The following is a 142,578-nucleotide window of genomic DNA, read 5'->3' on the forward strand; positions in this document are numbered from 1 at the left end:
TTTGGACTGAAATGTTTGTTTGTAGGTTGAACATCAGCAATGATTGCTCAAGATCAGCCTGCCTCTTGTAAGTGTGTGCAACCGTTCAAGAAATTCCTGTGAACAGTAATACCATGAATCTAGCCTACTAATGAAAAATAAATACCTTAAATACTCCTGGCAGTTTGCATGGTACAGCACAGCACCCTATGTATGGGCGGTGCAGTGTTCTGCAAGTTCAAAGAGGAGAATGTTTAAGTGTAGTTCAGAAACTGTTAGCTAATGAAAAATATGTCATTATATTTAGCACTACCACTAAGCCCTCTAACTGTTGGAAGATGGCACCCACCCCTGGAAGAGGTTATCAGGCCTGTTTGATGGAGGGTGAATATTTCACACACATGGATTTGTTCAACTGGTGCCTCCATTTTTCAGTGACAGAGGTTGGTGTTGCACATGACAGGCACTCAGACATCTGCTGAATTGAAGTGTTTGCTAAGCCTGCCTGATAAATTGTTTTGATTTTAGTTCTTGGCTGGGCATGGTGGCTCACACCTGTAATCCCAGCATCCTGGGAAGCTGAGTGGGAGCATCACTTGAGGCCAGGAATTCAAGACCAGCCTGGGCAACATAGTGAGACCCCTTCTTTATAAGAAATTTTTTAAAAAACAAGCTGAGTGTGGGGGCCACACCCATAGTCCCAGCTACTCAGGAGGCTGTAGTGGGAGAATCACTTGAGCCCAGGAGTTTAAGGTTACAGTGAGCCATTGTACTCCATCCTGGGTGACAGAGCAACACTCTGTCCCTAAAAAATTAAGAAATGATAAATAATATTTCTTGGTAAATTTGCCCAATGGTTTAAGAAATTCCTATGAGCATTAATGCCCTGGCTCTAGACTGTAAAGGAAAAACAAATCTCTTTTACACTTATTTAAAACATGGTTCAAAATCAAATTTTATGGCAAATTTCAACACTTGGTCTAAAATTTAACTCTTATTTTTGGTCATGTTATACATTACCTGATCTAATAAGGTGGCCCCAAACAAAGCCATAAACTTGAGGTAGAAAAATACTTTCCTCAATCATTCTTGTGCTGGTTTCAGACACGTTTTAAAAAATTTCCAGTGTCAGGCCGGGCGCGGTGGCTCACGCCTGTAATCCTAGCACTCTGGGAGGCCGAGGTGGGCGGATCGTTTGAGCTCAGGAGTTCGAGACCAGCCTGAGCAAGAGCGAGACCCCATCTCTACTAAAAATAGAAAGAAATTATACGGACAGCTAAAAATATATATAGAAAAAATTAGCCGGGCATGGTGGTGCATGCCTGTAGTCCCAGCTACTCGGGAGGCTGAGACAGGAGGATCGCTTGAGCTCAGGAGTTTGAGGTTGCTGTGAGCTAGGCTGACGCCACGGCACTCACTCTAGCCTGGGCAACAGAGTGAGACTCTGTCTCAAAAAAAAAAAAAAAATTTCCAGTGTCCTTTTGTTTTCTAATTGTTATTAATTTGGAATATTATTGCATTGTAATCATAGAGTGTGTTTTGTAATGATTCTATTTTATGGAACTTATTTTTTTTTTTTTTTTTTTTTTTGAGAGACAGTCTCACTCTGTTGCCCGGGCTAGAGTGCTGTGGCGTCAGCTCACAGCAACCTCAAACTCCTGGGCTCAAGCGATCCTCCTGCCTCAGCCTCCTGAGTAGCTGAGACTACAGGCATGCGCCACCATGCCCAGCTAATTTTTTCTATTTTTAGTTGTCTGGCTAATTTCTTTTTTATCGTTAGTAGAAACGGGGTCTCACTCTTGCTCAGGCTGGTATGGAACTTCTGGCTTCAAGAGATTCTCCAGCCTTGGCCTTCCAAAGTGCTAGGATTACAGGCGTCCAGCCTGTTTTTAAAATTTGTGATCAATAATCTTTGTTTTTGAATAAAAGGTACAAAATTTGAAAGTTAGAAAAGGACACATTTCCTTATACTCCAGCCATTTACTTTCCCCCAAGGCAACCACTGTCCAAAGTTATTCTGAGAGTATGTGAATGTAAGTGCACATGTGTATATATTTATATATTTATTTTTTGCACAAATATAGCATATTATGCGCATGCCTGAACCTTGGTTTTTTGTCATTGTACATGTTACGGTATAGTGCCGAGATGGTTCGTATAAAGCTGCCACATTCTTTCTGAGGAAGGCATAGTCTTCCACTGCCTGGGCATACCACAGTTTACTTAATGCCTCAATGCTGGAATGTAGATTCCAATCTTTTGATATTACATTCATAAATAATACTACGGTGACTTTCTTTGTATGTATTTATCACTTTACACATGTAAGAGTATATATGTAGTTTAAATTCCTAGAAGTGACCCACCTCTTATAATGGCCAAAGTCCAAAACACTGACCACACCAAATGTTGGTGAGACTGTGGAGCAACAAGAACTCTCATGTGGCCGGGCGCGGTGGCTCACGCCTGTAATCCCAGGACTCTGGGAGGCCGAGGCAGGCGGATCGTTTGAGCTCAGGCATTCAAGACCAGCCTGAGCAAGAGCGAGACCCTGTCTCTACTAAAAAAAAAAATAGAAAGAAATTACCTGGACAGCTAAAAATATATAGAAAAAGTTAGCTGGGCATGGTGGCACACACCTGTAGTCCCAGCTACTCGGGAGGCTGAGGCAGTAGGATCGCTTGAGCCCAGGAGTTTGAGGTTGCTGTGAGCTAGGCTGACACCACGGCACTCTAGCCCGGGCGACAGAGGGAAACTGTCTCTCCAAAAATAAATAAATAAATAAATAAATACTCTCATGTATTGCTGGTGGGAATCCAAAATGGTACGGATGCTTTGGAAGGCAGTTTGGCAGTTTCTTAGAAAGTCAAACATATACTTACTTACCATACAATCCAGCAATTGCACTCCTTGTTTTTTACCCAAATGAGTTGAAAACTCATGCCCACACAAAAACCTGCACAAGGATGTTTATAGCAGCTTTATTCATAATTGCCAAAGCTTGGAAGCAGCCAAGATGTCCTTCAGTAGGTGAATGGATAAACTGTGATACATCAAGACAACGGAATATTATTCAGCACTAAAAAGAAAATTAGCTATCAAGCCATTAAAAGACATGGAGGAAACTTAAATGCATATTACTAAGTAAAAGAAGCCAATCTGAAAAGTCTACATAGTCTATAATTTCAACTGTATGACATTCTGGAAAAGACAAAACCATAAAGACAGTAAAAGATTAGTGATTGCCCGGGGTTACGGGGAAGGGTGGGATGAACAGGCAAAACATGGAGGATTTTTAGGGCAGTGAAACTAATTTGTATAATACTATTAATACAGTGGTGGATACATAATTCTATAATGGTGGATACATGTGTCCAAACCCATAGACTGTACAACACCAAGAGTGAATCTTAATGTAAACTATGCACTTTTATTGATAATGACATGTTAATGTAGGTCCATCAGTTTGTAACAAATGTACCAGACCACTCTGAGCATACATTTGATAGTGGCGGAGGCTAGGTGTTTGGAGGGAACAGGAGAATATGGGAACTCTTTGTACTTTCCACTCAATTTTGCTGTGAAACTAAAACTTTTCTAAAAATAAAGTCTATTTTCAAAAATCCTAGAAATGATATCGTAAGGTCAAAGGATATATACATTTAAAATTGCTGTAGATATCCCAAAGTGCTTCCCACAAAAACTGCTGCAATTTACATCTCATCAGCTTTGCTTATTTTTACACCTCATCCTCATCAATACAATGTCATTGAACTTTGTGATTTTTGCTAAACTGATAGAGGAAAAAGATGTCTGCTTTTCCTTTAATTTTCATGTCTCCTATTATAAATTAGATAGAACATCTCTTTTTTCTTTTAATATGTTTAAGCCTTTGAATTTCCTTTAGTGTAAACTGCCTTTATTTTTCTTTGCACATTTTTCTGTTAGATCTGCACATATTTTTATTTTCTCTTATTTTCAATCGAGAAGTAACAATTGGTATATATTTACGGGGCATAATTTGATGTTCTGGTATATGTATACATTATGGAATGATCCAACGAAGCACACATTTTTATTAGAAATTCACAAATTGTGATGGGTATAATAGTTGAAATTCTCTGTCAAACCAAGGAGTTTCTTTTTGGATTGAAAAATATAGTTAATTTATCACAGTTAATTATATGACTGTCAACCTTGCATGTCTGAGCATGAGGTGAAACTAGACCAGAATGAGAAAAGTGACAGGGTATAGATTCAGCAATCCCAATTCTGGGTGTACATCCAAGGGAAATGAAATCAATATGTTGAAGAAATTACCTGCACTGTCATGTTCATTGCAGCATTACTCACAATAGCCAAGATAGGGAATCAATCTAAGTGTTCACCAGTGAATGAATGGATAAAGAGAATGTGGCTTAAATACACAAGGGAATACTACTCAGCCTTAAAAAAGAAGGAAATCATTTCATTTGCAACAACATGGATGCACCTGGAGGACATTAGGCTAAGTGAAATAAGCCAGGCAAAGAAAGACAAATACAACATGATTTTATTCATATGTAGAATCTGAAAAAGTCAAACTCAGAGAAGTAGAGAGTAGAAAGGGGGTTGCCAGGGACTGGGGTTGAAAGAGGGAGGGTTTGGGGGGATGTTGGTCAAAGGGCACAAGGTTTTGTTTGGAAAGGAAGAATACGTGTTTGAGCTCTAGGCACAGCAGGGTGACTGTAGTTAATAATAATGTATATTTCAGAATAGCTAAGAGAGTAAAGTTTCAAGTGTCTCACCACAAAAAATAAGTAGAGTGATGGATATGTTAATTAGCCTGCTTTAATCATTCCACCTTCTGTGCTTATATCAGAAAATCACACTATACCCTATAAATGTATACAATTATAACTTGTCAATTAAAAATAATATTAATTAAAAAAAAAAGTGACAGGGTATAGATAACTTTTCTATTTGTCTGAGTCTAACCTCAGACTCAGCATATGAAAAAATACTGTATCTAAATATTATAAAACATGTAGAATCAGATTCACTGTCTTAAGTAGAATAGTCCTGAGCTACATTTCATTACATCATGCAAAGTTCTTTGTGTAGCCTAAAGTCTGAATAGCTGTTGAACACACTTGTGGCAAAATAAAGTTAAATGTAACAGATATGATCTGCAAACTGACTATTTAAAATAGTCTCAATAACTCAGTTGCGGCCGGGCGCGGTGGCTCACGCTTGTAATCCTAGCACTCTGGGAGGCTGAGGCGGGTGGATAGCTCAAGGTCAGGAGTTCGAGACCAGCCTGAGCAAGAGCGAGACCCCGTCTCTACTAAAAATAGAAAGAAATTATATGGACAACTAAAATATATATAGAAAAAATTAGCCGGGCATGGTGGTGCGTGCCTGTAGTCCCAGCTACTCGGGAGGCTGAGGCAGTAGGATCGCTTGAGCCCAGGAGTTTGAGGTTGCTGTGAGCTAGGCTGACGCCATGGCACTCACTCTAGCCCGGGCAACAAAGTGAGACTCTGTCTCAAAAAAAATAAATAAATAAAAATAAATAAATAACTCAGTTGCTTTTTTTGGCCAACCATGAGTAAACAGATAACATTGAGCATCTATTGCAGTACCATACAAGACATTGCTGTCAGGCTTTTGTGTTAGTTTGCTAGGGCTGCCAAAAGCCATAACAAAGTACCACGACTGGTGGCTTGCAACAACGGAAATTTATTGTCTCACCATTCTGGAGGCCGGAAGTCCGAAATCAAGGTATTGGCAGGGCTGTGCTCCCTCGGAAACCTGTTACAAGAGTCCTTTCGTGTCTCTGTAGCTTCTGGTGATTTGCTGGCAACCTTTGGCATTTCCCTTGGCTTGCAGCTGCATAACGCCCATCTCTGCCTTCCTCATTGCATGGCATTTTCCCGCATGTATCTCTGTCTTCACACAGCTGTCTTATTTAGAAGGACACCTGTTCCAATGTGACCTCATCTCAAGTAAATTAATTAGACCTGCAGTGACCCTAGTTCCAAATAAGGTCACAAGCCAAGGTACTGGGCGGTTAAGATATCAACATATCTTATTGTGGGGGGACACAATTTAACCCATAACAACCTTTCTTTGGGCTCTTTTGGAAGAAGGTGAAAGATTGAAAAAGCTAAAGATACTGAAGTCCTCTACCTACGTTGCGCTGATAAAGTGCAATGCCCAAGTCATACCTCTAAGAGGTAAGTTACAGTCTCAGCATTCACTATTAAGCACATAGTGCACATAAGTTACCAGAAGCTTCCATTTTAACCTCTTCAGAGGAATTTACGAAGCACTTCTGCTCTGAGTGGATTCCATGCCATTGCTGGTGTGTGCTTCACTGAGCTGCGTGCTTCATGTTCAGCCACCATCCTGTCGCCCTGTCCGTGACAGAATGAGCTACAAGCTTGAGTTAAAGGAAAAAGAAATGTACTAATAAGGTTCGAATGACCTCACCCACATCAGACCACAAACTACAAGCCAGGCAGCCTCTGTTTTGCTTCTTGTACTATTCTGTTCCATGTGCCCCTTCCTGCGGTCCACGTGGTCCTCCTTTGCGGCCCTTTCCAAAGGACAAGCACCCGCACGTGGAGTGCTCTTGAAGTTATCCCAACTGCTCTCAAGTTGCATCAGAAGTTCCTTTTGAATTCGACACCTGATGGCCCCTAAACCTATTAAGGTCCTATTCACAAAGGGCCAGATTTTACCTCTTGGTTCAGTCACGCCTCCACCAGGAGCCCTTTCTGTCTTTCTCGTGGGCAGGATTTGAACTTTTGCTTGTTCTCTCAACAATAATATACAGCCCTTCCTTGCTCTGCTCTGGCATTTTATACTATTAATCCACTCGCATCTAAGCAGCTTGCTTTGTGCTCTCCCAAATGCCCTGAAAGGAGGAACTTTATCCTAATTTCTAAAGAGGCAGTGGAAAGTTATTTTTAAATGGGCAGAGAAGGTCATAGCAATGCAAAGCAATAGCTCATATATATATTGTTTTTAGAATAGGATATCTTTCTTTCTTCCCTTTATTTATTTATTTATTTATTTATTTTGGTATGATGACTACGTAAGCCCAGGTGATCTTTCTGCTAATATTCATTCCCCACTCCATTCCTCAGTGTATGTTTAAGAGCCAGGGATATCTTCTGTAGATTTTATGCTAGAAAAGAATTCTTGCTTTAGGCCAGGCAGGGTGGCTCATGCCTGTAATCCTACCACCTTGGGAGGCTGAGGTGGGAGGATCGCTTGAGCCCAGGAATTTGAGGTTGCAGTGATCTGTGATGACACCACTGTTTCCCAGCCTGGGAAACAGAGCAAGACCCTGTCTAAAAAACAAACAAATAAATAAAAATTTCTTGCCTTGCATATTCATATGGTTAGCTGGGTGGGATTTTTTTTTAAACTTGACATTTTTGTTGGGGTTGGGAATAATTACTTTCAGATTATTTCCCTGATTTTTAGAAACGTAAATAACAGAGATTTTGTTTTTTTAATCAGCTACACTTGAGTTATTTTTCTATTCACTCCAGGCCTCAGAGAGGGCTGGCTGAAAAAGTGGGGCAGACACCACACTGCGGAAGGCAGGAAGTGAAGGCCAGTCCCGCATTTCCTGACCGTTGAAGGAGCAAGTGTTTTCTGGAAAAGGGGGAAGACAAAATAAGAGGAAGGTTAGAGTTGGGTTAAAATTGTCACTTTGGCTTCAACTGGGAGGACGTCACTTCTTCAGGTGGGCTCAAAGAGGAGGTAGCAGGATGCATGACGAGGAACTGTCCCACTTCTTTTCAGAAGTCACCTCATAAAATCTTTCCCAAAAGGAACATGCCTACTCAGAAATCAGTGTCGTTGACTTCACATCGCAACTTCAGTTCTAGAATCTCTGCATGGACGAGAGGCTAACTTTTTTTTTTTTTTTTTTTTTTTTTGAGACAGAGTCTCACTCTGTTGCCCGGGCTAGAGTGAGTGCCGTGGCGTCAGTCTAGCTCACAGCAACCTCAAACTCCTGGGCTCAAGTGATCCTCCTGTCTCAGCCTCCCGAGTAGCTAGGACTACAGGCATGCGCCACCATGCCCGGCTAATTTTTTGTATATATATATTTTAGTTGTCCATATAATTTCTTTCTATTTTTAGTAGAGACGGGGTCTCACTCTTGTTCAGGCTGGTCTTGAACTCCTGACCTCGAGCGATCCACCCGCCTCGGCCTCCCAGAGTGCTAGGATTACAGGCGTGAGCCACCACGCCCGGCCGAGAGGCTAACTTAAACTGTGGTTACCCTGGGGGGTGGGAGGGACTCCACATCCCCCTGGGTTTAAGAGGTTGGATGTTAGAGAAGGACAGGCTCACCTCTCACTCCACAGGTGCATCTGAGGCTCGATTTACCCCGCACTTTCTGTCATTTCACTCTTTCCACTCCTTACCTACCAGGGCCCAACCAGGACTATATACTTGAGGAATTCCTCTGGGGACAAAATTTAAGGAGGTGCTAAAAAGTCTCAGTAATCAAGACAAATAATGCAAAATTCATTTTAATGCAAACTTTTTAAAAAGTCACGTTAGCAAACTAAGGCCAGCTGCTAACTGCCAGTTTTTGTAAATAAAATTCCCTGGGCTGGGATTAGGATGAGAGGCAGGATTGTGCAAGTTCAGGAGTGGAACCTGAATTTTAAAATTTGATATTTTGTTTACTGTGGATTTTTTTGCATTACTTTTTATTTTTAAAAAATTTTGCACTACAATATTTATGTCGACTATTGAGGTTTTTGTTTTGTGAACCCATAATTTTTACAACTGGGTCGAGTACCCCCGCCCAGGTCCAGTAAAAATATCTAGGAGTCAACAAAAATCTATCCCCCTTCTTCAACCACGACTCGCGAAAGAACCGGGCCGGTGCCCCCACCGCGCCCCAGGCACACACGCCCCCACCATGAGGTCGCCGTAGCGTCCGGTGAGCTTTGAGACCGTCCCTGTCTTCCCACGCGCGTGTGCCGCTTCGGCCTCTGCTCACGGGGCGACACGGCCCCTTCCCAAGCGCCCGCGTCACTGTTCGCCGGCTGCCTTCGCCACACGCCCTGCGGAACCGCGCCGGAGTCGCCCCGGCAGCCCGTCCGTGCCCCAGCCCTGTGCTCCGCGCAAGACGAGGACAGAGCGCCCCGCCCCGCCCGCCGGGGCCGCCGGCCGCCCAGCGCGCAGCCCGAGGCCCACCCTCGCGCCGGGATTCGCGCGGTCGCGTCTGCGCGCTCCGCGAGTCCGCCGGCGTGAGAAAGGGCTCGCGCCGCTCCCAAGTTCATACCAAAGTGCACGGGGGAGCGCGAAAAAGCTCCCTGAACAGCAGTGCGCAGGCGCAGCAGCGCCTCTGGCTTTCCCGAGCAGCGCTCCTGGCGGCGAGCACGGTGCTCCGCTGCCGGTGGGCGGTGGGGGGCGCTCGGAGCGTGGCGCGCGGGGTCCGGGTCACCGCCCGAGGGGTGGGGCCCGTGCGGGCCGTGCTGACGGGGATGGGCTGGGGGCGCCCGCCCGATAAGGCGGGCGACAGCCGGCGGGGAGGGGCGGGGGCCACCGCGTCCACGCCCTCCGCTCGGGGCCGGGCCGGGAGGTCCTCGGGCTCCGCGCGCCGGGCCGGCTGAGGCGCTCCGGTCGGACGCGGCGCCATGCGCATCCCCGCTGCCTGGCCGCTGTGGCTACTCGTGCCGGGGCGCCGGGCCGCCCGCGCCCCCGGCTCCCTGCCGCTGCCAGTCGGTCCGGGGCTCCTCGGAGGTGCCGGGGCCGCGCGCCGTGGGAGAAGCGGGGGTCCCGGCGGCCCGGGCGGCGGCGCGGGGCTTGCGCGGCTGCTGGGACTGTGGGCTCGGGCCCCTGGCACCTGCAGGTGCGGAGTGCTTGCCGGGCCGGGCGCTCCGCCGCCGCCGCGCTCCGGACTCCTGGGCGGTCCCGCAGCCGCTGCCCGGGCGGGGGACGAGGCCTGGCGGCGCGGGCCGGCGGCAGCTCCCGGGGACGACCGGCGGCTGCGCTCCGCGGCGGCCGGGCTCTCTGAGGCCCGGAAACTCCTGGGCCTGGCTTACCCCGAGCGCCGGAGGCTAGCAGGTAGGGCCCTCCCCTCCCCTCCCCTCCCGCCCGGCCCTCCTTCCGTCCGCCAGGCTGCGCGCTTCACCGCGCACGGAGTCCTGGGCCTGCCGAGAGGGGACACTGTCGGGGAGCCTGTCACCGCCGCGCTCTCGGGGCACTAGTAACCCCGGAGGAGGGGGTGGGATGGCTTTACAGGAACTTCGACCCTAAGTGCTGGCCAGGGAGCTCACCTCGGAGTAGCATTGTCAAGATTCCGGGTTAGCTGGGGACTCGTTGGAAGATTTGCAGTGTGTTTTGTTTTTTTGCTGACACGCATTATACAAGTGGAGCAGTAGCTCATTATTGGAATCTTTGGGTCTGTTCTGCCACCAACTTACTGGGAGCGTCTGTTTTGGTGTTGGCAGCATTCTCAGAATGAGATGAGTTTTTTTTTTCCTTTTAAAAAATTCTAGCCAAAAATATGCCTATTTTGTTATGCATTTACACGATATTAAAACCACATTTGCTTTGGGCAAGTTTATCAAGCAGTGAACAATATTTTTACAATACAAAGCAAGACAGTCTAGACAAGTCCAAGTGCTATTGACTTTCTGAATGGTGGGCAGGAAGTTAACTGCACTCTGTTCAGAACAGCCAGCGCTGCCCAGTGATCTGTAAACTATAGAAGCTCTGAGAAACTGTAGGTCATAACCCAACTAAATGATAATTGAGTAATTTTTTTAAAAAAATCCAAATGCATGTTTTTAGAAACAAAATTCAAATAAACAGAACAATTTTCTTTAGCTCCTCATTTTTAGCCATAATTGGAAGAATGTTTCAGTGTGAGGGCCTTGTAAGATCTAAAAGTTTTTGAGATTTCTCTAAATTTTCTTCCCTTCTATAAAAATTTGTGGAGCCCTCATTATGTGCTGGGCCTGGGGTTACAATGGCAGAAAAAGACTTGGTCCCTGCTCCTGCCAGGGCTTCCAGCTTAGTGGGGAGAAACGTCAATGAAATAATCACATGGCTAAAGATAAACCTGCGAGTTTAACGAAAGGGCTTTGGAAGAGGGCCTGCGAGGTTTTCAGGTGCGACACCAGAACAAATGCATTGCTTTCGAGCAGGTCCTCCTAGAGAGCGATTTGGGGTTTAGAGTAGGTGTGCCAGGCGGAGAGCAGTCAGGGTGGCAGCGTTTCATCTGCCACTGACCATGGAAGCTTAGTGGGCTTCTTGGCATCTTTGAGGTATAAAGAGAATTATTTCATTTTTCAGTTGGTTTTTTGTTTGTTTGTTTGTTTTGGAGACAGGCTCTTGCTCTGTGGCCCAGGCTGGTCTTGAACTCCTGGCCTCAAGAGATCCTCCTGTCTGAGCCTCCCAAGGTGCTAGGATTACAGGTGTGAGCCCCTGCGCCCCAGGCGAGTGTAGATTTTCATGTAAAAGATCTTTTCTTCCGTTTTCCTCTTTTAAAAGTGGAGACTAGGGGCTCTCACTGGACTGTGAGCTCCTTGAGACAGGAGCTGTGTCTCAGTCATTTTTCTGTTTCCAGTTCTTGGCATGTTTGTGGCACAGAGCAGGGACTCAGAGTGCCTTAAGTGAAGGAAAAAATGACCACACCTCCAGGCCCAGGTAGAGGCTATTAGAGACCCTGAGCACTATGGGTGTACCTGTGTGTGACTCAGTAAGTCCTGTGTGTGACTCAGTAAGTATAAGGAAATCCACTTTTGTTTCTGAAATATTAGATGTCAAGAAGGTTGTTTAGGTGCCTGCATGTGCCCAATACTGCCTGTCCTGTGACCATTGTCTGTGTCATCACATGTCCTGCCATGCTGGTATGTTGTGGGGACAACCTTACACAAGGCAGGTCTGTGCCTCTTCTTTTTATTTTGTTTACGATGAGAGTCTTGCTAAGTTGTCCAGGCTGATCTTGAACTCCTGGCCTAAGCGATCCTCCCGCTTTAGCCTCCCCAGTAGCTGGGACTACAGGTGTGTACCACTGCACCAGGCTTCTACTTCTTTTTAGTTTAAGAAGAAGAGCTATTTTGTTCTGCCAAATTAAAAAATTATGAATATATAATTTGAGGAAATAAGCCTAGGGTTGGCACAGTAATTTTTTTTTTTTTTTTTTTGCCTTTTAAACAGATAATAAATACATATTGTATGTTATGAGGAAATCTGATGAGAAGCCTTTATTAGGGCATATGATTTCCTCAGAAGTCATTGTATATATATATATTCAATGTGGATGTTGGCATTTGTGGAATTAAGAGGGAGTTAGGGGGTCATTGTTAATTTGTAATTTATCTCCTAAGAGCAGCCTCAGATGTTGGCACATCTCTTTGAAGTGCCAGAGATAAAGAACAGTTTCATGTGTGTCTGTTTTTAAGTCAAGAGACCAAAACAGAGTTGAAGAGAAGGAATTCCAGTGTTCACTTGTTAATTTTTAGAAAAACCAAGAACAAAATCCTTTTTCAAAAACACAGCTTTTCATTTGAATTACAACACTTCCATCTGTCTTTAGCAGTTTTCTGAATATGCCTGTTTAGACCGTGACCAGAAAACTTTGATAAGTAACTGGTATCAGAAACTTTTTAAACACAGCGTCTACCATTTGAAATGCTTACACATGTGAGCCGAGAGCAGCCTTGGCAGTATTTCCCTTCCTCTTCTGAAGGAACTGCTGTCTTCTAACCTGTCCCTTTGTCGTCCCCAACCCCCCCCCCCACTTTGCATGAGAATTTGCAGCTATCGTCCTACAGCTGTGGCCTACAAAGTGTCCCTAGAGTCCTTTTTCACTGATAACTCTTCATCTTATCACTTTGGCCAGAAGGAATCTTTTTACAAGATGCAGGAGCTTAAGGAGGAGCTGGTGGTGGACTGATGGGATAAGCTCTACTCCAGCAGCCCTCTTGCTGTGCCTGGCAGATAGAGGAGGCCCCAGGGCTCCCTCCAGCCCTCTTGCTGGGTTGAGGGCAGGGTCTTAGGAGTAGGCCCTTAAGGGCGCTGTGAGATCAGAGCACGGCTACTGCCTGGCGGTTCTTCGTATAGTGGGCAGGTGGGGGCAGCGTGCTTGCCCCGCTCTTCCTGGGCAGGTTCCTAGATAGACTGTACCTGCCCCCTTCTCCCCGCGTGTTCCCTGTGGAGGACTTGGGAGGGCTCCTCTCACTTCAGATACTGATCAGGGGTCATGTGGCTTGAGATCACGACCAGTCTTAGAACCGGAGCCTGCCAGTAGCTCTTGCTGAGTTTGTAGTTGCTTCATGACGGTGGACCATGAAGTGACCACACTGAATATGGCGCTGACAGCAGTGGGCGCAGTGCTTACAGTGGCTGTTCCCTAGCCAGGACGGAGGTCTGCACGGTGGAATGGGGAGGATGCGCCTTTGAAATTGGGACTGTTCCGGAGCCGTGGAAGCTGTGTTTGTGTGCTGCGGAAGTACTTCGTTTCAGAGAAAACATTAACGTTCTGTAGCTGTGCCATGAAATGTGGCTGATGGGAGTTGACTGAAGCGTAAAATACACATCAGACTCTGAAAAGACAGTAGGGCAGAAATGTGAAATCGCTTACTGATTTTATGTTGATTACCTGCGGATTATATTTTGGGTCTACTGGGTCAAATAAAATGTTATTAAAATTAATTTTACCTATTTTTTTAACATGGGAACTAGAAAAAAATGTTTCACACAGCATAAGAAAGTTTTAAATTACATAGGTGGCCGCCATGATATGTGTGTTGGACAGTGCCACAGTCCAAGGCGAGCCCCCCTGGGTTCGTGGGGCGGGTCCCCGTAACTCTGCAGGGCACGCTGACAGCATGGGCAGAGGAAGTCTGGCCTTTTACCAGACACGTGGCGACTCGCATCTTTGTTCTCCAGATCACTCCATGAACCTGAGGAGTCTCCTGAACTCTGTGAGTTTCCTCCTCTGGTCTCTTCTCATCTGTCAGCCCCTCGTGTCCTCCCTTCCTTTCCTGTCCAGCTCAGATGCTGGGTCCCTTCACTCAGCCTCCATCTCCCACACACGCTCCACTCCTGTGTTCCCTGTCACGCCCACCTGCATCCATGGAAGTGTCTCCCAGACTCTCCCAAACCCAACACGTCTAAAACGCCAGTTACCTTCCTTCTGGAAGCTACTTTTCCTCCTTTGTCCGTTGCCTCAGCAAGGGGGACTGCTGTGTGAACCTTTGGCCCAGGCCAGAGACACAGGCCATTCTGGTATGGTAAGAGTAGTAATAAAGATACTGCTTTTATTCCTTACTTACTCAATGCGGGGCGCTCTGCCAGATGCTTGACATATGTGTCTCATTTACTCCTCACAGCAATTCCATAAGGGAGGTATTATTTTTATTGCCATTTTACAGATGGAGAAACTGAGGCACAGAGAGGTAGAGTGACTCACGCAAGGTTCAATAGCTAGGTGGCAGAACTAGGGTTCTGATCCAGTCAGACCCAACTTTAGAACCAGACCTCCTAACCTGCTGCCTAAATCCAACCAGTCATCGTGTCCAGAGTCCAAGAACCGGAGTCGGGTTCTTAAAAATATCTCCAATCCCAGGCAGACACAGTGGTTCCTGCCTGTAATCCCAGCACTTTAGAAAGCCAAGGCTGGAGAATCGCTTGAGGCCAGGAGTTCAAGACCAGCCTGGGTAACATAGGGAGACCCCATCTCAACAAAAAAAAAAGTAGAAAAATTAGCTGAGCATGGTGGTGCACGCCTGTAATCCCAGCTATTTGGGAAACTGAGGCAGGAGGATCACTTCAGCCCAGGAGTTCAGGGCTGCAGTGAGCAATGATTATACCACTACACTCCAGCCTGGGTGACAGAGTAAGGCCTTGTCTCAAAAGAAAGAGGAAAAATGTCTCCAATCCTTCTCACCGTCCTTTATCCTTCTGCCCCCAACCTAGTTCACTCCAGGGGACCAGAACGGCTTTCTGTCTCCCCAGCTGTGGTTGTGCTGGCCTCTCTTTTTGCTCTGCAGCCAGAGGAGGTCATTTAAAAATGCAAATCTATCAGTCCCCAACATAAAACACTTTTAAGCCTGCCTTGCCACAAAGTCCTTATTCTGTTTTGTAACATGGAAACTATTTCTCAGGACTCATTCCTGTATACCCACAAGGCCTCTTCTCCTGCCATATCCTGCCAGCCTTTCTGCTCCCTGGCCTGCCCTGACCCCAGGTTAGGCCTGTGCCGCTGCTTCTGCTTGGCCCGTGGGAAGATTAGGAGGACAGGCTTTGTCCAGAACGTGGTCCTGTGTTATGTGGACTAGGAGACCTGGGGCGGGTTCCTTCAGCTCTCCATGCTTGTGTTTCCTCTCTGAAAAGTGAGGATAATATGAGGATTGTTGGGGGATGTCAGATGCTTCAGATGGTGGTGGGGACTCATTGTAAGTGCTGCCTTTTTAGTCCTTGAGTGACAGTGGGGATAGCTGTGCCTGTTACAACCAGATGAGTCCTATGTTCAGCAAGTGGCAGGTGGTAGGCACACTGTACAGCTTCCTCTGCGCACCCCCAAACCTCCGTCCTCTTTCCGTGAGCTACATTTCTCCCACAGCCCTTCTACCTGCATTTTAGATTTTCGTTCCCTTTCTTTTGAAGGATATTTCTTTTCATCTTTGAATGCAGTTCAAGTAGAATGAGGGTAGAATGAGGGTTCAGTGGAATGAGGGTAACATGGCTGAAGATGCCTGGCGAGAGATAACAGTGGAGGTTGCAGGCTGGGTGGGGACAAGCCAAGAGGCTTAATCTTGGTGAAAAGGTGGAGGAGAACTTCAGGAGAGCTGCGGTACACTCGTGTCTGGGGTTTGGCGTGGAGTCTGAAATAATGCTCATGGCACAAGTCTAAATTATTCACTAATATCAGAAGACAGTGATATGCAGTAAAACCTTGATTAACGAGAATCCAGCTAACCAAAAACTGAAAACATCTTTTACTTTACTTTTAACATTCAAATTGGAAAAAGAGGCAAATGGCAATAAAACAAGCTGACAATTTTTTTTTTTTTATTAAAAAGTAAAGCTGTGAAGAGGGTATCCTGGAAGGAGTTTGGATTCATCTAAATTCCTTCCTCCTTGTAATCAGCGTCATTACTGTGTAAGAACTGACTCAGAATCAGAATCATGGGGAATTTCATTCGCGACATGCAGATTCTTAGGTGGAGTCACAGCTTTGATTTAGAAAACTAGAGGAGGAGGCAGAAACGGACCTCTGTGGCACTTCACATGCATTATACTTACAGGAGTATTTGCCAAGGTGAAAGAATAGGCCAGAGAGATTAACTACTGATGAAGGACAAAAGCAGAATTTTCTGGAAGACTCCGTTAGAGCTGCCGGTTCATTGTGGCTGAGTTGTGCAGAACCTCGAGTGAGACGCTCTCCTTGTCCCTAGGACTTTTGGTCCTGCGTGGAGACTGTCATAGGAGCATGGTGCTTTGCAGCAATGCAGTGGCCCTTGGCCGGGTTTACGTTACTCAGCTGATTGTGCTTGTAGGGTTTTGAGTCAAACGCATGCACTTTCCTGGCTGCCAGATCTCACACTCCTGTGTAGGTTAGTGAAGAACTTTGGTCTGATAGACTTTTCAGCCTCCTTTGCCAAAGTTCAAATCATTCATTTATTCATACAACAAATATTGATTGAGCTCTTCCTATGTGCCTGTCACTGTAGTTAATCAGTGACACGTCAGACCAAAATCTTCTGTCCTAATGGAGAGATGAGACAGACAGTAACAATAAACAAGTGAAATATTTAGAATGTTGGGAGGTGGGGGCGTCTAGAAGACAAATGAAGAGGGAGTGTGGGGTGTTATCTGTATTTTAAGTGAGGTGGTCAGAGCAGGTCCTTTTGGGGAGGGGATATTAAAATAAAGGAGGGGCAAGAGTGAGTGTTCAAACTGTGCCCCCCTTAAAAGGCTCACATTTCTCCCAGAGCTCTGGGTGTCAGCTCAGTGTCCAGTTGGCACTGAGTTTGGTCTGCACTCTTTATTAAGATTTTATAAAAGTAATACCTTTAACTGAAGCGTTAGAAGTAGCCACACCACAAACAGAGAAGTAGTTGCTGTTTGCGGAGTGTTAGGAACTCGCGTGCCCACCTGTGAGCGTCGCGTGGACTCCGTACTGGGGCACCAGCCAGCCAGGCTCCGAATAGGTTTCTCATGGGTGATATCTGCCCACGGCACCAAACTCCAAAGGGCCCCAGCGGAAAGGAAGCCTCCCCCTCACCCTGCCCCCCAGTCACCCAGTGCCGTTCTTAGAAGGAACCTGTGGTACCTGTTTGTTATTAATCTTCCAGAGACGTTCTGTGCTTATATAAACTTGAAAAACCAACAAGTGGGCTGGGTGCAGTGACTCATACCTTAATCCCAGCAGTTTGGGAGACCAAGGCAGGAGGATCCCTTGAGACCAGGAGTTTGAGACCAGCCTGGGCCCCATCTCTACAAAAAATAGAAAAATTAGCTAGGCATGATGGTGTGCCCCTGTAGTCTCAGCTACTGGGAGGCAGAGGCAGGAGGATCACTTGGGCCCAGAAGCTTGAGGTTGCAGTGAGCTATGATCACGCCACTGCACTCTATTTGGGGCAACAGAGCAAGGCTCTATCTCAAAAAAAAAAAAAAGATGCATTCCTTTTATGAATGCAGTTATCTGTGATATGTGTTATTTCTAATTGGATTTTTCTTAATATTTTTCTTTCTGATAAGATTCTATCCCCTTTGTTCTTTAGGTTTATGAACAGTTGTATTCATATTTATTTTCATATCATGCTGATATTCCCCAAAGCAATAATATTAAGAAGGAACATATTACATGTGTAGTAGATCCCTGAAACTGCTTTCCTCCAAGTTTATTCAGAGTGTTTTGAAATGCCAGGCGTCATCAAGGGCTTTACCTGGACAGCTTGATCTCTACGCTACAGTACAGGTAGATGCCAAGGGAGAACATTGTGTGGCATGAATGGAGGAGGAACGTGACCTAAGATGAACGCCAAGGTCAAGAGCCAGGGCGGGGCCAGGACAGGGCTCCCTAGTTGGCTCAGTGTTTCCTGGTGAGGGAACGATGATCAGACCAGGAAGCTGCCTTCTCTGGCTCGGCACGATCGCTCACTTCGTACAGTCCTTGCTTGTCCGCGCCCTGGAACCATTTGGTTCTTCCTGGAGTTGGGGGTCCAGGAGCGAAAGGGAGGGACATGCTAGCACCTGAGACCGCCACCCACTCTGAAAACAGCCTCCGTGCGAGGGAAGCCTCCCGGACTCCGCACCCTCGCCCGTGTGCTCCGGCCCCCTGAGTGTGAGCCTGTGCTTGTGTTTTCCAGCTGCGGTTGGATTTCTGGCCATGTCCAGTGTCATCACCATGTCTGCCCCTTTCTTCTTGGGGAAGATCATTGATGTCATCTATACCAACCCCACTGTGGACTACAGCAGCGACCTGACCCGCCTCTGCCTCGGGCTCAGCGGCGTGTTTCTGTGTGGCGCTGCTGCCAACGCCGTCCGCGTCTACCTCATGCAAACTTCAGGTAACAGTGTCTCGTGTCGGGGGAGCGAGTCATCCTAAAGGACGCGTAGGTGTGGCAGGCTCCGAGTGCACGTGCTCCAGGCCCCGTTCTCTCCCTCTCTTCCAGCATCAGGTGGGGACAGATCCCAACGTCCGGCCAGATGTTGGGGTTGTGGATTGTTCTAGGTCAAGTGCTCTTTCTTGTCTCTTGTTTCCCACAGTTGGAGTTGAGCAGTCAGGGAAATTGCCATATGTGTCTTATGGGAGGTTTGAGGGCAGGGCCCTTGGCCATGAGGCTGGACTTCCAAGCCTTCTTCGAGGAGCTTCAGTTACCATCCCAGCTCCCGGGAGCTTCAAGGGGCTGGGACGGCAACTTGGACGGTGTTTCTGACAGGCCTCGTCGTTACGGGCCAGTAACCGCCACAGTAATGAGGGAGCCCAGGAGACCCCCCGGAAGTCTGTGGCTCCCATTTGGCTAAAAAAGTGCTCTGTGGATAATTAACCAGCTTCTGCCATCCGAGTGTTCAATACTCAACAGGTTGCCAGGGGGGAACAAAATGAGCTTTTGGAAGTAAATATAATAAAACTTTTTTGTAAATAATGATTTAAAAAATCTCTTCCCCGTGTTATATTAACTTTATCCCTGTATCCTCCCCTAGGGCCCACAGCCTGTGGTTACTAGGAGAAAAGTGGTGTTTGCCACCAGCACGCGACTGTTACCACGCCCGGGCCTGAGTTAGTCTCTCCCTGCCAGTGGCGCGGTGCTCAGCAGGGTCACACCGGCCAAGTTGCCACACAGCAGGTGGCTGCCCCTTCGCGGTAACGATGACCGTGCCCAGCGTGAGCCGGTTTTGTTTGCCTTTGCAGGTCAGCGCATCGTGAATAGGTTGAGAACGTCGCTGTTCTCCTCCATTCTGAGGCAGGAGGTTGCTTTCTTTGACAAGACCCGCACAGGAGAATTGATTAACCGCCTCTCCGCAGACACGGCACTTCTGGGGCGCTCGGTGACCGAGAACCTCTCCGATGGGCTCAGGGCCGGGGCCCAGGCTTCCGTGGGGATCAGTATGATGGTATGTCAGCCTGGTTCCCCTCGGCACCCTCCGGCCAGGGCTGGGCCTGTGCCGGGCCCCTCACGCGAGTGGCGTCGCCTCTCCCCGCGTGGCCTCCTGCACCTTCGGCTCCCCAGAATGAATGACCGTCTGGGAAACGGACTCTTGTGCTGTGGCTGGGTTTCTGGGAACAGGTAGCCAGGGTGTGAGGGCAGAGGTGCCGCGGAGCAGCGAGTCAGTCGCCTTGTTCCTGGGAGGGGAGCTCTCGGCCCTCCCAGGGCCCTTTTCCCTCCCTTAACGGGGTGGCCCCCACCTGTCCCGTCCGTTTGCTTCACTTCCTCAAGCAGCGTTTCTGTCAGCCCAGCGCTGCTGGCCCGTGGGGACCCAGTGCAGGCCACGTGTGTGACTGTCGTGTTCCAGCAGCCGTGTGTAAAACAGTAAAAAGAAGGAGATGAGATTAATTCTAATAATGTTTTGTTTAACCCAGTGTAAACCAAATATTACCATCCCAACGTGCAGTTAATATCAAAATTATTAATGAGATATTTTATATTTTTTTCATATTACAGTTGACTGTTGAACCACATGGGGGATGGGGCGCCAACCCCCGCACAGGCGGAAATCTGAGTCCTCAAAACCTTAATTGCTAACAGCACACTGCCGACTGGAAGCCTTACTTATAAACAGTCGATTGACATATGTTTTGTATGTTGTGTGTATTCTATTCTGTATTTTTACAATGAAGTAAGCTAGAGAAAAGAAAATGTTATTAAGAAAATCATAAGAGAAAATATATTTACTATTCATTAAGTGGAAATGGATCATCATAAAGGTCTTCATGCTCGGTGTCTTCTATTGAGTAGGCGGAGGAGGAAGAGCAGGCCTTGGTCCTGCTGTCTCGGGGTGGCAGAGGCAGAAGAAAATCCACATGTCAGTGGCCCACGCAGTTCAAACCCATGGTGTCCACGGGTCAACTGAATTTCAGAATATGATGTGTGTTTTATATTTATGGAACATCTCAATCCAGATGCTAAATTTTCATTGGAATTACTTGATCTATATTTAGGTTTCATGAAATGTGCAATTGCAAAAGTAGTTTTCCAGACATACTTAAAATTTGCCAACAACTGCCAATTTATTGATTACTTTGTGGACCTTCGCTCCTACCATTAAGATGTATGTTTCTGCTATCCCGAACACTCCGTTCTGCTGCCAGGGCCCTGCATTAGTCACTAGAAGGTCATTTGTTAAGCACAGAACCAGAGTGAAGGGAGGAACGTGGCTCTGGAACAATTCACCGGGGCTATGGAGAGTCCTGAGGGACTGTGCCTGGCCCGCCACAGAGGATGCCTGTTCAGTTGGTCCACTTGAGTTCAGGCCCCAGAACTGTCAGGCCTGCCCTGCTGGTCTCAGGTGTCCTGTTGGTGACCATCAGAGATAGGACCATGCTGCCCGAGGCATCCTGCTGGACTTGTCTGCTCAGAGTGGATCATTCCTAGAAGGTCCTGCTGGCCAAGCCCCTAACTGCCAGAGGGCCTTTGTCCATCTGCTCTTCCCTCTTGATGGGACACCTGAAACTCTCTCTCTCTCTCTCTCTCTCTCACTTGTTTGTTATCTCAGCCCCATCTCTCCTCTCTTCTTGCATGAAAACTCCACGAGGGTCAGTTATTGTCCAGGTGCCTAGACAGTGCTTGCTGTGCGTAGGCATTCAGTGATGACTTTGGAATGAATAAATGAATGAGTGGTTGGTTTATCCATCCACTACCTTACATTTCAGGCTGCAACTTTTCCTTAGCATTATTTAAGAGTGGCTTGTACTGATTGCACTATTTTCTGTGCAAATGATATTTGGAAGATTTTTAATAATTTGTTGAGGAGATGCTAGGACCTTTTAAAATGCAATCACAAAATTGCAGTGTTGACAGGAAAACCCACTGTTACTTCTAGAAGTTGGGTTATGCTTTGAGCAACTCCAATTGTTAGAAGCTTCTCGTTAAGTCACCAGATCCATCCTGCTGGCTTCAGTCCACTGAGCCACGAAAACAGCTCTGACTCTTCTGCTTGTTACTCGTGTCCCTCAAGTCCTCCTTCAACTGTTTGGCACGTGAGGTAGGGGTTTGGGGCAACTTTGCTGTCTTGGTCATTCCGGTGGGACACGTCACTCTGGTTGCTCAGTGCCTTGAGGTGGTCCAGACTCGAACACAGAACTCCTGGTGTGGCTGCCAGCACAGAGCAGAACAGGACTCCCTGCTGGATTCCCGTCCTGTCTCCTCTCTGTTGTTGACCTGCAGTGTCAGTCTGAGGATGAAACATTTCCATCCTTTTCCAGCAGTTGTCACTTCACTTTTACGTGACATGCTGAATACTCGTGAGGTTTTGATTAACGGTGTCTGAGAAGTTCCACCTAGACAGGATGCACAATCTGGAGATTGCACCTCCAAGCCTGCTGTTCATTTAACGCCCCCCCCCACCCCCAAACCCCTGTAGAGGGTAATGAGACTGTCTTGCCACTCTGGGTAACAAACGCCTCTTGACTTTTTGTTCTTGACAGTTTTTTGTCTCACCTAGTCTGGCCACCTTTGTTTTGAGTGTGGTGCCTCCAATGTCCATCATTGCTGTGATTTATGGACGCTATCTACGGAAACTGACCAAAGTCACGCAGGATTCCCTGGCTCAAGCCACTCAGGTAAAGACCCCTTCCCGCAGTAGAATGGGCTCAGAGCCCAGGTACCAGACGGCAGAACCTGAGGAATGTGCTGAGGCTTTTTGATAAAATACCTTCCTTTGCTCACTTTCGGCCCCAAGATCCAGAAACCTGAACTCCTCTACCTTCTAGATTATATTTCTACCCATATCTCAAAGTAGAACCAACTTGACTGAATGTTATATGAAGTTCTCATTTCTTACCATCGCTATTTTTTTTTTTTTTTTTTGAGTCACAGTCTCGCTGTGTTGCCCAAGCTAAAGTACAGTGGCATGATCACAGCTCACCACAGCCTCATACTCCTGGGCTCAAGCAATCCTCCTACCTCAGCCTCCCGAGTAGCTGGGACTATACTGTGCCCAGCTAATTTTTCTATTTTTTATAGAGACGGGGTCTCGCTCTTGCTCATTTTGGTTTCAAACTCCTGAGCTCAAGCGATTCCTCCTGCCTCAGCCTCCCAGAGTGCTAGGATTACAGGAGTGAGCCACCACACCCAGCCATCATCAGTATTTCTTACAGGACAAAAAAGTTAAACTTGTTTTGAAAATAGTTACTGGATGAAAGTGTGACTTTCATTAATTTAATAAAGCTAGTTTTGCATTGCTGTGCAATATTGTCTTTCAAAAAATTAAAAATAACATATTTTCACATTACAAAAGCCATACATGTTTATCATTGAAAAATATGCAAATGCAAAGAGAAAGAACAAAACACATAATCCTGTCTTACAGAGTTAACATTATCAGGATTTGGGAGTCTAACGTTTTATCTTTTTCTCTGCATGAAAATATATTTCTATATCTACCTACTCTCCTATTTTTCTACCTACCTATATATGTGACATGTATAGGTATAGATATTTTTTCCCCAAAAATAAGATTTTTCTGTATGCTCTGCTTTGTCACCTTTTTTTTTTCTGCTCTCTCACCCAGGCTGGAGTACAGTGGCATGATCATAGCTCACCGCAGCCTCAAACTCCTGGGCTCAAGCGATCCTCCTGCCTCAGCCTCCCATGTAGTTGGGACTACAGGCATGAGCCCCCACACTCGGCTAATTTTTCTATTTTTTGTAGAGATTGGGTCTTGCTATGTTGCTCAGGCTGGTCTCGAACTGCTGGCCTCAAGTGATCCTTCTGCTTTAGCCTCCCAAAGTGCTGGGATTACAGGTGTGAGCCACTGTGCCTGGCCTCATTTTTTTTTTTTTTTTTACTTAGTCACGTATCAAGAGTGGCTTTTCATTGATAGTATCTTTAAAAAGAGAACCCCATTTAAATTTTGCTTCCAGAAACTCTCAAAATGTTGCCCTCTTCCCCATGAAATGTATTTATTATTCTCCCAGCTAGCTGAGGAACGTATTGGAAACGTGAGAACTGTTCGAGCTTTTGGGAAAGAAATGACTGAAATAGAGAAATATGCCAGCAAAGTGGACTACGTGATGCAGTTAGCAAGGAAAGAGGCGTTTGCTCGGGCTGGCTTCTTTGGAGCAGTAAGTAGATGATTTTGGAGAGTTAAAAGGGCAGATGTTACGATGGTGAGAGAGTTTCATTCTGTGTCTCTTGTCATGAGTAGAAAATAATTTCATCCTACTTTAAGACTAAGAATGACTTTCTTTAAACTATTGTTGTGAAAGAGAAGGAAAACAAGTAAATGTCAGTAGAGAAAAGTCGATGCATGGTGAGATCAGTCACTGATTCTCAAAGTGTGGTCCAGACCAGCTGCATCGGCGTCACTGGGGGACTTGTTGGCCTTGCCCACACTCAGACCCACCCACATCTACTCATCAGAAACTCCAGGCTGGAGCCAGCAATCTATTTTAATGGGTCCTCCAATCATCCTTCTTTTAAAAATTTTTTTTGAGACAGAGTCTCACTATGTTGCCCAGGCTGGAATGCAGAGGCTGTTCTCAGGTGCGATCAGAGTGCACTGCAGCCTCGAACTCCTGGGCTCAGGGAGCCTCCTGCCTCAGCCTCCCGAGTAGCTGGAGCTCCAGGTGTGCGCCAACATGTCTGCTCTACCATTCTGATGCAGGTCTGAGACCTACTGAGGAGTAATTGAAATAGAAAATCGCCGTGAGGGCAAATTCTTGATATGTTTAAACTGGAAATAACTTTTGAGATGATTCACTTATTGCCATGATTAACAGATAAAGAAACAGTAGCCCAGAGAATGGTACCCTTACCAGAGACCACACCTAGCAAAGGTAAAAACAGGTCACAAATACAGGACTTTAGAACATCTCATTATAATCTATAAATACATACTAATAGATATTTATTTATTTCCTCTAACTAGGTAAGGAATCTTAAATACTATTTTTTTCCTTTGCAAACTGTGTAGATTGAGTAAAATGGGAATCTGATAGGTTACATAGTTTCTAGGTTTTCATGGGGATGAGATTATTTTATTTAATATTGCAATATTTCAAAAGTATTTTTTATTAAAAATTCAGGTGAGATTTAATATTTTGGGGAAATCTTGCTGTGACAGTTAATTGCAAAAAGGACATTATAGGTCATGTTCCTGCTTTTTGCAGTCTAGGTTTTTGGCTCCCGTCTGACTTGTGTTTTCTTCCTTCAACAGACCGGGCTGTCTGGAAACCTGATTGTGCTTTCTGTCCTGTACAAAGGCGGGCTGCTGATGGGCAGTGCCCACATGACCGTGGGTGAACTCTCTTCCTTCCTCATGTATGCTTTCTGGGTCGGAGTAAGCATTGGAGGTATATGATTTAAATAGGCTTGGGGAATCACAAATTAAAAATCAGGGTATCATTTCTGAAATAGAAACTCAACTTTTACATTACTCTACCTCTCATCAACTGACTTGGAATGAAAAAAACATTTCCTAGAATGTTATCATTCCAACTGGGCTTTCAAAGATGAAATAAAATGAGTGGGACCCTCCTGCACAGGGTTGGGAAGTTTGGTATCTTTACAGGCCTGCCGTAGCTCAGTGTCACTCTGGAGCAATGTGTTCCAGCCTGCGCGCTGAGACAGTCTGTTTGCTTGCTCACAGACGCAGGAGGAGGGTGGTGCTGAGCACGTGTGGACGCAGAAACCCACAGTTTCATGTTTGGAAAATCACTGGGGAATAAAATTCCCTTTGTATGATACAAAGTTAACCATAGTTAACACCAGTGAATGTTCGAAAAATATTTATGGGTTAGAAAGTGCATGAAACAGACTTCCTCTGTAGCATTATGATTTTAATTCGATGGTTGATTAGTATGGCTATAAGTATTTTTCAATCCCCTGATCAAACATTAAGTCCTTATTAGAAATTAATGAAATTGGAGAGGAGAAGCCAAAGGAAAACTAGGGTATGAGACAGAGAGAACTCTGACTATTGATTCCTACGCAGCTGCCTCATATCATTTCTTAAACGCGACAGATTTTATATTAAAAGCAAGTTACTGTCACTGCTCCCAGAGGGACGGGTGCAGCCACGGCCACTCGCTGGTGCTGGTGACGGACATGTGTGTGGTTCTGCTTTTCGTCCTAGGTCTGAGCTCTTTCTACTCGGAGCTGATGAAAGGACTGGGCGCAGGGGGGCGCCTTTGGGAGCTCCTGGAGAGAGAGCCCAAGATGCCTTTTAACGGTGGGTCTGAAATGGGATTGTTCTTTGCTGGGATTGAACAAACGTGACTTTGGACGATTAGACCAGCTCCCTGCCCTGCCTGAGAAGCATGAGCCACAACGGGGACGTGGTCCATGCCACGTGGCAGGCAAGGGGTGAGGTTTCCTCTGAGAGGGGGTGAGGGAGGACGGCTGCAGGGGCACTGTTGTGGGCCTGACCACATAGTGTGGTGCCCGCCGTGCACCTCTCTGCAGCTGCCTGTGCCCACCAGTGGCAGGACTGAAGCCAGTGCAGTCCAGGGGCGTGAATAGGAAGGACCCCAGGCTGAAATTCCTCAGTGATTCTGACATCTGCATGGAGAGTTTGGGTGGGAAGAGGGGAGGAGGGATCATACAGATAAAAGCCTCTACATTTCTTGGCGTTTTAGGGCAGGGTGCGGGGTGCTAGTACAAATTGGCAAGAGCCATCTCCTTTATCAGTGACCGCCCTAGAGCAGTGGGGCCCGGACCAACCAGCTAGGACCCAGGGGAAGTGGCTGTGAGTAGTAAACAGTCCCAACAGCTTACCGATTCCTAGGACATTGTTAGGTGGCCCCAGGTCAGGAAGTAAGACCCCGATGCTCTTCAGTGTGATGGCCCGTAAGAAGCAAGCCCAACTCAGAGAGAGGCTGAACAGTGTCTCCCAAGTCAGCAGCAAGGTGATATGGGGCAGAGCAGACCTCTGATCCCCTCCAGGGGTGTGGCTCTTGTGCACCACTTCCTGTTCATCACCGTTCTTTCAGAACGTTTCTGCGGGGCAGATAAAATCAACTCGGGACCGGGGGAGCTATGCAGAGGCAGTGGCATAGGGGGAAGGCCACCGGGTTTGGACCGACTGCTCCAAAGGTGGATCTTAACGCTACTGCTTGTTAGCTTGGGCAAGCTGTTGCCTGTTGCGGTCCTCGTTAGTAAATCGGAATTGTGATTTCTACCTGTCAGGACTGTAAGGATCAAGGCTGTGGATGTATAGTATATTGCCATAGCAGGTGCAGATCGGCACGTGGTGAGCATTTGGACGGAGACCTGCTTTCTCGCTTGCCCACAGGGAGTTCGTGTTCTAGGACTAGCAGTGGGCGGGCCTCCTTCCGTAGGCAGAGAAGTAGGAGAACTGAGTTCAGCTGGGAATTTGATTTTTGCTTTAAGTAACTAATATTTCACCTTATGTTTCAGAGGGGGTCACCTTAAATGAGAAGAGCTTCCAGGGAGCTTTGGAGTTTAAGAATGTGCATTTTGCCTACCCAGCTCGCCCAGGGGCGCCCGTGTTTCAGGATTTCAGCCTTTCTATCCCATCAGGCTCTGTCACGGCGCTGGTGGGCCCAAGTGGTTCCGGCAAATCAACAGTGGTTTCCCTCCTCCTGCGGTTGTATGACCCCGGTTCTGGTAAGCGGCTAACCCTGCTGGGCCCAGGGAGAGGGTCCAATTACTCAGACACCTTCCACTGTGAGAGTGTTACGTGCCAGGGGGTTTCTTCCTGGGACAGAAATCCCTCCAACAGAAGGTGTCACTTGTAGGGGTGTGACAGCTCCTGCAGAGGCCTGCCAGGCATTTTGTATTGTTTTGTGTCCCACCTCTTCAAGTCCAGAGTGACTCCCTGAATTCCACCTCCTGCCTCCCGTGCTGGTGTGTCCTTCTGACGTGAGCTGTCCTGCGGGTGAGGCCGTGCTCGGCAGCCCAGAAAAGGTGCCCCCTGTGCTGCTGGACACCCCGCCCGCCAGCCTGGGCTTGCTGGGTGCAGGAGCTGCGGGGAGCTGCGGGGAGCCTCTGCCCGAGGCCCGCTCTGTCGCCAAAGTGCGGTCATTTGACAGTTAGGGATCCACGTCTGCGCGGCTGCTCCACTGGGAGTATTTTGAACTAGTAGGGATTTTCGTAATAGATTTTTCTCATTCTGGATTTTATTTTATTTTTAACCGGATTATAGCATCTTTAAGAACAGAGAGCACATTATTTTACTTCTTTATATTCTACCTGGAGTAGATATTCTGTGTATACTGATTTGGTTTTGGATTGAGAAAACAAGAGGTGTTTTACTAAAAATCAAATCATGAATTAATTTAATTTGCTTAATGAATTAATTTATTTTTACAGACAGGGTTTCACTCTGTCACCCAAGCTAAAGTGCAGTGGCCCGCCCGGATCATGGCTCTTTGTAACCTCAAACTCCTGGGCTCAGGTGACGCTCCTGCCTCCGCCTCAGTGATCCTCTGGAATTACAGGCATGAGCCACCATGCCTGGCCTAAATCATGAATTGAAAAAGAATGTTTTATGTCTTTGTGTTTGTGCTTTTTGGTTAAAACGTAATATGAGAACCAGTTGTGTGTCAGATAATTATTTGGCTTGTAAATCCTGACCCAGGGAATCACCACCTGGGTTAAAATGGCTTTTATCTACACTGTTTGCCTCTGGAATCACTGTCTCGATTCACTATTGACTTGCTACATAAAATTCTCAGTTTAAAAAAATCTGAAGGCCAGACATGGTGGCTCACATCTGTAATCCCAGCACTTTGAGAGGCCAAGGTGGGAGGATCACTTGAGGCCAGGAGTTCGAGACCAGCCTGAGCAAGAGCGAGACCCCATCTCTACTAAAAAATAGAAAGAAATTATCTGGACAACTAAAAATATATAGAAATAATTAGCCGGGCATGAGGGCACATGCTTGTAGTCCCAGCGACTCGGGAGGCTGAGGCAAGAGGATCCCTTGAGCCCAGGAGTTTGAGGTTGCTGTGAGCTAGGCTGATGCCACGGCACCCTAGCCCGGGCAACAGAGTGAGACTCTGTCTCAAAAAATAATAATAACAATAAATACATAAATAAAAGCTCTGCCACAGTATTGATTGGATTCTTAGTTGCAGATAACAGATTCCCCTTAGACTAAGTTTATGCAGAAAGGGATATTTTAAAAAGTAATATAAGTGCTCAAACCCACTGGCAGGGTTGACAAAATCAATTCTAGACTGAACTTCCAGCAAACGTCCCAGAACTTCACCCGAGAACCAGGCCTTCAAGGTAGCTGCGGACGCTGGCGTGGGCAGGAAGCTGCAGCGTTAGGCGGCCACTGTCATGGGTGCCAGTGTCAGAACTGTGCCGCCTCTGCCAGTCATTTGTGCCAGCAAGTGGACGCCTCATGGCCTGGCCCTCTCCTGTGTCATTCTCTGCTGAACCAAGGCTTTGCACAAGCGCGTCTCATCGGTGGGCTCCTAAGTCACTTGAGGGGCTCTGGGGTGCAGGAGGACGAACTGGGTGGAGGAACGAGGTGAGAAAGTCACCTGACCAGTGTAGGTAGACAACAGACTTGCACAATCCAGAAAGGCCCTTTTAGCTCTGAAATTCCGTGAAACATGATGGTTTTAGATTCCATTTGGAGATTTTGAGTATATTTTTAATCTTTAATAAATTGAGTCTGAAATTTTTCCACTGGATCGTTTCTGTGTTAGTCATCGGCCCCATGATGCTCAGTGACTCTTTTCTTTCCTCTCTACAAGGAACTATCAGTCTTGATGGCCATGACATCCGTCAGCTAAATCCAGTCTGGCTGAGATCCAAGATTGGGACGGTGAGTCAGGTAAAAAGAAAGGCTGCCGTTTCTATTTCACTTTCTTTTACAGTTGCTTTTATTCACTTTTTTTCCTGGTCTTGAGCTTCTCAAGAGAGAAGGAATGGAAGTTTTCCACATGTATCAGACTCACCTCACATGGTGGGTTGTGTAGGTTTGCAGATGGCGCTGTTCCCTGGAAAACCCTGAACACTTGAACCAGTCAGAGCATTGACTTGTTAATCAGCAGCTGCAGGCTGATGTCATTAGGTCATGAAAGGCTTTTACTGACTCTGACTCTTCTCCAATTCCATTTTCATCCCCAGCCACAGTCTGCCGTTCTGCATAATGAGTTTCAGGGAGAAGCCACCAAAGACCATGGCAAGAGCCAGAGTCCTGTTGCAAAGAAGTCGCAGACTTCAAAGCAGAATGTTAATGCAATGTGGTCTCTTTGACGAGGCTGATTCCATAAGACCATTTGGAGCAGGGAAATGTGGCCACCGCTGTTGTTATTTTTATTGCCAATCTGTGCCCATGGCCGACAAACTGAGCCTCTCGCATGTCTGAGCCTCTGTAGTGAGCTCACCCTCACCCCCCTTAACTAGGGGAGGGCAGTGGGCAGGGACGGGGTGCTCAGTAGCGTGGGCACATTAACAGTGTGCATTGTTAAGGATGGAGAGAAGAGGCTGGACGTTTGCTTGCTTTTTAGAACTCCTTCCCAGGGTTCACGTTCAGAGGTCGCATTCCCATCTGGTTTGTAAGCAGTTCAGAAAGTGACAGATAGAGATGGCCTCCCCCTTCGTCCCCAGGGGAAGGCAGGCAGATGGACTTGGGGTCGTCCAGCGCCTTGCAGTTCCTGAGTGAGAGGACTCGCGTTTACGAAGTTCCTACCGTGTGCCAGGCACCTTGCCGGCACCTGTCACCGGTTCTCATGGCCTGCAGGGCACGGAGAACTACAGATGAGAAAATCAGTCCCATTTATGGTAAAACACGAGTTCTTAAAAAGTCTGCTGGGCAAATTTATGGAGCATGAGGAAGGAGAACCAAGAAAATAACACTTTGATAGTTTCTGGGATTTGAGTACCGTACTGAGTTCCGCTCCGTTTGGTAGACACGGTGGAAGTTTGTTTTGGAATTTGTGACAAGTAAGTTTCACTTCCACTTGGCAGGAACCCATTTTATTTTCTTGCTCTATCGCTGAGAACATCGCTTATGGTGCCGACGACCCTTCCTCGGTGACCGCCGAGCAGGTGGGGAGAGTGGCTGAGGTGGCCAACGCGGACGCTTTCATTCGGAACTTCCCGCAAGGGTTCAACACTGTGGTGGGAGAAAAAGGCGTTCTCCTCTCAGGTGTGTTTTTGTCACTGCTTTGCATTAATAGCAAAAACCGTGCCCTCCAAAGAACTCTCCAAACATTTCCATATTGCAATATTATTTTCCTTCTTTTTTTCTTCTTATCTTTTTTTTTTTCTTTTTTCCAGAGACAGGGCATTGCTCTGTCACCCCGGCTGGAGTGCAGTGGTGGGATCATAGCTCACTGCAGCCTCAGCGTCCTGGGTGCCAGCGTCCCTCCTGCCTCAGCCCCCTGGGTGGCTGCATTGCAGCCGTGCGCCACCACGCCTGGGTCACAGAAAATTTTAAACAAAAAGGTTTTAAGCTTACTGTGTATGATTTTTCTAAACTGAAGGCAGTTTAAAAGGGATGTTATTATCACCAAAAATGGAATTTGGTTTTATAAAACAACATAAACTGAGAGGAGTGAGCCCTCTGACACTGTCCGAGTGTGACTTGGGAGAAGCGTCCCTGGAGGAAGGGAGGGAGGGAGGATGGTGAGACACAGATGGGGACGGAATCACCAAGACTTCTGCCGTGTCCTGCCCACCTCCCCCCAAACCCACCCTCAGTTTGCTTGCTTGCTTTAGTAGAATTTGAGTTTAAGAAAAGAGTAGCTTACTCTGTTTGTAAGCTCCAGTTTCATACACGCACGCATACACACACACACACACACACACACACACTACCATATGTGCCTTTAAGCAGGGAAAAGAAGAGAACATGGTGAGAATGGCACGTATGAAGAATAGGTGCTGCGGAGCGGAACACAGAATGCGTTCCCCATCCCAGCATCACTGGTGCCCTTTGCTCCCAGATGTTTCCAGCACCCTTGGGAATCCTCCGAATATCTTGAGTCTCTAGTTTCCCTACTACATTGGATACTCTGTTAGGGAAAAGGTATGTGTAGTGATTAAAAGCATAGCCCTGGCTGGGTGTGGTGGCTCACACCTGTAATCCTAGCACTCTGGGAGGCCGAGGCAGGAGGATTGCTTGAGGTCAGGAGTTCGAGACCAGCCTGAGCAAGAGCGAGACCCCATCTCTACTAAAAATAGAAAGAAATGACCTGGACAGCTAAAAATATATATAGAAAAAAATTAGCCGGGCATGGTGGCACATGCCTGTAGTCCCAGCTACTCGGGAGCCTGAGGCAGGAGGATCGCTTGAGCCTAGGAGTTTGAGGTTGCTGTGAGCTAGGCTGACGCCACGGCACTCACTCTAGTCCGGGCAACAAAGTGAGACTCTGTCTCAAAATAAATAAATAAATAAATAAAAAGTAAAAGCACAGCCCTGGCTAAGCGTGGTGGCTCACACCTGGAATCCTAGTACTCTGGGAGGCAGGAGGATCCCTTGAGATCAGGAGTTCGAGACCAGCCTGAACAAGAGCAAGACCCCGTCTCTACTAAAAATGGAAGAAATTAGCTGGGTGTGATGGCGCATGCCAGTAGTCCCAGCTACTGGGGAGGCTGAGGCAGGAGGATCACTTGAGCCCAGGAGTTGAGGTTGCTGTCAACTGTGATGACGCTACTGCACTCCAGCCCAGGCAACAGAGAAAGACTCCAAAAAAAAAAAAAGCATAGCCCTTCATATTTTTAAAAAGCCATAGCCCTTTACACTGTGTAGGTTCAGATTGTGGCTCCACTGCTTATCACCTGAGACCTTGGACATGTTACTTTGTGCCTCAGTTTATCATCTGTAAAGTGGGAATAATTATATAGTGTCTACCTCATAGGATTTTTTAAAAAGATTAAATGAGATAATACATGTACTGCATTTAGAAAATGCCCGGTATATGGGAAATCCTCAATTAGTGTTAGTCACAACTGTTACTAATTTTGAGATCAATGGGGAGATGATATTTTTAAAAAATGGGTTTCTGTTCTGTGGGTCTCAGCTATGGCTAAGTGGAAGAAATTACCATCAGATTGCCATATGGCTCATCAGAAAAGCCTATTATCAAGAATTTTTGTTAAGGTTTTTTTTAAAAAAATTGTCTTTGTCAGGTGGGCAGAAACAGCGGATTGCAATTGCCCGTGCTCTGCTTAAGGTAAGCCTGGAGCCACTTGGCTGGGTTTTTTGTCCTGTTTTTACTGGGGACCTCGTCATTTGTATTTACTGTTTGTCTTCTTTTTCTTTATTTTGGAGGGGGAGGGTAGGTATATGGGTGACAGTTATGGGAAAAGATAAATTGGGAGTTCGTCGAGTGCACGTTGTCTAAATTTAACAGGTATCTCCTGTGCTAAGATTGTCCGAGGGAGAAAACTTTTAACACATGGACCCTCCGTCAAGAAGCGTATCCTCTAATAGTGGAACAGTGGTTATTAACTCAGAATATCAAACAGTGCAAGTATCCACATTTGCATAATCTGTAATCACCTGCTACGTGGAATAGTGCAGAGCTGAAGGCCTTGGACAAGGCTCCTTAGAGGAGAGGAAGGAGCCGTTTTAGCTGGAAGTCAGACGTTCTGTCTTTAAGGGAAGGATAGCCTTCCCCTTTGTTATGTAACTATTCTCCTCAGATTTATAGGTGATTTTTTGTAAAGCAGCTTTATTGAAGCATAATTTACATACCATAAAATTCACCCATTTTAAATGTACTTTTCAGTGATTCTTAGTAAATTTACGGAGTTGGTTATACCCACAATCCAATTTTAGAACATTTCTAGAAATCACCCCCAGCAAGATCCTTCACGCCCATTTGCGATCTTGCCCCTTCCCAGCCCCCGGATGCCACAAATCCACTTCCCGTCTGTCTAGATTGGCTTTTCTGGACATTCAAATAAATGGAACCAGATAGATGGAATAGAACCTATGGCTCTAGCTTCTGTTACTTAGTAGAGGCAAAATGTTTCCGAGGCTTCTCCACTTTGTGCCTTGTGTCAGCACCTCCTTCCTTTCTGAGGCCGAGTCGGGGGCTGCCCCCTATTTGTTGATCCATTCAACGGGTGATGAGCATTTGGGTCATTTCTAGTTTGGGGCTATTGTGAATAACATAGGAATGAATGGTATCCACCTTCTGGGGGGAATGTATGTTTTAGTTTCTTGTGGGTAGAGCGAAATCCTAGGCAAAGCCAGAATTTAATGTGTTATCTATATCAGCTTACTCTTATTTTTTTTTCTGTTTTTATGTGTTAGTTTGATAGTTGTAAATAAACTATAAGCAAGACCTGAGAGTTTTAGACTGTATCTCACTCATTGTAGATTCCTATCTCACACTATCGGTTGATTGACCAGCAGGATAAAACTATGCTGTAAACAGTATCTGGTCAGATGATTACTGTGAGAATAGTTTAAAATCGGCTATAACTCTTCCATGTGTATACTTAACCAAGACACTTTTGAGTGTGTGTTTTTCTTTTGTTGCAACAGCTTTATTGAGATATAATTCACATACTACTTGATTTAACCATTTAAAGAATACAATTCAGTGGTTTTTAGTGTTTTCGGAGTTGTGTATCCATCATGACAATCAATTTTAGAACATTTTCACGACCCTCGGCCCGAGACCCTCTACCCGTTAGCAGCCCTCCGCACACCTCCCTTACTTCCCCCGTTAGCCCCAGTAACCACCAGTCTGCTCTCTGTCTCCATAGATGTGCCTGCTCTGGACATTTCACGTAAATTAAATCATGCAACATACAGTCCTTCGGTCTGGCTGCCTTCACTTAGCATAATGTTTCCAAGGTCCACCCTCACTGTGGCATGCGTCAGAATTTCATTCCTTTTTATTGCTGAGAGCTTGTGTTTTCCTAATAAAATTATTTTTTCTTTTCTTTTGATTTTTTTGTCCTTTAGAATCCCAGAATTCTTCTCCTAGATGAAGCAACCAGGTGAGGCCATCTTCATAAAATATGTAATTGTGTTAAACCAAATTCTTCCTTCACCAAAAGCTTTCGGTTCTGTACGTCCAAGTGATACAGCTGAAAACACGTTTTCCCCCTTTATTTAAAGTGATGGAGTCTGAGTCAGTAATGGCCGGTGAGAGGCAGTGGGCAGACCGGGTCAGGAGTCGGGGGTTCTAGTTGCGATTCAGACGTGCATGTGATGAAGCCCCAGTCACTCTGTGACCAGCCACCGCACAGCATGTTTTTCTACTTACGTCACCGTGTAGTTTTATGGAGATCAAGGAGTCCCAAGCTTCTTTCTCATAGGATCTTTAGCCCAAGCTGTTGAAATTCTGACCATAGCAAAAATTCACTGCTTGTGAGGGGCCACCGTGCATGTGTCGGGAAGCCCGTGCGTATGCGGTATGCGTGGCGCTGACGTCTCTTGCTCTCTTGCGTGTGTTCCTGTGTCAGCGCGCTGGATGCCGAAAACGAGTACCTTGTCCAGGAAGCTCTGGACCGGCTGATGGAAGGAAGAACAGTGTTAATCATCGCCCATCGGCTGTCCACCATTAAGAATGCTAACATGGTTGCTGTTCTTGACCAGGGAAAAATTACCGAGCATGGGAAACACGAAGACCTGCTTTCAAAACCAGATGGGATGTACAGAAAACTAATGAACAAACAAAGTTTTCTTTCCGCGTAAAGAAGCAATTACTGGTAAATTGAATATGAGAGACTTTAAAGCAAAGCAGTGCTTTTGCGGAAGAGAAAACTTAAGAGACTGTATGAAATCTATAAATCATACATCAAGTTATTCGAAATATGCCTATTTTTCCAAAGCGTGTAAAATATTGTTTTGAAATGTACCTGTTCACAAAAAACTTTTTATTCAGAGTTTTAATAATTGTAACTTTCTAAACGTCTATAGCACTGAAGTAATTTTCAGGTTTTGTACTTTTTCGTTGGAATATTTGAATTAAAATAGCACGGCACCTCATTTCCTTTTGCCTGCTGTTAAAGGTTGAAGCTTTTGTCAAATGACGACTTTTAAAAGGGAATTATAAATAAAAAGCCTAATTATTTTAGGCCAGTTTACCAATCACTGTGGAATTCTTTGGTAGTAGTCCACCTACTTTGAGTCTAATTTTACCGGGTAGAGTAATAGAAAATGAACATCTAGCCCCTTTGTTTTATCCCGATCATCTCATGAAGTGACTCTGACTAACACACAGACAGAAGCAGTTAATGTCACACGGAGAGAAGGGACCATTATTTCTTGCTTGTCTCCTGTGTCTTCAAAGGTGTGAAAGTTTAGGAATATGTGTTCCTGTGGGATGTGACTGTGTTTAAATGTGTGCAGATTTCAGTATTTTGGCACATGAAAGCCTGGTGAGTTTTAAAAAGGGAAGATGCCCCAGACTTTGAATAGAAAAACTTCTGTTTTCTTTATTCACATGTTTGTATGAGTACTTTTGGGAAGGAAGGCATGAACTGCCAGTTATTATCAAGAATGATAAATAAAAATGAATTCTACGTGTAAGTTGTCTGAATGCATGTATTTCGAAATATATGTTAAAAATGTATAATTCTCAGACATATTGACTTTTACAGTCTTTTATAATACTTCTGGAATTTCATAGATAAGGCTAAAATCTGAAGAATATAACTGATTTTCAGTCTTGGACATTTGAAGAAAGTTTAGAAGTTCTTGCTATTCTATCAAATAACAAGAAACCTTAAAAATGTGTTACTCTCTTGAAAAGAAGACATTAATAAGCTTTTTTCTTTGATTAATATTTATGGTTATAGCTTGATTCACCTAAATATTTCAAAATTCCTAAAGCAATGGACGCTGACAACCACTGGATTTGCCATATTTCCTATCAGCGCTGTTAAAGAAAAGGTGCTTTTTGTACATTGATGTTGCCAGAACCTAAGAAGTAATTATGTTGATGTGAATGAAATGGAAGTGTTCTCATGCACTAAGTGTTTAATGGTTCCCTGGTTATTCTGGAAGAAGAAACCACTATTTCATGAGAGGCATAGAGTATTATATTTTCCTTCTACATAAAGGAATTTATTAATGAATAAAATGGATCGCATGAATGAATTTAGTGTTCTTTGAATTAGTAAACAGTCTATCTGTGACAATCATTTTAATAAACTTTACTTGTGTTCTTTATACAGTTTGCTATTATAGTTTGGTTTACAGAAAGCAAACAAAACATAATTACAAGGTTGGATCTGAGGAAAATCTCCTTGTGCCATAGAAATATTTACCAAATTTAATTTGATTGTTATATTTTATTTTCTGATACAAGATATTCAATTGTGTCTTTGGGTAACATTTTATATCATAGATTAAAATTTATAGTGAACTTTATCTGTGTCTGTCACTTTTTATAAAACTTTTTACTACATTCAGTTTCTTACTAGAATTTGTGGAGATTCAGGAATAAAGAAAAAACTAACATTACAAATATAGAAAAGTGAGTGGTGATTACAAGTTGTATTCCTTTCCTCCTTATCAAGGGTTGCCAATGCCCTCGCTCACTTGCTATTTTTAAGCTTTTTGTTTAGTTGCCGCAATACAGTAAATAAATCGCCCCTGCCCCCACCATGGACAGGAGACTGTGCTGTGGGGTTGATGACAAAGGAATAAAGCACAGTTTCTGACTTTAAGGACCTTCTAGTTCAGAAGGGGAAGTAAGGCAGGTAAAAATTAGAAACAAGAAGATAGCCAAGCATCACACAGAGGTGTGGTTACTAACACTGTTCTGCTAGCACTTTTTTGTCTGCAGAGTGTTTGCATCTGTTACCACATTTGATACTGTGACAATCCTGTAATTTAGACAAATATCTGTCATCCCAATTTCATAGATGAGGAAATAAACACAGGCAGGATGTAAGTTAATTCAGCATTGATGATATATACAACTTAAGGCAAGAAGTGGTAAAAGAAGACGTTAGAGAGCGGCAGGGGCCGGGTTATGGTGCACCCTCAGTGCTGTGCTGAAGAATCTTACCTTTTATCCTATGTGGAGAGCCGTTGATGGGTCGGTATGTTCATGTGAGCAATTGGGAAAATAAGCAGAAAAAGAAAGTTTAAATCACCTGAAATCCTACATGTGTAGATAAAATTTCACATTGTTGAGCTTGGCGTTTTGTTGTACCCTCTCCCGGGCTCGTCTCTGTGCAAACCTGACAGCTTCCCAGGGAATAATTATAAGTTAAACCATCGTAGGCCAAACCGCATAAACGCACTCTTTCAAAGCAGGGCTCCATTTGGGAAAATCCATTTTATTCCGTAAAAATGCCAGAGCTGATCAAAAAATAATGAAAACAAATGTAAATGTTATAAAACATGAAGTATATACATGAAAGACATGTGAAAGCTACATTGTGAGTGTTCCTGTAGGGGTGTTTGCCTGGGTCTGAGGCGTTGCGGAGTTTTCCTGGCGATCTCCTTTCACTGAATTCGTTCAATACGCAGTTATGGAGCATCTTCTGTCCCGTGAGGTCCTGTGCTAGGTGCTGGCTGTGCCTCCCTCGCAAAGCCAGTGCAGGGGTCGGCAAACTATGACCATTTTTATATGTCCCGCGAGCTAAGGATAATTTTTAAAGTTATAAATGGTTGAAAAAATCAAAATAATAATATTTCATAACACATTAAAATATATGAAGTTTTTTTCATGTATTTTATTAGAACAGCCACACTTGTTCGTGTAGGAATTACCTGTGGCTGCTTTCGCCCTACAACCGCCAGGGGGAGCAGTGGAGGGAGAGACTGCCGGGCCCGCACACCGAGACGCTTGACAGCAAGTTTGCTAACCCCAGAAAAAAGTACGCGTCCCGCGCTCTTGCAGGACTTCTAAACTACACTGGATTTTAGAGTCATCTCAAAAAGTTTCATTGTCCATTAGATGAGGATTAGATGAACGCCCTGAAAATGACTGGGTGTGGATAATTTCCGTGACGAGTTCTTCATTGTTCCCCAGACTCTCCACTCTAATATCTTAATTACCATTCTGCTGAGAATGGGGTTCTAGCAACCCTACCACGTGCGCAGGAGCTCATTCTGGCTGCTTTCCCGTTGCTGCCTGCAGCTGTTCGTCCCACATAAACCGAAGTTTGGTCTTAACTGCAAGGGTGGTACTTTGGGAAGGATGTACAGAGGAGAGGTATTTTTCTCCTCATTTTAATAAAATAAAAATGGACTTATACTGCATGCATGTAGGGGAAAAGAAATATCTTTTCTTCCCACCTTAGGTTCATGTCTGAGGCCCTTGTAATAAAAAACAGATTAGCAAGAGAAAAGCATACAAATTTATTTAATATAAATTTAACACACCCTGCAAGCCTCTGGAAATGAAGACCCAAAGAAACAGGTAAATTTGAGCATTTTTATGGTTAGGTGTGATGAGTGGACAGTTTTGGAGAGCATTGTTAGACAAAGGGGTATGAGCTAATGGCAAGAACTGGGGGGAAATTAGCAAGGCCTGTTTGTCCAGATTCTTCTCTGTGACTCTTACATCTGACATCCTTCAGAGATAAGGATGTTCCTTTCCTCCAGGTACAGGGAGGCATCCCACATGAGGGTCTTATTACCTGCTTCTGGGAAGAAGAGTGGGAGAAGGTCAGAGAGCAACTTTCCTATTTCTGCTGTTTTCTGAAATGTCAAGGTGCCATGTTTGGGGCTAGCATGTCCCGAACCCCATCCTGGCAATACTATTTTTCATTGTGTATATTTAAGGTGTACATGATTTTGTGATGTACATGTGCACAGCAAAATGATTACTACAGTCAAGCAAACTATCCTATCCATCACCTTCCATGGTCACCTTTTTGGTTTTTTTGAAGTAAGAGTCCATGAGATCTAAGCAAATGTTCAGTGTATAATACAATATTGTTAACTACAGCGCTCATGCTGTACATTAGCTCTCCAGACATGCATCTTACATAACTGCAACTTTTTACCCTTTGACCTACTTCTCTGCACATACTATTTTCTGCTTTGCACACACTTTTGTTAACCAATCTTCTTTTTAGAAATTTGACTGCATAATGAATATTTTCCTGCGTCTTTATTCATTACACACATCCACATGTATACTTGACCATACAGCATTCCGTAATGTGGATGCACTATAAATCTAATGTTGGCCTTTTATGTTACTTTCTATTTTCTTTTCTATTATAAACAATACTATCTATCTTTGTTATTTCTTTGAATTTTTTTTGAGATAAATTGCTAAGCTGGGCATGGTGGTGCATGCCTATAGTCCCAGCTATTTGGGAGGCAGAGGTGGAAGAATTGATTGAGCCCTGGAGTCCTAGGCTGCAGTGAATTATAACTGTGCCACTGCACTCCAGGCTGGGCAACAGAATAAGACCCCATCTCTAGGAAAAAAATACCTTAAAATTTTCTTAAAAGTGAAATCGCCAAGCTTAGAAAACATACACAAATTGCCAGGCTTTTTGATAGAAACTGTTCTCCTAAAAGGTTATACTAACTTACAGTCCCACCAGAAGTGTGTACAAGCAGTGCTTGTTTCCCCATAGCCTTTTCGACATGAGCGATTATTGTTTTTAAAAACATCTCCGATAATTCTATAGGCAAACAATGCTGAGGGGTGGTTTAATTTACTTTTTTTTTTTTTTTTTTTTTTAGTCTCACTCTGTTGCCCAGGCTAGAGTGAGTGCCGTGGCGTCAGCCTAGCTCACAGCAACCTCAAAGTCCTGGGCTCAAGCGATCCTCCTGCCTCAGCCTCCCAAGTAGCTGGGACTACAGGCATGTGCCACCATGCCCGGCTAATTTTTTCTATATATATTTTCAGTTTTCCAGATAATTTCTTTCTAGTTTTTAGCAGAGACGGGATCTCGCTCTTGCTCAGGCTGGTCTCGAACTCCTGAGCTCAAACGATCAGCCCACCTTGGCCTCCCAGAGTGCTAGGATGACAGGTGTGAGCCACCGCGCCTGACCTACATTTCTTTAATTACTAGTGAAGTTGAAGACCTTTTCATGTGTTTTTGGTTATTTCTGTTCTTTAATGCCAGTTCATGCCCTTCATACATTTCCGTTTTTTCCTTCGGGGTATCTTGCCTTCTTTTACTGAATTTTTAAAACAGTACCCTTTTATTGGAAGGAATTTTTTTCTTCAGCTTGTTTGCCTTTCTATTATATTTGTGGGGTTCTTTTGATACCCACAAATGTAGTCTATCTATTCTATACTATATTATCAAATTCTCATAAGCGTGTACTATTAATTGTGAGAATTAGATGATACATTACAGATTTGACTCCAAAAGGTGACACAGATATTAAATGTCAGAGTTGGAATTTGAAGCGAGTCCCATTTAATCCAGAGTCTACACACTCCTTAACCACCACACCAGTGGTTATCAAAAGGCTGTCCCCAGGCGGCGGCAGCAGCACCTCATCCTGGAACTTGTCAGAAATGCAAACTGCCAAGCCTCAGCCCAGACAGTCTGAGCAGTCTGAACGTGGGTTCAGCATCCCCTGTTGGTGCATGCTCAAGTTTGGCGGCCACTGCACTACGCTCTCCTCTCTTCGAAGTTTCCAGTGTGGGTGATTTTGCTAGATGCCTTAGTCTGTTTTGTGGTGCTGTCATAGAATACGACAGACTGGGTAATTTGCAAAGAAAAGAAATTTATTTCTCGCAGTTCTGGAGGCTGGGATGTCCGATATCAAGGTAGCAGTATCTGGTGAGGGCCCCTTGGGGCCGTGTCATCGGTGGAGGAAGGTGCAAGGGCAAGACTGAGAGAGACCAAAAGCACAAACTCGCCTTTATGACAGCCTACTCCCACAGTGACAAACCCGCTCCCAAGGTAAGCACGCTAACCCATTCGTGACGACAGAGCCCTCACGACCGACTCTCTCTTGGTAGGCCCCACCTTCCAACGCTGTTGTACTGGAGATTAAGTTTCCTACACATGGAACGCTTTGGGAGACACACGCAAACCATTAGATAAAATAAGATAAAAAGATCAGTAAGGAAATGGCAGCCACTAGGAAAAGGGACAACACTGGAGAGTGATCAAGAAGCACTGGTGCTGCCCCAAGGCACGTGTCCAGAATGTCTTCTGTGCCACTTCTCCACTGTGGACTTGCAGTCAAGGAGGCCGGTCTCCATGGACCACTCCAGTGTCTTCGCTCTGGCTTCCAGAGATGGCTCGAGGACAGGACAAGAGTGAGGTCGGTGTTGTCTGCATCTCCTGACCAAAGGCCCTTTCTCTCAGGTTCTGGTGAGCCCTCCCTTCCTTGGCCGGTTTGTCGTTAGGAGCCTCAAGGCTCTACACTATCCCGGATATTTCTTTTCTTGTCTTGTCTTGTCGTTCTTTTTTTTTTTTGAGACAGAGTCTCGCTTTGTTGCCCAGGCTAGAGTGAGTGCCGTGGCATCAGCCTAGCTCACAGCAACCTCAAACTCCTGGGCTCAAGCGATCCTCCTGCCTCAGGCTCCCGAGTAGCTGGGACTACAGGCATGTGCCACTATGCCCGGCTGATTTTATATATATATATATATTTTTTTTTTTTTAGTTGGCCAGATAATTTCTTTCTATTTTTGGTAGAGACAGGGGTCTCGCTCTTGCTCAGGCTGGTCTCGAACTCCTGACCTCGAGTGATTCACCTGCCTCGGCCTCCCAGAGTGCTAGGATTACAGGCGTGAGCCACCGCGTCCGGCCCCGGATATTTCTTTATTAAACTCCTTTTAACTACCCAACTTGCGGGTGCCATCTCTTTCCTCTAGGACCTTATTTGACAGAGCCTATAAAGCCCTTCATGGTCTCTCCTTATTTCTCTAATTTCCTCTACTTTTAGTCCTTTTGAGGTTTGTTTGTTTAAAGTCCATGGAATGCACCAAGCTCTTTGCTGCTTCAGGGCCTGTGCCTGAGGATCCTCTGCTTCAAACACTCTTCCTCCCATTCTCTCATGCTTCGTGTCTCCGCTTAAATATCCTTTTCTCCCAGAGGCCTTTCTAGACCCCCATCCAAAATAAGGCACCCCCAGTTATTCTCTCCTCCACTCTGCTTTTTTCTTTCATAGTGCACATTGTTTGTAGTTGTATACTTACTTGTGTTCATTTGTTTTGTATCTTTCTCATTGGTCTGTGATCTCCATGAACATAGGGCCCATGTCTGCTAGTTATAAACCTTAGTGTTTATCATACAGCCTGGCACACAGTAGGTACTCGCTAACTCCATAACGAATGGAAGACTTTTAGTGCTGTCTACTCGCCATCCTTCAATAGTCATACATTTGGACTCCAGGAAAAGTTCCTGCTCAAAGGTGCTGGCAAGTTGTTCTAGTTCCTGAAAATGGCAAGTTTTATGATGGGATGGTGGGCAAATCACTAAGCAGTCCAACAAAGCACAAGAACAAAACTGATCCCACCAATTCTTTTGCAGACGTGGCTATTCTCCAAGTAAGAACGAAACGAGGAAATACACTGGGCCCTAAGAGCTATAACACTCAAAGATGAGCTGCAAAGTTGCACTCGGATGGGAGAGGGTGTAAAGCAGCTTGCCTATATAACGTTGGCAAGATGACTGCCCAGATGCAATTAATGTGCACAGATGGATAGCTTCCCCAGGGGAATGTCAACAACTGACACCCTCACTGTGATCTCTCACATGTAGATATGCCAGTGTTTACTTAATCATTCCCTTATTTCAACACATTTAATGAAAGTCTACTAAGTATTTTTGTTATGGTGTGCACAAAGGTAACACAGTCACCATCCCTGTTGTCGAGACATTTAAAAGGAGCTACTTGAGAGAGTTATGAAAACAAACTCTTATGCAGGATGAAAATATTATAGTCTACACATGGGAGCAGCGGGGACAAAGGATACAGGGTTAGCTTAATCCTGGGGAAGGTTTCACTGAGAAGGCAGCACTCAGCTGACACTTGATGCACGTGGAAGACACTTGCTGGGCCAACAGGGAAGGGGGTGCATTCCAGGAAAAACAAACACGTGGAAGGGCATTGGAGCGGGCAAGGGTCAGTTGGGTTTTTTAATTCTTGGAATGTGGAGTGCAAGTGGGAAGTGGTGGAAGTACAATAGGGACAGAAAAGCCAACAAGAGTTAAATCACAAAGGACCTTGCAAAGGAGCTAAGCAAATAACCTGTGGGCAATGATCAGCCACTGGGGCATTTACAAGCCCAAGAGCAAGATCAGGTTTGCCTGCCTTAATTCATTGTGTTGGCAGTGGGGAAGACAGAGTGGAGTAAGACTAGACAGAGGCAAGAGACCCCCCCACTCCCCCAAAAAAAGAGGCTATGCAGTGGTTGAGGAAAAGATCACTGCCAGAACCAGGGCAGAGACAGTGCAAATGTATGATCTACTAGATACTCAGGAGCTATCGTGTGCAAGGATCTTAGGGGGAGGTAAGTGTGAAGGATGAATCCAGGACAGAGTCCTTCTCTTTGCCATGGGCAATTGGCCAGTTTTACCAAGCTGGGACAGAGGCGGTAGTAGGATCGGGGTCCTAAAGAAAAACATGAATGTAGCTTTTAACAAGTGGATTGAGAGGCGTTGAGAGCCCTTAGGAGTCTGGGGGTTTTTGAGCTGGATCTGGGAGAGACGTATGGATTTGTGGCATCATTAGCGTGGGTGAGATTGTGCAGAGCTGACCGGGAAAAATAACAAACCTAGAGGAGAACAAATATAACAGAGCGTGAAACCAGGGTCAGCTTTACGGGTTCTCTCCCTCCTCAGCTTGGACTGCGGAACGCCTTTCATTTCTCAAGAGATTCAGGAGCCAACAGTGCGCGAAGCAGCAACGCGTTCAAGCTGCGGGAGGCCCAGTCCCACCTCGCGCAGTCGACAAGGGCGCCTGGATTTCCGGGGCCGCGTCCCTGGAAGCTCGAGACTCCCGCTATTCCGGGTCAGCGGCTACCAGCCACCTCGCCGACCTGATCCGTCGGGCTCGACGCGGCCCGGCGACGTCATCGTCGTGCGCCCACCTCCACGCCCAATCACACTGCGCGGGCTCGGCGCGTTGCACTGACGTCATCGACGCGCGTCCTCCCGCCCTCTGCGTGTTCAAGCTCCGCGCGCTGTCCGTGCTGCGGCTCCCCGGCCGGAACTCGCGCGCTCCTTGCCGCTGCTGCTTCTGGTCATGTTCCCCGCCGTCCCTTCTCCGCGGACCCCGGGTCCCGGGTCCCGAAGGGGCCCGCTGGCCGGAGTCGGGCCGGGCTCCACGCCCCGGGCGGCAAGCAGAAAGGGTCTGTCCTTGGGGTCTGCAGTGAGCTCCCCGGTGCTCTTCTCGCCGGTCGGCCGGCGTAGCTCGCTGAGCTCGCGGTAAGTGATCGCCCCTGCGGGGGTCTGGCGACCCGCAGGCTCACGGGCCGCAGTGGGCCGGGCGGGGTAGTGTCTCCAGAAGCCTCCGGAACCAGGGGAGGGGAATGCCAAAGTATTGGAAAATAGACCATCTCCACTCTTGCAGGTTATTTCTGCTTAACTTTGATTAATTTATCAGTTGAGCCCTCGCTTTGCAGTCTTCATGGATTTACCTCTGCGCAGAGGTGAAGAACAAACTGGGTTTAAATAGGCGGTTACTCCCATCCCTCTTGCCACCCCTGCAATCTGGTGTAAGTCACTCGTGATTTTCTTCATCTGTGAAATGGCGATACTGTGTCTGCTTCACTAAGGCAAAAGGAGTCGATGTGCATTGCTACCATACAGATGTAAAGTGATGGTGGCAATGGGGACCTCCAACCCTGGAAAAATCATTATTTAATGCCTAACATGCTAACTGGCATTAATATCTGCTGATTGGTAATGAAATGGCTTTTAGCTACAGAATTTAACTTTGTAGCTGAATTATAGGGAAAAGGCTTTACATAACCAATGAGGTAGGAGTGCTGTCGTAGTTGTGTTACTAAAACTGGTGAATCCACATCACCAGTAAAATCACGTTCCCCCTCCATGTTCAGAGTAACCTAAAACCTTAGAAGATAACATGTTTCTGTCTAGTTTCCTCTGAATTCATCTATCAAAAATGAATTTTGCCCTGGAGGAAAACAATAAATACTGGGTCTCAAACTTATTAAAATTTATCTATAAAATTTTGTAGTGCTTTAAAGGAGAAGTGATTTTTAAAGAATATACTGTGTCATACTTTTCTGGGGAGCAAGATAGAAGAATACACTGTATCTTTGACTTTTTTGCATATTTTAAAAAGTACTCTTCAAACTTTGATCTTGTCTGTGTTTTCTATTTCTTTTGAGAAAAGTTGGATAATAAAAGCCATACTTTATATAATGTGTGTGTTTTTTAAATCTCTTCTTACCTTCTGACGATTATTTAAAGGAAAATCTTTGTTATAATACTCTATTAGGAAACAAAGCCCTCAGTCACTCTGTATGTGCATCTCCTCATTTAATTGTCATGAAAAGAGAATACCTTTTATACTGGTGACATTTCATTATTATTCAGAATGTTAAGAAGAGAGTTAGGCTGGGTGCAGTGGCTCACGCCTGTAATCCTAGCACTCTGGGAGGCCAAGGCGGGTGGATCGTTTGAGCTCAGGAGTTCGAGACCAGCCTGAGCAAGAGTGAGACCTTGTCTCTACTAAAAATAGAAAGAAATTATATGGGCAACTAAAAATATATATAGAAAAACTTAGCCGGGCATGGTGGCACATGCCTGTAGTCCCAGCTACTCGGGAGGCTGAGGCAGTAGGATTAGCTTGAGCCCAGGAGTTTGAGGTTGCTGTGAGCTAGGCTGATGCCACGGCACTCTAGCCCAGGCAACAGAGTGAGACTGTCTCTCAAAAAAAAAAAAAAAAAAGAAGAGAGTTAAAAGAAAATATAATTTCTACTGTGATGTCTGCTGTTGAAGACCATGTAACAGCAGATGTTGTGGTTCTTATTTAATTTCTTGTTTGGTTCCAAGCGCAGATCTGGTAGATTCTTATAATTCTAGAGCTAGGCGAAAGCTTAAAGATCATCTAACCTAATGTTTGTAAAACATTTTTGACCAAAACATATGATAAAGGCTGATGTTTTATGCTATTTTGTGTCTCAAAAATGTTGATTGAGACCTGCAAAATGACCCACACTTTGAAAAACACCAATGTCATCCAACCTTCTTTTTTCACAGCTAAGGAAGCAGAGTTTAAGAGTTTAAGTGAATAGAGGCATGCATCTAATTACTAGAGCATAAGGGTCTGAAGCCAGGTTTTCCTAAATTCTGTCAGTCTTTTTTTTTTTTTAATGAAAAATACATTTAATTACGCAGTATAGATGAGCCAGTGTTTTTTTCACAGTGTACATGAGCCAGTATTATTTCTTGCTTATTAAAGGTCTCCTTATTGTGAAAATATATACATAAAAATTAGGATAGTGGAAAATTTTAAGTTGGAAGTGAAGTAATGTAGGCTCTTTTTTTTTTTTAGAGGAACACCTACACGAATGTTCCCATACCACTCCATTACGGAGTCTGCAAACTATGATGTGAAAACGTTTGGATCTTCTCTTCCTGTTAAAATCATGGAAGCCCTAACTTTGGCTGAAGGTAGGTGTCATCTTTCCATTTGCCTCTGCTATGAATAGCAATTCAAAATGAAGCCTAAATCTGTCACAGAGATTGAAATTTGTGCATTCTCTGGTATGCGTTTACTTACATGGAGAGAAATGAATAGCCTGGTTAGTGTTTCACTGTAATTGAGATTTATAATAAATTTGAGAAGCAAAATGAGTTCATTCTAACACAATGAAGTCTACAGTGATTTTAAGTACTGTTCAGTAGTCCCCCCTTATCTTTGGAGGATATGTTCCAAAGTCCCCAATGGATGCCTGAAACGTTGGATAGTTCCAAACCCTGTATATACTATGTTTTTACCTGTGATAAAGTTTAATTTATAAATGAGGCACAGTAAGAGATTGACAATAATAACTAATACTAAAATAGAACAATTATAATAGTATTTCAGCAGCACTACTTTGGGATTTGGAGTCATTATTAAGTAAAATAAGGGTTATTTGAACATAATCACTGCAATACCTCGACACCTGATCTGAGAACTGAGACGGCTACTAAGTGACTAACAGGCAAGTAGCATATGAAGCATGAATATGCTGGACAGAGGGATGATTCACGACCTGGGTGGAACAGAGTGGAACGGTGTGAGATCTCATGCCACTACTCAGACTGGCATGCAATTTAAAACTTATGAATTATTTGTTTGAATTTTCCATTTAATATTTTAAGACTGCAGTTGACAACAAGTAATTGAAACCTTGGATAAGGGGGAAGGACTATTACTTATGCAACATTTAATACAATTTCAAAAGTTGATCAGGTATTCATATAGCTTTAAAAAAAACCAAAAACGAGTGCCTCATATTATTGGGTTTAAAAATGGAGTAAAATCAAGTGATGCTTCCATTTCTGGACCCTATATAGCATCTGAGAGGCTATATGCACCAATTCCTGAAGTTACCAATGTGGTAACTTTAGAAGATTCTGTTGGCAGAGAATTAGTGTGGAAGTTTGGAAGATAAAGTCAACACAAACTCAGAAAGTCAACATTAAGGATGAGGAGTTGGGTGACAGTGAAGAGTGAAGTTCAGAGTGGCCTTAATGTCTGCCTAAGTCATTTTTATTAAGGATTCAATTCTAGATCTTTGTGACTTTTCTGGAACTGTGTTTTTTTCAAATTGTAGGTTGTGACTGAAATCAGTTTAATGGTTCATGACCAGCATTTAAAAAAAAGAAATAGAGTGTATCTCATATAATGTTAAGAAACTTTGTTTTATTTAAATTGTTAGTGAATATGTCGTGATGTAAAATGTTTTTCATGTTGTGAATAACAGTCAAAAAAAGTTTCAAGTGCTCCATTCTAGAAGAAGGACTATTTCTCATCAACTTGAACTTGCACATCTTGCCTATCCGTCCTTGAGGGCTTTAGGGATAGTTGTTTTCAGACAAGTAAACTGCCAGCCTCTGTATGCATTGTTCTGTTTTATTTTTATTTTTTTAATTTTTTTAAGAGAGGGAGGGAAGGAGACAGGGTGAGAGGAGACAGTCCATTGTTCTGTTTTAAATAAATATATATACACATATATATGTGCATATATTAGAGGGAAATATGTATATTTTCCCCCTCTAAAAATTTTAAATTACATTTAAACCTTTTAGCATACTCTTTCTGGTTCATGCTGCTAGACTATTTTGATAACATACAGTCTCAAATCTAGAAGTTCAGTGGAGAGAGTCTCTAGAAATCAGGATGTGTAAACTTGAAGAACTCTTCCCCACATGGAAACCTACCAAGTACTGTGTTAAGTAAGCCCTCAAGGACTCACCAGTCAAGGGTTTGTAGCTACTCTAGTGCTTTCAGGAAAAAATGAAATTACTGAGCAGATATCCCAGTTTAGCAAAAAGTCCACACTTAGCCTGGGCTTGATTTGCTATTTTAGCTTGGACCTTATCGATACTTTTTATTTTACCCCTCTTCCCTTCCTTTAAGGAAAGAGCAAAGCTCAAATCATTTAAATTTCCAGGGCTGTTAATGCTTTTATGGAGGTTTACCACCAATGCTTAAGACATAGCAATTATGCTAATTTAGTTTTGTCACTTAATAGAGAATGTAACTCTGTCTCCATATAATGCAATAATTTATCATTTAATGAAGTAATTTAGCTCTTACTTGAAAATCATGTTCTTTTGAAGGCACATGGTTTTTCCTTGAAATGTTTTATGTAGTCAGTAAGGGGGTTTATTATTTATATTGCTTTATCAATAAAAGTATAAATATTGCTAAATATTCCTTCTAGAAAATAAGATAGTTGATCTGTTTATAACAAAATCTAAAGAATATTAAACATAGACCCCCAAATATACTTTTTGCCTGTAGATATATTTTTAATGGTGGTTATCAAGGTTAAATAGATACCTTGTTTTGGATGTTAATAATTCTTGAATATTCAAAAGTATTTTTTGTTGTGAACTAATCTTTTTTTGTCTTTGACAATTATTTTGGTGAAGCAGGTAGTAATAAAAATTTTGGTATAAGGAACTCTTTTCCTACTCATTCTATAAGATTAATTATACACCTCATTTTTTCCTCTAGTTGATGATCAGCTGACTGTTTACATAGATGAAGGCGGATGGGCTTGTCTACTCTGCAAAGAGAAACTCATTATTTGGAAAATTGCTCTGTCACCTATTACCAAGGTAATGGCTCTATAGAGAGCTGGAAGGATTGGTGATTTCTGTGTAGATGGTAGTAAAGATAAAACAAGGTAAAATGTTTTTAAAATAGATAAGATAAAAAAGAAAACAAATATCTAGAAGAAGATGGAAGAGAGGGATGCCAATTGGCTCCTAATTTTTACCTTAATTTTTTAGAGTTGATAGAGGATAGGAATCTGAATCTGCTCGGGTATTAAGGATTTGCATTTTCATAGTAATGTGAAATACTGAGCATGCACACACAATTGTGTGCTGGGAAAAAAGTTTCTCCTCTTTAATAATTTTTAAATAAGATCTCTATTATTTACATTTAATAAAATTAGAGACATTGAAATTTTCAGTGAGTATAATGATAATCAGTGTGCCTAATGAAGTGTAAGACTAAATGCTATTCACATAAGTGAATGAACTGTGAGTGTGCTTATTTCTGAGAAGGTAGAACTGTTTCATCGAATCTATTGAATGGTGCCTAATAGTGTAAGAAAAATGATACCAATTGCTAGTTCACCTTTCTGCTGTCTTCTTCCAATAGTGGGTTATCATTTGCACGTCTAGTCACATCCTCTGCAACCTCGTTTCTGTGTGTTACAGCTCAGGCATGTTCTGTTGCACCACCCATTACGCACTGGGCCATTGTTCCGCTGGAACTCAGGGCTCCTACTCACCTGAACTCTTCACATTGCTGACTTCTGTGCTGCTGCTGCCTACAAAATAGTGTTTGTAGTTAGGAGCAATTGATGAGAGAGAAGTCCTGGGAGACACGCTGAGTTAGCAGAGAGATCCCAGTATTTGGCTGAGGGTCTAAGAAATATTTTATAGGAAACTTGGTATAATTACTCTTTGGTCATGCTAGTTTTCCATGTCCAACACATCAAGACTAGACTGGGAAAGCTCCATAGAAAGCCTAAGCATTTCTCTAAACCAGTAGATTTTTTTGGCCCAGGAAGAGATTAGCATCGTTGATGTTCAGGGTCTGGTCTAGCTCTTAAGTTTCCTGATTCTGTATCTCTTAAGATACTTTGTTTTAAAATTGCTAAAAGCCTGATCAAAAGGAGACGTGAGAAGAAAGAATATTTGTAAAAGGGTGTTTCCAGCAATGAGTCAGAATCTAAAATATGCAGAGAAAGGAAGCAGAGATGCGTATTTAAAATACTGGATTTGATGTGGAAGATTTTCTGTTTTGGTTTCTACAGTTGTCTGTTTGCAAAGAACTTCAGCTGCCACCTAGTGATTTCCACTGGAGCGCTGACTTGGTGGCGCTCTCCTACTCTTCTGCTTCAGCTGACGCACATTCTACTCAAGTAGGTAACTTAAAAGCTTATTGAAATAAACTTTTTTTTTCCTGTCCCCCGCCCCCGAAATAAACTTTTTAAAAATAAGGACATTCTAAAGTTGGAGGAATCATCCAACCTGATTTTGAGACGTAACTATAAAGCTATAGAAATCAAGACCCTGTGGTACTGGCAAAGAGAGACAGACGCACGGGTCAGTAACGCAATGCAGGATACAGTTACAGACCCACTCAAAGGCAGCCATTTGATCTTTGATAAAGGTGCAAAAGCAACTCAATGGAGGAAGGATGATCTTTTTAATAAATGGTCATTTATTAAAAAATGGCAGTTGGTCACTTGGAATTTTTTAAAAAACAAATTTTCCCCTAAACCTTATAACTAATACAAAGATTAATTTGAAGTGGATTATAGATCTAAATGTAAAACTATAAAACTTTTAGAAGAAAACATAGGAAAAAATCATCATGATCTGAGGGTTAGGCAAAGAGTTCTTAGAGATCACCAAAAGCATGATCCCTAAAAGTAAAAATTTGATAAAATTAATATTACATTAAAATAAGATCAAAATGAAAAGCATTGCTCTGCCAAAAACAAGAAAATGATAAGACACGCTACAGACAGGGAGAAAATATTTGTAACAAAGCCATATGTCCAACAAAGGACCTGCATCCAGAATATAAAAAGAACTCTAAAAGCTTGAAAGGAAAACAATCCAATTTGAAAATAGGGAATAGGACTTGAACAGACATCTTACAGAAGATATAAGCGTGGCAAATAAACACGTGAAGGAATGTTCAGCATCATTACCCATTAGGGAAATGCAAATTAAAACATCAGTGAGTTCTTTTTTCTGATTTTAGTTTATCACATAGTAGCTTGTCCTGTTTCTTGTATCAGTGTCATCAGACTCCCAGTTTTTGAGTCCTCCTTTCATTGTGATTGCTGACTGTGTTATGATCTTGTTTCGAGGCTGTTGCTGTCATGGTTGCCACCAGAGAAGGATCCATCCGCTATTGGCCAAGCCTTGCTAGTGAAGATACCTACACAGAGACTTTCGTAGACTTGGGAGGTGATAAGACTTACAGTTTCCTAACAGCAGTGCAGGTATATGATGGATTTTTTTTTTATACTTACTGGAAAGCTATGATTTGACTTGCAAGTGAGACTTGAATATCTAAAAGTGTGGAGTTTTGAACAGACCATACAGCCCAGTGAGGGATGATCAAAAAGAGACAAGGAAGAGTAGAATGGAAGGATCCCCGTGTGGATCCTTTGAACTGACATTGTCCCTTAAACAAGACAGTCCCTCCTCACAGGACTGTAAAATATCAACATTGGATAGTAGCTAGTGGTATTCATTTCTTTCAGAAACATTTTATGAGAATGGCTTAAAAACTCTTAGACACTGAAGAATAGTTTGCTACTGTCTACTCTGCAGGTTCCCCAAAGAAATAAACTCAGATACCTACTTCATTGAACCTATAATACCATGAACCTATAACTTAAAAATCAGAATTCAAAAATATGATGAACTTTTTTCTGCCATGAAAGTTTTTTAACAGAAGTTTTTCTGTGTAGAAGTAATATTAAGTGAATGGATTCTTAAGTAAATTATTTTAATAAAATAACGTTTCATTTTTATTCTTTTAGATTTAAGAAGCAGATGGTTTTTCTTTGTATCAAAACATTTTTTTGGTTAGTTTTCCATGTTAGTGTTAGATGATTCACTGAACTAATCTCAACAATGTTTGTTCACAGGGAGGAAGTTTCATTTTGTCCTCGTCGGGAAGCCAGCTAATTCGGTTGATACCTGAAAGCTCAGGGAAGATCCATCAGCATATCCTGCCTCAAGGGCAAGGCGTGCTTTCGGGAATCGGTCGAAGGGTTTCTTCCCTTTTTGGAATTTTGTCTTCTAGTAGTGACCTCATAGTAAGTTAATAAACTAACTGTTTTACAAGGTTATTTCTTAGTGAAATCAATAAGTTGAAAGTTTCCTATGAAGTTGGTATTTCCTCCAGATGAACAACAGTGTACATGAAATAAAACCTCTGATCTTTCCAGTGAGCCATTTTTATGATACTACGATGATCAAATGTGTACATATGAACACCTCCCAGACCCTGTAACAGTAGTGTCTTTAAATCAGATGCATTATCTCATAAGTACATTTTTTTAATTAAAACTATTATATAAAACTTAAAATGTGTTTTTTAAGGATTAATTTGACTTTTTAAACTTAGCCAGAAGTGTCTCCACTCCCATGACTCCAGCTGTCTGTGTGGATGGCTTGACTCCAGATCTGTTGGCTGGACTTTTGCGCGATGCTTTGGCTTAGTGAAGGGAGGATGATGGGAACTAACGTTTATGGATCATCTACTTTGTGCTAGGTGCTCTGTATTTGTTATCTCCATATTACGTAATCATTACGGCAACCTATAAAGTAGAGAGATTTCCCTCCAATTTACAGATGAGGAAATGACCTCAGTGAGGCCAAGGTTTGTGACTGCCTAGTGGCAGAGCTGGAACATCTGAATTTAAAGCACAGGCCCTTTTTACTCTGCTGTTTCCTTTTCATTTCCGGTAACTATCATCCTACCATCACCTGTTTCCTTGAATATTTTTTGAACCTGAAACTTCTTTTTTCTCTTTTTTTTTTTTTTGAGATGGAGTCTCACTCTGTCACCTCGGCTAGAGTGCCATGGCATTACCTAGCTCACAGCAACCTCAAACTCCTGGGCTCAAGCGAGCCCCCTGCCTCAGCCTCCCGAGTAGCTGGGATTACAGGTTCACACTACCACACCTGGCTAATTTTTCTATTTTTAGTAGAGATGGGGTCTCATTCTTGCTCAGGTCAGTCTTGAACTCCTGACCTCAAGCGATCCTCCCACTTCAGCCTCCCAGAGTGCTAGGATTACAGGTGTGAGCTACCGTGCTTGGCTGAATCTAAAACTTAACATGTCTAAAACAAATTTATCATATTCCTTCTCTCCTATTGACTACATGCTCAGCCCTCAAAACTTGTTTCTCTTTTGACCTATTTCTGTTAATGGCACCATCACCTGTTTTCAGTGACCCTGGTATAAAACCTTGGTATTTTTTCGGTGCCTCCTCCTCCTTCTGTAGCAAATTAGTTATTTAGCGGGTACTGTAGATTTAACTTCTGTCGGGTCTCATGTCCACCCCCATCTTTCTGTTTCTGTTGTTGTGCCCTCGTTTACACTCTCGGTAAATTTCACCTAAGCTCCAGGTGCCAGTCCAGGTACTTACTATTGGTCCTTCCTGCCCCATCAGTGGCCGGAGTTACAGTGACAGGAAAGATGGAGACAACTAGGGTTTTAACTCAAAACAGTCATGTATACCCAGCTTACAAAACCCACATCTATGCTTCCTAAGCAAGTGTATGCTGAGAAGGTGAACTAGCTCACCCACACCCACATATATCTAACTACATACATCCTGCCAGATTCACTGGAACACAGCTCTGTGTTCAAAAGCCATTGATTATCTCCTTTGCTTACTAGGTTTACAAATCTACGTTTAAGACTCAGGCCGGCCGTGGTGGCTCACACCTGTAATCCTAGCACTCTGGGAGGCCGAAGCAGGAGGATCGCTGAGCTCAGGAGTTCGAGATCAGCCTGAGCAAGAGCGAGGCCCCGTCTCTACTAAAAATAGAAAGAAATTAGCTGGACAACTAAAAATATATAGAAAAAAAAAAATTAGCTGGGCATGGTGGCACATGCCTGTAGTCCCAGCTACTCGGGAGGCTGAGGCAGGAGGATCGCTTGAGCCCAGGCGTTTGAGGTTGCTGTGAGCTAGGCTGACGCCACAACACTCTAGCCCAGGCAACAGAAAAAAAAAAAAAAAAAAAAAGACTGCTGTGTATCCCTAATTTTTCATTATTTTTTAAAGAATCCTATTTTTGGGCCGGGCGCGGTGGCTCACGCCTGTAATCCTAGCACTCTGGGAGGCCGAGGCAGGTGGATTGCTCAAGGTCAGGAGTTCGAGACCAGCCTGAGCGAGACCCCGTCTCTACTAAAAATAGAAAGACATTATATGGACAACTAAAAATCTATATAGAAAAAATTAGCCGGGCATAGTGGCGCATGCCTGTAGTCCCAGCTACTCGGGAGGCTGAGGCAGTAGGATCGCTTAAGCCGAGGAGTCTGAGGTTGCTGTGAGCTAAGCTGACGCCACGGCACTCACTCTAGCCTGGGCAACAAAGTGAGACTCTGTCTCAACAAAAAAAAAAAAAAAAAAAAAAAGAATCCTATTTTTGCTTCATTTCTACTTATTATCCACATTCCAGTGTAACAGGGCTACTTCTTGTTCTCTGAAGACCCTATAGCTTTCCTACCTCCCGTCTCTGCACTTCCTGGCCCTTCTGCCTATATACTCCTGTCTGGAAATCCTACCTTGCTTTCCAGGTCTGTTTCAGGACCACTCCTTCCTTCGAATCCTGAATGAAGAATTCTGCTAGGATTACTAATCAAATGGTCATAAATACATAAAACTTGAATTTTTGATAAATTAACATTAGAACTTTTAAAGTTGGCTTCCTCTCTCCATATAGCTTTCAAGTGTTCTTTGGGATAGAGACGGATCAAGCTTTTACATCCTGACAAATTCAAACATCAGTAAATGGGAATTAGATGATTCTTCAGAAAAACAAGCACATAGTTGGGATATAAATAGAGCCCTGAAGGAAAACATTACTGATGCTATTTGGGTAAGGAACAATAATATTCATCTCTATAATTCACATATATGGTTGGATGATAATGCTAACTCCATCAGTTTTATTTATTTGAACACATTTCAGTGTAACAAACAGTATAATGTGTAGCCATAAGATAAGCAGAAATGGGGTATTCAATCTCTAGGAATATTGGAACTCATTGATTTACTTTCAGTAATTTTTTAAATGTATACATTATTTTACATTACATTTACAAAATGTATACATTATTTGTTCAACAACTGAGCCACTATGGGTGAGGCACTTTACTAGGTGCTGGGGATATAAAGGCAAAAAGAAATGATTCCTACACTCAGGGATCTTATGTTACTGTTATTTTCATATAGGGATCTGAAAGTAACTATGAAGCTATTAAAGAAGGGGTCAACATTCAGTATTTGGACTTGAAGCAAAACTGGTAAGCAGTTGATTTGTCACAAAGAATGTAGATAATAGTTTGGAAAAACAAGTTGATGTTTATTATATAATCTAATTATAATCTCCCATATAATCTAATATTATTATTGTATAATCTTTTCATGCCATCTGTTAAGCCTTACTGAATGGTCTTTCTCATCTTTATCTAGTGATGCTAATTCATTTGGGAAGTGGAGGCATTTCTCATCCTTAAATGCCATGTTCTTATCTTAGTGTCTGTCTGGTTAGAGGTGCAGCTTTTCTGCTGTTACAGCTGGAGCTTCTCTTCACTGCCAAGAGATGCCCGAGACTCTGCCTTTACCCGCTGCTGTGGGTGCCCTGTGCCTTTCAACAAAACTTCTAAAAACTAGCCTGGGCTCGAATTGGCCTGAGGTCTGTACTTTGCCAATCCCTGGATTAGATGATTTGTAGATTTTCTTTTTTTAAGTTAGGTTTATTGAGCTATAAATCACATACAGTAAAATTCACCCTTTTTAGTGTGTAATTCTAAGAGTGTTGACAAGTGCTTACAGTCCAGTCATTTAATCACAACCACAGTCAAGATACAGAACAGGTCCATCACCTCCCCAAAAGCCCTTGGTGCTCCTTTGTAATCAGCCCCTCCCTCCACCCCCAGCCCCTGGAAACCATTGATTTGGTTTTTGTCCCTTATAGTTTTGCCATTTTCAGAATGCCTCAGAAATGGAATTGTACAGTAGAAAGCCTTTTGAGTCTGGCTTCTATCACTTAGCACAATGCATTTGAAATTCATTCAGTGATTTCTCCTTTTTACTACTGAGTAGTGTTCCACCGTATGGATGTACCAAGGTTTGTTTATTCACCAGTTGAAGGACATTGAGTTGTTTCCAGTTTTAGGCAATTATGAGTAAAGCCCCTATAGTCATTTCTACACAGGTTTTTGTGTGAATATGTTTTTTTTTCCTCCTACGTAAATATCTAGGAGTGGGATTGCTAAATTATATGGTAAGTATATGTTTAACTTTAAAAGAAACTGTCAGGTTGTTTTCCAAAGAGACTGTACATCTTTTTTTTTCATTCATTAGTGATGGGCTCCTGATTTTGGCAGCAGCGTGGCACCCAGCAGACAATCCATGTCTCATCTATTACTCTCTGATAACAGCAGAAGATAATGGCTATCAAATGTCAGATGCAGTTACTGTAGAAGTCACTCAGTATAATCCACCTTTTCAGGTAAGATTTGTATCTATAAATTAAATTACAAAGTGTCAATGATACATTGAGTTTTTTTCTAACCATTACAAAGTCAAATTTGTTGAAAGATTCATCTGTAGGGCTTCAAAATATTTTAAAATAGCTTGTTTTTAGACATTGTTGCATTTTCTTTCCTGTCTCACACTTGTTCCTTGCTCAGCTTTAGTGAAAGAAAAATGAGAGTGGAAGCAACCAGCAGCAAGCGGTTTGTTTCTTCTTCTTCTTTGAAGGGGTTATCATTTCTATATTAGTAAGTAAAAAGAAAGTTTTTTTGTTTTTTTGTTTTTTTTTTGAGACAGAGTCTCGCTCTGTTGCCCGGGCTACAGTGCCGTGGCATCAGCCTAGCTCACACCAATCTCAAACTCCTGGCCTTAATCGATCCTCCTGCCTCAGCCTCCTGAGTAGCTGGGACTACAGGCATGCTTCACCACTCCTGGCTAATTTTTTCTGTATATTTTTAGCTGTCCAGGTCATTTCTTTCTATTTTTAGTAGAGACGGGAGTCTCGCTCTTGCTCAGGCTGTTCTCGAACTCCTGACCTTGAGCAATGCTCCCGCCTCGGCCTCCCAGAGTGCTAGGATTACAGGCATGAGCCACCACGCCCGGCCAAAAAGAAAGTATTGATGATGAACTGCAGGATGAAAGTAAGGAGAAAATCTGGTAGGAATTGAGCCCTGTATATTATAGAAAAATAACTTTATTGCCCAAAGCAGGATTATATTTGTAGACAATAGTATTTTATATTCATCAAAGTTTTTGTAAACGATTAAAAGGTAGGCTATCTAATTTTAAGCTTATTAATGGCAATTAAACATTAACTGTGATATGCTTGAGGAAAAGCCTTAACAGCTATAAATTCATTTCATTTAACCTTATGTAGTATCTAGATCTGTTAAATCCTTATTAATATGATTTGTTTAACTGAATCCTGTAAAAAAATCTTTTAATCTGTTCTTTTATTCTAAACAAACAAAGTTTATCATGTGTTCTTGATTGTGCAAGAAAGACCTGCTCAGTGTTAAAATTTCAGACCAATGCAGAAGGATAAAAAGAAAACAATCTGAAAATTTAAAAAAATCCTGGGATCTTACTTTTAATGTTTTGTTTGTAAAATTACTTCTTTAATAACATCTTTTTTAGTGTTTGCTAATTTTATCATTTAATTAGGTCTTATTTCATATCTATTTCTGCCTCTGATTTTATATATGAATAAATCCTTCTTTTGATTAATATTGACAGTAACCAAAATGTTTATCAGGGGTCATTTATAAAAAATTGCCAGTTCTTTTTTTTTTTGTTGAGACAGAGTCTCACTTTGTTGCCCAGGCTAGCGTGAGTGCCGTGGTGTCAGCTTAGCTCACAGCAACCTCAGACTCCTCGGCTTAAGCGATCCTACTGCCTCAGCCTCCCGAGTAGCTGGGACTACAGGCATGCGCCACTATGCCCGGCTAATTTTTTCTATATAGATTTTTAGTTGTCCCTATAATGTCTTTCTATTTTTAGTAGAGACGGGGTCTCGCTCAGGCTGGTCTCGAACTCCTGACCTTGAGCAATCCACCCGCCTCGGCCTCCCAGAGTGCTAGGATTACAGGCATGAGCCACCGTGCCCTGCCCAGTTCTTAAATAATATAATGAATTTTGCTTTCATTTTCTTTCTCAGCTTTGTTGTAGGCATCTACTTACAGTCTTGTCACCATGGAAATGTTTTGAAAATTTGTTCATTATTTGCATCTCAACAAATGATTTATCTAATTGATGTTTATAAACTTATTCCATCATATTTTGTAAATCATTTCATGGGCAGTGTTTAGGTTTTCACAAGGAGAATTAGTGAATTATCAATATCATTTTATCATTTTTATGCTCTAAAGTACAAAAACAAACTATAAAATTCTAGAAATATTTTTGTGTCAATTCTCATTAAATGTTATCTTAAATTTAACTTTCAGTCTGAAGATCTGATTACGTGTCGGTTGATGGTCCCAAACTTTTCGAACCAGACTGCTTATCTGTATAATGAAAGTGCTGTCTATGTGTGCTCCACAGGAACTGGGAAATTTTCTCTTCCCCAGGAGAAAATTATCTTTAATATACAAGGTATAGTAGCGGTTTTAGAAAGCAGGATTAGTGAGCTCACTAGTCATTCCGAGTGGTTTTTGTTCTCTCTCTTTGTCTTTCATGAGTATTGCTTCAAGCATGCTGCCTCTGAGGGTTACTGAGACGGTTAATTCCACACCTACAGCCCTGAAGCCACAACCCTCTGAAAACTCAAATGGGTGGCAGAATTCCCAGGCTATTATATTTATAGGCAAAAAAATAGTAACATTTGTCCCAAGAGATGAGGCCAAAAGGAAAGAACTGGCACTAAGAGAAGTAATTGCTTGTTCCTAGTTAGTAAGAGTGACTTACTCTGAGCTGATGCTCTTTAGTTTGTCGGACCCTTGAGTGAGAAGGGTCCCAGGTGTGGGAGGCTGGTCAGGACTGAAGAGAAGCCAAGCAGATACTTATCTGAAGGGGTTGGGCAGAGGACAGAATTTAGGTGAGGCAACAGGGTAGAGTCCAGGTTTTCTAGTCCCAGCACAGGAACTTTGGCAGTGGGCAGATAGGATGTCATTAAGGCACTGAGCAAGCTTAGAATTTTTTATCTCCATTGACCGACCTGGTAAGTAAAGGCAGAATTGGGCAAAAGGACTCTACGACATTGAGAAAGCTCTTATTCTGAGTTTCGCAGAATGAATCATTTTCTTTTTTGGCTTGCTAGACACTGGTCTCTTGTAAGGCTAGTTTTTATTGTCCTTAGCTGAACTTGCTTCACGGGACTTGCTTCTTGACATTTGATTCTGGGATTAAAAAGCTGAGTTTGAAGTAGGAATAATGTAAACGAAAAAAAAATATGTTCTTAATATATCATGAAGATTTTCTGCTTAGGGTTATAGGTTTTAGGAGGCTTTTTTTTTTTGGTTATGAGTATTTGACTATGTGTTTTTCTTTCTTTTAGGAGATAGTATTTTAGGTGCTGGTTCCTGTGGTGGTGTTCCAATCATTTTCTCTAGAAACAGTGGACTAGTGTCTATTACTTCGAGGGAAAATGTGTCCATATTAGCAGAAGACCTGGAAGATTCCTTGGCATCTTCAGTTGCTGGACCAAACAACGAGGTGACGTAGTTCCATGCGATTTTTAAATTTTTATATGTATCAGAGTTATTTCACACAGTTTTTTTTTAAGAAGTTGGACAGTTTTAAAAGACATGAAAATGTTAGTTCTCCTTATTCCCTTTGTCCTCTTTCCCAGAAGCAGAAGCAGCTACTTTTTAGCCTTTAGCTATTTCTTCTGGTGTTTTCGTCCATATTACTAAGTAATGTGCATATGCTGCAGTTTCCTGATTCGTCAATTTTAGATATCTATTGATTTCCTACTATAGAAGATGAGATTTGGGGTTAACTTATACTCCTTCCTCTGCCTTTGTCATTCCAACATAAATTTTTTCACTGTAATGACAATGTGAGTATTGTTTATAGTTTGCTGACTCAGGTAACATACTGATTATATTTTCTTTATTATACAACTTTGTGTGACTCTTGGAATATAAAATGACCTCATTCTATATTTGCTTACTTTCCTTTAGTATCTGACTTAATCTTCCCACGCCCTCAGTTCTGTAGAACGCCTGTCAGTATAGTTTTCCCCATAGTCAAATCGCAAGAAACTTGACATTGCACAGCTGTCGTCCTGGAACTTCTCGTTTCCATTGTCACCAGATCCTCCTCAGGACGGAACTCCTGCACCACACACAGATCTGCCTCGTCTCTTCTCAGCTCCGCCATTTGCTGTTCCTTCTTGTGGTTTCTGTCTTCCTGTGTTGTGGTTGGAATTACAGATGTTTCTGTGGAGCTTGTGTTTCTGTTTCTTCGTGTTATTCTGGGATTCGAGAGAGGAATACTGGGGCAAAACCCATCATTTTTCTTTATGTCATCTTGAAACCTGACATACCCCAGCCATAAAATTTTTATCATTCTTTTACAGGAGACTAATACTGTTTGGAGTAATTTCCATTTGAACGATATGTGAAATATATAGACTACATCTATAACTCAAAGTTAAAGTAATTTGGTACAGTTTCAACAGAAAGTAACCTTTTCTTGTTGTGAGTCTTTTGTAATCATATAGTTATTGTAATGCTGGTAAACGTTCTGAAGTTATTTTACACTATTCCATTTCTTTAAAATTTTTCTAAATCCTTGTTTAAACTGGTAATCATTATGCTTAGTAGTGTACATTGTGATGAGTTGTGTAAGAGCAAACCTGTAAAAAGTTTCTGTTGTCTATGTTAAAATCCCCAAATAATTTTAATCACAGCATAATCTCTGAATTATCTGTACCCGTTTTAAAGACTTTGATCATTTGGTACTGTTTGTAGTGTTTCAATAATCATGTAAACAATTGGGGCCGGGTGTGGTGGCTCATGCCTGTAATCCTACCACTCTGGGAGGCCGAGGCAGGAGGATCGCTTGAGGTCAGGAGTTTGAGAACAGCCTGAGAAAGAGCGAGACCCCTCTCTACTAAAAATAGAAAGAAATGATCTGGACAGCTAAAAATATATATATAAAAAAAAAAAAAATTAGCCAGGCTGGTGGTGCATACCTGTAGTCCCAGCTACTCAGGAGGCTGAGGCAGGAGGATCGCTTAAGCCCAGGAGTTTGAGGTTGCTGTGAGCTAGGCTGATGCCAAGGCACTCACTCTAGCCTGGGCAACAGAGCGAGACTCTGTCTCAACAACAGCAAAAAAAACAACAACAACAATTGGTATGGACAGTATGATAAACAGCTTGTGTGTATGTGCTATTGCTGTCATAGGGTGGTTCCAGGTTTTAGTTCAGTAATTAAGAATATTCATATACCTTCACCTCTAAACTATGGTTTGTTGTTCTACAGAGTATGGTTTTTGAGACCACTACAAAGAATGAAACTATAGCACAAGAAGATAAAACCAAGTTGCTAAAAGCTGCTTTTCTGCAATACTGCAGGTATAATGAGTTTTTTAAATTATGGCTTATTTTATATAAGACAGTATATTTTACTGACATACACTACTAATTTGTTGACTGGTGGGAACAAGTTGGAGAAATGTTGCCACCAAGAGGAGAATGTGTTTCTGAGCTTTAGCACTTAAGCTATTCTTCTGAACTTGGTAGCCATGGGAGGGTTCCAGCTAGCTGGGCTGGGAATGTAGGCTCTAACATACCTTCTCCACTTTATGAAAAACAATGTACCATTAAAAACAGTGTTCGTGAAGACATACTGCAAGGGTCTTTTGGTGTAATGTTACGGCACAAATAGTTGCACACAAAGTTTCATTAATAGCACAAAAGAATTAGACTTGGCCTGTTAGTTGGGTTTTGCCATATACAAAATCACCATAAAACTTAGCGTCTTATTTAATGTGGCTCATGATTCTGCAGTTTGGCTATTTGGAGTTGGGCTCCGGGGGCAGTTTTACTGGTCCCAGCTCGGCTCACTGACTGGTCAGCTACAGGCTGGCTGCTCTTGACTGGACTCACATTTCTGGGCCTTCGCTGACCAGCGCTCTCTCTGCTTCGTGTGGCCTCTCGTCATCTAGTGGGTTGCCCTGGGCTCGTTCACATATGGGGCTCTAGAGTGGCAGGAGAGCCGCATCAGTGCACAGGTGCTCTTCAGGTCTCTGCCCGGGTGATGTTTGCTAGTGTCCTGTCTGCCAGAGCAAGTCACGGGGGCCAGCCGCAGTGGGGGCGTGTTCAAGCAGATGTGCCCGTGGGCCGGGACTGATTGCACCCGGCACGCTCGCTGGTCTGTGCAGGTTTCGGTTTATCCTAGACGTGTTTTCTGTATTCCATGTATTCTGGCACCTTCCTTAAAAGGTGTGGCAAATTCATATGTGCATAAACACTCAGGAAAATTGTGACCCAGTCCCAGACTGCCCCTGGTTGGCTGTGGGAGAGTTTGGACAGATTGTGTAATGTTTCTGGTGTGTTCTGTCTCTTCCTTTTCGAAGTGTTGGGTGGGGTAGAAGTTGGAATGGATGAAGGAGCATGAGTTTATCTGTCAGATCTTTGTCTTGAAGAAATATGCTGAGTTTGCTGCTTCCGTTTCCCCCGGTCTTCAGTGCAGGATTCCATAGTCCCGCTCACAGTGGTGTCTGATGCCTGGTGGCTCCCTGACAGAGAGGACAGATGCCAGAGTGCTTTTGTAGTTTTGAAAGGCTGTGCCTCTTGATGGTCTACTGAGCTTAGTTTCTTGTCCAAAAGGGGGCACCATTAGGCGAGTTTTTGTTTTTGTTTTAAATCGTATTCTTTAAGCCTTGTTCTTTTACAAGGTTCAATCGTACTAGAAAGATTTGGATTAAAAATACTGTGATTTTATCTTGCATAAGTTTATCCTGTAATGACGATGCTGCCAGATTTGTGGCATCTCAGAATGTAAATGCTGATGCGGTAAGTCCCCACGGTCACTGTGTTAGTCTCCCGTGGCTGCCGTAACAAAGTACCACAAACTGGGTAATTCGTCTTAAGTTACCCAGCTTGATCCATAGTAATTAAATTAATCTGATTTAGAACAACGGAAATTTATTCTCACAGTTCTGGAGGCAAGTCTGAAATCAAGGTGTCCGCAGGGCCACACTCCCACTGAAGGCTCTGGGGAAGAACCTTCCCTGCCCCTCTCCTGGTTCCTGGTGGTTGTGTCAGTCCTTGGCTTGTAGATGCGTCCGTCCAGTTCCTGCCTCCGTCGTCACCTGACCTTGTCCCCACGCAGCTGTCTTCACATGGCCTTCCTACAAGGACACCAGTCGTTGGATTTAGGGCCCACTCTAATCCTTACCTTAATCTGACTAATTTTATCTGCAAAAATCTTATTTCTAAATAAGGTTAAATTCTGAGGCATTGGTTGGACATGAATTTGTGGGGGACATTAGTCAACTCAGTGTAGTCATTTTAAAATGTTTTACAAGGGAAGACTATGAGGCACAAGAAGGGACCCCGGACCGAAGTCCTGCGTGAGTGGTGACCTCAGGAGCAGTGTCACTGGCCCTCTAGCACAGCGGTACTAGACTCACCTGCCCTGCATGGGTGAGGGCCTGTGGGTTTAACAAGTGATCACTTAACCAGTGATCATTACAAGCACAATTGTACAGCCTTCAAAGCAGGATTTCTCAACCCTGTCAACGCTGGCATTTGAGGCCTGATAATTTTTTGTCGTGGAGGCTGTCCTGTTAGTTGTGGGCTGTTCGGGAGCATTGCTGGCCTCTTCCTACTGGATGTCAGTAGCGCCCTTTCCCCCAACATGTGACCACCAAAGTTGTCTTCAGATTTTGCCAAATGCCCCCTCAGGTCAAAATTGGTAGATAACATCAAGTGTTATCTGTTTATTTTTTTGCCAAGGTAATATTACTATTTTTGTGGCATGCTTTCTTTGAAATTAATTTCTATATTATTTTGATTTTCATTTTACTTAACAAAAAATATAAAATCTTTTATTCGTGGGAGCTTTAGGGAACTTATTCTGTCATTAGATTAAATCTTGCCACTGTCACCTTTGTATTCCCATAACCTTTGGCATGACCAGGTCGCCAGCTTCACCCTGACCTTTCATACTTTCAGGCAGTTTTTCTGCATTTCTCTGGTCAGCTCTGTGTCCTATTCTACCAAGAGACCGTTTCAGCCCTTTCCTACTCCAACTTCCCAGTTCTCTTCCTCCTCCTTCACACCTAGCAGATGACTTAACCTCCTACTTCACGAAGATCACAGCGGCATTAGATAAGAACTCCCTGCATTTACTCCCTATAAATTTATCCATGTCCCAACTTTTCCTCTTTCCCTCCTGATAAAGACTGATCTCTTTGTCTTTGTTTTGAGTGCCATTCTCTCCTGCTTCTTTTGAGACTACGTTCCTTCCGTTATCCCCTTCCTCTGTCTTTGACCTTTCTTGTGCTGGCTGCTTCTTTTCAGCAGGTAACCATATTTAATCTGCCATTTTTTAAAAAGACCGGGAACTTTGTGTCTCCTTTGAGCCCTGCCACCTTATGCGTTTGTTCTCGTTTATAGCTAAACTGCCTGAAAGGCTCTCTGCCTTTGCTACTGTCTGCCATGTTCCGCTCTCTGTACTTGAATCTCTTCTCCTCATCTGGCTTCATTTGCTGAAGAAACACAGGTCTGTCATGACCTGGGTCACTATATGCAAATGGACAATGTCCAAAAGCAATCATATATTTCATAGGCACCTGAGTTTTAACATATCCCAAACTGAGCCTGTCCTCTCCAAAGTTTATTCTCACTCCTCTACCCCCTGTACCAGTGACAAGCACTGCCATCCGTTCATTGGTCAGGGCAGAATCACACGAGTCAGCCTTACAGTCATCCCCCCTTATCCTCAGCGGTGTGTTCCAAGACCCCCAGTGGACACCTAAAACCTTGGATAGTACTGAACCCAGTATATACTGTTTTTTCCTCTACCTACATACCTATGATAAAGTTTAATTTATAAATTAAGCACAAAAAAAAGGAAACAAAAAAAAACCCCAAAAAATTAGACACAGTAAAAGATCAACAATGATTAATAATAAAGTAGAACAATAACAGTATACAGTTGACCATTGAACAGCATGGGTTTGAACTGTGTGGGCCCACTCATGCGAAGATTTTTCTCAACCAATTGTGAATTAAAAATACACTATTCATGGGATGCAAAACCCACCTGTATGGAAGGCTGACTTTTTGTATACTCGGGTTCCACGGGGCTGGCTTTGAGACTTGCATATGCGTGGATTTTGGTGTATGTGGAGGGTCCTGGAACCAGTCCCCCCAGTATAGCAAGGCATGACTGTGTTATAATAAAGATTATGTGAATGTGCAGGAAATCATAGCTCACTGCAGCCTTGAACTCTTGGGATCCCCCCACCTCAGCCTCCTCAGTAGCTGGGACTACAGGCATGTGCACCCAGGCTGGTCTCGAACTCAAGGGCTTCTCTTGCCTCAGCCTCCCAGAGTGCCAGGATTACAGGCATGGGCCACCACCCAGCCTTGCCTATGCTTTAACTGGTTGCCCTGGAACTCCGCCGTGGATGATCTCATCCTCTGCCTTGGCTTCAGTTCTGTCCTGAGATACAGGCTTGCTTGCCGACAGGCATGGATGTATGCTCTGTGTGCAGCTGTGTACCCCTCCCCAAATTCTCCCCAGCCTTGCTGGACCTCCTTTCCTGTTAGGAAGTTTTCCCTGCCCCTCTGGTCGGTGTGGTGTCCCTTCTGTGTGCTCTATGGCCCTCTGTTCTTTCCTTGTTATACTGTTTATCACACATATGTGTCGTTGCTTGCTTAATTATCTGATTCCTCATGACACTATATACTTTGTGATGTCCAGGACTGTGTTTTAATGTCTTTCTGTCATTCTGTGTCCAGTGCCTGGCATGTTGTATGTATATGCTGAATTAACAAATACATAATAGTTTTCTCCCTTTCAATTAAATAAATTTTATTAAAAGCAACTTTATGCTAAAGCCTATGAATGAGACGGACTTTAACTTCACAGTTAATTTTTTTTGGTGAGTTTTGAAAATGTTTTGCCTCCCTTAATACTTGTGTTTTCCAATTTTATTTCAGAAAAGATTTAGGTCATGCTCAAATGATGGTTGACGAGCTATTTTCCTCTCACTCTGATCTGGATTCTGATTCTGAACTGGACGGGGCTGTTATCCAAATCAGTGTAGACTTGGTGGATGACTACCCAGCCTCTGACCCACGGTGGGCCGAATCTGTCCCTGAGGGTAAACACACTTTGATTTTAATATTATGGAGGGATCTGTTTGGAGAATAATATTCTGGTTCTTTATTTAAAGCATCTCTCAAAGCATATTTCTTTTGTTTCTCAATTTAATATCAATTCAATGTTGTTTTTTTTTTGAGACAGAGTCTCACTTTGTTGCCCAGGCTAGAGTGAGTGCCGTGGCGTCAGCCGCGCTCACAGCAACCTCACACTCCTGGGCTTAAGCGATCCTACTGCCTCAGCCTCCCGAGTAGCTGGGACTACAGGCATGCACCACCATGCCCGGCTAATTTTTTCTATATATATATTTTTTTAGCTGTCCATATAATTTCTTTCTATTTTTAGTAGAGATGGGGTCTCACTCTTGCTCAGGCTGGTCTCGAACTCCTGAGCTCAAACGATCCGCCCACCTCGGCCTCCCAGAGTGCTAGGATTACAGGCGTGAGCCACCACGCCCGGCCCCAATTCAATGTTTTTTAAAAGATTGTAACCTTCCTTATAGTAGATTTTGAAAGGAGCCCAGAACAGATCTAGATAATAGAATAGAAACTGAAGGAATATTGCAGCAAATCCTAATTGTTCTATCTATGGCAGATTAATTAGCCCTGCTTAGCTTTCTCAGCTTTTTATTTCTAAAGGGAAACTGGTGGCATTTGGCACTTACTTGCCCCCAAATTAAATGATAACTTTGGCATAGAAATTATCCATTTCCCTCAGAGCAGCAATGAGCAAATCTCAGTATGTAGAGGTAGGCACGTCATTTCCTCCTTCCTGCCCCAAGCGGCTGCCCTCTCACACTTCCACTTTGACATCAAGGGCACCCTTGCGGTTCCCAAGTGCCAGGGAACTGTCTCAAACATGTATTTCTCTCCCTAACTATCCTGCTTCCTAGCAAGTCCGCTAAGCTGCATTAGAGATTTAGGAAGAAGACATCAGTGTTTACCTCCTCTCTTTTGACTGTTTCTTTGGCACTGTCAAGCTTGAAATGATACAAATGATTAAGCTAATAATACATATTTTGAATAAATAAAATATGAATTGTATCAAACTCCCAAAATTTTCTTTTATATTTTTTAAACTCCTGGGTAATGTTATAAATAATTTTATTGAAAGGTCGTACTTTTCCTTTTATATGGATTTTCTTTTTATTTCAATATCAGTAACTGTTGTAGAACCAATGTTATATGTTTAAGTTTTATTCTGTGTTTTCACAGAAGCACCTGGATTCAGCAATACATCACTGATTATTCTTCACCAGCTAGAAGACAAGATGAAAGCCCATTCTTTCCTCATGGACTTTATTCACCAAGTAAGAGTCCAGGTTGCTGAGCAGGGATGGCTGGGACATGTCTGCTCTGACTCTTGTCAACTCTCTCCAGCACAGTGGGAAATCCTTCTTTATTCTGAGGTGTTTTGTTGGGTGGGACATAACTAATGTTTTCCATTTTCTGTGCTGATTTAGAAGTAAATAATTTCATGGCTGTGTGAAGGCCTGTTACTCCAGTTATAAAAAGCAGGATTTCATTCAGATCTCCTGTGTGTGCTTGTGTAAAAACTTAAGTCTTCATGAGTTGATTTTGTAGTATTCCAAAGACAGTGAAGAATATTAAGATGATGACAGATTTTTAATTTTGAAGTACCATTAGAATCAAATCTTCATTTCAAGTATTCTTTTCCTTTTTTGTAAAGAGGTATCCTCATATATATTGAGGATATAAATTGTAAAATGTTTTTGCTGCTGGATAGAATTGTTACATAAATTCGCCCATCCTTTTGTCAATAAATAGTGGCTCCCAGGCATATTACAAATCCAAATCAATGAAATTTTTTATTAATTCCTGTTTTTGATTAATTTTTTCGAATGCATTGATGCCTCCATGTTAAGGAGACTCCAGTCAGTACTATCCAGTAGAACTCTCTGTGATGAGGGGAACGTTCTGTGTCTGTGTTTTCCGTATGATTGCCACCAGCCACATGCAGCCACTGAATAGTTGAAATGTGATGAGTGCAACCAAAGAACTAAATTGTTTTAAAATTTAATTTTAATTAACCACTATGGATAGGGGCTATCTTATTGGACAGTGAAGCTCTAGATGATTCCAGAAGTGACTTGATTATTCCTAATCCCACATTGTGCTTCAATTTTAATGCATGTTTTGGCTTCATTCTACTCTTTTTGTCTTGGCAAGATAACTTCATTGAGTCCTTTTTTTAGTATAGTAAGTAGCGAGCTATGGATTAATGGGGGAAAAATACAGCATTTCTTCCTGATGTAATTGTTTGATTAGCCGAGTGTATCAGTTAACCATTTTATCACAAACCACCCCAAAACGTGGTGGCTTAAAACAGTTCTGTGTGCTAGCCAGGCAGTTTTTCAGTTGATTTCACCTGGGATCCCTCCTTGACCTGCATTTAAGATGTGCTCAGCTGGAAGTTCCACGAGCCTAGCTCGCCTCTCTGGCAGTTGGTGCCATCAGCAGGGGCCGCAGGGTTCTCCTCCACTCAGTCTCTCATCCTCCTCTAGGCTGTGCTGGCTTCTTGTGGTCTCAGGGCAGCATCGCAAGGGGATAAGCATAGAAGCTGTAGTCTTCTTAAGGGTTCGTTTCAGATGTCACATAATGTTATTTCCACCAAAGTGACCTTGGTTAAAGCAAGTCACAAGGCCAGCCTGGATGAAAGGGATCAAAGAATTGATTCTACCTCTTGATGGGAGGAGTGGCAAAGTCATGCATGTTGTAAAAGGGTGTACATCCTGGGCTGGGAGGAACCTGTGGCCCTACCCTGACCTGCACACTGAATGCACACAGATTTATCAGAAACCAGAAAGCCCTGAGAACATGAGCACCACGGCATCTCTCGGCCCAGCCTCCCAGGCTCCAGAGACCTTAATGAAGCCTCACAGCTGCTAGTAGCAGTGTCTGTTGCAAGGCAATGTCTAGCTCTGAAAATCCCATTCTGGGTAGGCCTTTTATATTTCCATTTCCTTTAACATTCAGAGCTTATTTTACTAATCAAGAAGAATTTATGTTAATCATCGGGAAGAATGAGAATGTATAACAAGATACTTCAATGGAAATATTTCTCAGGATCTCTTTTTTTTTTTTTTTTCTGAGACAGAGTCTCACTCTGTTGCCCAGGCTAGAGTGACGTGGCATCAGCCTAGCTCACAGCAACCTCAAACTCCTGGGCTCAAGCGATCCTCCTACCTCAGCCTCCCGAGTAGCTGGGACTACAGGCATACACCACCATGCTGGGCTAATTTTTTTTTTTATATGTATATATTTTTAGTTGTCCAGCTAATTTCTTTCTATTTTTAGTAAAGACAGGGTCTCACTCCTGCTCAGGCTGGTCTGGAACTCCTGAGCTCAAACAATCCGCCCGCCTCAGCCTCCCAGAGAACTAGGATTGCAGGCGTGAGCCACCGGCCGGGTCTGGAAATATTTCTGAATATAGTGCTTTGCTTCTCCTCAAGCCAAACTTGGGATCAGTAAGGCCCTATCCTCATTTTGAAGACAGTGGGAAGTAATATCAGTGCCTCAGAATACCTTTGCCTCTGGCTTTCTGGTGTGGGGGAAGCCTGTGTCTCATGCATTGGATGAAGAAGCAGAGAGTTAATGTGATCATCTTCATTGTGCAACTAGAGTGATTTTAATCTAGAACTGTTGCTTCACTGTCAGTGCCACAACACCATAGCGGTGGAGAGCAGGCGGTTGAGATGGCCTTGCATAAAAACTGTACTTAAAATACTTTTGACCAGCCTGAGCAAGAACAAGACCCCGTCTCTACTAAATAAATAGAAAGAAATTATATGGACAACTAAAACTATATAGAAAAAATGAGCCGGGCATGGTGGCGCATGTCTGTAGTCCCTGCTGCTCAGGACGCTGAGGCAGGAGGATCGCTTGAGCCCAGGAGTTTGAGGTTGCTATGAGCTAGGCTAACACCACGGCACTCTAGCCCGGGCGACCGAGTGAGACTCTGTCTCAAAATATATATATATATATATATATATATATATTTATTTTGTTGTTGTTGTTGTTGTTGTTTTTGAGGGAACCAGCAAGTGAATTCAAATCAGGGAAGACTGTGTAACTCTTATCTTTAAATAACCAGGTGAGCAGGCTGACTAAATTAAAATAGTGATTTGGTGAAATACTCCAGTCATTAAAAATAATGACTATCTAAATATGTTATAAAACATGAGATTCTATAAAATAAAACAAGGTACAGAACCATATACATAGTATGACCCCTTTTATCTCCTAGCTTGTAAATACCGTAAAAGCTTAGAAAAAATGAATGATATAAAAATCAAATTACTTACTAATGGAAGGGAATTATGCTTAAAATGTGAAAAACGTTTTCATTATGTATGTCTCTTGCTCCTTTCTAGTTCAGATTCTTACAACATTGTATCAAATGAGAAAGCTTAGAAAAACTGCTAGAACTGCCTAATACCTCCAAAGCTTTAGGACTCTGGAAATCAGTTTTTGAAGACGGAGACTGCTTGGTTTTTTAGTTTTCAAAAGGTTGAGATCTAGGGGAGTTAATCGATATGGATAGAAAAGAGAGGTGTGCACATTTGGTAACCATGAACGATAGTCTGGGAAACGTGATAGAGACAACAGTAGTGGACAGAAGCTCTGGAACGACACTGGTCTGAGAACAGAAAAGCTACACCTGCTTACAGGTGTTGGCGGCCCTAGCTGGAGTGCGTTGGTGTGTTAGAAACAGCCGGAACGCGAGACAGCTGGAGGCACTTGCTGGGGGAGCTAGGGCCGCGACTCTGCTCAGTGTGCTCTGGTGGGAATACGACGGGTGTTTCGCATGTTGCCATAAATGCCTTCTAAGAATACGTTTGCTTTCGCAAGGTTGGCTTATTTGAACGTCTGGGCACTTTTCCAGTCAGAGGGCTGCCGATGGCAACCCGGCTGTTGCTCTGCGAGCATGCCGAAAAGTTGTCAGCCGCCACCGTTCTCAAGAACCACCACTCCCGGCTTTCTGACCTGGTGAACACAGCGATAGTGATTGCGCTGAACAGAAGGGAGTGCGAAATCCCGCCCAGCTTGACTCCTGCAGATGTCTTTTTCAGAGAGGTAAGATGAGTCCTCTTTCCCGCGGCTCTGCAGATCTGTGCCACTCATTTACCGCTCACACTCCAGGCAGGAAAGAGAGTGGGATCTCGCTGAAATTTTTTTTTTTTTTTATTTGGGTTGTTTCCACATCTTTGCAATTGTGAATTGTGCTGCTATAAACATTCGGATGCAGGTGTCTTTTTTATATAATGTCTTTTTTTTTTTTTAATATGGGAAATATTCATGATAAATTATTAAGTGAACAGTGCAAGTTAAAAACAACAGTTTCATATTTTTTTCCCCACCCCCCCTTTCCCGAGTCAGCACCTTCAAGTGTTACCACTCCCCAAACGGTGTGCAATGCACTCATTGTGTAGGCATACCCCCATCCCCTCCCCCACCCCCACCTCAGTCTGATGTCCAATTGGTGTCGTTCCCAGATTTGTATTTAGGTGATGATCAGGGAAACCAATTTTCTGGTGAGTACATGTGATGCATGTTTTTCCATTCTTGGGATACTTCACTTAATATAATGGGTTCCAACTCTCTCCAGGAGAACCATAGAGATGTCGTATCTTCATCATTCCTTATAGCTGAGTAATATTCCATGGTATACATATACCACAGCTTACTAATCCAATCATGTATTGATGGGCATTTGGGTTGTTTCCACATCTTTGCTATTGTGAATTGTGCTGCTATAAACATTCGGGTACATGTGTCTTTGTTACAGAATGACCTTTTTTCCTTTGGGTATATGCCCAGTAATGGGATTGCTGGGTCAAATGGCAGGTCTACTTGAATCTGTTTAAGATACCTCCATAATGCTTTCCACAGGGGTTGCACTAGTTTGCAGTCCCACCAGCAGTGTATTAGTGTTCCTGTCTCTCCACACCCACGCCAACATGTGTTGTTTTGGGTTTTTTTGATAAAGGCCATTCTCACTGGGGTTAAGTGATATCTCATTGTGGTTTTGATTTGCATTTCCCTGATGATTAGAGATGTTGAACACTTTTTCATATGTTTGTTAGCCATTTTTATATCTTCTTTTGAAAAATTTCTATTCATGTCCTTTGCCCACTTTTTGATAGGGTTGCTTGATTTTTTCTTGCTGATTTTCCTGAGTTCTAAATAGATTCTTGTTATCAGTCCTTTATCTGATGTGTAGTATGCAAAAATTTTTTCCCATTCTGTAGGTGGTCTGTTTATTCTCTGGACTGTTTCTTTGGCTGTGCAGAAGCTTTTTAATTTAATCATGTCCCATTCATTTATTTTTGTTGCTGCTGTGATTGCCTTGGGGGTCTTCTTCATAAATTCTTTGCCTAGGCCAATGTCTGTAAGAGTCTTTCCTACATTTTCTTCTAGAATTCTGATTGTATCACGCCTAAGGTTTAAGTCTGTTATCCACCGTGATTTGATTTTTGTGAGAGGTGAAAGCTGTGGGTCCTGTTTCAGTCTTCTACAAGTGGCTAACCAATTCTCCCAGCACCATTTATTGAATAGGGATTCTTGTCCCCAGAGTATATTCTTTCCCGCTTTGTCAAAAATTAGGTGACTATATGAGGATGGTTCTATATTTGGATTTTCTGTTGTGTTCCACTGGTCTGTGTCCCTGCACTTGTGCCAATACCAGGCTGTTTTAAGAACCACGGCCTTGTAGTATTGTTTGAGGTCTGGCAAATTAATACCTCCCATTTTGCTTTTGTTGCTTAAAATTGCTTTTGCTATACAGGGTCTTCTTTGATTCCATACAAAGTGTATAATTATTTTCTCTATGTCTGTAAAGAATGATGTTGGTAATTTAATAGGGATTGCATTGAATCTGTAGATCACTTTGGGTAGTATAGACATTTTAACAATGTTGATTCTTCTGATCCACGAGCATGGTATATTTTTCCAAAAAATATGGAACGCTTCACGAATTTGCGTGTCATCCTTGCACAGGGGCCATGCTAATCTTCTCTGTATCGTTCCAATTTTAGTATATGTGCTGCCGAAGCGAGCACCTCGCTGAAATTTTAAACTGGACTCCATATTTTCTGGATAAAGGAGCACTCAATAGTACTCATTTATTGCTCACCCTGTAAAGTAGAGCTTGCAAAGTTGACTAAAAGTGCTTCCTGTTTACTTTGTGGGCTGTGTGTTTTCCTTTGTCTCCAGATCTGCTCTTGTCTGTGCCGCAGGAACGTCACCTTCCTTGGTGGGCTCTCTTCCCTCCGGCTTCCTGTTGGCTTTGCCCAATACGAGGCCCGGCCGGAAGTCCGGAGGTTGGAACACTTATTCCCGCAGTTTCCTCCTTGCAGGTGGGCTGTGCCCGTCTGTCAGAGACCCTGGCTCCTGTCTGGTGGCACTCTGTTTCCAGGAACTGCCCCTCCCCTCCCCTCTTCAAGCCAGCTTGGCCTGGGGTGCTGACCCATCCCTTCTTGGACCCCTTAATCTTGCCTACCCCTTTGCAAACAGTCCCTTCACTGACCTCTCCTTAGCTTCCTCCTAGGATCCTGCTGGTACACCATGCTTTTCAAATCCTGTGTATTTTCAGAGAAAAAGAAAAGTCTGCTCTCAACTTCAAAGGGAGAAAAGGTTAAGGCACTGGCCAGCCAGTGGGAGCCGGGCATTGCAGTAACAGTAACACAGTTCCAGCCCTTGTGTGACACCTCGCAGCCTGGCGAGGTGGCAGGGCCGACTTTATGCTCGCCCTTTAAAGATGTGACATGACATTAAGACTCAGCCAGTTATCTGCACTGAGACTGCAGACCCTGGTTTTGAGTTCCCTTTTCAGCTCCCTGTTTGGGGTATGCTTCTGGAGTGTAGTCCTTAACTAAGACAGTCTCTTCTCCCTCCGTGGCATCATCTGATTTTGGAAACAGTGCCAGCTCTTTCCTTAGCTCTGTGGAACCTGAAATTTCTCCTACGTTTGAGGAACTTATAACTCTATTTGGAGCCTTAAATTTTGCTTCCTTCCTCCCATAGCCTAGGTATGTTCTAGCATCTAACGCTGCAGTTCCCAGCCCCTGGGAACTGGGCTGCACAGCAGGAGGCGAGCAGCAGGCAAGCGAGTGAAGCCCCACCTGCACCCACAGCCGCTCCGCATTGCTCCATCACCTCCACATTGCTCCATCACCGCCCGAGCCCTGCCCCGCCCCCATCAGATCAGTGGGGGCGTGAGACCCTCATGGGCACGCAAACCCCACTGCACACTGCGCATGTGAGGGATCCAGTTCACTCGCTCCCCGTGAGAATCCAACGCCTGACGATCTGAGGGGGAGCTGGGGCAGCGCCCCCAGTCCGTGGAAAAACTGTCTTCCACGAAACCGGTCCCCGGTGTCAAAAGGGTTGGGGACAGCTGATAACACACTACGCCAATAGGTCTTTTTTTTTTCTCCCATAATATTTGATGCACCATAACTTAAGTTCAGGTTTTCTGTTGATTCCATGGATGTATTTAGTTTGAATTCCTTGTTTTTTTTACATTTGGGTTGGTTCCTAAGAAATTTAAGGAAAAGTGCTTTGTTTTATTTTTAATCTAGGAAATATGCCAGAAATCTGAATGAAAGAAAGAAAAACATATCACCTTAAGTTTTATGATCTAACATATCATTGAAATTTTTGTATCCTTTTTGGTCTTTATTCATACATAATTTCACATGATAAAACAAGAGTTAAAAAATTGCTAATGACAGATTACTTGAACCGAGCAGGAGCCTGGTTCCTTTTTCTACATTTGGATCAAAGGGCAAAGCACACTTGTCAACTCAGCGTATGTACACTTTCTAGGTAACTGAAAAATAGGGAAGGGTCTGGAAATTATCCTATATTATATATTAATATTTTGTATTTTGTACTCATCTGGATGTATAAAATAGAATAGTACTTCAGGAATATGTTACATAAACTAAAAATGTGATTGGCTCTTCAGAAGAATGTTCTATATGAAAAATGTATCTATTTCTCATGATATTTACTGTCCTCAGCTTCCTTTGAGGGTAATTCTAAAGGTCCTCCCACGTGGCATAACCGTAATGAAAGGGGAGGGCTGGAAAGAGGGTGTGCATGAACACAATGAAAACATCAGTCATTTTTCTTTCTCTTTACCTGTCTTTTCGCTTGTGGGTAGCAAATTACATTGCTAAAGCATATTAGCATTTTAAGAGAACTGGTTAATTCAAATCTATCTCTTGATTGGTGGGCCATATAGGGAGATTTTTGCTTGGGCAGCCCTGAATAAAAGTAAAATAATATAGAATCTGCTTGGGGGTCTACTCTCCACCTTGCCTCAGGCTCCAGTTTTGGAAGGCCTGGTGCCCCTAGAGCTCTGGGAAAGCAGAGCTAGCTGTGTAAGGAACAGACTGTGTTGCACAGCATATGACCAATATTGGAAACCACTGAATCAGTACATAATAAGAGCATTTATCAAGGCTTTGGGCATTTTAATTGCTTTTATATTATTTTCTGCCTTTTATATCATACATGCTTTCATTATTTTTTTTCATGTTAGCAGTACACAGAATTCTTACACTTAATCTTACAAATTAAACATGCTGAAAGTTTCTTGCTTGGGCTGTTAGGATGTCTCTGGCCAACGTCAGAAATACAAGTAAGGTTTGCAAGAAAGTGATTTTGTTTGGGCCATATTTCCTGTGCCTCTGTGTCTTGTTGCTTCAGCTAGTGAGCTCCTTGAGGGCAACAAATCTGATTTCTCTTTCTTATCTCTGAGTGTCCAGTGCTGTGCAAACTCTAATAAAGGGGGAAAGCTTAAACTGCAGACTGAAACTAGGAACAGGAATTTCAGTCCCTAAGAACATTTTTGCACTGTTATCTCCATGTGTTAATTAATGACCAAAAAAATGGAAGAGTTACAAGTTATGTATTTATTTAGTTCATTATTTTCTTACATTGTTTACTGCTATTCTACAAACATCTGTGTCTAAAGAAGAGGAATTGCTTATAGAAAGAAATCAGCAAGTTTATTTGTTTGGGTCGTTATTTTAATGCATTAGTTCATTATTTGGAGTCTTACATTGTAAAGTGACATCATTGGCAACCTATGCTATATAAAGGTTGCACTGAGCTCTAATAGCTATAATAGACAAGTATTTCAGTTGCTTGTTTAAACAAAAATCTATTTGGTAGCAATCCAGAATTTGCATATTTATAAGACTTAGTTATTTAGGCATTGTAATTTTTAAAGGGTAGGAGATTCTAACTTTTCTTGGTTTTTAAATTTATTTTTACCATCAACTATGAATAAATTTTCTTCCATCTGATTATCTCAGGATATGATTTAATGAGTAAAACCCATTGAGTCGTTTTAGTTGTTACCTGCTGCCATAATTCTTGCTGTTGGTAGTTGACTTCTGTATACCCTCTCAGGTGTCCCAGGTAGATACCATCTGTGAGTGTTTACTGGAGCATGAGGAGCAAGTCTTGAGGGATACACCATTGGATTCCGTTGAATGGGCTGAGGTGGTGATAAATGTGAACAATATTCTCAAGGTACAGAAATGTGAAGATTTCAGCAAATCAAAGCGCAGAGCGTGTATGGAGTGAAAGTGGTTTCCATATTCCTCCTCTGTATTGCCAGTAATTTCTCAGGCTCTAGACATTTGTTAATTCCAAAAGTTAGAAAAATATCAGTCATATTATTAATTTATCAGGCTCTAGACATTTGTTAATTCCAAAAGTTAGAAAAATATCAGTCATATTATTAATTTATCAGGCTCTAGACATTTGTTAATTCCAAAAGTTAGAAAAATATCAGTCATATTATTAATCAGTTAATGAATATTTTGAATGTTTGGTACATATTAATAAGTTTCTATGATCCTGAGTTTCTGTTTGATAGAATAAACTTTATTTCGGGAGGAACGTTTATGTCATTGCAAATGTATTAGTGTTAATGTAACTGTCAAAATAGTTCTTGTTTCTTTTTTTTTAATTACTAAAAACTTGGCTACTTAATAGTAATGACTAAAATGTTCCATTTAACTTTAGCCAATGGACTTTATAGTAATGGTTTTCCTACTTTGGTTACCATAATTTTCTAACATTGAAGTTAAATTATAGAGTAAAACAAATTTCAAAGCAGAAAGAACCAAAAGTAATCCTACAGACTTGTGCTGAGTACTTTTTCCTATTCATAGACTTAGCCGTTTCAAACTGTCTCCAGAAATACTGCGATCCTTCACTTCGTGCATATAACACGTTTCATTTTTTTCCAGGATATGCTGCAGGCTGCTAGTCATTATCGCCAAAACAGAAACTCCTTGTACAGAAGAGAACCGCTAGAAAAAGAACCTGAGTATGTTCCTTGGACAGGTGATATACTCATTTATTAATGGTGTTCAAAATATATTTCTAATGGCCCATCATTTTTGGAAGCTGTGTTACTCTTTCAGTGTAGGTTTGTAAGTGAAATGAAAAATAAGTGCCATCTCCAAAATGAACAGTTCTTGTCACAATCACTTTATTACCTTGGGCTTACTTATAGAACTCCCTAGAATTTGTTTATGTAACTGGCACTTACGCATTTACTAGGTTTTAGCACAAACAGTTATTCATAGAAGCAGGTCCTGGCCCTAGAGGTATGGACTATATTTTATGTTGCCTTACTTGATACAAGAAAGTAAGCAGAGTAGCATTAAAGGAATTTAGAGGGAAGAAGAATCATGTTTACCTGGCTTTGCTGAGGAAATCTCCTTAGAGAAGATGGGATTTGAGCAGAGCATAGACAGGTATTACCTGAACCTATTTGATTTATTTTCCCAGCATCGGTGAAATGACATAATTTTTAGGCAACGGGTTTTCCCCCTAGCTATCATAGAGCCCTTACTTAACCATGTTATTTTGTGTGATTTCACAGCAACGAGTGGTCCTGCTGGCATCCGAACGGTAATAGCACGCCAGCATGAGATTGTCCTGAAGATAGTTTATCCACAGGCAGACAGCAACCTCCGAAACATCCTGACAGAGCAGCTGGTAACACTGATCGATTGCTTCCTGGATAGTTATGTTTCTCAGCTCAACTCTTTGGACAGATCCAGTGATCAGGAAAGATTTATCAGCCTGGACGAGGAGTACGCACAAAAGAGATCAGAACTCTTATCTCCTCTTCGTAAGTGCATGATATTTGGTGAAGGCCATGGGTCTTGAAATTTGCAGAACGGATGAAGGGGTCAAATAGCTAATGCACTGTATTCATTGTAGTAGCATTAATCCAACTGTAACCAAGAACTGAAAGCAAAGCAAATAAGTACAGCTTTCTGTGTTTTTATTTAACCTTTTTTTCAGTACTTAACCAAGTACAAGTACGATAGACAGTACTGAAGATGATTAAAAACTGAATGAACAACATGTGGGCATTGCCTTCAGAGAGCCCAGCATCTCAGACCTTCACACGAATAGCAAGGTGCAAAGCAGAGCCTGGAGAGGGCTGGCCAAGGGTACAGATGAGATCGCGTGGCTGCTCAGCCAAGGACACGCTGCGTTCCAGGCCAGGGTTAGGCGGAGCTTGCTTTGCTTGGACTTGAAGGAACAAAACAGTGTATGGGGAGGCAGTGATGACACAAGGAACTGAATTTGTATCTTTAACGAGTTAAGGTAGATTATGAAACTGACTGCCAGTAACTGGGAAGGTTTCCATTCCCTTGATGATTCTTAGTAGGAATGAAGGTAAAATTTCCAGTAATATTTTTTATTACATATTTTAAGTTTTGCTAACAGGATTTTTCCCCATCTGTTCTCATTTCCACAGTCGCACTAGGCCAGTATCAGTGGGCTGCTTCTCTAGCAGAGAAATACTGTGACTTCGACATCTTGGTACAAATGTGTGAGCAGACGGACAACCAGAGCCGACTGCAGCGCTACATGACCCAGTTTGCCGACCAGGTGACGGGGGTGGGGCGTGTGGCCAGTGGGCCCTGTTGTAAGGCATTGCTTCTTCAGATCTGTAATCGGGGCTTTTGGAATATGACACGATCTTTTTGTAGTTAACTGTGATGAGAAGATACTAATTTGTATGTTATGTTTCCTTGTCAGTTTTGGCAAACAGTTCTTTAATTGCTACTAAAAGATTCTTGGACCTTTGGAAAATATGTTAAAACTTTCATTTCTGTCCTTTTATTTTTTAGTTACAGTAAAAGTACTTAGGTAGACGGATATTGGTAAAGTTTTAAAAATTTAAACAGAAGATACTTGGGAGTATAGGATACTACTTTTGGAGACCTTAGATTTATATATACCTAATATTCCTGTTTTCTTTGCGTTTGATATCGTGCCTCCTATTTTTAAAAAAGTTCCCGTTATGACACTGTCTAGGTGAATTTAAGTTGTTTGTTAAATCCGGTTTATTCAGTCAGTTGATTGCTATGTAAAAGCTTAATTTTTTCTTACTACAAAAGTGATATATAAAATTCAGAAAACTACTATAAATAAAAACTCATAATTCTGCCACCCAGAGAGAACCTTTTAAACATTTGGTTTATATTCTTCCACTCTTTCTACTCTATGTATTATAAGCAGACATGTTTTGTCAACTGCTTTTTTCACTTAATACATAGCAAACATTTGTCCATATCATTAAATATTCTACAGCAGCATTTTTAATATCATAGTATTTCATTGACAGGGTGAGACTTATTTTATTTGATCAATGCCCATTGTTGGACATGAATTTTCTAGTATTTTACAGTAGTGCTAAAGTATTGTTGCAGTATTATACCGATCGTGATTTGTTAATTCTTTTTATGGATTCCAGTTCTCTGTTGACATTTTCCACCCATTTTTGGTTTTTTTCTTTAATATGTTTAACAGTTATTTCAGAGTCTTCTGTGATAAATCTAAAATCTGATCATTCTTGGGTCTGTTTCTGTTCCCTGCTTTTTACGTTACTTAAGCCATATTTTTCTGCTTCTTATGTCTGATAATTATTGTATTTTAGATGTGATACACAAAAGAACCGTAAAGATGGAAATTGATGTTATTTTTTCCCTGGGAGGGTTTTCCTCTTTCTCTTTTAGGCAATTTAGGTGAGAGGCAGATCACTGTTTGTCAGGAATAGAAGTGGGCCAGGGCTTGGTCTCAGCTTTTATTACATTCATTTCATTTCTGGTTTCAGAAGTCTTTTGGGGAGACACTTGTTTTCATAGTTTTCATAGCAGGATCCCCGTTTTAGTGGAAGAACCTCTTAACCACTGAAACTATAGGACATTTTCATCTTCCTTTCCCTCTCAGCCTACACACCACTGAGCAAACACCCTGGGAGAAAGCTGGCTGGGTGTTTGGACCTTTCTAGGTTCCAACTTATTGTGCCAACCCATGTGGCCAGCTGGCAGAATTCTAGTCCTGAGCCTTTCATTCTGGAATGTTCTAGTCTTGGCGGTCCAGTGGACCTTTCGGTGATAATGGAAATGATGTTTATATACAGTGTGTCCAAAATGGGAGCCACTGGCCACATGTGACTATTGAGCACTTGAAATGTGGCTGGCGTGCCTGAGGAACTGACTTTTTAATTTTAATTTATTATTTTAAATTTAAGTTTAAACAGCTATGTGTGGCCATTGGCTATCACACTGGCCAACACACATCTGGGTTCTGCCATTAACTGCCTTGGTGATCCTGAGCAGGGTACCCTTCTGAATCTGAATTTATTTACTTATTTGTCAAATTAGTGATCCTACAGTACAGGAAATGATCGTTTAAGATAGGATTTCTATTTTAGAGGCCCATTATATTATCACAAATTGTATTTTTAAAACTATGTCATTAAATATTAATGGATTCTTGGCTCTATCATTTGTAGAATTTTTCAGACTTTCTCTTCCGTTGGTATCTGGAGAAGGGAAAGCGAGGCAAACTGCTCTCTCAGCCCATTTCTCACCATGGACATCTGGCGAATTTTTTGCAATCTCATGAACATCTCAGTTGGTTGCATGAAATTAATAGCCAAGAATTAGAAAAGGTAAGAAGGATTCAGTTATATGGAGCAGATGAATGCAATTTATTTAGGTAATTTTAGTTAGTTTAATTTTTAGTAATTAAAGTACTACTGATAACCATAGACCTGACAAGGGGGACACTATACAAAATATATAAGGAACGCAGCTCAATCGCTGATTAAAAAATGGGCAAAAGACCCAAAGAGACAGACATACAAATGGCCAACCAAGTATATGAAAAAAATGCTGAACATCACTGATCATTAGAGAAATGCAAATTAAAACCATAATGAAATATCTTACACCTGTCGGAATGGCTGTTATCAGAAAGATGAAAGATAACATGTTGGAGAGCCTGTGGAGAAAAGAGAACCCTGGTACACTGTTGATGGGAATGTAAATTAGTACAGCCATATGGCACACTGTGTGTAGGTTCCTCAAAAAATTAAAAATAGCATTATCATGTGATCCACCAATCCCACTTCCGGGTATGTGTCCAGAGGATTTGAAACCAGTGTGTCAGAGAGATAATCTGCACTCCCAGGTTCATTGCAGCTCTATGCACAACACACAGGTTGTGTAATCAACCTATGTGTCCATCAACATGAGTGGATAAAGAAAATGTGGTATATATAATATACAATGGAATGATATTCAGTTTTTTAAAAGAAGGAAATTCTGTCCTTTGCAACACGTGGATGAAGGTGGAAGACATTATACCAAGTGAAAATCAGAAAAGCACACAGAAAGACAAATGCCACATCACCTTGCTTACACATTGACTCTAAAGCAATTGAACTCAGAAGCAGAGAGTAGAATGGTGGTTGTCAGAGGCTGGAAGTTGAGGGCAATGGAGAGATGCTGGTCAAAGGGTACAAAGTTTCAGTTAGATGGGAGGACATTTTTTGAGATATATTGCACAACATGGTGACTAAAGTTAATAATAGTGTATTATATATTTCAGAATAGCTAAGAATAAATTTCAAATATTTTCATCACAAAAAATGATAAGTGAGGTGATGGGTATGTTAATTAGCTTGATCAATTATTGCACATTGTCTGCGTATAGTATAACATCACTTTGTGCCCATAAATAATATAATTATAATTTGTCAATTTATAACGAAAAAATTTGAAATTTTTTATAAAACACGTATAGATTTAAAATGTATACTTCCTATTCTCTCACATAATTTACTTAAAGCATTCTTCTTGATTTATGGTGGTATTGCCATTATTTCTAATATCAAAAAATATATAGTCCATTGTGATTTGGCTATCAATAAAATCACAAAAATTTGTTAGCGTGTATATAATGGTCATTGGCCTTTTTTGGTAATGAGTATGTTCTTGTAATACAAATATATTATGAGTAAAAGCAGCACACTGATTTTAAAGTTTATTCTTGATAGCATGTTCTGTTGAATCTGCAGTTGTTTTAGAGCAGATGTTTTGTATATGTTTCTTTTCCCAGTAATTAGTGTGAGTGGTTGATATTTTGGTGTGTAATTAGTCTCGGTGTATGGCAGTGATCAGTTCTTAGGTTTACTAACTATCAACTTGTCTTTTGTATGGCTTAGGGGGAAAAACAATTTGGGATGTATTAATACTTGACCTTTATTTCAGCTTGAATTGGTACCCGGGATCTTATGGTTTTCATATTTTGTTATAGGCTCATGCAACACTTCTGGGTTTGGCAAACATGGAAACTCGTTACTTTGCAAAGAAAAAAACCCTTCTCGGCTTGAGTAAATTGGCTGCATTAGCTTCAGACTTTTCAGAGGATGTACTCCAAGAAAAAATTGAAGGTAAAAGAAAGAATTTGATTAAGAAGATATACAAATTGGTCATGCTATCAATTAATTCTTATGATGTGTTCTTATCATCAGTTAACAGGATCTGTTAAAAACAGGACCTTTCTCTACTTTAAGAGGAATACTTTTATCAATGTCCATGTATTTATTTATTTATTCTCAACAACTAAACAGAGAAATTAATGTTCATTTATAGTTACTCAATTATATACTTGGGATTCTTTTTTTTTTTTGAGAGAGAGAGAAAAATTATTTGTATTTTAAATAAGAATTCCTAAAGAATACATTCAAATGATTTTGAACTCAGAACTCTGGTTATCCACCCTTATAGATACATATTCTAAGGGCAAAAGAATACAAAGAAACCTTGACCTTTACACAATGGGTTTTTTGTAGGTAGTGGCATTGGTGCAGAAATTCTGGAACTATTTTGTGTATGTTGTAGTTTGAGAAAATGATTAGATATAGTACAGTCAGCCTCCATATCCATGGGTTCCACATCTGCAGGTTCAGCCAACCACAGACTGAATTATTTGGGGGGAAAAAAACATGATAAAAAATAACAATACAAAATAAGAATAATGCAAATTTAAAAATCAGTACAACTATTTACATTATATTAGGTATTACAAATGATGTAGAAATGATTTAAAGTATATGTGAGGATGTGTGTGTTATTTGCAAATACTACATCATTTTATAGAAGGGCCTTGAGTATTTTGGTATCTTTGGGGGTCCTAGAATCAATCACCTGTGGATATCAAGGGACACTGCTATTATTTTTGAGAGCCAGGGAAGAGGGAGATACAAATATAGAAAGGAGGTGAGAAAGAACTCTGTATTATTGCATTTGATTTGGAGATACCAGATTTGGAGATAACAGAATCTGATTTTTTTAAAAAATGTATTTTCTTGTTTGAGACGATGAATATGCTACTTACCTTGGTACGATCAGTACACAATGTATACACATACTGAAACATCACATTGTACCCCATAAATATATTTAGGCTCTTTCCACTGAAAGAGCCTAAAAGCAATGACACCCTGGTAGCATGAGTATACCTAGTTCCATATTTTGGTTTCTAACTATTAATACCATTTTCCAATAAAAGGAAATGAGGACATATTGAAGAAAATCATTTTGGAGAGCCTTACTGGGCCAGAAAACAAGGTTAATGTAGAGATGTCAAAAGAACACAAGAGCCTTGAGTAGCTCCCACTAGCCAAGTTTGGGGATAATTCAAACATCAAAAAGAATGATAGTAAAGGATTATACTGTATAGTTTATAAAAGAAAAATCCATGAATCCACAATGATAACCAAAGGGGTCAGTAAAATGCTTCTTTACAGAAGAATGCAAAGTAATAAGTGTAAAAAGAATGATAGAAGTCATCAAAGGATGCTGAAACCACTGCATTTAGGGGTTAGGGGAACAGGATATTCATTCCCACGTTTTCAGAGTATCAGCACACAGATGGAATGCACTGTCACCGACAAAAATCAAACCCACACTGTGTACGTCGTGAAGGGGTGTAACATGGCAGTAAATACCATCGCCTGTGTCATCGCCAGAAATCTTCAAACTAAATCTAATCACAAGGGAACAATCAGATATATCCTGATGGTGGGACATTTTACAATACCGTCAGCCTGGACTCCTCAAAATTTTAATAACATGGAAGTTACAAAAAGGCAGGAGGTTGTTTTAGATAAAGGAACCTAAAAGATAGGACACATAATAAAATGCAGTGCGAGTTTCTTGATTGAATCCTGGATCACCCCCAAAATAACCAAAACAACTGGGATGAATATTTGGGGGACAACTAGGAAAATTTGGAATACTTAATATTAGGTGATAGTCCTGTATTGTTGTTAAATTCCATAGGCCTGATAATGATATTGTGGTTAAATGTCCTTGTTCTTTGGAGATACATGCTGAGTATTTAGAAATGAAATATGATGTCTTCAACTTTCATATGATTAGGAAAAAGAATACCCAGAGAGAGAGAGAAAAAAAAGAAGAGAGAAAGCAAAGGGCACAGAATGTTAACATCAAGTGACTTTAAATTGAGGCTACACGGTGCACATTGTATTCTTGAAAATTTTCTGTAGGTTTGGAATTTTTCAAAATAAAAATTGGAGGGGGAAATCTAAACTATGTGGTCAGGGGTGAAGTATATGCAAGTATGGATATTTGGTTGCATGGCTTAGCCACAGAGATTCCAGCCTCTGGGATCTGGGTTCAAATTATATAGTCCTGTCACTTTTTTTCCCTTTGAGGGAGTGGGTGAAATGGAAAGAATCTGGAATTCAAATATTTCCTCCAGAACTTAGTAACTTTGTGGCCTTGATTAGTAGATTTATCTTCTGAACCTCAGTTTCTTCATCTATGATACAGGTAGTTGTAAGGGTCAAGGACAATATGTTGTTAGAGAAAAATGGCTTTTGCATGTGAAGTGCTCAATACTTTTATTATTGAAATTATTTTTTACTACTCAGGAGAATCTTCAATCTTTTTTATTTTTTTGCACTAGTAGTCCCTGTTGTTGGGGAGAAAGTGCGTTTATGTTCATTCTGTAGCCTGGCTGATAGTCTGAAAGGGGAGCCATATTTTTAGCTTGGCCACCAGAGATGACAGATCATGTTAATTGAAATATTTTAACACAGGACTTTCTTATTTCTTGTTTTCTCCTCCCACATATTGGAACTCTGGTCATTGTTTTTCAATTGATTACTTCTTAGCTTTTGTTTTCTTAACACAATGGGAATATTTTAAGGTTTTGGTAATTTCTACAGACTGTTATCATGATGTATCTAATGATAGGGAGTAAAATAGGCTTTTTAAAAATAACTTTCCTGGCTGTATTAATAATTCCTTATTTGGGACTGCAAACTAGTACAACCTCTGTGGAAAGCAATATGGAGATAGCTCAAAGAGCTACAAGTAGAACTACCATTTGATCCAGCAATCCCATTACTGTGCATCTACCCAAAAGAACAAAAGACATTCTATAAAAAAGACATCTGCACTAGAATGTTTATAGCAGCACAATTTACAATTGCAAAGATGTGGAACAACCCATCAATACCTGAGTGGATTAATAGCATGTGGTATATGTGTACCATGGAGTTCTACTCAGCCACAAAAAACTATGGTGATCTAGCACCTCTTGCATTATCCTGGATAGAGCTAGAGCCCATTCGACTAAGTGAAGTACCACAAGGATGGCAAAACAAGCACCACATGGACTTACCATCAAATTGGTATTAACTGATCAACATTTAAGTGCACATATAGCAGTAACATTCATCAGGTGTCGGCAGGAAGGAGGGGGAGGAGGACATGGGAATAAACGCACCTGATTGGTGCAGTGCACACCATCTGGGGGATGGACACGCCTGAAGCTCTGACTTGGGCGGGACAAAGGCAATATATGTAACCTAAACATTTGTACCCCTGTAATATGCTGAAATAAGAAAACTTGAAAAAAAATTCCTTATGGAAAATGTATAAATTATAGAAAAAAAAACCTCACAATAAAAAAGTAACTTGTTTATAATCCCACTTCCCCAGAGATAGCTACTGTTACCGTTTTATAAATATCCTCTCAGTCTGTTTTTCTAGGTATGGAAATACACAGAAATGTTCCATTTAATTTTTCCAAAATTGGGATCATGTGGAACGCTGCCAGGATTTGAATAAAAATATCTGTGCTTTGGTCACTCAGTTTTGCTGTGACTGCTGTGTTTATGAGGACACATAGCAATTTTCACCGTTTTTCCTACAACCTAGCACATTCTCCTGGGCAGAGCCAGGTCATAGGCTGCAGCCTGGAGAGTTGGTGGCAAGCAGAGTCCCCGTCACCTCGTCCAATGGAGATAACCCTTGTTAGCAGATTTGGTGCGCATTTTTCCAGGTTTTATTTTTCTTGTGATACGCCCACAGTACCTTTTAAATCATTTCCCTTTGCAAATAAAACTACAATTGACCCTTGATCAACACAGGACTGAACTGTATGGGTCCACTTACATGTGGATTGTTTTCAGTAAATGTATTAGAAAATTTTTTGGAGATTTTCAGCAATTTGAAAAAGCAGACAAACCATGTAGCCTAGAAATATACAAAAAATTAAGAAAAAGGTATGTCATGAATGCATAAAATATATGTAGATACTAGTCTATTTTATCATTTACTACCATAAAATATATACAAACCTATTATAAAAAGTTAAAATTTATCAAAACTTACAAAAAGACTGTACATGGTGCCATTCCTAGTGGAGAGAAATGTAAACAAACATAAAGATACAGTATTAAATCGTAACTGCATAAAATTAACTGTAGTACATACTGTACTACTGTAATAATTCTGTAGCCAACTCCTGTTGCTATTGTGGTGAGCTCATGTGATGCTGATTGTTTCCGAGTGAGAAGTTGGTCTCCACAGTAAATTGCATATTACAGTAAAAAGTGACCTCTCACAGTTCTCACATGTTTCATCGTGTTTAGTGCATACGGTAAACTTTGAGTAACATCTTGGGACCCATATGAAGTGCCACTAGTGATGCCGGAAGTGCTCCCAAGAAGCAGAGAAAAGTCTTGACATTACAAGAAAAAGTTGAATTGTTTGATAATGTCCTGTAGATTGAGGTCCTGTGGTTGCCTCATTTCAAGGTAAATGAATCCAGCATAGGGACCATTGTTAGAGAGAGAAGGAAATGTATGCAGTGATCACTGCAGCTACACCAACAGCAGAAGTTAAGTTTTTGGGTAATCAAAAGTTATACTCAGATTTTCACGTCCCTAACCCCTCCCCCCCAGTTGTTCATGGGTCAGCCATATACTATAAACTCTGGTGAAAAGAACTTTTCCGAGTTACCATAAAATAGGACTGAGAGATCTCACATTTGGGGAACTTACAGCTTAATGAAATAGCCATCTGCTCTGCAACTTCTTCAAGCAGTAGAATGTATTTCCTTAACAGTTCTCTCCCCCGCCTATTTCTGGTTGCTGTGATAATTCACATTACTTGGATCGAATTATGAATATGTTAATGTAATCAGCAATCAAGAATAAGTAGAATTAATAACATTCTAAGATCATTAAATAGCAATGGGATTACCTTTAGAACTGTTGATTTTTTTTCTTTTTAATTCAGATTTGTTTTATGACAGCAAAAGTGAAAGTTCCATCATTTTCTCTCTGTCTCTCTCTCTCTCTCTCTCTCTCTCTCTCTCCCTCATCCTGAATGCTAGAAATGGCCGAGCAGGAGCGCTTCCTATTGCACCAGGAGACTCTGCCTGAACAGCTGCTAGCAGAGAAACAGCTAAATCTCAGCGCAATGCCAGTGTTGACTGCACCGCAACTCATTGGCGTATGTGCTTTCCAAATCCTTCCACCATTTCTTAAACTCGAAATACCGTCAGTTTGTTGGGCCTTGTAATATAGGTCCTAAGAGGAGTCGTCTTTATTTCCTACCTTCCTGAAAACCTTCCCCCAGAAAGAGTTGTTGGAAGCTCCCCATACACCTCCGCCTGGTCCGGAAGGTGCATATCTAGATGACCAGGGGAAATTACTTGTATTTTGTTTTTCTAGTATAGGACAAATACGTACCATGAGGTAACTTTATTTCCCCAAAACATTACTTTTCAGGCTCTTCTGAAAATACATTTATTGAAGAAAAGTAGTTTAAAGAACTGGATTTGCGTGGCCTGGAAGTGGCAGCCTCACCGCTTTCCCCTGCAACCAGGCACATCCCTGAGGGCAGCCGCCCGGAGAGGGTGGCGGTGGTGTTAATGTACGCCTGGCAGCCTTCACTCTGCCGTACTCAAAGCCAGAGTGACGGTGTAGGGTCACCTTGAATTTGCCCTAATTATGTGAAAAAGAAAGCGAACAGTTACAAAACCTTAATATTTTATCCATTATTAGTAGCACATTTCCTGCTGTGATCGAGCTCACAACAGCTTCTCCTGATAGAGCATGTATTTAATTTCGAAAGCTATATATCACTAGGAGGGAAAAATGTAGTGCCAATTTTACTTTGATGCACCATCAATTTTAATACTACATTCCAATTTCAGAGATTATGGAGAAAAAAGGATGCTCAAGAACAATGAAATAAAGTTCTGTTTTTTAAAGTATCGTAAGCCAATGAAAACAAGCTGATAGCTTTTTTCTGAAATGGTTTGAATATTGTTGCCATTAAAGGATTATACATAATCTTTAAAAATGAAATTTGTTATAAATAGTTGTTGGAAAAGGAAGGTAGGAAAAATTCAAATTGAAATTTTTAATAAGGGAAGCATTTTTCTGATCATAAAGTTACAGGAAATTTGAAGAATACAGAAATGAATATGCAGTCAGTTATAATCTAACTAACCAGGGATAACCATTGGTAATATGTTGCCATGTATTTTCTTATCTTTTAAGTGAACTATAGACCAACTACATGCTTTATCACAGATCTCAATTTTTAAAGCTGTTTAAAAAGGCAGCATTTCAGAAGCATTATAAGCAGTTTTCAAAGTGCAAGGGCAGCAATTTATTTCAAAGATTATGTTCAAAAGGATACTGAAATGTAGATACTATCTCCTTGATCGTTAAGAATATAAATTTTTTGACATTTAAGAAGTATATGTACCAAGTTATGCAAATTAACTGGCTTAAGATATGTATTTTTAAAAAGACAGTTTATTGTGAGATAGGTGGAATGTAGTTTCCAAATGTGAGACTGTTCTTTATTATAGAAATACCTACAACTTACTTAAAAGATAATGACTTCTTCATAAATTTCTCTAGTATTAGTTACATGATTACTTAAAATAATCTCCTTATTTTAACTTGTCATAGCTATATATCTGTGAGGAAAACAGAAGAGCTAATGAATATGATTTCAAGAAAGCTTTGGACTTGCTGGAATATATTGATGAGGTAAGAAAGTCACTTGAGATGATCTCAGGCAACTGAATACGTACGCTAATAAAAAGAGGAGGATAATACCTCTTTTAGTCAATCATGAAAATGTGTTAATGAAAAAGGGCTCTATCTCTGCTTCAGCTATCCTAACTCTTAGAATGAATACAGCCCTTTAGAAAAGCCGTCAAGAGACTCTGTTTTCTGATCATTCTCTCACACATGCCCAGATGTCTTTTTCTGTGCACAAATAAAAAATGTTTTTCAGAAGTCCTGAGGTATTTTTCCTCTTTCATTTATTGTCATTAGTTTTTGAATCTGATATGTTGCTTTATTGATGTATTCTTCATAGTGTTCACTTTAAAAGAGGCTGTTTTCTCAGCTTTCAAAAGGTTATAGTGAAAACTCTGTAGGATAAGTAATTCTATTACCTGGCCATGCAGTTGAAGGTAGTTTGATAAATTTTAAAAACATAACATGCTTTTTTTTTTTCTTTTTTGAGACAAGAGTCTCACTCTGTGGCCTGGGCTAGAGTGCCTTGGCGTTGGCCTAGCTCACAGCAACCTCAAACCCCTGGGCTCAAGTGATCCTCCTGCCTCAGCCTCCCGAGTAGCTGGGACTACAGGCATGTGCCACCATGCCCGGCTAATTTTTTCTATATATTTTCAGTTGTCCAGCTAATTTCTTTCTACTTTTAGTAGAGATGAGGTCTCGGTCTTGCTCAGGCTGGTCTCGAACTCCTGAGCTCAAACGATCTGCCCACCTTAGCCTCCCAGAGTGCTAGGATTATAGGCGTGAGCCACCGCGCCCAGCCCAAAACATAACATATTGACTTGTACATTACCTTGTTTAAAAATCTTAACCCTCTCAAGGTTCCTGATAAAATCAGATTATCACAGGGTAATCTGAAACTAATTCACACAGATATTAATTGGCTTACTCTTCTAAGTAGTGTTATTATCTTTCAGCAAAGGAAATTTTCAAAAATTCACAAATTAAAGCAACAATGTTTATGCAGGATTAGGAGTTGATGTTACAAAAATTTAAGCACATATTTCTTTTAAAATCAGGATTTAATCAGAATTTTTTGTCTTGTTTTGAAGGAAGAAGATGTAAATATAAATGATCTAAAACTGGAAATCCTTTGCAAAGCTCTTCAGAGAGATAAGTAAGTTCTCATAGTGTGAATCTAAGATATGGTTTTGGAAAGGGACTCTTCTTTAGGAAGTATGAGGAAAAAAACAGTTTTTGTTTGCTCTCGACCCACAACAATCAACACAGAAGACTTCTGTGACCAAATGTGTGGGTGAGTTTCTCCCCAAGTCCCAAGCAAGCAGCGAATTCTGCAGCAGACACCAGCTGAACTCCTGAACTCTCGTTCAGTTCCATCTGACGCTGTCTACCTGGAGATGGCGTCAGATCCCACAGGTTGAGGGCTCAGTCCTACAAGGCTGCCGCCTACTGCTGATGCTGATCTGTACCCCAGGTGGTTTTATCTGTGCTTCTGATAGACCAGCTACAAACTCGGGTTCTCACGACCCCCTCCTTGGGTTCGATTTTTGCTAGGGTAGCTCACAGAACTCAGGGAAATATGTTTACCAGTCTATTATGAAGGGTGTTACGTAGGATACAGATGAAGATATACCTAGGGCAAGGTATGGGGAAGGGGTGCAGAGCTTCCGTGTACACTCAGAGTACGCCACCCCCCAGGAACCTCCGTGTGTTCAGCTATCAGGAAGCTCCTCCAACCCTGTCCTCTGGAGTATTTATGGAGGCTTCATTATGTAGACGTGATTGATTAAACTATTGGCCATTGGTGATCAACTTAACCTTCAGTCCCTCTACCCTCCGTGGAGGTTAGGTGGTGGGGCCAAACATCTTAACCCTCTAATCCTGCCTTGGTTTTTCTGGTGAACAAGCCCCATTTTTTAGCTACCGAGAAGCTGGCAGCCTTTCGTCAATCATTAGAATACAAAAAGACATCACTTTGGAGATTCTGAGGATTTTAGAAATTGTATGCCAGGAAACTGAGAGAAAGACCAAATGTATATTTCTCAATATCACAAGAAGATTATGATATCATATGTGAAGTGGTTTTATAACCTTCTAATTATATTGTAACATATAACACATTATGAAACTGTTAATGCTTAAATTTGTAATCTTAAATTTTTAACTTAATAATTAAGAATAGCCTAACGACTTAGACCACTAAGTCCTAAGTATAATAAATCACTACTTGTTTTTTAGACAGAGTCTCACTCTATCGTCCTGGGTAGAGTGCTACAGTGGTGTCATCATAGCTCACTACAGCCTCAAACTCCTGGGCTCAAACGATCCTCCTGCCTCAGCCCCCCAGTAGCTGGGACTACAGGCTCACGCCACCACAGCTGGCTGATTTTTTCTATTTTTGGTAGAGACGGGGTCTCGTTCTTACTCGGGCTGGTCTCGAACTCCGGACCTCAAGTGATCCTCCCACCTCAGCCTCCCAGGGTGCTAGGATTACAGGCATGAGCCACCACGCCCGGCCAATCACTACTTTTGATTTCAAAATTTTGGCCGGGCTCGGTGGCTCACGCCTGTAATCCTAGCACTCTGGGAGGCCGAGGCGGGTGGATTGCTCAAGGTCAGGAGTTCGAGACCAGCCTGAGCGAGACCCCGTCTCTACTAAAAATAGAAAGACATTATATGGACAACTAAAAATCTATATAGAAAAAATTAGCCGGGCATAGTGGCGCATGCCTGTAGTCCCAGCTACTCGGGAGGCTGAGGCAGTAGGATCGCTTAAGCCGAGGAGTCTGAGGTTGCTGTGAGCTAAGCTGACGCCACGGCACTCACTCTAGCCTGGGCAACAAAGTGAGACTCTGTCTCAACAAAAAAAAAAAAAAAAAAAAAAAAATTTAGACTGTCAGTCTGTATAGAAATACATATGTTCCTTATTTTTGCAGAAGTTGGGCCAGTTGTGCCAAACAAGACTTCAAGCTACTTGTTCTTTAAAAAAAAATAAAAAGTTAATGCAAGTTGAGGGTCAGTGCTGTTTTCTAAGTTATTAGGTACTTCTTTCTCACAACCACCTCCTTTTTGCAGAGGAGGATTTCCATCTATGGAAATGGTGTTTTCTGTTATGATTCAGTGGCAAAGAAGGACTAAGCATCGTCAGTTGTAGGAATGGATTCTTTCCAGGAAAAGAATTTTAAAGGGAGCATGACTTGAATGCTTAAAGCCTTCTCCTACTCACAATTTTTCTTTTTCCTATGCTGAGAAATTACAGAAGAGGTATTTTTACTAAAGCATTTCTTCCCTCCTCTAATCACTCCCAAATAGTTAAAATTGCTGTTAAATTTGGTCTTAGAGGCCACCCTCTGAAGCATTAAGCTTTGTGCTGACGTGATTTCTTGTTCCATCCCTATTGTATAAAAGGATACTGTCATTTTGACTGGAATTCCTTGTCTTGGCTTCTTGTTTAAAAATCTTTTTTTTATTTTATTTTATTTTTTTTTTTTTTGAGGCAGAGTCTCACTCTGTTGCCCAGGGCTAGAGTGCCATGGCGTCAACCTAGCTCACAGCATCCTCAAATTCCTGGGCTCAAGCAATCCTCCTGCCTCAGCCTCCCGAGTAGCTGGGACTACAGGCATGCGCCACCATGACCAGCTAATTTTTTTCTATGTATATATTTTCGTTGTCCAGCTAATTTCTTTCTATTTTTAGTAGAGACGGGGTCTTGCTCTTGCTCAGGCCGGTCTCGAACTCCTGACCTCGAGCGATCCACCCGCCTCGGCCTCCCAGAGTGCTAGGATTACAGGCATGAGCCACCGTGACCAGCATTAAAATTTCTTAAGGTGTCGTGTGGGATATATGCATTGATTACAAAGCAGTGGTTTTGTGGGTTTTTATTTTAGTAGTAGATAGTCCCAACTACATAGAGAAAGCTCCTGGCCAGGCACAGTGGCTCACGCCTGTAATCCCAGCACTCTGGGAGGCCGAGGCGGGTGGATCGCTCGAGGTCAGGAGTTCGAGACCGGCCTGAGCAAGAGCAAGACCCCCGTCTCTACTAAAAATAGAAAGAAATTAGCTGGACAACAAAAAACATATAGAAAAAAATTAGCTGGTCATGGTGGCACATGCTTGTAGTCCCAGCTACTCTGGAGACTGAGACAGGAGGATCGCTTGAGCCCAAGAGTTTGAGGTTGCTGAGAGCTAGGCTGACACCATGGCACTCTAGCCCAGGCAACAGAGCGAGACTCTGTCTCAGCAAAAAAAAAAAAAAAAAGCTCCTCTTCTTACTTTATACCAGATAGTGGTTGCTACTTTACTTTTTTTAAAAAACAGAGTGTGTTGTAATATATTGTAACTATTGCCTGTGCTCTGAAAGATTATACTTTGAGGTCCATACTAGATTTGTTACTTACTAATAGAATTATAATTTTATTATTATTATTTTTTTTTTTTGAGGCAGACTCTTTCTCTGTCACCCCCAGTAGAGTGCAGTGGTGTCGTCATAGCTCACAGCAACCTCAAACTCCTGGGCTTAAGCGATCCTTCCGCCTCGGCCTCCCAGAGTGCTGGGATTATAGACGTGAGCCACCGAGCCTGGCTAAGATTTCACTACTTGTTTTTTTGAAATCAAATACGTTTTGGTTGTACTGGATGACTTAGCTACCTGAGTGTAGCATCTTGTATCTAGTGTAGAGACTGTTAATTATATCCAACATTTAAAGCTCCTGTATTTAAATGATTTGAAATAGTTTCACAGAACTCAGATTCTCCATCCCCTACAGCCACCAACACAACCACAATAGCAAACGGAAGTCATTTATTTCAGCTTTGTCGATGATTTCATTTTCCCCTCATAACGATTTTGTTTTCTAGCTGGTCCAGTTCAGATGGTAAAGATGATCCAATAGAAGTGTCTAAAGAGAGTATATTTGTGAAAATCTTACAGAAACTTTTGAAAGATGGTAAGTGGTTTGTTACTCTTGGAAATTATAATACCACTTCTCAGTTTTAGAAATTATAGAATAATGGGATCTAAAATGACAGGGACATTTAAGATAAAACAATATTATACTCAAAGTTAGATCTGTGTACAGTAAAAGGAAGGCTTTCCCACCCTCCGTGCTGGGGGAGCACGTACCGGGGTAAAGTCCCCCTCCCTCTAGCTCCCTGGCGGCCTCAGCAGAACCAAGTCACTGTGCTGATGCAGGACGGATGACGAACACCAGTCAGGACCGCCCGGGCACAAACATTGGTTGTGACACTGAAACTCTGTACTGACAGAAGTAATCATTTCCTTTTATTTTTCAGTTAACTCCTGTGTGAAAATTGAAAATTTGAAATGAGATATAAACTTTTTCTTGTATATTCCCTACTAAATTGACTATACTATTCTTGAGAACAAACTAAAAAAATTGTTACAAATCCCTTTAGACATTAACATTCTAAAATTTAATTTAGAAACAAAATAAAAAGAAAGAAAGAGGGAGTATGTTTTGCACATGTATCTAAGGCAGCGAGCAAAATTCCACTTACTGATAAAGACACAGATAGGTCAAGAGGCTTTGGTGGATGCCACGCTTGTTCTTGAGGGAAGGATGGATTTGAGAAGACTCACTTTCACCTCCTTTCATGCTACTGGGTACTTAAAATATGGAGAATGTTAGATAAGAAATGAGAGAATTTGCACACAACAAAGTGTGACTCATTTATTATGGAATTATTAGATGAAAATATGTGAAGCCAAAATCCAGGCACTATGCAAAAAAATAGGCTAACCTAAAGTTTTCTGACCTTTACAAGGATACTAATTTTTTTCTACTATATTGTCTTTTATTTTTTTATTTTTCAATTTCAGCATATTACGGGGGTACTAATGCTAAGGTTACGCGTATTGTCCTTGCCCCACCCGAGTCAGAGCTTCAAGCGTGTCCATCCCCCAGACAGTGCACACCGCACCCATTACGTGTGGATATACCCCTCCCCTCTCCTCTCCCATCTGCCCAACACCCGATGAATGTTACTACTATATTTGCACTTAAGTGTTGGTCAGTTAATGCCAATTTGATGGTGAGTACATGTGGAGCTTAAGGATACTATTTTTAATAGCGGTTGGAAGAAACAAACTGTGACAAAAAGCTGTTGTAAGTTTAGTCCTTTAATTGACTGTAAATTTTATTTATCATGTTGACATTTACATACATTTGAATGTTTTCTATACATATATCTGCCAGATACATTATTTCATCTACGTAAAATGTGCCCAGCCCATTGCCTGGCAACATAGTAGTTGCTCAATAAACATTTGTTCTTGAATATGTAGAATTGTTTGCAGATTCAGAGCTCCAACTCCTCTGTACTTGATTCTATTCCCTCTCCCCCTCCACCCTGTGTTGACAGTCCTCCATTTTGGAGTCACCAGCTTAACCAAGTGACATGAAGGGGCCCTCAGAGAAGTACTGTGGAATTAACCACACAAATCCTGTTCTGAGGTAGAGAAGCAAAGTCTGTGTGTTCCAGAAGCTTTCGTTTGAGAGCCTATCCACATTGATCTCCATGAATTACTTTTCAGATTTTTAGTCTCCCTTTATAGCTGGTGCAATTCCATAACTAATTACTCGGAACTTGGGCAGAATTGGCACATAGACACTTGATCACCCCATACTGACAGGATATTTAATGAGTGCTTTTGATTTCAAAAATGAGCAAATAACAGGAAGGTTAAACCTTTTAATTGTCAAAATATAAAAATTAAAAATTAAATGAAGGGATATAGCAAAAGGAAATAATCTTTTGCTTTTGCTAGAAAATACTTGAAATTCAGGAAGAGCTAAAATATATCTATAAGGCTTTCCCTTTTCTTTAAAGAAATAATTGGATGTGGTTGATTTCTCTGCCCTTGTTAGAGATATTCTCCAGTTGAGCTTAATAGATTATTAGAATGCATTTGGACCCAAATCTGATGATCTTTATAAAGGAGATACTTGTAAAAGTGCCACTGAACTGAATTGCATATAATTGAGAATGTAGCACTAATATTTCAGGGTGACTTTGCAGTTTTTGCTGTTCTTTTTTTTTTTTTTTTTTGACACAGAGTCTTACTCTGTTGCCCGGGCTAGAGTGCCATGTCTCCAGCCTAGCTCACAGCAACCTCAGACTCCTGGGCTCAAGCGATCCTCCTGCCTCAGCCTCCCAAGTAGCTGGGACTACAGGCATGCACCACCATGCCCGGCTAATTTTTTATGTATTTTTTTTTTAGTAGAGACGGGGTCTTGCTCTTGCTCGGGCTAGTCTCGAACTCCTAAGCTCCTGCCTCGGCCTCCCAGAGTGCTAGGATTACAGGCGTGAGCCACCACACTTGTCCGATTTTTTGCTGTTCTTGGTAGATAAAACATAGGTGGAAAACAAGCATGGGAAGTCATAGTTTTATAAAAGTAATTACTAAATTTTGACCAAAGGACAAAAACTAATATTATAGGAATTTTTATATAAATAAAAGTAGAAATAAAAGGTATATATATTTATTATAACTATAGGCAAAAGACATTTATTTTTGGAACCTTTTTGATAACATGGCTTTCATGAACAATAGTAAATGTTTTCAAAGGACAGATTCTGAAGGTAGGGCGATACATATCACCTCACATTATATTTCATAAGCTCTGATGGCCCAACAGTTACTTCCGCCTGTGGGACGAATGCATGCTGCAGACATATTTAAATGACCACATGGTTTGCTTTTCCATGTTCCCTGAAGTATATTATACATATAGCTATGGTCCCCAACCTCTGGGGGTCTTGGACTGCTGCAGGTCCATGGCCTGTTGGAACCGGGCTGCACAGCAGGAGGTGAGCGAAGAAGCTTCATCTGTATGTATGGCCGCTCCCCCTGGCTCTCGTGGCCACATAAGCTCTGCCTCCTGTCAGATCAGCTGCTGTGTTGGAGTCTCACAGGAGCGTGAACCCTACTGTAGACTGCACACACCAGAGAGCTAGGTTGCACGCTCCTTATGAGAATCTAACGCCTGATGGATGACCTGAGGTGGAGCTGAGGCGGTGATGCTAGTGCTGGGGAGCAGCTGCAAATACAGGTTATCATTAGCAGAGAGGTGACTGCACAATAAGTGTAATGCGCTTGAATTGTCCCCAAACCATCCCTCCACCCCCCACCCCCAGTCTGTGGAAAAATTGTCTTCCATCTTGAAACCGTCCCTGATGCCAAAAGGTTGAGGACCGCTGCATATAGAACAAAAATGCACATATCCTAACATGGAGTGTAAATTTGTTTCTAGTTACCAACATTTAACAGTTAAGAATAGTTCTTATAAAAGTCATTTTCTGATTTCTTGAAAATCAAAGATTTGTCTGCCCCAGACCTCTGAGTTTACCAGGATGCCCCTTGGCCCCCTGTATTCGTGTGGACCCTGTTGCCTGCCCAGCCTTTGCAGGCATTGGAGTTTCCAGCCCTGCTCTAAAGAAAAGAAACCATCAGATATTAGGTCTGAACAGAAGGCATGCAGTTTAAGAGTCAAATAACATCTTAAGTTTTTTTTAGAGAATTGATCTTTTAGAAATTAATGTGATGTCTTTATAAGTGTAATACTATTTTACAGGGAAAAAGTATTTATTGAAAGTGCTAATCATAATAAATGATATACAGATGTTTCAAATTTAGCATCATTACATTTATTAACCTGGATTTTTATTGTATAACAATTAAATACAAAAAAAATGATTAAATGATGCTGGGCACTTTGAGGATACTTTTTTAAAAAGCAGTATTTGATTTTTAGAACCTTATGGTAATGTAACAAATTATAAATGTTATTTGCTTATTAATTTAAAAACTTCCTCCAATTTTCTTTGTCAAATGAGAAAATTGTATATAATTTTTGGTAGCTACACAGATCTCAACTTAGCCCATTTAGTTAGTCTTCATTGGCTTTTCAGCTCTGTGGATGAGCTGTGAAGAAATAATTCTTTTGCCTATCTAATTTTAGACTTAATCTGTAATACATTTTGAGATGCTATAGCTAGCTTTCATAATAGTATTTCTCTACTACATTTATTCCCCGAATAAGAGAACATGCAATTGTTTGAAATACTAGTTTTCAAGTTATTCTTAGTTAAAAACTTCCACATTGATGGTATGTGGGAAAAGATGAAAACCTTTCAGATCTAATTAGAGACTTTAAATAGAGTGGCTATTTTGACCACTAGGGGGAAAAACACTCAAAGCAGCCTCTGAAGAATGTCACATTGTTAGACTTGAAAGTGTGTTTGACAGATGGAAGGAATTTAGAAGAGAGTGTTTCCCAAGAGCAAAATGACATTATAGTTTAAATAGAAGCACAGGTGTTTTTATCATCAATCATCTTAATTCATTTGAGAGTTTTATAAAAATAAACGACTTTTTGTGTTCGTGTTCACAGGCATCCAACTCAGCGACTACCTTCCAGAGGTCAGAGACCTGCTACAGGCAGATCAGCTCGGAAGCTTAAAGTCCAATCCTTACTTTGAGTTTGTTTTGAAAGCAAATTATGAATATTATGTTCACGGACAAATGTAACTTTTTCTAAAAGTGGTCATTGTTTCTAAAATTTAAGTGTGTCCTTATAAAAATTATAAACATTTAAAGTTTGTACAATCTGATAACATGTATAGCTGAGTTTTTTATACTTGGTAAGGAAGCTGACATAAAGTAGTTACGTAATTATAATTTTGGTTTTCAGTTACAACATCTTGTTTCCTCCTTTTTTCCACCTGAAGTTTGCCGCTTGTTGTTCATGTGCTTGTTACCGTTGCCTTTCACTCTCACTGGGTCCGGGGTTCTGGTGTCCTCCTGGTTCTGGCTACTTGTATGTGCAAATCACATGGAGCTTTTAGAGTTTTTAGAACTCTAAAAATTACAAGATTGCACTAGATTGTCTCTGAAATTGCTATGACTCTGGATATTGTGCACCCAAGAGACTCTAGTGTGTTTGGTGACCAAAATAAATCAGGGCTAATGGGAAATATCTCGCAAGATAAATGTCCAAATTTTGCTGATTTATCATGGGCCAAATAACCAAAGCAAAGAGGGCCTAACTCATATGAGCTTGGCAACTGATGAATTCATTGGGAACATGTAAAATTTTTCTACATAAATGAGTACTAATGAAAGTATTTTAGTGAATAAAACATTTATGTGGCCTTCTGACCTATCTATAAATTATGTTGATAATAAGTTTATGGGATTAGGGCTAATTGTCATCGTTCAGTCTGGGGATTGGGTCAGCCTGTGTCTTTTCAGAACGATTTTCCCTGCACCGCCGCTTTGCCGCGACTCGAGACCACTGCGTTTTCCTGCGGGGGCGGTTGGTGGGACTGAAGAGGTGATGTTCTCTCGGAGCGTCTCTGTCCTGCCAGGGTCACCAACAGGGTTTATCTGGCTTGAAATAAAAACCAGAGGTTGCACGGGGAGTTGCTGGCATGTTCGCAAGTTGGCCCGGCCGAACGCTCACTGACCAGGCTGCTCCAACAGCTGAAAAGGTCAGAAGTGAGACGTGGTGAAGAGTCGGTTGCTGGTGTCGCCAGGTGCAGCCATCGTGGCCTCCGTGGCAGGCTGGAGCGTGTCTACAAGAGCAGGCTGACGGAACTGTCCATGTTAATCACAGGAAGGAAACTCGCAGCCTGGTCTTTTTCTCCTGCAGCTTTCGTGTTCGGACAGCATTCGGGTCCAGGGTGGGAATGTCCTGAAGGGCCTGGGAGAAGCTGGGAAGGCAGCTGGCCGGAGGCCGGGCGGAAACCGTCGAGTGCTGGTGTTAGGGAACAGGCGCTGCCTTTGCTAGACGTTCCCTGTCAGCGTTGCGCTCTCACTGTCTGACGCTGTCAGGTGACAGACAATTGCTCTGGGGACACGCAGGCTCCTGCCATCTTCACGTGCCGCCACAAACCTAATTATCCCTGGTGTGACGGAAAATGCCACAGGAAAGCCAATCTAAGAATGCCCAGACCCGCAGCTGCCGTGGATGTAGAACGACTGTCACGGTGTGACGCAGTCACCTATTTGGAGGGAGGAAAAGGCTCGCTCTTCTAGCTCCGTCTCTCATCGTCAGTACTGCGCACCCAAATGGTTGGGTTTTTAAAAATTATATTAATAGAATGAAATTAAGACCTACGGTTTTGAATATTTTTTTCTTCTAAATTTAAAAAATTGGTTTCACAACATAAGTCTTCATCAAAGAATTAGAAATGATTTTTGTGTAAGTCGAGTAACTGATAAAAACCATACGGGTGCTGTGTGACGTATTTTCCATGGGAAGGGACACTGTACTGACTTGGAAAGGTTCACGCCCACCGCCTTTGCGGCTCCGGAGTCCCAGTGTGGGGCCCCAACAGGAAGGCGTTTTGTGTCCCAAGTGGAGCAAAGTGTGTGGCGAGCCCGTGTCCCGACGTGTTTGGAGGATCTGTGGATGTAATTGTGTCAAGGGCTGTGGCAGGCTAGAGACACAGTAGCAATCCTGGCGCCTCTGTTTGGGGCTTTTGTTACTGAAGATTGGACTGTGTTTCTCTTTTTGCTTTTTGGTGGGAATCATAGTTTTCCAAACATACCACCTGCCAAGCAGACGAGGGACTGTCTGCAGGAGCTGGGGTGGGTGGCACCGCCCTTCAAAGCAGGTTGCGTTTCCAGTACGACAGCTCGTGCGTACGCTCTTGCAGTCCCACACCCCTGGACATCTTGAGGTGACCCACAGGAATAGTGGTGGAGCCCTGCCTGCCTGTTCCTGGCCATTTTATCCCGAGAATGCCCGAAGAGAGAATAACTTTATATGTTCCTGTGTAAAAAGATCCACTCACTAAATACCAAAGTACATTTTTTAAAATGTGTATGTAATTCTAAATTTTAAAAAATACTGTAGGCCGGGCGCGGTGGCTCACACCTGTCATCCTAGCACTCTGGGAGGCCGAGGTGGGCGGATCGTTTGAGCTCAGGAGTTCGAGACCAGCTTGAGCAAGAGCGAGACCCCATCTCTACTAAAAATAGAAAGAAATTATATGGACAGCTAAAAATATATATAGAAAAAATTAGCCGGGCATGGTGGCACATGCCTGTAGTCCCAGCTACTCGGGAGGCTGAGACAGGAGGATCCCTTGAGCTCAGGATTTTGAGGTTGCTGTGAGCTAGGCTGACGCCACGGCACTCACTCTAGCCTGGGCAACAGAGTGAGACTCTGTCTCAAAAAAAAAAAAAAAAAAAAAACTGTAGAAAATGAGAATCCTATGTTTAAAAAAAGACCCCTGTAATCCCATCTACCAAAAATAACTTCAGTTTCCATTTTGAAATATATCTTAGAATGTTTTGGACTTTGTAACCTACTTTTTCGTGTGAGATTGGGAGCGATTCTCTGTGTCCTCAATTCACTCTTCCTCAGCCTTTTTTTTTTTCATTATCATCCCTCCTAAGGACCCTCTTCAGATGGTTTCTCCCAATCACTTCCCACCCCTCTGAAAGCTCAACACCACAGACCTGCCGTACCGTCTTTTCATGTTCCGTGGTCTCTGGAGGCCACACATGATAATAGGTAAGTTTTTTTCACTCCCTGAGAACTAATTTTTGTCCCTTTCGAGAATGCACATCTGAAATATTCTTCAAAGTATGATTTTTAATGACTGCATAATACTTTACCTTATGGCTGGACCACATTTTACAGTCCTCACTTTTCTTTCTCTCAGTCTCTCTCAAAAATTAAGATGTGTGGCCGGGCGTGATGGCTCACACCTGTAATCCTAGCACTCTGGGAGGCCGAAGTGGGAGGATCGCTTGAGATCAGGAGTTCGAGACCAGCCTGAGCAAGAGCGAGACCCCGTCTCTACTAAAAATAGAAAGAAATTATACGGACAGCTAAAAATATATAGAAAAAAATTAGCCGGGCATGGTGGCACATGCCTGTGGTCCCAGCTCCTCGGGAGCCTGAGGCAGGAGGATCGCTTGAGCCCAGGAGTTTGAGGTTGCTGTGAGCTGGGCTGACACCACGGCACTCACTCTAGCCCGAGCAACAGAGTGAGACTCTGTCTCAAAAAAAAAATTAAGATGTGGGTTGTTGAATGGTTCTTGTCGCCATTTTAAATAATGCTAGAATAGATCTTACATTTGAAACGCCTGACCCTCCCTGTTGAGCTGTGATGACGCCGCTGTGCGTGTAGCGGGCGTCCCCAGCAACTTCGGCTCTCCTGCCAACCTCGCCCGCATACCTATTCCAAACCTTGGCTGCTAGCGAAAGACACGGTATCACATGCCGAATGTTTCCCATTTCCCAGGCACTTAACCTACCTAGTTTCAACCCTCTAGTCTTCAGGAATAGGTGGTATTGTCAGTGGAGAATGCTGAGTCTTTGCAGAAGTGGCTTGCCCAGGGTCACAGCCAGTCAGAGGGGAAGGTAACTCCAGATCTGCTTGGCTCCAAAGGGCAAGCTTCTAACCAAGTCATGACACTGGGTCTAGAAAGGATGGTGAGAGAGGGGCACTGCTCCATTGGGCTCTGGCTCTGAGAGAAGGCCACGAGTGAGAAGCCAGCTCAGAAGGAGGAGAGGAGTGGAGAAGCCAAGCCCTCTCTGCGACTGCCAGGAGTCGACTCAACGTTTTTAGATGAGTGGTTTATGAGGACAATAAGTTTGTTTTATCTTGCATCCCCCTGGTCACTGGAGTGTGTCTGAATTTGGGCGTAGCCAGCCCCTTGCTGTTCTTTCTGAGACGGTAGGTGATAGTTGCTGGTGGAGCCATGACTTTTCATCTCATTGGAAAAGATCCGCCGAGGGTACCCCGTGCTGGGGAAGAGGAAACACGGAAAGCAGTCCTCGCCCTGCCCTGGCCACTCCCAGTAGAAGGACAGCCCGAGCCCTGCTCCTCCACCGGCTGCTCAGGGACCTGGACTGTATTAAGCCTCAGTTTGCTTTGTTTTTAACTAGGATGAGTAGTACCTATCTTTACCTCAGGACAGTCAAAAGGATTAATTGGAACATGAAATCATGTCATAAAGTGTTTTTCCAGTTCGTGTTTGTTTATTTATTTTTTGAGACAGTCTCACTCTGTTGCCCGGGCTAGAGTGAGTGCCGTGTTGCCAGCTTAGCTCACAGCAACCTCAAACTCCTGGGCTCAAGCGATCCTCCTGCCTCAGCCTCCCGAGTAGCTGGGACTACAGGCATGCACCACCATGGCCAGCTAATTTTTTCTATACATATTTTTAGTTGGCCAGATCATTTCTTGATATTTTTAGTAGAGACGGGGTCTCGCTCTTGCTCAGGCTGGTCTCGAACTCCTGACCTTGAGCAATCCTCCTGCCTCAGCCTCCCAGAGTGCTAGGATTACAGGGGTGAGCCACCACGCCCGGCCTCAATTATTGTTTAGATTGACAGGAAACACTAGAGAGAAGGCTGAGCTGGAGCGGGACCTGGGTCTGGGTGTGTGCAGAGCTGCGGGGCCGTGAGGGAAGGGACGTGTGAGCTCGCCGGCTTAGTGGGAGCCGGAGAGCCCTGTCGCGCAAAGAGCTGAGGCTGCACCTGCAAACTTAGAAGCAGGCCCTGGCACTCCCTGTCAAGCATGCCCTGCATGGCTGACCTTTGCACAGCGGTGGTTCCCAAAAGGCTGCTGCAGTGGCGAGGGCTTGCTTACTCAGGGAGAGCCCCGCCGTGCTCCCCTGCGTGTGTGGAGACACACGGCTCTTCCCCCCACGGGCCCAGCCTGTTCTCTGAGCCAATGGGAGTTCAGCAAGACCAGAATGGGACCGAGGGTGGCCCATAATGACCTGTCAGGGACTATTTAAACCAGCTGCAGTCATGTGGGCAGAGAACAGATGTCTGGACTGGACTTCTCAGGGTGTTTCCCCAGGGTTTGCTGTCCTAGCAGATCTCCATCAGCTTGTGAGGGTTTCCTTCACAGTCAGCTTTTTTTTTTTTTTTTTTTTTGAGACAGAGTCTTGCTCTGTCTCCTGGGCTAAGAGTGCCGTGGCGTCAGCCTAGCTCACAGCAATCTCAACCTCCTGGGCTCAAGCGATCCTCCTGCCTCAGCCTCCCGAGTAGCTGGGACTACAGGCATGTGCCACCATGCCCGGCTAATTTTTTCTATATATTTTTAGTTGTCCAGCTATTTTCTTTCTATTTTTAGTAGAGACGGGGTCTCGCTCTTGCTCAGGCTGGTCTCGAACTCCTGACCTTGAGCGATGCTCCCGCCTCGGCCTCCCAGAGTGCTAGGATGACAGGCGTGAGCCACCGCGCCCGGTCCCCACTCAGCTTTTCATGTGTTTGAATCTAACAGACTCAGAAAAGCTTCCTATAGGAGGAAAGGTAAGAGTTTAACTGAGCAAGAATTCTGAGAGAGAATGACAACGCCATTCTCCTGTATAATGCCGACACATGCTTAGGTATCCAGTGAATGACAGCACACTTCTTCCTATCTCCAAGGCCCACACTTAAGCTAGTTCCCTTAAATTAAATACCGTGCCCTTGCCAGGTGTCTCTAAGAGCCACTGACATGGTAGAACAGGCATTAAAAATGAAACAGCTCTGTCAACTGTTCACTTACTCTCCAGAATGCTTGGAAAAGCTAAATATGAAATCACAGGAGCCTTTATACTCAAACGCATAGGCCCCATGTTAACCAAACTCCTTGCTTTTTTAGTTGATTGATCATTTTGAGGAAGATAGTATTATTCTCTAAAATACCTTCTTTAATTCTCGTTTATTTTTAGGAAGAGCCATGTGATGTGGGCTACAGAGGAGGGTCACATACGCCTTTATATCCCCCTTTAGAGAATCCACACCTGTCCCAGCTGCCGAGTCCCACCACCAAATGTGAATTGCCACTATTTTGGGAACACTTAGGCACATCAGAAAAATGAATGATTCCGTTCTGGCCCACACCACATCACTGATGTACCCCTGAAAGCATGTCACTGAGTTCATCACAGAGGATTGTCCTCCTCATGCCTTCCACAAGGTTAGAACTGTTCTCCCGGGGCAGGGGGGCGGGGAATACTGAGACAGGCACCAACTGGGTAACCTCCCCTGACCTCCACTCCACCTTACCATAAGTAGATCCAAATCCTTCTAGAAAATCTGAAAGGCATAGCCCCATATATCAGTGATATAAATAGAACCTGCAGCAGGCCCTGGTAGGTGATGACTCTCCAAGGTGGACTGGAAGCAGCCCGACCTTGGCAGACATCAGCCTCTAAATATAAAGATGAGTTTGTTCAGCCTTTGTGCAAGGAAAAACTGCTACCTCTCCTGGAGTGCAGTGTCCTTGTCCTCTTTACTGGGAGGGAGGACAAAGTTTCATCTAGTAAGAGCCCCTCACCGGCTTCCACGCCCATCACCTCCAGGTCTAGCAAGTCGTGGGTTGTGACCCTTGTCTTTCAGCCCCAGTGGCGGACACTTGTAGTGGGCGCCACCAAGGAGGTGGGGGGAGGGCACTCAGCTCAGCCCGCCGGACCGGTCTGTCCCGGAGGAAGGGAACCCCTTCCCTCCCTGGGCGTTCCGGAAGGGGCCCGACCGCTGGCTTCCTGCATTTCACCTCTTGTTTGGGTTCCCAGTCAGACCCCATCCCCCACCTGCGGCGACCACGAGGAGGGGGCGCGTCTTGGGAGGACCCGAGGAGTCACTCCCTGAGCCTCAGGCAGGGAAGGCCGGCGAGACCCACCCCGCCCTCCCTTCAGGAGCGCCCCCAGCGCGCGTGGCGTGTCACCGCGGGGGACAGCTCCGGGTGGCCTGGCTTTGCGCCTGGCAGTGCCAGAGCCACCGCCCAGGCCTGTCCCCGGGAGTCCGCGCGCCTCCTCTCTGCCGCTCCGCCCTCGCCCTCGTGTTCCGCCGCCAGTTGTCCTGCGACAGCTGCGCGCCCTCTGGCCGGCGGTGGCCCTCTCTGCGGTGGGGGAGGGGTCGACGTGGGTCAGGCCCCTGGACTGGGGAGCGGGATGGGGAGGGAGAAATGGAGTTCGCGGGGCGAGAGTCTCGCCGGCCCTCCCTGCCTGAGGCTCAGGGAGTGACTCCGGGTCTTCCCAAGACACGGCTCCCTCCTCCCGTAGCCGCACGTGGGGACGGGGGTCTGAATGGGAACCCACACGAGGGGGAAGTGCGGGAAGTCAGCGGTCAGGCACCTTCCGGAACGCGCAGTGCGCGCAGAGTGGTCAGGGATGGGGAGGCCTTGGGGACAGGTGCAGCGCCCAGAGCACAGGCGCACAGCAAGCACCCACGGGCGCACCCGGTGACCCGCGCCCCACCCCAACCCCTCCGGCGGGCAACTGGGCCGGGTTGGGAGGGGCAGACCGGCCAGGGAGACACTCCATATACGGCATGGCCCGAGTTACCTGGGCCCAGGCCAGCCGGCTCCTTCTTTGGTCAACGCAGGGGACCCGGGCGGGGGCCCAGGCCGCGAACCGGCCGAGGGAGGGGGCTCCGGTGCCCAACACCCAAATATGGCTCTAGAAGGGCAGCGGCATTCCTGCGGGGCGGCGCGGAGGGAGCGCCCGCGGGCTATATAAAACCTGAGCTGAGGGACAATCGGCCACGCAGCGACAGCGCCGAGCGAAGCCTCGCTTCCCTCCCGCGGCGACCAGGGCCCCAGCCGAGAGCAGCAGGTGTAGCAACCCGCCCAGGTAGGGCGGGAGCGGGGAGCGTACAAGGGGACAGGGCGCCACCGAGGGAACCCCAAGGACTCCGGGGCAGAGCCCAGCCGGCTCACCTGACGCGCCTCCTCCGCAGAGCCACACGCGCTTTAAAGAAGGGACAAGACAATCCATCAGCCTCCGGAAATTAGACTTCTCCAGATTTGTCTCTAGCCCCTTAGGGCTGCTCTACCTGGCGTTCCGGGTGTGCCTAGACAGAGCCATGGTTTTGCTTTAGTTGTCCAGGGGGACAGTTCCCTTCCAAAGGGGCGGTAGTGCCATTCCGCTCTTGGTTCAGCCAGTGACAGGGTCCCTTTCTGACTTTGAAATGTTGTGGGGGTCTGTCCTGCAGAGGCCAGTCCTCCCTGATGGAGTGCCAAAGCCCTCCCACGGGCAACACTCGCCCAGCGAGCAGACAGCAGCTCAGGCCTCAACCCCCTACTTGACAGATACGGCCACCAGGGCGCAGACAGGATGGGCGCTAGGGACTAGCTTTTGGAACAGCTGGCCTCCAGGGAAGGCAGAGAGGTCTGGGGAACATGTAGGCCTGGGCATACAGGGTGGGGGACTTGCCACCTGTGCCCCTCTTCCCAGCGCAGAGCAGCCTTGAGCGTGGGCGAAGCTCGGGTGGGGGCCCATGGCCTGTGCGCCGCTGGGGTTGAGGGTGTCCCTAGGTCCCTACGGAGAGCGGGCACTCCGCCGGCCAGGCCTCTCTTCCGCCGCCCAGGCTCCTGTGCTGATGCGCCGTGCGGTGTGTCTCCACGGTCTCCCTGTCCTTGCAGAAACCAGACACCATGTGTGACGAAGACGAGACCACCGCCCTCGTGTGCGACAATGGCTCCGGCCTGGTGAAAGCCGGCTTCGCCGGCGACGACGCCCCCAGGGCCGTGTTCCCATCCATCGTGGGCCGCCCCCGACATCAGGTCAGGCTGCCCCCTGCAGAGGGAGCCCTGTCGGGTCCCTGCCCAGCCCAGTCCCCTGTCGCCCACAGCTGTGCTAACGTGTGCCTGGTGTCTCCCCTCCGCAGGGCGTCATGGTGGGTATGGGTCAGAAAGACTCCTACGTGGGCGATGAGGCTCAGAGCAAGAGAGGTATCCTGACCCTGAAGTACCCTATTGAGCACGGCATCATCACCAACTGGGACGACATGGAGAAGATCTGGCACCACACCTTCTACAATGAGCTCCGCGTGGCCCCCGAGGAGCACCCCACCCTGCTCACCGAGGCCCCCCTCAACCCCAAGGCCAACCGTGAGAAGATGACCCAGATCATGTTTGAGACCTTCAACGTGCCTGCCATGTATGTGGCCATCCAGGCCGTGCTGTCCCTCTACGCCTCCGGCCGTACCACCGGTGAGTGCCAGCGGAGCCACCCCGCAGCGCCAGCCCCTCCCCTCCCCTGGCTCCCAGCAGCAGGGCCGCCCGCAGGGTCGCTCACTCGCTGTCCCACCCGGCACAGGCATTGTGCTCGACTCTGGCGACGGTGTCACCCACAACGTCCCCATCTATGAGGGCTACGCCCTGCCACACGCCATCATGCGTCTGGACCTGGCCGGCCGCGACCTCACCGACTACCTGATGAAGATCCTCACCGAGCGTGGCTACTCCTTCGTGACGACAGGTGCGCCGCGCCCCGGGCACCCTGGGCGGGAGGACTGGCGGGCGCAGGCCCCGGGGGGGCCCGGCGCTGAGGGCCCCTCCTGCTTCTGCCCTCTGCAGCTGAGCGCGAGATCGTGCGCGACATCAAGGAGAAGCTGTGCTACGTGGCCCTGGACTTCGAGAACGAGATGGCAACAGCCGCCTCCTCCTCCTCCCTGGAAAAGAGCTACGAGCTGCCCGACGGGCAGGTCATCACCATCGGCAATGAGCGCTTCCGCTGCCCGGAGACGCTCTTCCAGCCCTCCTTCATCGGTGAGCCCCGACCGCGGGCCCCTTGGGTCCTCCCGGGTCCCTGCTATCCCCGCCGCGCCGCCGCCCCGCGCCGGTCCCCTCCGTCCCGCCATCCGGCGCTCCTGCTCACGCTCCCCACCCCCGCGGCCCCCAGGTATGGAGTCGGCGGGCATCCATGAGACCACCTACAACAGCATCATGAAGTGCGACATCGACATCAGGAAGGACCTGTACGCCAACAATGTCATGTCGGGGGGCACCACCATGTACCCTGGTATTGCAGACCGCATGCAGAAGGAGATCACGGCGCTGGCCCCCAGCACCATGAAGATCAAGGTGGGCGGCGGCCCGCGCCGGGTCCCCGCGGGGTGGGCTCGGGGGTGCGGCCTGCCCCAACACGACCTTTGTCTTGCAGATCATCGCCCCACCTGAGCGCAAGTACTCGGTGTGGATCGGCGGCTCCATCCTGGCCTCGCTGTCCACCTTCCAGCAGATGTGGATCACCAAGCAGGAGTACGATGAGGCCGGCCCCTCCATCGTCCACCGCAAATGCTTCTAGACGCCTCCACCTCGGCCCAACTCTCCCCAGGACGACAGATCTGCTCAAGTGCGGGCGGCTGACCTTGAGCCCCTGCGCAGCAACTTTGTCACAGCTTGCGTTGCTGCCACCACAGTCTGACACAGTGTTTATAACGTGTACATACATTAACTTATTTTACCTCATTTTGTTATTTTTCAAAACACAGCCCTGTGGAAGGAAATGGAAAACTTGAAGAAGCATTAAAGTCAATCATTCTGTTATGCTGCCTGACGTTGTTTGTCGTGTTTATTTGCTGGGGAGGGACCCCCCCCATGCTCCCATCCTCCCAAGCCCGTTTTCATAATACTCCAAATGACTGTGCTCCTGAGCAAAGTGACGTCTTCCCACGTTCCCTCGCCGTCTCCCTCGGGATCAGCTCGGTTCCCAGACGTTGGCAGGCCCGTCCTGCCCGCCGTGGCCCGCGGTGGCCTTCCCTGACCACGTGGCCCGCCGTGGCCCTCCCTGCCCGCGGTGGCCCGCCGTGGCCCTCCCTGCCCGCCGTGGCCCGCGGTGGCCCGCGATGGCCCGCCGTGGCCCGCCCTGCCCGCCGTGGCCCGCGGTGGCCCGCGATGGCCCGCCGTGGCCTTCCCTGCCCGCCGTGGCCCGCCATGGCCTGCCTTCCCTGCCCGCGGTGGCCTGCCCTGCCCTCCCTTCGGCGTGCGGGGCGCCGTCTGTCTCGCTCGGCGGCGCGGCGGGAAGAGGCGTCGCCGGGGCCGGGCGCGGCGGGCGCTGGCCGTGGTGCTGGCTGGGAGCTGTCCCTCAGAGCGAGCCCCGCGGCACCTGCGGTGTCCCCTCCTGAACCTCCGGCTCTAACGGAGAGGGCTGCATTCGGCATTTAAAGGACCAGTTGTAATTTGCAAGTGCAGACAGCCACTTTCTCTTTGAAACTGGCAAGTCCTGCGCTGCGTGCGGGGGTGCTGGTACGAAGCGGCGCCCGTCCCGCAGGAGCCCGCGAGCGCCAGCGAGGGCCTGGCGAGCGCTCCGGAAAGGACAGCGGCTGCTGGGCGGCAGGCACCGAGGAGAGCCGGCAAAGGAGGCTCTGGAGGGCGGGAGCTGACGCAGGCGCTGGAAGAAGAGGTCGGCCGGGGAGCAGGGCGCCTCCCCAGTGCTTTAGCGGCACAGAATATATGAACAGAGTCTGAATTTCTATGGGAGCGCACAGTGCCTGGTTTTGTTTGTTTGTTTGTTTTTTAAGTAGCTTAATGTTTCTCAGCTAAGGTTCTCAAGAGCAGTGGCCCCTAAATAAAACAGATTCTCCCTCAAAGAAGGTCATAAACCCATCTGGGAGTAAGTGTGTAGGTAGAACTGACCATACAGCTGTGTTCTGTGCCACAAAGTCACGTGTTTATTTCTCCTTTTCTGGACTCCTGAAAAACTTCAGAAATATTGGAGGCCTCCAAGGTAGTGATTCTGCCAAATCCAAATATCAAGAGAATTGACAATATAGTAAAATTTAAGATTTTAATAAAGCAAGTACATGATACCACGTCCACTGAAAACCATGTAAGAGTGTCCCACCCAGGGAGGATGAAGGTTAAAAATGGGCTATCTTCTGAAGGGCTTCCAGAAGAATCCAACTTTTGCTGACAATACGAAACACACACAGACATGTCTGATATGATAATGCGTAACCATATTGATAGTACTAAATACACGTAGGCATATCTGGGCAACCACAACACATATACACACAGCCTGAATAATGCGTTCCTGTAGCCAGAAGCCTGGTAAAATGTCTCTGTTGGATAAGTTAGCTGGCTGTCATGCTAAACATTTTTGTAATCACTAGAACCCCAAATCACATAACTTGGATTTAAGTAAGATGTGTAAGGAGGTAATGACCCATTTCCCCTGTGATCATAATTGGTAAATGACTCATTATACTTTAGAACTGACAGAAGTTTTCCATATAATCTGATAGTATTTCCTCAAGCACCAATCAATTTTAAAAACCTACTTTTGACACCACTCTTCTACTAAAAATAAGCACAAAAATTACGAATTATGTGATTTCGCTGGAAAGACACTAAATCTAAAAATTACCTTTTCTGACACTTGTATGAAAAGAAAGAAGCATCTTATTCTTATATTATATTGGTATTCTATAGCTTTCCTACTCTCATATAAGGTTATGATTATAGATAGTTGGTAATTTGCGTCACCTGTATTAGGTCTGAAAGAGGATTTTTTTGGTGTGGTGTAGCAGAAGCAGCCACGGGTCAGCCCGACATGAGTGAGGAAGGCAGGAGGCTTCACCAAGGCCAACCCTGTCACACAGGAAGCGGGAGGGCCTGTCACCGGGGGCGAAGGAGCCCTGAGCCCTCCACTGACCCTGCCTCCCTTATCCATTTCTTAATGCTTATCCTGATAGTGGACAGTTTCTGGGGGTGATGAGTAAGCGAAGAGCAAGTGAAAGGGAAATTTTGAAGGGTGCAAAGATGACGTTGGTGGTTCTCATAGGTGTGAATAGAATCAGGATTGCTTTCTGCATAACCGTTGAGGTTTCTTAAACCTTCTCACTCTGCAAACAGGTGCTGGTCACTGGGTTGGCCCCAAGAGCAGTGGATCCCTTATACATCATGGGGCCAGGGCAACAACGATGCCTCTGGACCCTTCTCCCACCCCACCTTCTCCAATTTCCTGCGTGCTACCTGTGTTAGGTTCTTCCCGCTGCTGTGACAAAGTACCACGAAATGGGTGGCTTCGAACCACAGGAATTTATTCTGTCATGGTTCCGGAGGCCAGAAGTCTGAGACCCAGGTGTTGGCAGGGTCCTTCTTAAGGCTTTGAGGGAGCATCTGGTCCGTGCCTCTCCCCCAGCTTCTGGTGGTTGCCAACAATTCTTGACATTCCTTGGCTTGGAGATTCCTCACTCCAATCTCTGCCTCCATCACCACATGGCCTTCTTCCTGTGTGTATCTCTGTGTGTTCATATGGGTTTCTTATTCTGTTAACAGAAAAAAAAGCCAAACTCTGTAAAATAATTTTAAAGGGGTTTATTCTGAGCCAAATTTGAGGGCCATGACCTGGAGCCATGCCCAAGAAGCCTTGAGCAAGTGGACTCGCTGTGGCTGGGTTACAGTTCAGTTTTATACATTTCAGGGAGACAGGGGTTACAGGTAAAGTCATAAATCAATATGTGGGAGGTATACATTGGTTTGGCCTGAAAAGGTGGGCCATCTTGAAGGAGGGAGCTTACAGATGATAAGTGGTTTTAAAGATTCTTTGGCTTGTAATTGGTTAAAGACATGGAGCTTTGTCTAAAGGCTTGGAATGTTTTAAGATAACGAGCTGTTTATCAGAGACAAGCGTAGATTTGTTGTGTAAATCGAGGGCCTGCAGGTTTGCCTTGCATAGCCTTAGGCCTGTTAATGGGTTACAAAGGATGTCCCCAAGAAGTGGGGGTGGGGATGAGGAGGCAAGTCTGACCTCCCTCCTCCTGGCAGGCAAGTTAGTTTTGGGATATACCCTTGGCCAGCAGGGGGTCCATTCAGTCAGCCCAGAAGGGGGAGCCTTACGATTTTATTTTAGTTCATACTTCTTACATTGTTTACAGTATTTTTTATACCTATTATGCCATAAATTCATAGGGAGCAGGTTCCAGCAGATGTGGCTTCTTCCAGCTGGCTCTCACCAAGTGCGCTTCTCTGGGTGGAGCCGGCTGGCGCTCCAAGGGGACGCGAGTACCTTTCTCTTTGGCTCGTCTGTTACTGATCACTTTCCTCCATGTGTCTCAAGAATGTCCGTTAGCTCTCAGAATGCTTCATAAGCTCAATACCCACATTAATTCTCTTGGCAAGAATCTTGCCCTTAACTTGTTCATTTGCAACAGTGCCAACAGCATGCTGGGTAACATTATAGACTTTTCCAGCTTTGCCATGGTAACATCTGTGGGACATTTCTTTTTGAACAGTGCCCGTTCCCTTGACGCCTAGGATACCACTTCTCTTATAGATTAGCATATATGTGGACAAAGGAACAACTCTGTTTTCTAAAAGGCCTAGAGCAGTGATCCCCAACCTTTTTGGCACCAGTGACCAGTTTTAGGGAAGACAATTTTTCCACCACCTGGGAGGGAGGGCGGCGGAGCTCTGGAGGTGACATGACTGATCGGGAGGGGCTGTGAGTGCAGACGTAGCTTTGCTCACTCACCTCCTGCTGTGCCGCCCAGTTCCTAACAGGCCACAGGTGGGTAGTGGCCTGCAGCTCAGGGGTTGGGGACCGCAGGCCTAGAGAACATGTGTTGGCGCCTCTCCTTTTTCCCTTTGTGGTCATCACTTGGGTGAATTACGGGAAGATGGTGGTTCTGGCCAAAAGGCTCACGTGGCTTTCTTTGAAGGATACCAGTCATTGAATTTAACGTCCACCTAAATCCAGGATAATCTCATCACAGGATCATTACCCTAATTCCATCTGCAATGAGATTTATTCCAAATAAGATCACATTCTGAGGTTTCAGGTGGGCATACCTTTTAGGGGGCGTATCAGTCTGCTAGGACTGGGTGGTCCGTGGCTTAAATCACATGAATTTATTGTCTCACAGTTCTGGAGGCTGGAAGTTTGAGATCCAGGTGGCAGCAAAGCCAGTTTCTTCTGAGACCTCTCCCCTTGGTTTGCAGATGGCCACCTTCTCTTTGTCCTCACATAGTGTATCTGTGTGCACCCCTCTGTGTGCATCTGTGTCCTGATCTCTCCTTGTAAGGACACTAGTCAGATTGCATTAAGGCCCACTCTAAGGACTTCATTTAGCTTAATGACCACTTTCAAGCCCCTAGTTTCAAATGCAGTCACATTCTGAAGTCATGGAAGTTGGGACTTCAACACATAAATTTTGGGGGGGACACAGTTCAGCCATAATGGGGGCAACATTTCAACTTACTTCGGTCTCTATGAGGCCACCACTAACAATTCATTCTAACAGGTCATGCATCTATTATCTTAATCCATGTCTTATGCTCTATGATGCCGTTTCCCATACGTGAGCCCATTTCGTCTAATAAGGTGGCTAACAGGGATTATCATCCATTTGCATAGATGATAAAAGTGAGGTTTTAAGATTGAGCAACTTGCTTAATTTTATAGAATAGTAAGAGTGGTGGGGTAAAGACTTGAACTTGGAACTCTTGTCTCTACTCTTTTATTTTTATTTTTGATGCATCCTTATAAGTATTTCTTGTAAACAGCACATGCAGTTGGCTCTCCACAGGTTCCACACCTGTGGACTCAACCAACTGTGGATTGAAACCCACCGATAGGAAGGGCCAACTGTATACTATGCCATTTTACATAAGGGACTTGAGCATCCTCAGATTTTGGTATCCAAGGAGGGGGTCCTGAAACAAATTGCTCGAGGATATGGAGGGCTGACTGTAGTTGAATAATTTTTCTAGTCTGGTAATCTTTGTCTTTTAATTGGGACACTTTGTTCATTTATATTTAATGTAACTACTGATGCATTTTGGTTTAAATCTACCATTTTATTTTGTATTATTAGTCCAGCCTATTCAAAGTCTAAAATCAATTCATACTTTTACCTTTCTTCTGGAAAATGTAAGGATTGAAGGCTATAAATTCATCTGTTTACCTTCCTCCTGACTTCTCATCATACATTTTCAATCTATCTATTTAAATTCCCTGACATTATTATTTATTTGTTATACATCACTCATGGTTTTATACCCAAGATATTATAATTATTTTATACGATTTAGATTTACCTACATATTAACCATTTTCTTTGTCCATTTCTTTTTTCCTATGGGCCCCTTCCAAATGAGATTTCTTCCCTTCTGTTTCAAGTACAGTTTTCAGAATTTCTTTTCATCAGGGTCTGTTGGTGGCTCACACCTGTAATCCTAGCACTCTGGGAGGCCGAGGCGGGAGGATTGTTTGAGCTCAGGAGTTCGAGACCAGCCTGAGGAAGAGCGAGACCCTGTCTCTACTAAAAATAGAAAGAAATTATCTGGACAACTAAAAATATATATAGGAAAAATTAGCTGGGCATGGTGGCGCATGCCTGTAGTCCCAGCTACTAGAGAGGCTGAGGCAGGAGGATCGCTTGAGCCCAGGAGTTTGAGGTTGCTGTGAGCTAAGCTGATGCCACGGCACTCTAGCCCGGGCCACAGAGTGAGACTCTGTCTCAAAAAAAAATATCGTCTTCAGTCCCATTTTTTTTCTCTCCTCTCACTCTGAAGAACTGATGAATTAGGCTTCACCAAAATTAAAATAGCTGATTACCAAATGACACCATTAAGAAAATGATAAAAGCGACAAGTCACTTGGCCTCACTGCTGACATCTGCCTTCTCTTTCTTTGGCATCTTTGGGGATCCCATACCATCTCCTTGCTCTCTTTGCCCCCCATTCTTTCCATCCTTCTAAAGGATAAAATAAACTTTTTAACTTTCATACCTTAAAAAAAGAAAATGAATATTCAAGCCACATAGTGGGAGAAATATTTGTAAAACATATAACTGCCAAAGGATTGTGGCTGGGTGCAGTGGCTCAGGCCTGTAATCCTAGCACTCTGGGAAGCCGAGGTAGGAGGATCCACTTGAGCTCACAAGCTCAAGACCAGCCTTAGAAAGAGTGAGACCCCATCTCTACGAAAAGTAGAAAAAATTATCCAGGCATGATGGCGCATGCCTGTCATCCCAGCTACCAGGGAGGCTGAGGCAGGAGGATCACTTGAGCCCAGGAGTTTGAGGTTACAGTGAGTTATCATGACACCACTTTGCTCTAGCCCAGGTGACAGTGACAAAGTGAGACTCTGTCTCCAAAAAAACAAAGACTGTTATCCAGGGTATATAAAGAACACTTAGAATTCAATAATCAGATAAAAATACAATAAAATGGACAAAGTGAATTTTTTTATAAGCAAAAAATAGAATGTCAGAACTTCTTGATATCGTTCACATTTTAAAACTTCGTTTCTGTATGTTTTATTTTAGGGGTGTTATCTGAATTGCGTTGTGGGTCATTTCCTCTAGCTGATCTTCCAATTTGCTAATTCCCCCTTTAACTTGCTTAATCTACCATTAAACCCTTTCACTGAGTTTTAATTTCTATTATTTAGTTTTTCATTTTTAGAAATTGTTTTGTTCTTTTCCAAATTTATTAGGTCACATTTTTATAGTTTTCTATTCCCTGAAAAATTTTATTAGCTTGTCTCTTACTTCTTGAACAGAGCAGGCACAGTTTTTTTAATAATACGGATATAATAATCTTAGTAGCTGAAATCTTAGGGCTTGCTTCTGTTATTTCTTGTTTTAGTTCTTATTCACGCTGCCTTGTTTCCATGTGTACTTGATTGTGTCACGTTCATTGTCTTTGAAGAATTACTTGTGGGACACAGAATAAAGGTGACTGTCCCGAGAGAGGGTTTGTATTTGTTTCTTCCAGGGATCTCCTAGAACACTACTACTCTGAGACCACATTATTCACAGCCTGAGGCCTCTTGGTCCCTCCAGATAATATGGATTTGTGCTTCTATGACACATGAGGACTGAGCTTGTGTTTGCAATTTCCCAGAAGTTTGCATCCCACACCACCATCATCACCATGAGCTCGGGGCCAAGGCAACTTGCCTTACAGGTCCCTGAGTGTTGGTGTGGGGCAGGGCTAACTTCTGGTCCATTCCTTCGGGTTTACCCAGTGCTGTAGCCCTTCAGGTTCTAGCTTCCTGTAAGGAGGCCCCAAGCTTTGCAAACCTGTTAAACCCCAAGTGCAAGGTAGTTGGGAGAAGAAACGCTCTCAGGGCAAGAGCTATTTCTAGGATCACTGCACTTACGGCTTTCCTTAGATTTTGGCTTAGTAATTATTTTTCAGGTCTGAATTTAAATTTTTAAAAATGTATTCATTTAGAGATGGGGTCTCACTATGTTGCCCAGGCTAATCTTGTACTCCTAGTCTGTGTGATCCTCCCACCTCAGCCTCCTGAGTAGCTGGTACTACAGGCATGTGCCACCTCGCCCAGATCTTGCTTAATAAATCTTTACTATCTGTCAACTTTTCAGTGCTTGTAAGAAGATCTAAAAAAATACTTTATCCAGCATTTTTAGTCGTTTTCAGGAATTTAGCCTGCCATATTCCCTAAAAGTAGAACTCAACATACCCTGTTTCTCAGGTTGGTCTCTAACCACCCCTGAAACACAGCTCAAATCTCACATGCAAGCTTAAGGAATTTTGCAACAAATTCTGCTGCCTTACTTTAAAGCTGTTGTCTCCCCTACCCCCCACCCCCGCCCCCACTAGCCTAAAAATGCACAGAGTCTGAAAAGTTCCCCAGGATGACAGGCCACCGCCTGGGAGGCTGAGGTGCCTGGAGCCATGGCAGCCCAAAGCTGATGTGCTGTGTGGCAACAGGGATCAGCTGGACCATGAAAGTAAAAATAAATAAATAAAAGAATGAAGGGCAAAAGTGACAAAAGAAATAGGTCAAAGTCGTAAATCACCACGACAGCTTCTATGGGTAGGATAGTGGATGATTTTTATTTCCTGCCTTTTTTACCCTTCAGTGTTTCTTCCAACATTATTTTTTCAATAAATATGTATTATTACTAATATTAAAAACACTAAAGTGGAAAGCAAAGATGAATAAACAGAAAAGAAAAGGCCCCCCTAGCCCCGCAGCCCAGAATTCTATTTCCAGTAGCAGGGACAAGTTTGGACAGATCCATTCACGGCCGCTGGCGACCAGGGCTGGGCTCCCGCGGCAGATGGAGGAGCTTAGGGGTTTGGGCTGGGCAGGGGATCAGAGGATCACACTTGTCACACACGTGTATGCTACACGGGCTCATACTCGCTCTGTTTTTTTGTTTCTCTGCTCTGAGCCCCAAAGCAGTCCCGGTGCGCTGGGCACACAGCAGCGGGAAGAGAGTGCGGGAGGCTCAGGAGCCCGAGTTCCAGCCCCGACTCTGCCCAGGACATCGGGGTTTCGCTCTCCGAGAGGATTCTGCCCCGCTTACTCCTGCGGGAGGGCTGCACCGGACAGGGGTTCTGCAGGATGAGGGAGGAGGCTGGGAAAAGGGGGAGATTCACATTTCTCCACTGCAAGTTCCGTGAGAAGTTCAGAAAAAGCTCCACGGTACTCTTTCCCCTTCCAAAGCCAGTGCCCACCATTCTCTCCTCCTTCCCTCCCTCCCTTCCGTCCTGGCCATTCATCAACACATTTATCGAATATCTCCATCATTACAGGCACCGAGGGACACTATAGGGAATAATTTGGCTGCACGTAAACTCAAGTAAATGCTTAAAAAGCGACCCCCCCCCATACATGTTACTTCTGCTTCTAGACTCTGGATTTTCCCCTAATTTTTATTTTGGCCTCTAGTGCTCAGCGCAGGGCAGGCAGGTGGAAGGTGGGAGCCTGGGGAACGAACAGGGAGGCCCCAAGAAGACATATGCTCGGATCTCCAGGGCACCGGGGCAGAACCTGGCGGCGTGGTTGGTCTCCCTGGGGGTGGGGATGGGGCTGCGGGTTTCTTCCCGCACCGCGCTGGCACTGGGGACTGCAGCACCTCTGAAATCACGTGTGGTGTTCCGTACACTGGTCTGGTCCAGGAGGAGGGCGAGGCAAGAGAGGCCCCCCTTCCCCACCCCCATACTTGCACCGCCGCACAGCGCCAGCCTGGCCACTGGGTGCTTGTATCTTCCCCAGGGGCAACCCGGGCACTGTGGGGCAGCGGGACTCACCCCAGGCTGCAGGAGGGCACAGCACTGTGGCTCCCAGCCAGGGACGCCTCTGTCTCCTTTCTCCTCCACCCGGTTTCCTGGTTATTGGGGTTCACAGGTGGGAGCTGAGGTCCTCCTCAGCCTGCCAAGTCTCCGGATCATTTCCCAGATGGATCCAGAACCCTGTCACTCGCTACTGCCCTGCGGATGGCACCCCCTCCAGTCCTCAGTTAATTCACGTATTTATTTAACAAAATTTGCTGAGCCCAGCTCTGCACGAGGCCCCGAGGTGGGAGATGAAATTGTGAGCCCAAGGACTCAGAGTCGGGAGCCTGCGGTCTAGCGTGGGAGGCAGATGCACATCAAATAGCAACATAAAGCAATGCACCTCTGCAAAGTCGACTTGTGCCACCAAGGAGAGGTGTGGCGCCTGACAGCACGGACTAAGCCACCAGCCAGGGAAGGCTTCCAGAGCATGTGCAGGTCAAGCTACCTCTGAAGGGCCTGTGGGAGGCGGCAGGTGGGCGGGAGGGAAAGCTCCGCAAGGCCGTGGGCTGGGCTGGGGGGCGGCAGGAGGCAGAAGGAGGCCACCCAGGCTGGGCAGACCCTCCATTGCTGAGTATATAGATATAACTTTTATTCTAAGAGCAATGGAAATCCATTGAACTGCTTTAAGCAGAGAGACACACAGAGCGAGAACCTGCCACACTGGGTACAGGAGGGAGGACTCAGTGACAGTGCTCAGATCTCTGACGCAAGATGCATTTGGATGCTCACCCAGGACCACCTTCCCTCCCGGGAGAGCTTCGGCTGGCTGGCGTGGGGAACCAGCAGACTGGGCGCTCTGGAGAGGGTGTGGCCAGTGGGGAGGGGGCAGGCTGGGCCCTGAGATGGGGTGTGACTTGGGGCTCAGTCCTTGGGAGCCTTGGGGCCGGCAGCTAGAGTCACTAGACCTGGAATTCTGCTGTGTAGAAGACCCAAAAAGACCCCAGGAGAATGAGAGTTTGTGCTATCTCAGTGTTTACTCCCGTTTTTTACTAACTGGGGGAATGGAAAACGGAAGATGGTAAATGAGAAATCCAGCTCAAATAGCCCAGCTTGTCCCCGTCTGCTGTGGGGCTGGAAGGGGGGAGGGGAGAGGAGGCAGGAGCGGAGAAGAGGTGGGGGAGGGGAGAGGAGGGGGGAGGAAGGGAGAGGAGGGGGGAGGAGGGGGAGGAAGGGAGAGGAGGGGAAGGAGGGGAGAGGAGGGAGGAGGTGAGAGGAGGAGGGAGCAGGGGGGAGGAGGGGGAGGAGGGGAAGGAGGGGGGAGCAGGGTGGAGGAGAGGAGAGGAGGGGGAGGAAGGGAGAGGAGGGGAAGGAGGGGGGAGGAGGGAGGAGGTGAGAGTAGGAGGGAGCAGGGGGGAGGAGGGGAGAGGAGGGGGAGGAAGGGAGAGGAGGGGAAGGAGGGGGAGGAGGGCGGAGGTGAGAGTAGGAGGGAGCAGGGGGGAGGAGGGGAGAGGAGGAGGGAGCAGGGGGAAAGAGGGGGGAGGAGGGGGGAGCAGGGGGGAAAGGGGGGAGGAGGCGGGGGAGCGCAGGAGGCCGCAGCTGTCTGCAGAGCCCTGCGCCCGCCACGGTGACTCACGGTGCCAGCTCCCCTGCCTGCCTCTATTTTTATATCAGCGCCGGCTCCTGTCCGCCTCGTTAAACAAGCCTTCCACTGGTGGAGGAATCTGACGGCAGAGGCTGAGGACTGAGGGAATAATTTAGAATCTAAGCAGGAATCGTGGAGCGATCCCTCTTCACCTTCCTAATAGCCAGGCGCATTCAGCTGCCAGCCCCCGGGCAGCGGCAGCACAGTGACAATTGGCACTAGCGGGTGGTGGCCGCTGCAGGAAGGGTGCAGGGGAGCTGTGCTAATAGGCACTTAAACGTGACACCCGCATAATAAGGCTCCTAGGCAGACAGCGGGGGCTGCTGTCGCGTGGTGTGCGTCATAGAGGATCAGAAGCAAAGCAGCAAGGGAACTGGCCGTCACAAGCCCCAGGCCTGCCACTCTGCAAGTGGCTACCCTGTGTGAATCGTTCCACATTGTGGAGCCTCAATTTCCTCGTCTATAAAGGGGGGTAATGTGCCCAGCTTCGTGGCATTGGGGGATTTCAGCAAACTGACAGGAGACACTCGGTGTCCCTGTCACTGTGCAGAGCAAGAGGCTGGCAGGCATCACGCTCCCCGGGTGTCTTCAGCACAGCTCCGCCCCGCTGGCTTCTAAAGAGTGGGCGCTGCTCTGCGCTCTGCGGGGGGCACAGAAGCCTTTCAGGGTCACTGGCAGGAGTCACGGCATGCCCCTAAATGAAACCGTGCCCCTTAATGAAACCTTCGAGCCCCTCTGGGTTTCAGCCTCCTCACCTAGAAAAAGAAGGCGTTGGAAAATGTCCAAGGTGCTACTCATGCCTCCAAGCCTCTGCAGTTCAGCTACGGGGGGCAGAGCGCCACTGCAGCCCGGCCCCCACGCGAACTGGTCCTGTCAGCAGCAAGGTAAATGTTGACATGTTAACCCTGCTGCCTCGGAGGGGAGAGGAGACTCGGGGTTTCCTCTTGCTGAGAGGAGCCACGTACCGCCCTTTCTTCCATACTATGGAAAGGGATAGACAACTGGAGCTGATGTTTGTCCCCGTGTCCCCAGAATGGACACCGGCCCTGCTGCTCTGACCCAGCCCCTGGGCCCGGTGGAGAAGAGGCATGAACACGTCTGATCCGTCCTCAGAATGAGTCCCCTCGTTCAGATTAAGACGCCAGGGCCGGCTGCCTGCACACCGGGGCAGGGTGCTGGCCCTTCCAGCGCTGATCCAAGGCCTGAGGGTCCGCCCACAGCAGTGGGGGCCTGTCCCCCCCGCACAGGCCTCCCCTTTCTGTCCTCTGTCACATGCTCTGCCTGACCCTGGAGGGAAGAAGAGAGTCCCTGACAAGGGGCCTTTTTCTTCCCTCTCCTTGGGCAAGTGAGCACAGCTTTAAGCTCTAACCGTAAAGCGGAGAGAGAAACAAGAGCACCCAGACTCTGCCTGGGAAGCCCACAGGGCCCGCCAGGCTCGGGGCACACCTGTCCCCTCCTGCCCCGCCCTCCTCCCGTCCCCTGCCCTACCCCTCCTTCTGTGGGCACTGTGGCGGGAGCACTTGGCCCCTTCTCCTGGACACTGTCCCTCCGGTGCCTGGCTCCAGGGTAGGCCAGGGAGCTCAGTCTGCACTTCTGATCAGGTACTGGGAACGCTTCGTCTTTACTGAACACGTGGCAGGAGCTTGTATGTGCAGGGTCCCTGACCCTGGGCGGATGACAATGCGCCTGCTGGGGAGAAGGTAGCCTTGAACTGCTTGGACACGTCCCTCAGGCCCCAAGTTTCTGACATGGTTCTTGCTAAGCTGAGGTGCTCCTGGACAACAGTGACCAAGTGTCCCTGGTAATGTGGCCTCCGGCAGCCCACACAGTTCCTTATCCCCAGGGCCAGCTCAGGGAGGCCTGCGGGCTGGAGTCTCCCAGTGTCTCTCCCCATCGTGAACTGGGGCGAGGGGACCTTTCCTCGGTGGCCAGGAACTGCAGGAGCTGCCTGTGTGCAGGGGGACAGCTGCAAGTATTCCCATTTAGCAGATCTGGAGAACAAGGCTGAGGGTGATCATAAAGCAAGGAGCCTGTGTCTCTAGTGTCACTCTCTCCCATCATGGATCGTCTGGGGGGAATGTAGTGGTGGTGACAGAGGGCAAGTCTGGGGCCACCGTGGGAACGGAGCTCTTAGGGCCCCTCCCAGGCGAGGGGTAAAAGTGGGCATTCTCTCTGGATGCCCTCAGTCGGAGCCCGCGTTGAGAACAATGGCCACCACCTTCCTTAAGTAGGTTTTTAACTTTTTTCTCCTCCAAGTGACCTCCTTGTGTTCTGTTTCATTATCAGGGAGTGTGTACAGCCCCCCGCCCCCAGCCCGCCGGGTCCTCTAACTGGGCTGAAAGAGCCGGGGCTGTTCCCACTGCGCGGGGCAGGAAGGAGGCTGTGGGGAGGGAGCAGGCTCCGCCGCTGCCTTGGGGCCGCCTGGGCTGTGCTCTCTGCGACAGCTGGGCCACATGCCTGCCATTCCCTCCAGCTCTCATCCTCTCGATATGGGGTGCCGCTGGCACACCCGGGCAGCCAGGCCTCTGGCTCTGGGACCGGACGCCCCGCTGCTTTTAGGGCAAGGCCAGCGGGGGACAGACGAGGGCAGGTGTGGGCTTTCTTTCTCTCCTTGAATGGCCAGGGCCTGCAGCCTGCCTTCTGATTTGTGTGTATTATTAGGTCCCCGGGACTCCTGCAGCCTGGGTGAGTCTCAGAGGGCGGGGCCCACCCCACTCTGTGTGGAGGGACCTTAACCCTGAACTCCAGCGCTGCCGGAGCCCCCAGCCCGGCTGGGAGAGGCCAGGCCCCCTGCCTCCTCCAGGCAAAATGAAGAAGGGGCCATTTCTTGCTGTGCTCCCCAGTGCCCGTGAACCTACACGCGGCGTGCCTTGCTAAGCTGCCCCGCCCGCACGCCGCGCCCGGTGGCTCCTTTCTGTTCTCTAAGTTAACTGAGCTCGCGGCTGCCTTTCGCCCCTTCGTTAACATGTGGGCATGTTTACCAGCGCGCTTAACATCCAGCTCAACAGGGAAGGGTAATTTCGGAAATTAAGATGTACTGATCCTGGGGCGGGGGTGGGGGGGGTGAGGGGGAAGGAGGCAGAGGGAGGTGGGAGGAGGGGGTGGCGCCCCATCCAGGGCAGGGCCGCGTTCGGCTGAGCTTTGGGCTGGCAGCAATGCCCACTCTCTTCTCTTTCCTCCCGCTCTGCACCTGTGTGACAATGACTGGTGGAAGGAGAGCGGCCGGGCAGCTTGGCCAAAGGGTGACGAGAAGGCACAGGGGCCCCGTTCTCTGGCCAGGCCCGCCCCAGGGCTGCGGGAGGTGGCGCCGCCTGCGCAGGGGCGCCGGGCCCGCGGAGCTGACCCCGAGGGGCAGGTCTGCGTGGGGAGCGGGTGGCGGTCAGGGCCCTGGACCGGCCTGGGGAGCAGATCTGCTTGTGTGCGGAGCTGATCGCCTCTGGAGGCGATTCCTGCGGAGTGGCAGGAGGGCCACGCGCGAGCGTCCGGCGGAGGGGACGGAGGAGCCCGGCGGAGGGGACGGAGGAGCCCGCCGCAGGAGGGCGGGAGAGGGGCCTTTCCCGCGGAGCGCGGCACCGCGCGCACCTTCCCAGGGAGCTTTCCCCGAAGCAGGCGCCCCTCAGGCCAACCTCATTTGCTGCAAAGACCAAGAAAGTGAAAAGGCAACCCACAAAACGGAAAAAAAAAATTTGCAAATCATATATCTGATAAGGGGACTTGTATCGAGAATAGGTAAATAACTCTTAAACTTCAACAATAAAAAACAAATAACCTGATTTAAAAATGGGCAAAGGATTTGAACAGACTTTTCTCCAACAACAACAAAATGAATTGCCAATAAGCTCACGGTGCCCAGCATCATTAGTCATTATGGAAATGCAAATCAAAACCACAATGGGCTACCACCTCACACCCACCAGGATGTGAAGAAGAGTCTGAAGCAACAAGTCTGAGCAAGAGTATGGAGGAACTGGAACTCTCATACGTTGCTGGGGGAATATGAAACGGTGTAGCCACTTTGGAAAACAGTTCGCGGTTCCTCACAAAGTTAAAGGTAGAATCCCCACGCGGCCCAGAGCCTCCACTCTCAGGTATATTCCCAAAGAATTGGAGGCAGGGACTCACACACACATCTGTGCATCCGTGCTCATAGCAGCGTTATTCACGATAGCCAGAAGGTGGAAACAACCCCAGTGTCCATCCAAGGACGGATGGGTAAACAAAAGGCGGTCTATCCATACAATGGAGTGTCATTCAGCCATAAAAACTGGCACATGCTGTAATGTGGGTAAACCTTGAAAACATTACTTTAAGTGTAAGAAGCCAGACAGGAAAGGCCACATACTGTACAACTCCATTTACATGAAATACTCATAATAGCTACACCCATGGGGACAGGAAGCACATGTGTGGTCACCAGGAGGTAGGGGTAAAAACTGCTTAAGGGTTCAGGGTTTTACCCTGGGGTGATGAGCGCGTTTTAGAACCAGATAGAGATGGTGATTGCTCAGCACCGTGAGAGGTACTAAACGCCACTGCGTTAGTTGTTCACTATAAAATGGTTAATTTTATCTTATGTTAATTTCACCTCAATTAAAAAAATTAGGAAAACAATTATCTATGGGAGGCTGTAATGATGGGAAGAGGACAACGAAGGACTCCTGGGCTGCCAGCAATGTTCTCTTTCTTAATTAGGGTATAGAATCTACAGGTGTGTTCAATGTGTGTGAAAATTCATCAAGTTGTACACGTATGATCTGACACTTTGTTGGATGTATATTATACATCTGTGAAAATTTAGAATGGGAAAAAGTGCCCAAGACAGTGCCTGGAGCATAGGAGGGGCTCCACAACTCTTACTCTCCACCACCGCCCCCCCTTCTCCAGCTGGCCCTGCTCCCTGGCCTCTCGTCCTCCTTTCAGGAGCGTGGTTTGAAGAGGGAAGCCTTCTTGCCACCAGCTGGTTTGATTTCAAGAGAGTTCTATTGTCCGCAGTGGAGACCTTACAAATCATAGCCAAATCCTCCAAGACTACTCAGCTGCCAGATCCTAATGAAGACTGCAATAGGTAGTAGACTGAGGGGATATTCTATGAGAAAACAGATGGCAAGAGAAATGGGCACAACTGATTTCTTTTTTTGTAGAGATGGGGTCTCGAACTCCTGACCTCAAGGGATCCTCTTGCCTCGGCCTCCCAAAGTGCTAGGATCACAGGCGTGAACCACTGCACCTGGCCTGTGACCCTGATTATTAAACATCGTGCTAACTGGTATAAAATATTTTCTTAAACCGTTTCCATGGAGGTTTTAAAAGAATTCTGTGAGCTCATGCAAAGTCTTCTCCAGAGGTGGGAGGCACTGAGAGCCCTCCCATCGCCGTGGTGGGTGGTGCGAAGAGCTCACAGTGGCCCCACGGGGGGTGGAGCCCACAGGGGACATTCTCTGTGGATTGGTATCACTGCTGTGTCACATCAAGGACTCCAAGAAGGAGCTCCAGGACCCACAGGCTTCCCAGGTCTCTGCACAGAGAACAGGTGTGGAGGATGCCCCTGCGGGGCCACCGCCTGTTCCTGCGCGCCCTGTCGTGGCTGCTGGAGTCTCTTTCAGGCCCCAGAGAAGCCCGTCTCTTTCCTGCCCTGAGGCCTTTGCTCAGGCTGTTCCCTCTGCCCAGGCGTGCTGATCCCCCTCATGTCTCCGCACGTTGGCTCCTTCTCACCCTTCAGGGGTCAGAGGAAGCGTCACCGTGCAGAGAGGCTGGGCTAGGGTACCTGCTTTACTCGGGCGTGGAGGGACAGACAGGCACAGCAATGGCCATTCATGCAGGAAGATGCTCATACTCACAGGCCCCTAGGCAAAGGAGGCAGGGCGTGTCACACAGGGCCACGTGCTGAAGTACAGGGGCGGTCAGAAGGCAGAGGGAGAGAGGAAAATGCGGGCAGGAGCCTTTCCTGTGGTTTCCACTGGGGGGGTGGGTGAGGCGAGGGGAGTGGGTAGGCTCAGAATCCGCTAGTTTGAATCATTTTAGGGCTCTGGGCATAGGGACTGTTCTCTGGTATGTGGGGTGATGATGGCAGGTGGATGGTGGCCCAGAGTGTGAGAGCCCCGTGGGGGAGGGGGTGGGGCTGTGGGCTCTGGGTTGGTTGGTATTTGAAAGGTTTGTTCCCTGGCTCACGCCTGTCATCCCAGCGCTTTGGGAGGCCAAGGCCTGAGGCCTGGAGTTCCTGAAGGCTTGCTCATTTGCAGGTGAGTTGTTTACTGTCTCTAGGAACCGGCTGTCCCTGGGAAGGACAGTCCCTCCCAGGATCCGCAAGACCCCAGATGTCAAAGCACCAGAAATATCTATCACAAATAAAAGACGCGGTTAACGCAGAGGGCTTCCCGGGCTGCTTCATGTCTTTATAATGTTTATCGTCTTTTCTTTCTCTCCTCTGGTTCTGTCTGTTTCCTTCACTAGAACAGAAGCTCTGGAGGGAAGGGGCCATGTCTGTCCTTACCAGTGTGTCCCTAGCGTCTAGCTGCTATCTGGAGCTTAGTAGATGTCCAATAAATAAGAGGGAATGAGTGAATAAAGCAATGAAATTATATGTTTGCTTTGGCAAACTCTTGCAATTTTAAGGTCTGTCCTACTATAAGCCCTAATTGTGTGTGTGTGTGTGTGTGTGTGTGTGTTATTTTTTAAAAGTTGTGTTAGGTAGAGAGTTAGGTCTCTGGCTCTTCTCGGGACAAGTTCCCTGCATTGGTTTTCTTGCTCCACCTGGGAAAAAGGATGGGGCAGGTGCTCCAATTTGGTGCCGCCCCACCCTTAATCCTCTCCCGAGCAGCTGCTGCACCTGGGGAAGGAGGGACGCTGGGTCAATCTGGGAACCCCCCAATCTGGGCCTGATAGGCTTTAGAAAGTGGCCCAGAGTAACCTAAGTGTAATTACGCCATTAACTGGACTCTGCGCTGTGGCTGACCCCCCACAGGTGGGCTTTCTTAGAGGGAGCTCATACGCTCAGATGGCATTTTGAGGCCACCTGTTGATCATTGCTAACATCCCACGCCTCCCGAGAGCACACCCTCAGGCTGGGCTCATAAAAGGAAACAATCCAAGAATTCAGAGAGAGAGTGGGTCAGTGAGTCGGTCTGTCTCCACTCGCAGAGACAGACCCGTTTTATTTTAAAATAAAGAGCTGCTGGGGTGAAACTGCTCCCTGCCTGAGGTTACTCCGTCGCATTGGCCCTGCTGGTGAGTTCTCTAAGCAAGGAGCCAAAGGACCAGGATAACAGTCTGGACTTGACACTGGCGTGTCTGGGCCTTCTTCGGCCAAGGGCACTCCAGGAACCGAGGGCAGACTCCCACCCTGACATCTTTGGTGGCGTGACTTGCATTTCCCGACCATTGGACATGCTGGCCTCAGTTGCTGGCAGCTCCGAAACAGAGTGTCTTCTTCCCCTGTTGTCGCCCTGCCCTGAGTGCTGTCAGATCTCCTGAATATTTCGACAAATCTTCCTAGCCGTGACTTCAGCAATGAAGTGTGCCTGGAGGCGAAAGTGAGGGATGAGGGGGGCCGGAGCACCTGGAGCCCACGTCCCGTTTTCTTTTCCACTCCTTTCTTTCTTATTGTTCCTTTTTAGAGGTGGGATCTCCCTATGTTGCCCAGGCTGGTCTTGAACTCCTGGTCTCAAGCACTCCTTGTGCCTTAGCCTCCTGAATAGCTGGGACTACAGGTTTGTGCCACCATGCTCAGCTCCCCTGCTTTCTTTTATAATTGGCTATTTTTTTTTTTTTTTTTTTTTTTTTGCTTTGAAAGTGGCAGCCAGGAATGGGAAGGGTACCCTTTTACCGAAAGGGTGCACCATTTCTGGCTGAATTTTTTCCTAGACCAGGTCTTTACTGGAAAGTAATGCTAATTCCTGTGGAATCAAATGCCTGCCCACATAATTCTCCAAATTGGCCTAACGTATGGCTGGCATTTTCCCAACACAGATGAATTCCATTTGGCTGTGGAGCCACACAAGTGATTTCTAGGACCAGAAGAAAACAAAGACTCCAGGGAGGTAGGCTGCCAACCCCTAGCTGCAGAAAAAGAGAAGAAAAGAGTAAAAAAGTGAAGAAAAAAGGTGAGTGGACATGTCAGGGGGAGAGAAGGAGGCTAACTCTTCCAACACTGGTTATTATTTTTTTTAACCTTTAGAGATTTGATTCTGTATAAATTCTAGTATACAAAAAAGGGAAAAAAATTTAATTTGATGGGCAAAAAAAATTAATTGTTGGCTTCCTTTGTACTAATATTTGTTTACCAGTGAAGGTGAACTTTATTTTTTGTGGGGTGTGCGTGGAATATGCTTATTGGCCAAGTCTTGTCTCTTGTGACTTGCGTGTTGGCATCCTTTGCCCATTTGTTGAATGGCACATCTGCTGCGGTTTCCAGGCTGGTCCGCGGGATGCGCCTCACTTTCCTGGTTCCTCAGCGCCGGCAGCTTCCTCCTGAACCGCAGCGCCGAGCGGGGTTTGCAGTTCTTTACACATCGCTGTAGGAGTTGGCATAGGTGTTCCTTTCTCTGGTTGGAGCGTAGTTTTGAATTTCATGCTGGCAAGAAAAACTGGTCCCTACGGATGATGCATTTGCCCCTCTAGTGTCTTTCATTGACTGGGGCTGAGGGCACTTCAGGGGCTTTAGCAGCTCCTTTTTTTTGAGACAGAGTCTCACTCTGTTGCCTGGGCTAGAGTGAGTGCCGTGGTGTCAGCCTAGCTCACAGCAACCTCAGACTCCTGGGCTCAAGCAATCCTCCTGCCTCAGCCTCCCAGGTAGCTGGGACTACAGGCATGCGCCACCATGCCCGGCCGGCTAAATTTTTCTACATATATTTTTAGTTGTCCAGCTAATTTTTTTTTGTACAGATGGGGTCTCGCTCTTGCTCAGGCTGGTCTCGAACTCCTGACCTCGAGTGATCCTCCCGCCTCGGCCTCCCAGAGTGCTAGGATTACAGGCAGGAGCCACCGCGCCCGGCCGGCTTTAGCAGCTCTTGAGACCCCCTTATTAGGCGGCAGAGAAGAGGGAGATACGGGGCAGGTCAAAGGCCTGGGAGGCAGAGAATAATGACGAGGGCTCAGACTGCAGACAGAAGCCCCCTCGCTGGCAGGGAGCGCTTAGCAAGAAGTGGGGTTTCTCCAGCCTCGTGTGCGATGCGATGCGGGAGGGTGATGTTTAGGAGGTTGTGCCGCACATTTGCAACCATGCCGTTCGAGGGCCGTGCAGGGGAGGGGAGTAGATGTGAAAGGAGCTTGTGCTTTTCCCTCTGGGTACTTCTGTACCACCGGAGCCTTTTCGCCTGCATGCATTTGTGCATTTTCCCAATCTTTTATTCTGAAAATTTCAAGCATGAAGCAATGTCGTGAGGCTTGTACACGAGCATCCTGCGCTCATCACTTAGTCACCTGCTAACATTCCGCAGCATGGGTTTCCTCGCCTGTCCGCCCAGCCGCCCACCCTTCGACCCCTCTGACGCTTTCGTGCGTTTCCAGGGACGCTGCAGATACGTATTCGTAAAATGCTTTTGTGATTAGGTTTTCAGTCTGTTCAGCAAGAGAAGCGTTTAAACGACCCTTAAGGTCGTGTCTGACTTCAGAGATGACAAACGTGGCATGCTTTCAGAAAACAGAGTTCAGGCCCCCACTGAGGAATGCACTTTTCCTTAATTTCTTTTCTTTTTTTAAGTTTCAGAATGCTATACGGGGACACGGGTTTTGGTTACATAATTTGCTTTTGTATAGTTTGAGTCAAAGTTGTAAGTGTGCCCATCACCCAAATAGTGTGCATTGTCCCTGTTAGGTGTGAATTTACCCGTCCCCCCGTCCCCCCCACCTGCTCGATCTCCCTTGAGTTTTACTTCCAGGTGTGCATGTAAGTGTGGATTGGTTAGTTTCGGTTTAGTAGTGGGCACGTGTGGTGTTTGTCTTTCCATTCTTGCCGTTCTTCACTTAGGAGAATGGTCTCCGGTTCCATCCAGGTTGTCACAAAAGATGCTAGATCACCGGTTTTTATGGCTGACTAGTGCTCCATGGTATACAAATACCACATTTTATTAATTCACTCATGTATTGATGGGCACTTGGGTTGTTTCCTCCTAATATCTTTGATATAAGTGATGTGTGTCTTTGTTGAAAAATGAGAAAATAGGGGAAACAGTGAAATCACCTAGAGATCAAATTTTGCTGTGTTTCGATCTAGATTTTTTCCAGTACAAGTAAATATAAGTAATTAAACGAACGGTATCAGACTTCTGTAACCTTATCAAACACAAAGTGATGTCACTGTGAATCCTTACTTGTGAACAGAGACCTGGGCCGCACTGTGTGTGCCGGGCTACGTTCTTGCAGCAACCCGTGGAGCTGAGTACTGTTTTCGCCCCCGTGTTGTACACGAGGAGACTGAGCCTCAGAGAGGTTAAGAAAACTTGTCCAACATCACACAGCAAGAAAGTGGCAGAGCCGGGACTTGAGTTCAACTCTGGTTTAATCCAAAGCACATACACTTAACTATTAAATTTATTTCCAATCAAAAAGAAATTAGCATTCCTGTGCTTGGACTAAGAAATGCACAAACGTTCTGGGTGGTGAGACGGCTTTCAGCTATAGGGTTTGCACTGGGAGGATTTGGCTGCATCGAGAGGAGGTGTGTTAGAGACTCACAGCAAGTACAGAGCACAAAGCCCGACTAGTCAGCAAAGCGGGGCCGGGCCGCCGTAAGGGTGTGGGCCGCAGGGCCAGCCTCAGGACGGACTAGACAGGAGAGCCAGGGGGCCCGGCACCTCTCCCTGGTGGCTGTTCCTCTGGGAACAGCTGCTTTGTTCTTCCCTTCACGCAGCTGGTTTCTGCGTTCCTCTGGCCTGCCTTAGAGAGTGGACGCCACGTGGCTCTAAATTCACATTACGGGTCCACAGCAAGGCAGAGGCTCAGCTCGGCTCTCTCTGTGTTCTCATTGATAATTCCAGGAATACAAAATCTAACTGGAAGCAAGATTCTGTCCCTGCTCGAGGAAGCGATGGCTGGGAAAGGGGACAGCCCAGGATTAGCGTGGCTGATAGGAGTTTGGTCTCACAAAAAAGGAGAAAAGGAAACGTCCCAAAGGAGAGGGTCACTGGCTTATGGGCGGGCAGGCCCCCAGCAGATAATCCTCAGCTGAAGGTACAGAAAGGCCGGCCACCCGAAGCCAGCGGACTGCACAGCCTCCCACTGCTAGAGACCTCTTCACCTGCAGCAGGATGAGTAGGACCCACAGAATCTTTGGTGGGGGCATAAACATTAAAGCAAGGATGAGTTTCGGCCTGTTCAGGGGACATCTGCATGTGTCACAGGAGGAAAGGTTTGAAGGCTTAGATGGGTGTCTGCATTCGTTCGCTGGGATTGTCGTAACAAAGTACCACAGTTGGCAGGATGGGAGGGTGATATCCCCGTCGGCATCACACTCAGAGTGAGCTCCAAATCTGTTCTTTAAGGTTCCGTGAGCATCGGGGATCCCAAGCCAGCACAGCCTCTATTTTGGAGGGATGAAATAGATGTTCAGCAACTATTTGTTCAATGATGGAGTGAAAGGGCAATAAATAGACTTCTCAGAGGCTACAGGATGCGCAGGGCAGGAACTAGGATCAAAACTTGGTCTTCTTGGCAGAACAGGCCCCAAGTCTCCACCCAGAAAGATGTTCTCTCCTCTCGGAGTGGTGGGAAAACAGGCTAAGCATGTGGCCTTCCAAAGCTTTGTGTGCGATTTAACTCGCGTGTATATTGACATGTGTGTGCATGGGCATGCATGTGTGTGTGAGCCCTTTGCTCTGAGTCTTTGAGGAGATTTCAATACCTTGATTATTCTTCTCTGAAAGTCAGGTGCTTGCAAATAAAAACCTTGACTTTCCAAACTGTCTCCTGTATGGGTTTTTTTTTTTTTTTGTGTGTGTTTTTTTTTTGAGACAGTGTCTCACTCTGTTGCCCGGGCTAGAGTGCCATGGCATCAGCCTAGCTCACAGCAACCTCAAACTCCTGGGCTCAAGTGATCCTCCTGCCTCAGCCTCCTGAGTAGCTGGGGCTACAGGCATTTGCCACCATGCCCGGCTAATTTTTTGTATATATATTTTTAGCTGTCCATATAATTTCTTTCTATTTTCAGTAGAGATGGGGGTCTCACTCTTGCTCAGGCTGGTCTTGAACTCCTGAGCTCAAACAATCCTCCCGCCTTGGCCTCCCAGAGTGCTAGGATTACAGGCGTGAGCCACCACGCCTGGCCCTGTATGGGTTTTAAGACAAGTCAAAGCCAAAGATATACACACTCTGCTTTCTCTAAGTTCAGCCTATTTAATGATGGCATCACAGGGTAGAAAGGAAGGACCAAGAATAATATTTCAAGATACTCTTTTGCTTCGTGAAGATCAACAGATGTACTGATTCATGTGTCTCGGAGAGTATTCAGGGAATAAGGAGAAATCTGAAAGAGCCAGAATTAATCAGCCTTGGCTTTACCTGGTCTCTTGACTTCAGTGATGTGCACAGCAGGAGGCCGTTCTGTCTAAGCCGCTCCTCCTCATGGCCCTGCCAACATCCCCAGGTGAGTAGAAGAAAAAAGCGTCCTCTTAGGAGTGCTACTGATTTCGATCATGTCTTTAAAGGGCCCACAGTGACACTGCAGTGAGGAGAGGAATGGATAAAAATGCACACAAGTGATTCATCTCGTGGAAACCGTACTTGGCTCAGCCCCTGTTATCGATGTGTGCAGATCATCCTCCATAGTCAGGGAGAAAAAACACTTTGTACTTTCATATAAAACAACAGTAAGATGTCACCCTGTCGGCCGGGCGCGGTGGCTCACGCCTGTAATCCTAGCTCTCTGGGAGGCCAAGGTGGGCGGATCGTTTGAGCTCAGGAGTTCGAGACCAGCCTGAGCAAGAGCGAGACCCCGTCTCTACTAAAAATAGAAAGAATTATATGGACAGCTAAAAATATATATAGAAAAAATTAGCCGGGCATGGTGGCGCATGCCTGTAGTCCCAGCTACTCGGGAGGCTGAGACAGGAGGATCGCTTGAGCTCAGGAGTTTGAGGTTGCTGTGAGCTAGGCTGACGCCACGGCACTCACTCTAGCCTGGGCAACAGAGTGAGACTCTGTCTCAAAAAAAAAAAAAAAAAAAAAAAAAAAAAAAAGATGTCACCCTGTCTAGTTTTGGCTTCCAAATGACAAAATCTTGAGCATGTCTTGTAAGCCTGGACTCCCTGGCAGAAGCAATCTCATCCTCGACTTTTGCAGGGTTGGTGTCTGAGGGGGTAACACGATGTTGTGAATGATAATTATGTGGAGAGTGGGTGTTTTCCACCATGCAAAGGTGGGTGAAGATGGTAGTCTTGTGGGCTTAAAAAAAAAAACAAACATTAAATAATTGGATTTTTTTAATTGAATAAGCTAATTTTTTATGAAATCTGGCTCCCTTGCTCCTTTTTGCCAATAAACTTTTTTTCCTTTTGAAAGACTTTTTGTCTCTGAATGTTTCCTTGACAGATGTAATTAATGCTCTGGACTGAATTGTTGTGTCTACACAAAATTCACCTGCCAAAGCCTAAATCCCCAACGGGACCGTATTAGGAGGTGGGGCCTTTGGAGGTGATTAGGTCACGTGGAGCCTTCATGTTGGGAGTTGTGTCCTTGTAAGAAGGAACCAGCGTGCTCGCTCTGTCTCTCTACCAGGTGAGAGAGGACACCATCTGCAAACCAGGAAGTGAGCCCTCACCAGACACCGGATCTGCTGATGCCTTGATCTTGGACTTGCCAGCCCCCAGGACTGTGAGAAATGCACGTCTGTTGTTTACAGGCCACTCAGTCTATGCGTGTTGTATAGCGGCCCAGATGGACTCAGACACCCACCATTCCCTTTTCTCCAGAGAGCTCTCTAAGAAAGGAAATCCTCCTCACCCACGAAACTTTCTGTTAAATTCCAACAGAGTTATTTTATATTAAATGTGTAATATCTATTATGGACAGCAACAGCTGGTCGTGTTCATACTCTAATTGCAATGCCTCTTTTATGAGCTGCAGGACATTGTGCTGTAGGGTTCATGATTGCTTCTCATAAAATTGCTGTATGCTTTTATTTATGATGTGCAAATCCTTGCAGAGGGCTGCAGTATTTTCTTCCTTTGTTTATTTGCTTGTATACTGTCTTGTTCCAGAAAGGACTTAGCGTAGTTTATATATGATCCTAAAAGATAAAATAGTGGCCAGGCACAGTGACTCAGGCCTGTAATCCTGGCACTTTGGGAGGCCGAGGCAGGAGGACGGTCTGGAGCCAAGAGTTCAAGACCAGCCTGGGCAACATAGTGAGATGCCATCACTATTTAAAAAACTTTAAAAAATAGCTAGGTGAGGTGGTGTGCACCTGTAGTCCCAGCTACTCAGGAGGCTGAGGCAGGAGGATGACTTGAGCCCAGGAGTTAGAAGCTGCAATGAGCCATGATCGTGCTACTGCACTCCAGCCTGGTTGACAGAGTGGGAGCCCCTCTCTGAAGTAAATAAGTAAATAAAAATAAAACCAAGTAAACAAAGAAATTGGAACATAGAGGGTTGGGAAGCTAAAATAAATCTGGGAGTGAGATGAGTACACAGGCAGGTGCAAAGTGAACCTTAAATTTGGTTCTGAGATTACTAACAGCTATGCCAAGAGGGAAGTACCAGCGGGCATATTACTGTATTAATTATGTCTTTTTATTCTGATGCTTTGACATCTTGGGGCCTTACTGACCCCGGAAGACTGCGCCTCCCAGGGTTAGCGGGTTAGTCATAAAAGCGAGGCCACACGCACTGTGTCCTGTGAGCTCTCTGAAAGGGGACGTGTGTCATGGCTTAAGAAGAGTCCTCAAAGCCAAATCCATAAGTAATAGGAACCCGACTGAAAGAGGCGGAAACACCCAGGTTCGGAGGTGGGTGGTCCCGCAGAGTGCGGGGCTCCGGAGCAGCGTGGCTTCTCTTTGCTTCTTTCGGTGGTTCCTTTTTGCTCCTTGCGTCACCCTGAGCACTTTCTGAGACTTAGTAGACCTATTTATCTTAATGAGGTAGGAAAACATTTTGAAATATTAACTGATTATTTTTATTCTTGGTTTTTTTTTTTTTTTTTTCCTACCCCATGGCCCTTCTTCCTAACATTAGAGGCCAAGTTTAGAGATACGTTCTTAGCCTCCATTTTAAAATAGGCTCGTGGACCCTGTGGCAGAGGTGACGTCCTGAAAAACTGAGGGCTCCCATGGTGGGCGAGCGTGGCTTTTCGGGCGGAGGAGGAAGGTATTTGGGTACTAAGAGGCTGAGGGATGAAGGTGGGAGCGTATGAAGTTTACCTCTAAATGACAGGTTAGAAGAATACTTACCTATCCCGTTTTTTTTTCCATCACAGAATGAGGGGAGGAGAACTCATCTTCCAGGCTTGGGAAGGCACAGTGGCAGGGGTGCCCCTCAGCTGTGAGCCTCCCTAAGAAGGGACTCCCTTGCAGGTACACCTGGGCCAAGCGAGTGACCATAAGGACCCTGCCACGTCTCAGGGGCCCCTGAGCAGTGGGTGCCATTGTCCTAGTCTCATGGGGAGACGCGGCCAGCAAGGCCAGAGCGTCCAGCAGCACCGATGTGGGGTCTGCAGGAAGCCAAGGCCGTGGTCTTGCGGGAGTGGAGGGGGGTCAAGGTCCTGAGACCCAGAAGGTCCCAGCAATGCTGAGAGCATGGCGGGACCCGGGGGAGTCTCGTAGTTCTGGGGACGAGGACTTAGTTCTGGGGACACAGGCCACGCGGGATGCAGAGGTATGGGGATGAGGACCCTGCAGAGGGCTCCGGGGGCAGAGGTGGCTGGAGGTCCCCAAAGGGTGGCACTCACCGGAGTGCCCCAGAGCCTCCCCACAGCCCCAGGGCACAGTGGGCGGAACCTAAATTTAAATCCTGAAATGACTTGGTGGTTAATCACTTAATAGAGCTTATCTGGAAATAACAAGAGTGTTTGCTCTTAGGAGAAAATACGGGCTCAAGACCAAAGTAAAACTTGATTCTAGAAAAAGCCGTTTCCCTTTCGCACGGTTGAGCTCCAGGGCAGCTGACCGCACTTAGGTACTTAGTGTCGGGCAGTTTCCTTCCCACTAACACCCAGTCGTTGGTTATTAGCTCCAGGCAGGACTGGAGACGAGCCTCCGATTTTCCCTTTTGTTCTTATAGGAAAATAGTTTGTCTATATTTACTCGTTTTTATAATCTTTGGCAAGCGGATGAAGCAGAGCACACCCCCTCGTTGGGTGCCCATACGGACACAAGAAACAGCGTCCCAGTCCCCAAGAAATAGCGTCCCAGTCCCCGTGGCCATGTCCTGGCTACGTAGTCTTGGTTACTGAATCTCTCCCCTTCCTCCTGCCAAATGGGAAATGATACCAATTGCGATTTGTTGTGAAGAGTCAGGGAGCTGATATCACAATAGCACCTGGTCTGTCGTAGGGAGTAAGGGATGCTAGCTCTTGCAACGTGCAAGCCTGTGTCGGGGATAAATTTATTTGTACTTTATTAGAAAACTATCAGCTGATCAGGGATATTGCATGTTTGAACTAAAGGTTTGGTGCATCAGTTTGGCTTAGAGGCAGCTGTGAGCAATAGACACAGACTATCAGTGACTCAAACAAGATGTAAATGTATTTCTTCTTATAAACGTCTAGGGGTCTTTTGCAATTCACAATTGCAAAGATGTGGAATCAACCTAAGTGCCCTCAATCCACGTGTGGATAAAGAAAATGTGGTATATAAATGCCATGGAGACCTACTCAGCCACAAAAGTGAATGAAATAAAGTCACTTGTGGCAACATGGAGTGAACTGGAGGCCATTATCCTAAGTGATGTATCTTAGGAACAGAAAACCAAACACCATACGTTCTCACCAATAAGTGGGAGCAAATAGATGGGTACACAGGGCACAAAGTGACATAAAGGACATGAGAAACCAAGAAGCGGGGAGAGCAGGAGGGATAAAAACTTACCTATTGGATACAATGAACACTATTCTGGTGACGGGCACACCAAAAGCCCTGACTTAAGCATTATATAAGATATCCTTGTAACAAAAACCCTTGCACCCTCGCTAATTAATATTTCAAAATTAAAAAAAAAAATCTAAGGGTAGGTAGTGCAGGGCTGGAATTGTGGCTCTCCTCCACAAAGTCCTCACCCAGGATTCTTCTATCTTCCTGTGGATGAGCTCAATTCACATAGTTGCCTCCTAGCCCAGTATGGTTGCTCAGGTCCAGTCATCACACACTCATTCCAGCTAGCAGGAAGAAGGAAGGGAAAGGGCATGACCAGGTGTCTTTTATGGGAAGCTCCTGGAAGCTGCCACGTGGTAAGTCCGCTGCTCACATCTTGTTGGTCAGAACTTGGTCACAAGACCATATGTTGTTTCAAGGGTGACTCAGAAAAGTAATTTTTATTCTGGGTGACCAGGTGGTCAACTAAAAAATGAGGGTTCTGTAAAGATGGAAGAAAAGGGAGAATGGTTTTAGAGGATAACTAGCAATCTTTGATGAACACAGTACTTTAGGTATATTTTATTTATGCTGATTTCATCAAAAAGAGGACCACTTTCTGAGCATCTTCTGTGTGTCAGGCCCTGGCAAGGCGAGCCCTGGATCCCTTCCTTGGCAGCCCTTCCTCCTGCCCTGCCCCCTCCCCTGGACCAGGCGACCATTTCCTCCTCTCCTTTTGGCTTGATTTGCCTTTGCAGAGACAGAGTTCTTTAAAAAGCATTTTCCACCATTGATATTGCCTGATGCTGAACTCTGAGGGTCAGTAATGCCACTCTACCTGCCTGACACTTTGATTTTTGCTGGGCAATCACCCCAGCTTGTAACTACCCTAGGCCTTGAGTGTGAATCATCAGTCGATATTAACTTTCTCCAAGCTGGAATCGCAGAGTCTTGAAGCTGCAAGCGTCCGTCCGCGAGAGCGTTCAGCCCGGCCCCTCGCTATGTGGATCCTGCCAGGCGCAGGGCACCCAGGGCTCACTTTCCTGGCGACTGCGGCTTGTGGTCCCGCCAGCCCCTTTGCCCCCTGCTGTGTGCTGTTCCTGCCTCACGGGCACGGGGCGTGGTACTGCTCCGGAGCACGTGGGACCCTTTGCCTGAAAAACACGGGCGACAGGTCATGTGCAGATCTTAATAATCGCAGGCCCCCTGTCAATTATGGAGCAGATGGTGTGGTCCGTTTGACATTCACACCTGGCGGCCACTGAAACCCTAGAAAGAGAGTGTAATTAGAATATAAACCACCGGCTTCATATATCCAATTTCTCTTGCCAAGGGAGAAATTTCACCCATCAAGAGTGATTTTTCTTCCATGAGGGTTGTGTTTGTCTGCCTGCTCGGTGTGAGGCTTCACAGATGGTTCTCGTTTTAATTTTAACGTAGATGATAGTAAGAACCCTAATGTGACCGCTGCCGCCAACAGCAGCTCTGACGCCCTGCATGCGTAGCAGGACTCACGCTTGCAAAGCGCTTGTCTGTGAGCAAGATCTGCAGACGCACAGGACAACCCTTCCCTGCGCCTCCCTCCCTCCCTGCTGCACACTGGTGTTGTGTGCCTGCCGTGGGCGAGTGGGCGCTGCAGGGGGAGGAGCCCAGCGATGGCCGCAGCCCCGGGATGAGGGCAAGGACGGTGCTGAGCGTGGACGCAGGGAGACTTTGCTGAGGGGCAACGCTTCCAGTGCGCCCTGGCGGTTCCGCCGTTTTGCAGGGAAATAAGCCGGAGCTAGAAGGCCTTTCCTGGGATCTGGGGGTGAGCAGCACGCACTGCTGGAGCTTGGGGTACGTGTGGCTTGAGAGAGGCATGGATAGAAAAGCAGGCAGAGGCCAGGCCAGGAGAGGCTTTCCGTCTGCTGCCCAGGGTTGGCTTTCCCGCCGTAGGAGCCCCTGGGTCTAACGGAGGAGTTGGAAGAGCACTGAGGAAGGCGGCCCGGAGGCGGCGTGGGCCGACCTAGGCAGAGCCCACCTGGAGAGCGAGGCCTGGCTGACGAATCAGTTCTGTGCTCCAAGGAGTCGAGAGAGGTTTGCAGCCCTAAGTGCCCATCCTGGGTCGGTTCTCACACCACCCAGAGACACTGGTGCCCTGGATAGATCTATCCAACGAAGACAGAGGCGCCGTCTGGCTAGTGCATGCCTGTGGCAAAGGGGGCGGGGGGCTGACGGAGCCGCCACCAAATTCATTTTCCAGTAACCAACGGGGAAAACACTTGCCACGGTTTGATAGTCTCCTCCTACCTAAAGAAAACAGAAAATTGACCTAAAAAGGACCCAAAGAGAAAAATGGACAAAGGATGTGTATATTTAAGATAAATAATACATAGAAGCACAAAATAAGAAATCCACAAAGCAATACATGTAACAAATATTTAGCACTATTAGAGACCAAGGCAACAATCCTTCCGGCAGCGAGAACTGGCACTTTTCACGTATCGAATTGGCAATACTTGAGAACCAAACGCCCAATTCGGACAAGTACCGAGAATACGAGGGTGGGAGGGCCCCCTCCCCCACACTGCTGGGGGTATGGACATTGCAAACTTTTCTGGAAAACAATTTGGAAAATTAAAACCAAACACCATATAAATTTCTTGGTCTGTGATCTTACTTTCAGGACTCTACCTTAAGTGAATAATACATGAGACAGCCGAGATGAATGTATAAGGACGTTGAGCTCAGTGTTGTTTCCGTTAACCCTAAACAGGAACCGGCGAGTCGTATGACGCTCGTAGCCGCATTTTATAAGCTACAGTGCATGGCATCAGATGTATCACTGTGTGACCCTTAGATGCATACGCTCAAAGTTTTCGAAATAATACAGGAAAATGACTATATCATAGTACATTTAAAAAAGCAGCATATTAAATCATAAAATTGGCATGCTCCCAGTTTTATCTTTTAAAATATATGAGTATACACTTAAATACTATTATAGGAGGCCATGTATCCAAATGGGGAGATTATGAATGTTTTTTTCCCAAGGAATTTCTCTATTTCCCTGTATTTTGCAAGTTTTCTAAAATGAACGTTACCTTTATAATACTTATTTCTAAAAAATTAGCCTCGAAAGCCTGCTTGCCCCACTCGGGTGGCCCGGCCGCGTTCCTGAAGCTGCAGCCAGCCGGCGGTGGTCGGGCCGTGGTCGGCCG

The 142,578-nt window shown here is 44.9% G+C and overlaps 3 protein-coding genes and 1 non-coding gene across 7 annotated transcripts; 3 read left to right on the plus strand and 1 right to left on the minus strand.

Moving 5' to 3' along the window:
• Nucleotides 1-9,528: 9,528 nt before the first annotated feature.
• Nucleotides 9,529-35,728, plus strand: ABCB10 (ATP binding cassette subfamily B member 10). 3 transcript variants are annotated; one of them, XM_069484581.1, is made up of 13 exons: nucleotides 9,530-10,065; nucleotides 18,327-18,527; nucleotides 19,373-19,575; nucleotides 22,106-22,240; nucleotides 23,597-23,743; nucleotides 24,838-24,973; nucleotides 25,756-25,851; nucleotides 27,039-27,248; nucleotides 29,351-29,430; nucleotides 30,570-30,750; nucleotides 32,736-32,779; nucleotides 34,528-34,562; nucleotides 35,031-35,728. In XM_069484581.1, the coding sequence occupies exons 1-13, from the start codon at nucleotides 9,636-9,638 to the stop codon at nucleotides 35,260-35,262; spliced, it is 2,130 nt and encodes a 709-aa protein (XP_069340682.1). In that variant the 5' UTR covers nucleotides 9,530-9,635; the 3' UTR covers nucleotides 35,263-35,728. The 3 variants fall into 3 exon arrangements, with proteins under 3 accessions (XP_069340684.1, XP_069340683.1, XP_069340682.1); XM_069484583.1 differs by lacking the exons at nucleotides 34,528-34,562; nucleotides 35,031-35,728 and adding an exon at nucleotides 34,326-34,510 and having other exon boundaries at nucleotides 9,529-10,065; XM_069484582.1 differs by lacking the exons at nucleotides 34,528-34,562; nucleotides 35,031-35,728 and adding an exon at nucleotides 32,960-34,299 and having other exon boundaries at nucleotides 9,529-10,065.
• Nucleotides 35,729-44,670: 8,942 nt separating this feature from the next.
• On the plus strand, nucleotides 44,671-101,299 carry NUP133 (nucleoporin 133). The gene is made up of 26 exons (XM_069484747.1): nucleotides 44,671-44,885; nucleotides 46,984-47,102; nucleotides 49,663-49,766; nucleotides 50,978-51,085; nucleotides 52,046-52,180; nucleotides 52,835-53,005; nucleotides 55,647-55,802; nucleotides 56,159-56,229; nucleotides 57,293-57,440; nucleotides 59,410-59,557; nucleotides 60,459-60,616; nucleotides 62,393-62,484; nucleotides 67,087-67,250; nucleotides 68,464-68,558; nucleotides 72,121-72,345; nucleotides 77,695-77,817; nucleotides 78,543-78,639; nucleotides 79,184-79,435; nucleotides 80,075-80,208; nucleotides 82,121-82,279; nucleotides 83,929-84,064; nucleotides 89,329-89,447; nucleotides 90,923-91,003; nucleotides 92,089-92,153; nucleotides 95,855-95,943; nucleotides 100,411-101,299. Exons 1-26 carry the CDS (start codon nucleotides 44,704-44,706, stop codon nucleotides 100,545-100,547), a joined length of 3,468 nt encoding a protein of 1,155 aa, XP_069340848.1. The 5' UTR covers nucleotides 44,671-44,703; the 3' UTR covers nucleotides 100,548-101,299.
• LOC138393519 (U6 spliceosomal RNA) lies at nucleotides 74,224-74,330 on the minus strand. Its single transcript, XR_011235199.1, has one exon. It is a non-coding gene; the product is annotated as a U6 spliceosomal RNA (small nuclear RNA).
• A 7,218-nt stretch (nucleotides 101,300-108,517) lies between the features above and the next one.
• ACTA1 (actin alpha 1, skeletal muscle) lies at nucleotides 108,518-111,310 on the plus strand. Of its 2 annotated transcripts, none has more exons than XM_069484748.1 (7): nucleotides 108,518-108,605; nucleotides 109,397-109,537; nucleotides 109,642-109,966; nucleotides 110,073-110,234; nucleotides 110,333-110,524; nucleotides 110,658-110,839; nucleotides 110,919-111,310. In XM_069484748.1, the coding sequence occupies exons 2-7, from the start codon at nucleotides 109,409-109,411 to the stop codon at nucleotides 111,060-111,062; spliced, it is 1,134 nt and encodes a 377-aa protein (XP_069340849.1). In that variant the 5' UTR covers nucleotides 108,518-108,605; nucleotides 109,397-109,408; the 3' UTR covers nucleotides 111,063-111,310. The 2 variants fall into 2 exon arrangements, with proteins under 2 accessions (XP_069340849.1, XP_069340850.1); XM_069484749.1 differs by lacking the exon at nucleotides 108,518-108,605 and having other exon boundaries at nucleotides 109,461-109,537; nucleotides 109,642-109,650; nucleotides 109,735-109,966; nucleotides 110,919-111,062.
• Nucleotides 111,311-142,578: the final 31,268 nt, after the last annotated feature.

Source organism: Eulemur rufifrons, chromosome 11, assembly GCF_041146395.1.
Source record: "Eulemur rufifrons isolate Redbay chromosome 11, OSU_ERuf_1, whole genome shotgun sequence".
Taxonomy (NCBI): Eukaryota; Metazoa; Chordata; class Mammalia; order Primates; family Lemuridae; genus Eulemur; species Eulemur rufifrons.

Excerpts from the sequence above, each read along its gene's own strand:
- ABCB10 (XM_069484581.1), top strand. The coding sequence starts at position 9,636 with ATGCGCATCCCCGCTGCCTGGCCGCTGTGGCTACTCGTGCCGGGGCGC. Across the intron at positions 27,249-29,350 it reads GTTGTATGACCCCGGTTCTG|GAACTATCAGTCTTGATGGC; the intron begins GTAAGCGGCTAA and ends CCTCTCTACAAG. Across the intron at positions 34,563-35,030 it reads CTCCTAGATGAAGCAACCAG|CGCGCTGGATGCCGAAAACG; the intron begins GTGAGGCCATCT and ends TTCCTGTGTCAG.
- NUP133 (XM_069484747.1), top strand. The coding sequence starts at position 44,704 with ATGTTCCCCGCCGTCCCTTCTCCGCGGACCCCGGGTCCCGGGTCCCGA. Across the intron at positions 51,086-52,045 it reads CTGACGCACATTCTACTCAA|GCTGTTGCTGTCATGGTTGC; the intron begins GTAGGTAACTTA and ends TCTTGTTTCGAG. Across the intron at positions 60,617-62,392 it reads TTGCTGGACCAAACAACGAG|AGTATGGTTTTTGAGACCAC; the intron begins GTGACGTAGTTC and ends GTTGTTCTACAG.
- ACTA1 (XM_069484748.1), top strand. The coding sequence starts at position 109,409 with ATGTGTGACGAAGACGAGACCACCGCCCTCGTGTGCGACAATGGCTCC. Across the intron at positions 109,967-110,072 it reads CGCCTCCGGCCGTACCACCG|GCATTGTGCTCGACTCTGGC; the intron begins GTGAGTGCCAGC and ends CACCCGGCACAG. Across the intron at positions 110,840-110,918 it reads CCAGCACCATGAAGATCAAG|ATCATCGCCCCACCTGAGCG; the intron begins GTGGGCGGCGGC and ends TTTGTCTTGCAG.